Genomic DNA, 121,678 nt, shown 5'->3' on the forward strand with positions numbered 1-121,678 from the left:
AGGGCTCTGCTCCATTCCTGACCGGGGTCCCAAGCAGCCCCCCAGACCCACATGCCCAAGAGATGCCAGACACCTCAAGGCCCACGTCCTTCCTCAGAAACAGCCTATGTGCCTGCCCCCGAATCCCTTCCGCTTCAGAGGCCACCGTCTCCATGGAAACACCTTCGCTACTTTAGAAAACTCTGGCCCAGGAAGACAAAGTTGCAATTAACTGTCCATTTCGGGAGCCCAAAACATCACGGGGCTATTGATCAGCCAGCGTTCGCTCCAGAGCTCTGGTCTCAAAACCAAGCTCTTGGGGTGCCCTCCATGCTGTCGCAGCTCTTACCCAGACCCGGTCAAGCCCTCACACTACGAGACTTGTCTTCAACCAAACCCCCGAGAGGCCTTGCAGACGCATCGACGTGGCCTCACCTTCCAACACTCGGGCAGCGCTGCGGAAGGCCGTGCCCTGCCTGTGAGTAACGCCAGCCTCTCCGGGGGAGAGTCCCAGGGCGCACGCACAGGACTAACTCAGCCTTCGCCCGGCCACAGGGCCGTCGAGAAGACAGAAGCACCCCATCTTTGAGTTCACACACACGGTGGCTCCCACGGCCTCCAGGACAAGTCTAACTCACGCAGTGGGCTCGTTTCTCCCACTCGGACCATGCCGAAGAGCGTGCACGTAGGAAGTCCCCATCAGCCTCTGCTCATGCTTTTTCTCCCTTTCTCCTCTCCTCAGAGAATTCACTTTCACCCAAAATGTCCCACCCTCTGTCAAACCCTCCCTGGCCCCTCTCAGCCTCTTTCTGTATCTTACCGCTCGCTGCTCACTGCCACATTTCAAGGACCGTGTCTGTGGCAGGTGACCTCCACTTAGCAGAGACCGAGGCAGTGCATGACTATCTGATAAATGTTTCCTCACAAATTTAAGAAAAAAAAATTTCTGGAAGGAATTTGCTAACATGTATCATCTTTGGATTTGAGATTACGGTTATTTTTTTCCCTTTTTTGGTGCATTTTCCAAATTTTCTAAATGATCAGAATGCAGAATCCATGCTGAATGGTTTTATTTTCAATAAAATCACTAGGATTCTCATTGCTGTGTAAATCTCTGTGTAAATTATAAAACAGTATATGGATAATGTCAGCTCTTTCTGATTCCCCATCCTGAAGGAGTTGAAGACAGAGGGCTAGCCAAATGAATCTCCATGGCAAGCCTCCCACCACCTGAAGCGTGTGCCCACGAGGCGCCCCGAGGAGGGAGGGGTCCCGTGACTCTGCAAGAGCCCCTGGCCCAGCGGTGCTGGCAACACGCTGTGTCTGTGAGACTTCGCCACAGAGCAGACGACTCCCTCTCAAGAGAGCCTCCTGCCTTCAATGGCACGGCCAGCAAGAATTGTCGGAGAAGGTGCCTGGGGGGCTCAGTGGGTTAAAGCCTCAGCCTTCGGCTCAGGTCATGATCTCAGGGTCCTGGGATCGAGCCCCGCATCGGACTCTCTGCTCAGTGGGGAGCCTGCTTCCTCCTCTCTCTCTGCCTGCCTCTCTGCCTACATGTAATGTCTGTCTGTCAAATAAATAAACAAAATCTTTAAAACAAACAAAAAAAAAGAATTCCCGGAGATTTAAAAGAAGGCAAAAACAACATAAAATGGGCTGAAAACAGATTACTTTTTTTAATATCTAAAAATCATTTGTAACATTTTAAGGTTTCAGTGGGTAGAAAAATGTTCCTAAATATTAAAAGGCTCCTTACAATTTGTCTCTCTCTTCAAATTCTAATGAGATTTTTTTAAAGATCCAAAGGATAAGTAAGGATTTTTGTACTTACGTAACTGGACAAGTCTTGATTTTCCAGACTCCGAATGACAGGGCTGGACCAGAGGAGCAAAAGAAACTGCCAGAATCTTTTTGGTCTCCCAAGCAGAAGGGCCAGTTCGCGTTATCTTAGTCAACTGCCCCAAAGAGAAAATGAGAATATTCACAAGATGTGGCTACTGTCGGTTTATATTTAATCAATCCTCCACATAAACTAAAAAAAAAAACCCACAGAGATACTGATAATGAAATAACCTGAGCACAGAGGCCCCTAACATGATGTGACATGAAGCACCCAGGAAGTATTAATATTGTCGCAAGGGTGTTTTGCCTGGGTATGTTCAAAGCCTCCAGACCTAATTCCTGTTTACGAGAAATACGTGCGTTAGAGAAAAGAAATCAAAGAATACCAAGAAGAGTCCGTCAGACGAGACCACTTCCCTGGGCTCCCCACAAGAGCCAGGGCTGAGGGTGATGCTTAGTAAGGGGCAGGCAGGAGGCACGGACATTCTCAAGTCTGAGTCAGTAAAGACATTCACGACAACCTGCAATGATGCTTCAGTCTAGACCGGACCCCAGGCTGTTTGTTCCAGAGGACAGAAACCATGAAGAACTTGCGACCGTGACCTTCTTGTGTGACCGTGATCACACACCAGGGAGCAGCTAGTGCCGCAGGCTCACGGCCACCTCTGTCCGAGCTGCTCCCTGCTCCAGCACTGTTTCTGAGTGACGTCACCGCCACGACACACAGACCTGCAGAAGAGCCTGATTAGACAACACAGCCCTCCTGTGTGCTCTGTGTGATGGTGCCCGTTTCTGAAAGGCCTATTCAGGTCACAGTGCTATTTTCTGCTCAGCTCTGACATGCTAAGATTATATACTCTCTTCTCTAAAAATATCCAAGCCAGCAAATCCTCTTAAAACTAAGATTCTATATCATGAACCTTGGAAGTGAAAGCATTAAGTAGCCACGTACTAGGTAAACATCAATAAGTCACTCACACTCTTATGTACAAGCAAAAACTTCTTTTTAAAAACATTTTCTTAAAGGAGAAGTTCTAGTTATAATGAACATCAAATATCTAAATACAATCGATAAATAATGTGTGAACCATTTAGGAAAACTATAAATCCGTATTCCATGGTCCAGACACGGAGACGGATACTAAAAATCCGCTACAATCCTCAAATCAGTATACAGGTAACACAATTCCAATAAAAGGACTGACGTGTATTTCTGATACAACAAAGATTACTAAAGTAATTTTAAATAAAGGGGAGCCTGGGGAGCTCAGCCGGTTAAGGAGCCGACTCTTGACTTCAGCTCAGGTTGCGGGACCGAGAGCCTGGGGCGGGTGTGCTCAGCAGGCGTCTGCTCCAGCAGCCCCCCTCTCTCAGTCCCCCTCACCCCCCCGCCCCTGCACGAGCACTCTCTCTCTCTCAAATATTTTTAAGAAATAGTAGCAATTTAAATAAAGATGTATTTGGGGGCGCCTGGGTGGCTCAGTGGGTTAAAACCTCTGCCTTCGGCTCGGGTCATGATCTCAGGGTCCTGGGATCGAGCCCTGCATTGGGGGGGGGGGGCGGTCTCTGCTCAGTGGGGAGCCTGCTTTCCCTGCCCCCGCCTGCTGCTCTGCCTACTTGGGATCTCTGATAAAATAAATAAATAAAATCTTTATAAATAAAAAATAAATATTTAAAACAATACTCTGAGAAAGAAGAGCAAAAATGGGGACACATCACCCTGCTATCCACAATGATGACAGCAATAAGCAGGCGGCAGTCAGCAAGGGTATGGGAGGCTCCTCTCCTTTAAGGCAGTTGGCCGAAGTTAAAATACGGAGTCTCGGATCCAACACTTCTGCTCTTGAGACTACATCTGGAAGTACAGTGTATCATCTTCATGGACGAAGATTAAGCCAGAGAGTACCCACAGAGTCACCTGCACACCCTCTGCACAGCAGCAGTGCTTGCAAACAGCAAAAGGGTGGAAAGAACCCAAGTGCCCATCAGAAAAACACATTTTCATACACCAGGAAAGAATATTTTTGAATAAACAACACAGGGACAGAAAAGAATTTTCACTTACACCAAATCCAAATACCAAACCCATAAAATGAACAATAAGCAACGTATAAAACCTAAAATTATCCGCTCCTATATCTTATGTCTAGATGAATATACGGAATGGAAAAAAATGTGCCTTTCTTCACTGAAGTCAAGTCATGGAAAAAGTACGTTTGCTTGTATATTTTTTGAGGACACAGATAAACTAAGAACAAACAAAGTGGTTACCTACAGGTGAAGTGGAGAGACCATACATGGAAAAAAAATTCTGTGAGTATTCATTATTTAGATCTTGAAACCCCATAAATATTTTACGAGGTTATACACCTTAAATGCAATCCCTAAAAACAAACAAATGAGCTCTAAGTCGGGCTAGCAGCACAACCACACAGGGAAGCATTATCTCCAGGGACTTTCAAACATGTTTGTTTGTACATCCCCAGGAGAAGGGCAAACTCAGCCGTCAGGGAGCCTCCAGCATGGGACACAGCACCTGCGCAGAAGTCAGGAAAACCCTCTGGTCCTGACTTTGAGCAGGAAGCACCAGTATAAACAAACCCATGGTGTGTTCTGGTGTCCGAAAGCCAAACCAACAGAAACATAAGTCCGTATGGGTGGAAAGGGACTTCTTGGCTCCAGAATACCACTGAAGAAAACCAACCCGGTATCAAAGATTCCGACAAAGGGCCCACCTGTGTTCTCTAAACACCAATTCCCAATGAACTTAAAATTAACAGAGATCCTCAGAAACAGTTAAATCTAACTTTGTGGTAAAAAATACAAAAAATGAGTGTGGAGTATCTTTTCTTACCAGAAAGTAACAAAACCATCAAAGACTACTGAGGGTGTATCAGAGTCCAAGAGCCAACCTGGAGAGGTGCCTATTGGCCAGGACTGTACATTTTAAGTTTCAATAAGAATCATACGATGATTAAAATTTTAAGTACATCTATATCCATGAATTCACACCGCCGTTAGAAACCAAATAAAATCTTACGAGTCACCACTTTCAACAAATGCTAAAGAACCAGATTACTGAGGAAACTGATAGACAAAGCTTAAGAATCAGAATTTATCCAGCTTCTCCTTATAACATGTACGTAGGGTAACCAAGTAACTGGTAGGAGTGTTTCTCTTCATGTAAGTATTCCAGGTACTATAAAGTCGCAAGATACAAAATCAATGTACAGAAATCTACTGCATTTCTATAGCTAATGATGCAGCAGAATGAGAAATTAAGAAAACAATCCCATTTATAACTGCTCCAAAAATAATGAAATATCTATAAATAAACTTTAAAAAGAGGTGAAACATCTCTACTCTGAAATTCATAAAACACTGATGAAAGAAACTGAAGATGACACAAAGACACAAAACGGACCGGACTAAGGACCTGAATGTGACACCTAAACGCATAAAAACCCTGGAAGAGTGCATAGGCAGTAATGTCTCCGACATTGGTCGCAGTGACAATTTCTAGATAGGTCCCTTCAGGCAAGGGAGACAAAAGCAAAAATCAACTGCTGGGTTAGAACAGAAAGCTTCTGCACAGCCAAGGAAACAACCAGCAAACTAAGAGCCAACGTATGAATGGGAGAAGATATTTGCAGTGACTCATCCCACAGAAGGTTAGTACCTAAATTACCTAAAGAACTTACACAACGCAACACCCAAAACCCAAATAATCCAATTTAAAAGTGGGCAGAAGACACGAACAGGTACTTCTCCAAAGAAGACATACAAATGGCCCACAGACACGAGAAGACGCTCCACGTCACTCCTCATCACGGAAAAGCAGATCACAAGCACAATGAGGGGCGCCTGGGTGGCTCAGCTGGTTGGGCACCCAACTCTCGGTCTCCGCTCAGGTCACAGTCTCGGGGTCGTGAGATCGAGCCCCGCATCAGGCTCCACACCCAGCACAGAGTGTGCGTGAGATTCTCTCTTCCTCTCCTCTGTCCCTCCTACTCATGCTCTCTCTTTCTAAAATAAATCCATCTTAAAAAAAAAAAACATACCACAGTGAGACACCACCTCACCCGTCAGAAAGGGGAGAATCAACACAGGAAACAAGCAGTGGTGAGGACACGAGAAAAAAGAACCTCCTTCTCCACTGGTGGGATGCAAACGGGTGCAGCCGCTCTGGAGAAGAGTACGGCGGCTCCTCAGAAAGTTCAAAACAGAGCTGCCCTACAACCCAGCCCTGCACTACGAAGTACTTCCCCGAAGAATACGAAAACCCTAACTCAAAGGGACACCGCACCCTCCTCCTCTTTACTGAAGCATGATCCGCAACAGCCACGGTACGGAAGCAGCCCCAGTGTCCACGGACAGGCGAACAGACAAAGATACGGCACAGACACACACGACGGACTATTACTGGGCATAAAGAAGAATGACATCTGGCCATTTCCCATGACACGACTGGAGCCAGAGCACATCATGCTAAGCTGAACAAGCCAGAGAAAGACCAATACCACAGAACTTCACTCATATGTGGGATTTAGGGAACACAGTCACTGACCAAAGGGAAAAAAGAGACAGACCGAAAAACACTCCTAAGGAACCACCAGGGTCACCAGAGACGATGGGGGACACGGGAAGGAGACAGAGTGTAGGTGCGGTGCCGAGCCCGGGCGGTGCAAGCACACCTGCCGCTAGCGGGACACCACACACTAACTGCGCTGGAATCCAATTCAAGAGAAGACAAGGGTGAAAGGTGCCAGCTGAAGAGACGTGACGGGATCAGACTGTCCCGCAGCCCCTACTGAGGTAATGGGTCCAGGCCAGAGCCGCACTGCCCACGTCGGAGAACGAGACAGCAGGCGTGCCGGGCCTGCCCACGCCCGGGCTCTGTACCGCCGTGAGGGCTTCTCGCACCCTCAGCTGGAAACTAAGCAAGTCTCTGGGTCCCACTAACAACGTGTAACGAAATGAGGAGCAGAAAGAGTATGTTAAACATCACCCCAGAGATAGGTCGTCTCCAAATCTAGACTACCGTAAACTGTAAGACAAACCACTTGATTTCAAGGAAAAAGGAGGGGGGGGGGGGCAAAGAAAAAAGAGGAGCTCTGGATAAAAAACACTTAGGAGATGGGGTGCCGGGCTGGCTCGGTCGGTGAGCGGAGCAACTCTTGCTCTTGGGGCACGCGTTTAAGCCCCACGCTGGGTGCAAAGATCACTCAAAAATAAAATCTTCCAACAAATAAAAAGAGAAAGAGAAAGATCAACCAAAGAGAAGACATAAATCTTAAATGGAGGGGCGCCTGGGGGGCTCAGTTGGTGGAGCAACTGCCTTCGGCTCAGGTCATGATCCTGGAGTGCCAGGATCCTGTCCCGGAATCGAGTCCTGCATCGAGCTCCCTCCTCGGCAGGGAGTCTACTCTCCCTCGGACCTCTCCACTCTCTCTCGCTCTCTCTTTCTCTCTCAAATATAAAACTTTTAAGAAAATCTTAAATGGAGATCCATTCAAATAAACTATTCAAGCAAATTTTGAGATAATTAGAAAAATCTGAACACTAGCTGGCAATTTTAAAATACTAAGAAATTACTGGTGATTTTTTATGTTGATAACGGTTTTGTGATATCCTTAAAAACAGTCCTTATCTTTTATAAATACACTTTGAAATATTTATGGATAAAAATTTTGTTTTACTTAGCGATAGTCACTGCAGTCTGTATATAATAGTAAATAAAAGAATGTTATACAGACAGCCCCGTGGGCAATTCCAGGAGCCAGAGGACACACTATGGTCAACAATTCCACAGGTCACAATACAAGCAACATGATGACACAGAATATTAAATGGCTTAAAATTATCTCATCAATTAAGGAAAACATCGTAACTTCTCAACAGTACGTGCAATGATTCCTTAGAAAGGTACTGACTACAAGCGTCGGACACTAACAGGGCTTAAGGTAAGGTTGTGAGCGATTTTTCTTCATTTTCGTATGTTCTGGATGTTCAGCAATGAATGATTCCTTTTTAAACAAAATAAATTAAATGCTAACATTTTTAAATTGCAGAAAATCCCACAAAAATGCACAATCTCATAATTTTTATCATTTCCATTTTTCCTTAGTTCTTTGTAACTGAGACATGCTCCCTGATGACCAATTCAGTTTTGATTAATCTGCTTGTTCGTGAGAACTTGTTTTCTCAAAGAAGCGCAACAGTGACGACAGACAGACACATACACGACCGAACAGCAGACGGAGACAAGACTCCTCCGAAGGAAGAGACTCCGGTATAATACTCGCTGTCACAGAACCTAGCAGTTAGACCCGAAGGACTCGAAGGACGTCTGCACACCATTCTGACACCAGAACAAGCGTACTGGAGCGGCTGCGGGCAGGGCGGGGGGCGGGGGGTGGGAGAGCGACGGACGAGGGAGGGGAGGCTCACAGCGCAGGCTCCAGGGTGCCCACCTGCGTCAGGCCCTGGCCCAAGCTGGGCTGTCTTTAGGACCTGTCCCTGCCTGTGCCCTCATCTGTGAAACGGAGGGAGCTGTCATGAAGCAAACGGGGAAAAACACATGGAGACTTCTTGGAACAGACCTGGGCCAACAGTTAAGCGTGTCAGTTATGAGAGGGATCTGACCTTCTCTTCCAGTGGCATGACAAGGATGCCCCCTACTTTGAGAAGACTCTTCATGTACTCTTCATGCTCTTTCTGCACACCAGCCCCACAGTACACACGATCGTACTGAGAACAATCTGGAGAAATCTCCAGGCAATTGCCAGTAACAAAGGAAGGTTCACAGAAGTCAAATCTAAAAGCAAAAAATGTTTTCCGTAACTGAATATATCACATTGTAGCAAGTCTCTACAGTAAATCTGTACTACCCACAGGTTACGTTTTCCTTGCCCATAATACCACTGACAGAGTTAGAAGCTGCAAGTCAGACCCCCAAAATAACTGTATCATTAATAAACCAAACCCTAGAAATCCCAAACAAAATATTATGAAAGTGAACGCCACAAACTTAAGACAGACTTCTATCATCTAACTTCCCATCATCACTGTCTTTGCTCTGTCTTTACAAATCATCACCTTATTTAAGATCTAAGAAAAACAAGCAAAATGAGGGGCACCCGGGTGGTTCAGTCGGTTAAGTGTCCGACTCTTGGTTTCACCTCAAGGCACGATCTCAGGGTTGTGAGATGGAGCCCCATTTGCTTCGGGTTCCACACTCAGCGTGGGGTCCATGTGAGATCCCCTACCCCCCCGCACTTATGTGCATAAGTATGCGCTCGCTCGCTCTCTCTCCCTCTCTCTCAGATAAGTGAATCTTTAAAAAAATAAAACATAAAAACCAATAAAATGAAAGAAAACTACATTTGGTGTTTCTAAAAATGTTAAATCCTAAAATAAAAACTTTAATGCCTTATTTAAAAATGGCAAGAGGTAGTTATATATACTGTCCAAATACAAATGCAATAATTCTGTTTAAGAATTAGGAGATAAATTATTATCTGTGTTGGAAACGTGAAAATCAGGCAAAATGAACATTCTATTTCCCTCTCCTATTACACTAGAGAAGAATTACCTTTCCCTGGCGTCATAATTAAAAAACCTAAAGCCCTCAAAAGCACAAAATATTTAAGAAAATAATTAGAGGGGCGCCTGGGTGGCTCAGTGGGTTAAGCCTCTGCCTTCGGCTCGGGTCATGATCCCAGGGTCCTGGGATCGAGCCCTGCATCGGGCTCTCTGCTAAACGGGAAGCCTGCTTCCCCCTCTCTCCCTGCCTGCCTCTCTGCCTACTTGTGATCTCTCTCTCTGTGTCAAATAAATAAATAAATAAAATCTTTTTTTTTTTTTAATTTTTTTAAAAAGAAAATAATTAGAACAGCTTTGCATACACCCCATTCTCCTGCCAAAACTGAATCATGTTATATGAACATTAATAAACTTTTCTCTCCCATCTAATCAAGTTTAAATTATAATTCACACAGCAACCCAAGGGTAGTATTTGATCTTACTTGTCAAAGCTGTCGCTGGTTCTAATGAAGAAGTCCAGCTTCTGCTTTGCATATTCTATTACATCCGAATGGAGTTCAACCCCGTGGTTCACACCAAAAGGACCTAAAATGTTCCAGAATAAAAAAATTTTTAGAACTAGGGCAAGAACTCTTACTCTTTATTTGTTTTATCCACTGCAACGCACCAGATTCTGCATGTATAATTACATGAAGAAATTCGCAAGGTTTAGAGGTCTTACCACATTACCAGGCCTAAATCACCCAAGCTAAATCTTTAAGTACACAGGGTAGACTATGCTCACCACACTGTAAATATTAATAACTGTAAATACTTGTTTCTTTGATATTACCGACGCCACAGCTTTCCAAAGCCTGGGTTGCTCTGCTCTCAAACCTTTGAAGAATTATTTGAAGATGTAAAAAAGCCAAGATCTGCAACCAAGAATTCAAGATCTTACTAATGAATTAAAGAAGAAAGACATTATTTCCAAATGACACTGGACTCAGGACTGTGTTCCACTAGAGGTTGCCCCAACTACTCAGACATGGGCACAAATAGCTTTTGATCATCATTAAAATAAAACTATAACAGGGGCACCTGAGTGGCTCCGTCGGTTGAATGTCCAACTCTTGATTTCAGCTCAGGTGATGATCTCGGGGTCCTGCTCAGTGCGGAGTCTGCTGCAGATACGCTCTCTCCCACTCCCCTGCCCCTTCCCCCCCACTCGTGTACGTACACATTCTCACTCTCTTAAATGAATAAATAAAATCTTTTTTAAATAAACTATAACCAAACCACAATGGAACATTTTTTATGTCAAAAGAATTTTATCAGCAATTGGAAATAAAGCTGTGAGGAAGGTTATAAGCCCACTTAACAATAAATGTATTATTCCCTCTGTATAAAACTGCCTCTAGGTCAGATCTACTGATACAGACAGCTTGGGTGAGTCTCTGTTTTGGGAATTCACTTATACCAAGGTCAAAAACAGGCAACACTTATTATGATGACGGAGGACAAAAGGGTCCTCTCTCCTCTCTGTGTGGGGAAGGACAGCCAGAGAGCTTCTGGGGTGCTGGTCCTACTCCATACCTTGTTCTGGGTAGTACCTGCATGAAATTGAACACGTGCACAAAAAGTCACCAAGCTCCACACCTCACACGTGTTCATTTACTGTAGGTTAACTTACACAGCCATTTTTAAATATCTCCATGGGAAAATCAACAGGGCATGAAGAACTTTATTTACTGGGCGGACATTCCGAAGTCACAGTGCAGCACTTAACCCTACGGCCCAACAGAAATACTGAAAAATGAGCAACCATCTGCGCACCCGTATCTTGACATTTTGCCACTTGGGCTCTCCTGGTCCCCAGACAGCACAACACCCACCCCAAGCCAAGGCCGCCTTCTCCTCCACCTGGACAGCTCACCTGGGGCACTCTTCTCCCAATGTCTGTCAAATGCACAGCTGCTGCTGAATGATTCTCCCTGAAACACACCCTACCTGAGAAGCATTTTCAATAATTACATCAAATTCAAATTGTCCAATCTCAAGCCCCTCTGCCAAACCACAGACTTCCCTCCCCACGGCCCTCTGGCTAGGAGCTCGCGCCAGAAACCAAGCAAACCTTTACTTCCGCACTCTTCATAGTTTCATTAGCCCCCCTCCTTTATCAAAACCTGTTAAGCACTTAATTCTCATAACAGATATAGGACATAGTTCCTAACCCCAAGGAGCTTAACACCAAACAGAGCAGTAACACGAAGCCCCCGACTCAGCCCAATAAGAAGCTGACTGAGGGGACGGAGGGCACAGAAGGAGTAAGGACTGAGTCCTCAAGGGCATGGCACTGAAGCCAGCCCAAAAGCCCTCCCACCCCTGCAGGAGGGCTCCCCACTCCCTCATCACACAGCACCTTCAGGCCCCTGCCCACAAGTGCAGCAGCAAAGGAATGAAGTTCAGGGCCAGGCAGGAAGGCAGCCGGACCTAGAGAAGAGTCGATGAAAGACTCCAGACCTCATGGCTGCGGGCTCCGGGAGGCCACCACGGTTTTCGGCCCTGAAGTGGTGTGCAACACCGAAGGCTGAGCTGACCAGAACCCGCGGGGTCCACACAGAGGCATCGGCCGTGCCAGCGCAAGGTGTCCACCCGGGAAAGCAAACGCCCGTCGCCTCCTTCACGTGCGTCACAGCAGCACAGAGTGCCCACTGCGACCCCCAAGAAGCCTCCCTTCCTTTAGAGCTCTCCCCACCCAACATCTGATCACATTCCCAGCAAACAGGGGGCTCCCAGAAGAGAAGCTGTTGAGAAGTTCTGGGGCATGTCAAGTGCAACAGGCCGCGTCTGGCTTACTACAAGAACCGAGCATCTCAGTTCCTTTCCAGAGCATCTCTAACCTAGTCCGTTGGATGCCCCATCCCACTCTCCACCAAACACCATCTCACCCTTAGCTCCCCCAGTTTCTCAGCTGAACTGAAGGACCTTTCACTAATTCCAGAAGGATACATCACCTGGGCTCTTCACAAAGCAGTCTTGATCCAAGACAAATTAAGTTCAAAAAGCATATCGCTTCAAAAAACAAAACAAAAACAAACTTAAAAATTTGAGGATAGCAATCTGTGGCCTAAAGTCAAAGGGTCAGTCTCAAAACTTCATCAAATTCCAAACTCTAGGAACATATAAAGAACCCCAAATTTCATTCCACACCCACAAAATCAACTGTCCCTGCTGAGACATTCTGTACCGCGCTGTGGTGCAGACGCCGCGCTCCCTCGCCAGTGCGGCAGCAGCCCCAGCCCCGCCTCCTCCGCAGAGAAATCTTTCCAAGGGCAGGTCAGCCCCCATTACTCCTCTGGCAAAACCGTTCTATCTCAGAGTAAAAACAGACACCTAAACCTTCAATTATTGGACACTGCCGTTTCAAAAACAAAAACGCCCATTGCCATGTGCAGTCTCACAACTTACTTGGGGAGAGAGGCAAAACCTGTGAAGTCCTTCCCATCCCTGGAATTTACTGACAAACAACACTGTACAGGTACTAACTTTTTGAGCATTAAAACAAAACAAAACAAAACAAAACTTCTTGGAAGAACTTTAACTAACAGGGAACTTTAAACTTGGTCTCTGTTTACAGAGTGACAAAGCAGGCTGGGTGACTGTATCGTAAAACGAAAAATCACCGTAAGGTCCTGATTTACACACTTCTCACGGCCCTCTGCTGTGCAGAAGGAGGGTGCGCTGAACAGACCGTGGAGGCACAGGTGGGAGGGGGAAGGGAACAGGAGGGTCCCTCCAGGACACTCCAGCCCCCCCAAGACTGTGCATAAACCAAAGCAGAAGACTGCTCAGAAGGCGCTCCGACGAGGGCCCTACAGAGGAGACACTGCCCCGGCACCAGGAGACAGATGGTGCTCTGCTGCACTCTGTCCAGACTCACCGAGAATGAGCCCCACCATGGAGCTGAGATAGCCCGTGCCGCTGCCCAGGTTCAAGAAGGAGAGGCCCGGCTGCAGGTCCAGGGCCTCCATCACTTCCGAATAGATGCACGGAGCCGAGAGGTGGATGTTGCCGTGCTTCCACGCCAAGTCTTTGTAAGCGTTTTCTTTAAACTCTTCAAGGTAATAGTCTGCGCGATCGATAGCCCGGAAAGCCTGCTCAACCGGCGCGGTCCGGATGTACTGCGCCTCCTTCAGGTTGTCCACCAGCTCGTCGTTGTCCTCGCCGGCGCTCACCGCACCTCCCATCTTCCGGATCGCACGTGGGCAACGCTGCAAAGACAAACGTTTCTGAAGGGCTAGCTACATTAAAGGCCAGAGCACACCAGTTAGGGTTCTAATAACATGCCAGTCTCAAATTCTGAATTCTGAAAATATCACAGATGGAATATATTGGATCAGCAACTGCCTAACCCACCCCACCCCCTCCAAATTCAGAAATTTTCTTCAGAAAGAAAAAAAGCCAAAGATGAAATTCCATTATAACCGGAAGCTTGTAATTTACAATTTCAAATGCATTCAAATGAACTGGAGGTACCTAACACATATCCAACAGCTGCAAACAGCACTGAAGAAAGAACTCGATATTTTACGACAAGTCGTCAATCTACAAAGTCAGGTATTTAGGGTTAAAATATCTTGAATATGGATCTGCCTTAAAAGGGATATATCCACATATGGCAGAGTCAATGGATATAAGCATAAAAAGAATATAGATGTGTCTACAAAAGTCACACTACTACCAACTTCGCTTTGAATACTTCAAGTACTACAGATCACTTCTGATAAATAAATCTTTAAAAGCAAACAAAGGAAATAAAGGTAAACAACACATACTATAAAGTTACTCACTGTTTATTTGAAATTTGAATTTAACTGGTGTCCTAAATTTTACCTGACACCTCTACACCCCCACATACACATCAAGTCAAGGAATCCACTCAATCTGTTCATCTGGATATTCGGATGTACAAATTCCAGGCAAAAATACTACAGGATGAATGGTGATATTTTATTTTAACAAATACAAAATCTGTTTTCAAGCTACAACTGCTCCAAGGACTCCGACTCCCCCTTTGGATGTGTACGTAATGCAACCTTTCTACCCCTTTAACAAAAGGTACACTGCTTTCCTTCTTCCCAACTGCCTTCAAGAAGAAAAAGCAACAGTGTGACCCCTTCTTAGCCACCTGCCAACATACAATGTGCCTCCATCTAACTCACCGGGACTGTCACCATAAAAATATCTTCTCCAATTTTATAGGTACCCCATGTAACTCTTTCTGAAAGAATTATTTTACTTCACATAAAATGGTAACATTTTACAAAACACCTGATGTAAACTGTTGGGGAAAACAGAAAACACCAGACTTCACAAAGACTGACACATTTTCTAATTCACGTCCATAATAACATACTATAATTTATTATTACAAAGTTTATCTTTGCTTTCCCCCTCACAATCCTCTGGATTTCTAACAGCAGAACAAGAAGCATAAAAACTGGGGGAACAGCTTCCATACACATACCCCATGCACACTACTGGCAATTGTGGTGGGAGAGGTTTTCCCAGGAATAAAAATAAATGAACTCATGATAAATCTTCAGCTTCTCACAACAAATACACAAAATATGTAAACCTAGGGCTTAGTATAAACGCTCTAACACTTCACAGTTGGAACAGCTCATCTTCATCATCAAAATTTTAGACCTGAACATTAAGCTTTCTAAATCACCAGGATGGCCCAATTATTAGATTTTCACCCCATTTCAAGATGTTCTGGAGCCCTTGCTAGGTTAGGGTCCATGGCCAGTTAACTTAGCCAACTGGACAGACTGCTAATGAGGTCAAGCTTAATCTTCAATAAGCTACTTACTTCTGAGGCTACAGTCTACATCCCTAGTCTAGGACAGTCATCTTAAAATTTAGGTCACTGCTTAAAAGTGAAGTTGCGCTTGCTGCCCAAATGTCTATGTGGGAAAAGGCCTGGAAACCACGCATCTTCCATGGTGGATCGAACTCTCTACGTAATGTCCTACCATCCTATCTCAGTGCCATCATTCTACCTTCAGAAAGCAAACACTAACTCTATATTGGGTACGCTTTATTTTTTCTACCATGTAATCTATCACTTACTTCCCACTTCACCTCACTTTGAAAGTTTACTCACATGGAAAAGCTAGCATTTTAGTAAAAAGAGCTACAATCTTACAGGCACCACCCACCAGTCCCAGGGGTGTGGTTAGCTTCACAACATACTGAGGCAAATTGGGACCGAGTAGTCATTTTACTCCTGATTACAGACCAGTGCATGAAGAGACTAGAATTCAAACCCACGACCGTCTAGCCGAAGGCCTACATTCTCAAATTCTCAAAGAAAAAAACGTTCTTTAACACATAACATGTTGGTAATCTTTGCCCCAAATGACAGACTCTGTGACGATGCGGGAGCCCTCTCTTGCCGCCGGTAGGAAGCGTGTGACCATCGGCAGGGTCTCAGAGTACTAACTCTGCCTGCTCTTCTACCTCTCCTCACACTGCGTACAATCACGCTTACTCCTGACCACCCCAAAACACCAACAACAGATTCAAAGATACTCTTGCCCAACCCGATAATGGCTCTACCATCTAGTCAAATCCAATTGTTGGAAGTAATGAGAAGTAACTTCTGGATGCTGTACTTGATTCTACTTCGCAATCCTCAGTATAATTCACTCTTCCGGGGTCACAGGCCAACAGGACAACCTTATTCTCGCACTGCTCCTCCCAAAACCAACTGCCAAAGGGCAGTGAGGAAGACAGGTGAGCAGCAGCAGCAGCCATGGGAAGGTCCCAGGCCTGAGCCAAGGAGGCTAAAGCCGGGTCAACCAGCCTGAAGCCACGATCATGGGGGTGTGAGGTTCCAGTCAACACTGCGTTTGTCAGATTACACGTGGAGGGCCACGGCCCACCCCGCGTGTCACTCCTTCAGGGAAATACGGACGAGGTAATTTCATGTGGGAGGAAGGACCCTGTCCTGCAAGCCCTGAAAAGTTTGCCTTTTTTGTAATGCAAGGGCCTGACTTAAGCTGCGACTGCTGAGGAATAAACACTTTACCTCGGCCAACCATGCCTGAAATCAGCTCTTAATTGGTTTCCGTAACAGACCTTTTGGGCCACTTGTCTTTTCCCTTCTCATTTTTCTCTTCTCACGCTTCACATTCCCTCTTTGGTCTTAATATTCCGCAGTAAAAAGGAAGCCCGAGAAGCCCTAAGCTCCACCCTCAACCCCGAGGCCAGCAGAAACTAGCCCTAACTCTCTTCACGGCCCCACCTCACTGTGGGACCCCAGGTATGCTGTCAACTTTCCAGGTTCTGTAGGTAATAACCCGCACCCGCTACTCTTCCCTCCGTTTCCTGCCGGCTGTTGCTGAACGCTGTCTTGGATTACAGGAACTGAGGGGCTGGCGCTGGTCACGGAGACCCGCAGAACACAGAACCAAAGCCACACCTCCTGCTGGCAGAAGAATGAAAAGAAACAGAGACTTGCCGTGAAAACTAGAACTCCTACAGCGGGATTTTCTTCCAACACTAGAAAGGCTGCCGTGTGCACACCATTCCTGGAGCTGACAGAAGCTGGATCCGTGGAACACGTTAGATGAAGATTATTTCTACTCGACACAGAAAAGCTTTCTAACAACTAGAATTCCAAACACGGACCTGTTCTTAGAACCCACAGCCTGTCTCCCCCAGGGAGGGCCCAGGTTAGGTACAAGCTGAGGTGGGGGCCAGGAGGCCTAGGCTCGGACCCCATCCCCTCGGAGGCCCCCTCTCATGGCACCTCTAAAGCTCTACTTCCCCCGAGCACAGCCCCAAGTTCTGGGCTGACTGCACCGATTCTTGACTGTCTACTCGACACCCAAATCGCAGCCGCTGACTTCGACCACTGCCCTGCCGGAAAGAAAGAAGAAAACCACGACAGGCTAGTGATGAACCAAGGGGGCGGGCAGGGATCTGGGTCACTTTTCCGAGGGGCAACGCTGGAGCACACGTCAGCACGGAAAGTCCGAAGCGCCGGCACCAAGGCCAGCCGAGCTCGCCTTCCCCAACCACCCACCTTCTCCGGGGGCCTGGAGTCCCGGGGTTCTGAGCCACTTCTCAGTCGGAAGGGCCACAACTGCCCCCACGGTTCTGCCCTGGAGACTGGAAGTTCCGTCCTCCCTACACCCAAGACGGGCCCGAACTCGCAACCCAAGACCGCCAGGGGCAGCTTCCACCGGCTGCGCCCGCGGGGGCAGCCAGACGGTCGCCTTCGGAAAAGGCCCGAGGTCACTGGTTCCTAACGCGGACCCGCTTGCACGCGCCGCGCGACTCCCCGCAAACGTCCCCGGCTCGGCACGCCCGGCGCGGGCCGCGCGTCTCTCCGGCACGTCCAGGGGCGCCAGCGACGGGCCCGGGAGAGGCCGCGGGGACCCCGGGGAGCCGCAGGGCCAGCCAGGACGCCCCCCCACCGACACACCCCCGGAGCGCCGCAGGGGACGGGGCCGCGCTCCAGAGGACACGCGCCCCGGGAGGGTTGGGGGACGTGGGGACACGCAGGAGGGGAACCCGGGGACGGGCCGGGCAGACGCGGGGGAGGCTGGGGAACGCCGGTGGGGGGAGGGGAGCTAGACGTCCGGGAACGGGGGGAGGCGGGGAGAGGCGGGGGCGCCGGAACGGAGGGGCCGGCCCCGGAGGAGGGTCCCGGCGCTCGGGACCGGGGTGGGGGGGGGAGGTCGGGGGGGGAGCGACGCCGCCGCCCGCCACAGACCGGGCCGAGGGCGGCGGCGGGGGCGGCTCTACCTCCGGGCTCGGCCGGCCCGCGAGCTCGGGCTGCCTAGGCCGCGACCTGCAGCTCCCCCGGCGCCCCTCGCCCGTCCGGCGCCCCTCGCCCGTCCGCAGCCCGGCTGCGCCTCCCGACCGCCGCCGCCGTAAACATCCGCCGCCCCACTGCGCCTGTGCGCGCAACGGCCCGACTGCGCGTGCGCCCGGGCCCGGCTCTTAAAGGGGCGACGGCGCGGCTGGTGGGCCCCGGCGCGGACGGTCGGCGAGGCGCGTGGGAGGCCCCGCACGCTTCCGGGGTATTGGAGCGGGAGCGACCCGAGAACAGCTGCAGGCCAGGGTTAGGGCTTCCACGCGCCAGCAGAGCCGGGACCCAGGGAGGAGGGCCAACAGGTGACGGACAGTAACTCTCGGCAGTGGCTCCCTGGCTTGGGTGACACGGACGTCCGAGCCAAGGTGCTAGGACAGGAAGGATCCATCTGTGCCAAGAGAGGGCCCCATGGCTGCGGCCCCGCGAGCGGGGAAGGGAGCCGCAGCGCCCGCCGTGCACACCCCGAGAGGAGGCCACAGCAGCCCCCACCCGTCCTGCGCTTCCGCTGGCTGGACGCCGGCCTCTGCGCAGACCCTTCACCGCTTTTCTGGGCCTCAGCGGAGAAACACAGACTTGGAACAGACCCCACCCAAGATCTGCCCCACAGAGTGAGCCGCGAACCCGTACATCCCGTGTCGTGGAGCCGGTGTGCCCGGCCGTCTCCGCTATAGCCAGCCGCGGGCATCTGCAGGACACAAGACCCAGCGCCTGGGTTCTCAAGGGTTCTATTCCTAGAGGACGGTGGCGTCTGGGCGAGGGGCAGGCTGGTACAATTCTTTGGGTCCTACAAGGCAACGAGAACTGGTTTTGAATAATATGAATAGGAATAATATGGAATGGAACATTATGCAGATAAGAACTTCCCAAATCCAGGGTGGGGAGGAGGAGAAGCCTGCCTCTAGGAGGAGTGCACAGCTTGGGGGGGCGGGGCGGGGGCGGGGCGGGGGCGACGTGCTGGGCGGGGCGGGGTGACGTGTGGGCTGGGCGGGGGGGCGGGGTGACGTGATGGGCGGGGCGGGGCGGGGCGGGGCGGGGCGGGGGCGACGTGCTGGGCGGCCAGAGGAAGGTCCTACAGACCTGGAGGAGTTGGGCTCTGTGTGCCCCCGCGGATGTCCCACACAGAGAGTGCAGGGTCAGGGCGTGTCTGCTCTGGTTGCCCTAGTGAAGCAGGCCAAGCGAAGCTTCGGCGGCCTGTGGGACACCACATAGGAGGCCAAGTCCCCAAGGGCTCACGTTAGACCTGATCTGCGGCAGGGAAGTTGTGCTGACAGCATCCGGCTTGAGATGTTGACCAGGCACGTGGCGCCTGCACACGCCACCCTCCAGGGGAGGTCGGTCTGAGAAACCTTGGCTGGGCATCAGTCAAGGTCGTTCCCATCTCAAAAGTGACCTTGTGGCTCTGTGATCAGGTCCTCAAGGCTGCCTCCCCTCACCGCGCCGCGGCACCCAGGGACCCAGCTTCTGCCGCGCACATGCCGCGTATCCCTTTGTGAACCGCCTGCACAGCCCACCTGGCAGACTTGGTGAAATTCTACTTCTTTCTTTCACTCTTCCTTTCACTTCAGTCCGGCCTTACCTGTGGTTTTCCAAATGAGCTTTTAGCAGCAGAACCCTTTCTTTGAACACAGTGTCAGTAGCCCCCCTACCCCATCTCTACAACAGCTACGAGCATAGCTGCTGGGGAGGATAAGGCTTGCCACCAATCTCATGACCTTGACACTGCCTCTCAGAGTCCTTCCTACCTGCGTACCTCTGGTTATCTGTGACCGTTTCAAATTACAGAGGTCGTAGAGCCATCCTTGACCCTCTCCCCACCGTCTACACCCTCCATATACTCTACTCTGTCTTGGCCCTGTATCCCTCATTCTTGCCAGGATAATGTTCACTGACCTCCTGCATACCCTCTCGCCACCCCTCCCTCCCTGGGCTCTGCCAGGTCATCTTCCTAAAGCACAGTCTGATCACATCAGTCCTTTAGACCTTCCCTTAGGGCCCATGGGCTTGGCTCTCCACGGTTATTTCCCCGCCCCCTCTGTGTCAGCTCCACCAGCCTTAGACCATCAGGGTTATCTCTGTAGAGTGCCACAGTAAGCACTTTATGTGGGTTATTTCTGCGACGTGGATACTAATATGATCTCTGAGAATGAGAGGAGCGGTGTCTGACACCGCTAGCCTGGCCCTCACAGCAAGGCCATGGACTCTCCTGCTGGATGTGGACAGTCTTGCAGAGGCACCACATGGTGATACAGTGAGACAAGACATCATAATTGTGCCCAAGCACAGACAAAAACAAGGTCCGTGAGTCACCCACAGACTCTCAGACATGCTCTCTCCCAGCCGACAGCAGTGAGCCCTGCTCCTTCTCCTTCATCAGTTACAGAGGAGCCCCCCTGGGGCAGAGCTCGGGGGTGGGGGGGTGCGCAGAGCATCTGCCTGCAGAGGAGCTTCCCTCCACCCTGCCCGCCTAACAGAGACCACTCCCTGGGAAGTCCCTGCTTCCCAACAGCACCCAATCTGCTCAAGGCTCCCTGTCTGTCAGATGGAAGTGTCAGTGCCCAGCCAAAGGCCAGTGGACACACCCAGCACGGGATGAGCTCATTTGTCTCATCTGTGAGTAGCAAGCCCACCATGGAGGGCAGCAGCGCGTCTCTAACAGGAGTCGGGAGACTTGCTGAGGGGTATGGGCTTGGGCTGGGAGACGTGTGGGCCGCTCGTGGTTGGCATATCTGGAGGAGGAGAGCCCAGGCACGGGGGAAGTCGTGTAGACGCCTGAGGTCAGTGTGTGCCTGGGTGCTTGTGGCGGGAGCTACCTGCGGTGGATTGGGTCACTGTCTTCAGTGTGCTGCATGAAAGCTTCCTTCGGCTAAGATGGCCCTTTAAAAATGGTTTTATTGTGGAAAGAGAGAGATAACATAAAATTTACCATTTTAGCCATTTCTAAGTGTGCCACGCAGTGGCATGAAGTACGTTTCTCACTGTTGTGCAAACATCACCACTATTCATCTCCAGAAATTTTTTCATCATCACTAACTGAAATGTGCCAAGAAATTCTGAAACTCTGACCACGATGGACTGGATTTGCTCTCATGCCTGAGACAACCAAGAAGTGGGCTACTATGTGAAGCAAGCATTCTTAGAACCTGGACATTGTGCAACAAAGCTCGGGGACTCCTGAGAGACGAGAGACCAAGGGGCTGAGCCCTCCCAGGGCTCAGAGGGGGCCGAGAGGGGGATCCCACGCAGAGCCTAGAGGACTCCCTGAGGAGAGGAGGTAAAACCTGGAGGGCAGGGAGACCAAGGTGGCTGGAGGGCGCAGGGCAGGGGTCGGCTGGGGAGAAAGTGATAGAGAGGACTTGGGAACCTGCAGCAGCTCTCCCTCAAGGGTTCAGTGGAGAACTAATGAGCACATGTGTGTGCAGAAACAACCCAGAGCCAGGGAAAGAATCGTCCAAAAGGCTTAGAGGGCACGCTGCCTGTGGTTGCGCGAGGCAGAGAGGCAACAGGTACCAGCAGCCACACTGGAAAGATTCTCGGTTCGTGGAACCCCCGTGCCTGGAAGAGTACGCAGGAGGGTCTTGCCTCCGGAGTGAGTTACCAGCTCGCCACAGGCTGATCCCTGCTCAGACCCCACCTAACATATCAGAGAAAGATCTAAAAGGATCAAAATGTTTCCTGGCCACTGTGACCCAGCCAAAGCTCAAGAACATTTACAGGAATACAAAATACCCAACACTCAACAAGGTAAAATTCACAATGTCTAGCATCCAGGCTAAAAGGAGGTTCTAAAGGGTTATAAAGGAGAGAGCGTAACAAGGACGTAAGTGCAGACACAGGTTACATGGAGAGACCCCAAATCTAACTTCCAGAAATAGAAAAAAATACCGTGGATGGTATCAGCAGCAGATTGGATGTTGCTAAAGAAAGGGTTGCAGACACGGCAGCAGAAACTACCCCAAATGAAATGTGAAAACAGCATCAACGGCACCGGGGGTGGGGGGGCAACCTCATGTGGCCTGACACACAGTAGAGACTGTCCCAGAAAGAAGGGGCCCAAGCCGGGACAGAAGGAAAGAGTGGAGGAAATGCTGGAATCTCTCCCACTTTGATGAAAACTCTGACCTTCAATGAGCCCCAAGCACGGGAACATGAAAGAAAGTACCAAAGCACAATATTATCAAATTGCTCAGAACCAATGATAAAGAGAAGAAATCTGAAGCCCTCAGAGAACAAAGACTTGTCCCCAACAAAGGAATCAAGAGGGGGAGGCCGGCAGGTTACAAGACACCACGTTGACCACCAGGCGTCGCCCCTGGGCCGCGGCTCGGGCGAGCCGGTGCAGCCCGTCCCGCAGAAAGGAAGGAAGAATTCCTCCTCGGCACAAGCCCTGTGCACCCTCGTGAGGAGGAAGAACTCTTCCTTCCGCAGGCGGAGTTAGCCCTTCTCTGGACGCGTCGCACGCTCATCGCTGTCCCTAGTCTGCGGGTGAGTGCAGCGTGATGTCACCTGAAAGCACCGGTGAACTCCAGGGCATTCGTACCACAAATGACTGAGAGCAATTTCTCGTCTTAAAGCACTTTAGTAAGAAGTTAGTGATGTGTGGGCTCCGGGAAGAGGTCTGTGATGGTTCGTTTCTGTGTCCGCTTGGCTAGGCTCCGTGCCCAGCTGTTCCGTCAAACGCCGATCTAGATGCTGCCGGAGGCATTTTTTTTTTTGAAGTTATGAATAGCATATCATTTTTTTTAATTTATGTATTTTTTCAGCGTAACAGTATTCATTGTTTTTGCACCACACCCAGTGTATTTTTTCGCCGTGATTAGCATTTAAATGAGCAAGCACGGAGTAGAGCAGATTGCCCTGCATGATGTGGGTGGGTCTTAACCCAAGCACTTGAGACCCTCAGAGTGAAGCCTGACATCCCTCAGCCGCAGCCCTTCCCGGTCTCCAGCCGGCCCCCTGCCCTGCAGATTTCAGATGTAGCCTCCCCAGCTGAGTGTGTCAATTCCACAAAATACAGCCCCTCGCCACCCCACTTCCTGTGCGTATGTGTATTTTACATACATGGGACACAAAGAAGTAGCAGCAGACCAGGGTCCGGAGCCCTGCCCACACAGTATCAGGGGAGGAAGCACCCCAGGAGCTGACACCCCCCTTTCTTTAGAGATGGAGGGGCAGAGGGAGAGTCTGAAGCAGGCTTGACGTGGGGCTCAGTGTCACCACCCCAGGGTGATGACCGGAGCCAGAACCAAGTCAGACACGAACCCAGCAGAGCCACCCGAGTGCCACGTCCACATTTCTTAAGCGGCAAGTCCTAGAGTTCAAGGTTCCTGGGGTTCCCCGTGCCCTTGGCCATCCCTTCAGACTTTCCTCCCTAGCTTGTAACCTACAAGAGGAAAGGCTTGAGGGGAGAACATGAGTGCGCAGCAGCCTTGGAGGAGGGAGGCAGTCCAGGGAGACCCATCTCCGGAACTCCGGAACGCCGAACTGCAGCCGTTGGCCAGGCCAGCTGCTCACAGGGTGGGAGCTGCAGAGGTACTCACCTCCACTCCCCAGATGTGGGGCTGCAAACAGGAGGTGCCTACAAGCCCAGGCCTTACCTGGCAGCTGTGGTGGCACATCACCAGAAGCAGACCCTAGAGACAGGAGTGGTGGCTGGTATACGTGGGGAGACACAGGGAAGGGGGGGCAGTTCAAGGCTGTCCTCAGAGTGGCAGGGGAGGGTGTCTGCCCTGGGGCTTGGACCAGCGCTTTCCACTATGTGTTGAAGACCCCTTTACAGAGAGGGAAACCGAAGCGCAGAGACTAGAAATGACCTGTCTCTGACTGTGAGGTGGCCCCTGAGAGAGTGTCTGAAGCCAGGGGACCCCATGAAGGGGACTTGCCCAGCACCCCTAACTCTCATCCACGCAGACACATTTCCTGCCCCCCCCCCCCGCAGAGAGCACACATGCTGTGCTGGGCGTTCTCCCCCGTGTGCTCTCTGAGGCTCTGTATGGGGCAGCTAGGCGCTCTGAGGCAGCATCTGACTGGGGCCGCCCAGACGTGCTGGGCATCTCCCTTCGGCCACACCAGTTCTGACCCTCAGCCTTGGCCGGAAGAGCACAGCGGCTCCGTGGGACTCTCCACGTAAAGGCTGGAAGAGCTTGAACAGTGTTGGAAGGTCCCCAGTCCTGACTGAGGGCCTGAACGTGCGGGGCAGCTGCCCCCTCCCGCGGCGCTGGCTGCTCAGGCATCAGGGCGCTGCTGCAAGCTGCCCAGGGACACCTCCCCATGGCTGGGGGAAGCGAGTGGTGAGTGAGCCTTGGGGCCTGAAGCAGACCACCAAGGTGACAGGATCCTCTCACAGATGCCCCTGTGGCAGCTTCCCAGGGACCTCGAGCTAGTGGGGAGTGGGGGCATCCAAACACTTCCGCTGTTCCGGAATGACCCAGTCCCCACTGTGGAGAATGCACAGGTCTCACTTCTCCTCATGCCCCGAGGGGATGAGAACAGATAGGGAAATGGCAGCAGAGACAGTCAGCTTCTCATGGCCTAGCCCATGGCCATAATGAGTGTCCTATTCATAGGACACTTTGGAACTGTGAGTCAGGCAGTTCCCTCACTGCTCAAGAACATGGGAGGGCTTCAGATCAGGAAACAGATCCCGCTCCCGGGCACATACACACATCATTTCTCAAACAGTGTCAGAGGATTGCAAACCCCAGAAAGGCCCCCCTGGATTCAGCACTGCAAGAAGGAAATGTGCTTGGGGGTCTCTCCCAGTGATCCCAGAGCTGCTTTCAGGCCCCACCTCAGACCTGAGCTCGGCAGAAATCCTACAGAGCGCCAGCGCCTGGGAGGGGGCCAGGGAGCTAGCTGACATACCCTCTGGGACCAGCAGGAGGGTACAAGTGTGCTGCAGGCTAGAGAAGGATCAGGAATGTTCTGGAGACTGTGGCCCCATTACAAGGACCATGTCTTCGTCCTTTCTGTTACTGACAAAAATGTGTGCAGGGGAAGACACTGCCTTGCCTAGAAAAAGGATCTTGCACAAGCGTAACTACCCTGTGGAAGAGCCCTGGCCAGCTCTAGTGACAGTGAATCAGGCAGGCAGCCCAACCCAGCTGATGGGGGCAAGGAGAGCCCCCTGCAGGGACATGCTCCACCCCACTCAGCTCTGCAGGCAGGACAAGCCACAGAACCAGGGGAGAGCCTGCCTCTACCTGGAGGAGACTTCAGAGTCTAGATCTGGTCCCAGCGACCTCAGGGAATGGTCAGAGCCTCCCAGAAGGCCGTGGTGTCCACCAGGCCGACTGTTCCAAGACTAGGAGACCTGTCTGTCCACACTGCGCCTGGACAGATTCTTCCTGGGGGCTCCTGCCTTCTCCTCCGGCTCCTCCGCACCCGCTGGGTCTGCACAGCTGAGCTGACCCCGAGAATGACAGACCCCAGGGCCCAGGGGCCTGATGTCAGTCCTGACTGGGTAGCCAATCCTCTGGGTGACCCTGGGCAGCCTCCTGGGCCTCAGTCTCCCGGTCTGTATGATGGGGGCAACCCTAACCTTCTGCCACGGTATTGAGAAGGGGTTCGTCGTTACTTCCCTCCTGTACCTGCTCAGGGCTGAGCCAGGCAGGGTTTTGTGTGCGGTGACTCAGCTGAGACTGACAGACCTTTCAGGTTTGGTGCCTGATGGGGTCTTGGGTGATCAAGCCCTGCTTGGGTCCCAGCCAGTAGCCCAGGGGGCATGGTGTAGGACTTAAACGCACTTCTGCTTGGTCTTCGCGATACGGCAGGTGGGCTTCGGGTGGATTCCTTACCATCTCTCCATAAACAGCACCACATTTCTCCTTTGCTGTTTTGACAAGTTCTACGGAGAGAACTGTGACAGAATTAAATACAAGGAAAACACTTTTGACAGCGTGTGAAAGACATGGGCAGAAATGTGTCCAATTTGGCAGAGGTACCCTCTGAGCAGCGATGGGCAGGTCCGATGAGGAGTGTCCGCTGGCTGGGTGCCGGGAAGGAGCTGTACTTTCCTCCTCTACGGTCCCACGTGGGGAGCAGGGTGGGTCTATGGGCTTTCCTGCCCCTCCCCCTCCACCCCTCATCCTGGAAGTGGCTGAGACCTTAAGCTCCTGCAGTCCTGTAGGGCTCCCGGGGTGCCCCAAAGACCTATACTGGCTCAAGATGTTGCTGTGGTGGGTGGCCAGCCCTCAGGAGCCAGAACCAGCCCAAGCAGACACCTCAGTTAGTAGGAGGGGCTCCCCTGGCGCTCAGCAGTCACCGTGTCCTCACCGTCCGCTATGAGAGACAGGGCAGGGCTGGGGCCATAATCTTGCATCCCCTCTCAGCTGGACACGTAACCCAAATCCCCACCTGTTCTCCCTCAAGTCACACGCTGCCTGCATTAGGGTAGGCCCCATGGGTGGCCCAGATCGGGGTTCCACGGTAGCCCCGACAGCCATGTGACGGCCTCTCTTGGTAGCTTGCATGTGCTCATGAGTTCTCCAGCTGGAGGTGGTTCGTATCTCACCGGGCCTGGGGAGGGTCAGGGTGGGAGCCATCAGCGGGCTAATGTGGTCACCTGGGTACATGTCCTATGGCCTATGGGACATTCAGATGGAGTCCCAGAAAGTGCTACAACTGGGAAAAGCAGGCTTGGGAAACAGTGTGGGAGTTGTCGGCACGTGGCAGACACGAGCTGTGGGGATGTTGACTCAGGGAAGAAGGGAGGCCAGGATGTGGACTGGGGCAGCTTCTGAGGAGGACACCGGGGGCCAGCATCCACGGGGCAGGTGCAGGCTGGGGCAGAAACCAGGAAGGGACCACAGGCAGATGAGAAGGCGGCCCCGTGGAGGAAGGGAGGACGGAGCCATAGAAGTTTCCAGAAGAGGCCAGGCTTCAGAGGCCTGCATATTGTAGACCCAAGAGGCAAGAGAGAGAGGCAAAGACAGTAGGAGCAGGGGTGGAGAGATGGGTCTGGGGAGCAGGGAAGGCCCACGACGTCTCTCCTAAGGATTAGCTGCCCTCCAAACACACCAGATGTCCCCAGGTATCTTGGACCCTGTCTGACTCAGACCGGGTTTGGAAATCAGGCTCAGAATGTCTAAGCATTGTCCTTTGTCAGGTCAGATGGGAGCTCCAGGTGGGCCTTCAGGGCCAGATTCCCAGGGAGGCCAAAGGGGTTGACAGATCAGGTTGAACATCCAAACCTAAGTCAGGTTAGAAGCTCCGAACCTGAGGCTCGCCCTGTGAGAGCCGGAGCCCCACCCAACACTAAAGTGTGAAGACAGTGAGCGGCCACACAAGGCCAAAAAGCCAAACACAAGCGTTTAAGCAACAAGGGAAAGAAGAAGGGGGGGAGGGGAGGAAGAAGGGGGGAGGGAGGTGGGGAGGAGGGAAGGGGAAGTTCATGCTCCACATAACTGCAAAGTGCAAGGGTGGGCAACCTTCAGTTACGGCTGGATCCAGGAACTGTGAAAGGATAAGCGTTCTCTCATCCTCCTTGACCTCCCCAGGAATCTCTCCATTTCTCAGCTCTGCTTCCCTCCAGAATGTCCAGACTCTCTCCTACTGCAGATGGCTTCCTCTTTGTGGCCAGAAGAGATGGCCTGTGGCAACCCCCATCCCGCCCCAACCCCCCACCCCGTCTGACCACCTCAATGGGGAGAATTCGCTCTGAGCCCAAGAGAAAGTGGTGCACTGCATGTGCTCAGTCACGTGGGAAGGGGCAGGGCACTGTGACTTAGACCTCTCAGAACCACACCTCAAGGGAGAGATGTTGGTGCCACCTGGGGAGCAAAAAGAGAACCAGACGAGAGACAGAGGCCGGCATCATCGCACACACGCTCCTGGGTACAGTCAGAGTGGACTTTTATTAGGAAATCACCCTGCAAACACGCCGAGAAGTGCTGTGCTGTGGGTTCCACGCATTTCCTGAGGAAGGGGAGCACAGTATCGGAGCTGCCAGAGGGACAGGGAGCCCATGAGTGGGGACTGCTCGGCGCCACGTGCGGCGAGCACTCCACAGCAGCGCGACTCGGCCCTGGAGAACCAGCACACAGACGCCACACGAGGACCACGCCAGAGCACACACACCTGCGCTACACTGAAATAAATGAACAATACAGCGTGCCACTGGCTGCTGCCGTGCCTGAAACAAAAGGAACCAAAGGGACAAAGAAAACCACAAAGTCTTTCTTTCCATTGGACCCAGGGAAAAATATCCCCAAATTATCAAAATTCCTCAGTTACAAAATACTTTTTTAAAAATTCCATTATTAAAAGAATAAATAACAAAATATATAAAAAATAAGTAGGTTGCATCAAAATTATAAGAAGACTTCTATATATAGAAGTTAGAGCAAGACTTTTTTTGTGACCTTTCATATAGTCCGATCATGGATTTTGCCTTGATTTCATGGATTTCCCTCTCGTGGTGTCCTGGCATGGGGTCTAGTTGTAATAGTACAAAATTAATAAATAAAAAGGTTAAATAAATAGCAAATGTTAACATAAGAGGTTGTGAATATAAATACTTACATCTTGACAAAATTAAATAATTTACAGAATAATTAAACTAACTACTTTTTTATTTCTTCCAGGAAGTGCAATTCTCTACGTTTAAATACTAACTTGAATTGTAGTCACAACCGATCTGGACTCTATTTACATGTTAGGGACATTGCGTTTAACACTTTCTAGTACAATTTTTTTCTCATCTTGAATGAATGGATCTTAAAAGAAATGAATCTTGGTGGTCTCTAAATTAGGAATCTATCCCTGACCCTGCTGACGCTGTCCTCATCTCATTCGAGCGTGGCCGTGACCCGGGTAGTGCGGCAGTGACAGGTCACGGGCACGGTGGACACACAGAGAGCCGGAGACCCTGGCCCTGACCTAGCCCTGGATCTGAAGGCTGCCGCCCCAAGAGGGAGCGTGACCCCGAGCTGTACGTGTCTGTGCAGGTGCCAGCCCCCCGATGTGTGAGGTGCTCTCCTGTAGAACATCCAGGCGCATCCCAGGTTGGAGCCCTCACGGTGACCACGGGCTGTCGGTCTCTTTCTAACCCACTGGAACGGTGCTTTATTCCGTCCTTAAGACAAAACTAAATTAAATGAAAACAGAAAACACACTTGCCACATGGACCTCATTGAGCAGACGCGCACCCTTGGCCGCGTGCTCCAGGCTGACGTGTCACCCACACCACCCGCCCCGTGCCCACGGCTACCCTCCCAGCCTCGACAGACAAAGGAATACTGTGGTTGCAAAGTCTGAAACTTCCCTGAGAACCTTGTCCATGAGCTTCCACTGGAGACTTGGAGCTGCCCTTCAGATCTCTTTCAAAAAACAAAAATAAATCGCTTTGTAATACGCCGTGCCTTGCCCTGCACTCGTGTGGGGAGGTCGAGGCCTCCAGCCTGGCAAGCCCGGTGAGAAAGACACGGGTTTCCAGGCACCCCTTTGGATAAGCCTGCCCTGGGCTGCCAACTGGTCGCTGCCAGTTGGGCGTCTCCACCGCGGGGGCAGGGCGAGGGCGGTAACCGATGGAGCCAGGTCGGGCTGCCCCAGGAGTCCTGACTGGTGGGGTGGCTTCTGGGTGGTGAGCTCTAGACCTGGATGCCCCTCACAGCCCGTTTGATGCTCTCCAGGAGGTCCTTGTTCTCGGGGTTCTGGTAGCACTCCTGGTTGGAGTACATGTCAGTGAGGGTGCTCACGTAGGCATCGAAATTCTGCTCACATATTGGCTCCTGGGGAACAGAAGTGGGTCAGCAAGCCCCATCCGTACAATGGGTCCGTGATTTTCAGAAGCCACAGCAATCTATGGGTGAACACAGCACGCCCCCTGAGACAAGCCCAGGCCTTCCAGGGGCACCACCGGCACCCTGGGGCTGAGACAAACATGAGTGTTCGGCTGCAGATCCCACAGCCCTCGGGAGACGGAGAGCCTCCATGTCCGGCAGCCTGGGGGGCCGAGCGCCTGGACTGAGGCCCTTCAGGCAGGACCCCAGATGCAGAGAGGTGCCCTGCCCTCCTCACCTCCCCCAGAGTCCTGGGGCTCAGCCACCAGCTCGGCAGTGTGCCCGCAGGGCCACGTCCTGCTCACCATGTGCGGAAGGCGGATGTTGGCAAGACTTCGGATAAGGGCCTGGCTCAGGCCCGACAGCTCCAGAAACAGGGCTTCATTCTGCTCCTCAATGACCTTGTTCTCCTCCTCGATGTTCTTGAGGCTCTTCTCCATGGAGGAGATCTGCACCAGACCAAGACGGGAAATGCCTCCTGCCGTGGGAGTGCCACGGACCACGTCCCTCTCGTGCTCCCAGGACACACCCAGCTATCTGTGTCACATTTCATGCCTCTCTGGGAGCGGGCAAAGAGGCCGGGACCCTGGTGCCCGGATGGAGGAAGGGCTGCGGTGACGGAGCCAGGGGCCGTGTAGAGCCACAGCCTTCTGAGCCACCTCTGTCCTGCAGGGTCAGGGAGGAACACAGACTCCGAAGCACCCTGGGCTCACATCCCAGCCCACCACCCGCTGTGCTATTAAAGTTCACCATGTTTCTTCCTCCTTGTCTGTAATGGGAATACTGCATCCATTTTGTGGGGGTCTGGCCACCTTTGGGTCTTTCTCCCACCAGAAAGACCAACAAAATGCCTTCACAAAGCTGTGGAAGGCAAGCTTCTCTTTCTGCCGGTCCTAGCTGAGCAGAGCCCCTCAATGACCCCTCCAGCACACCCTCGAAGGGAAGGCAACAACAGGGCTGACAGTCATGGCCAGTCCTGCCTGCCCTGGGGCATCTCAGGGTCAGCGCAACCCTAGGTCCAGGTTCACAACTGGTGTGGGGAAGGTGGGAAGCCTGCCTGGGGCCTGGTCTGGAGAAGACTTGCTTGGGCGGGCAGCTCCCAACCAAACTGCATCCCAAGGGAGCTCGAGCAGTGGCTGAGTGTGACTCACTGCACCATGCCTTAGGTGCAGGAAGGTGAGCTGCCTTTTAGGGGACAATGCAGGGAGTGGGGTGCTTTCCTCCAACTACGCGGCTGGGAAACATCGTGCTTCAACGCCTGGTAACAAGTCCTTGGCTTAAAACAGTTTGAGTAGGAGTTAGGAGTGTGCCTTCTCCTTGCCCGAGCCTTTCTGCAGAGGGCAGGACTGAAAACTCCCTCCAGAGGAAAGAGGGCTCTGAGTCGGTCCAAAAAGTGCTAGGGAATAAAAAGGTGGAAATCAGTGAAAGAAAAGAAAAGAAAAGGAAGGGAGGGAGGAGGGAAGGAAAAAGAAAAGAGAAAAGAAGAGAAAAGGAAAGGAAAGGAAAGAAATCAGAGGAGCTGCCCCCAAGGCTTGGGGAAGAGAGAGAGCAGTGAGAGACAGAGGGTGACGGTTCCACAGTGATGTGTCTCAGCACCCAGAGATGCCCCAGGAACTCCTCTGCTTCTACGGCCTCTGAGCCTGAGGGAAAATGATGCAGAATGAAAGTCCTTCCTGATCTCCATGGCTGACGCTATTTTTATCTAGGCTTCCAAGTCCAGCATAAAAGCCTCTTGGCCAGTAGAAGGAACAGCATAACAAGACACGTGGGCCTCCAGTATGTCCCACTGCAGCCTCTGGGAAGGGGCCTCCCCACCTTCCCATCTGTCCTTTCTGCCCTCAGATCCTGCAGGGTCCGGTCACCTCCTTGTCCCTCTGTCACTGCCATAGGGGACAGAGCTACGTGGGGCCCCTCCTTCTGTGCCCCCAGCTCTGCTCTGGCCCCCTATTCAACAGCTAAGGATGGGGCTTCTTTCCAAAATAAGAGCCTCATTTCTTTTTTTTTTTTTTTTTTTCCTGATGGCCAGTGTTCATTTTGGGGAAATCACAGAAATATGCTGCACATACTCGAAGTAATTTGCAACCTTATCACACAGCAATAGTGACTCTTTCAGGGACAGACACATTCCCATAGAAACGCGTTTCTCTTCCAACAACCTCACAGAGTTGATTTCTATTATTCTACCAGTAAGGACATCAAGGTACAGACTGATAACAGGTTTGCCAGGTCACTAGGCTGCTACATGGCAGTCTTGGGGTAGAATCAGGTTCCGGCCCAGCCCTCAGAACCCACCCCGTGATATTATTCCTTCGGACAGGGCGAGCAGCCAACCCTGACCCCCCAGCCAACGGGACCCCCAGCATGGGCACCTCAGGACCCCTACTGCTGGAAGAGCTATCGAAGCTGGCAGGTGTGGCTTGTTCTGAGTGTCCCTGAGCCTAACAGTGACCTTGATGAGGAGCTCAGCTCTCCTGCCTCATGGAAGAGGAGGCTGAGAGGACAAGGGCCCCTTGGGTTGAGGGGGTGGCAGGTGGGCAACACCACCCACCTGGGACTGCACCTGGGCCTGCAGGTGCATCACCCACTGGGACTGCACCTGGGCCTGCAGGTGCATCACCCACTGGGACTGCACCTGGGATTGCAGGTGCATCACCCACTGGGACTGCACCTGGGCCTGCAGGTGCATCACCCACTGGGACTGCACCTGGGCCTGCAGCTATGCCACCCACTGGGACTGCACCTGGGCCTGCAGCTATGCCACCCACTGGGACTGCACCTGGGCCTGCAGCTATGCCACCCACTGGGACTGCACCTGGGCCTGCAGCTATGCCACCCACTGGGACTGCACCCGGGCCTGCAGGTGCATCACCCACTGGGACTGCACCTGGGCCTGCAGCTATGCCACCCACTGGGACTGCACCTGGGCCTGCAGCTATGCCACCCACTGGGACTGCACCTGGGCCTGCAGCTATGCCACCCACTGGGACTGCACCTGGGCCTGCAGCTATGCCACCCACTGGGACTGCACCTGGGCCTGCAGCTATGCCACCCACTGGGACTGCACCCGGGCCTGCAGCTATGCCACCCACCTGGGACTGCAGCTGCACCATGGCGGCCTCCATCTCAGAGTTGGACTCGTTCAGATCACGAATCTCCTGATTCAGCTGCTTGATCTCCTCATCATTCTCCAGTACTGCTCCAGAGAGAAACCTTGGTTGTGGCTCTTGGCTTTACCCCCAGGCCAGCATGTGGGGGTGCAGTGGAGGCCTGTTTTCTAGGTGGAACTGAAGACCCTCTCCAAGCAGAGGCGACCAGCCTAGCATGCTGGGCAGCTCATATCCCACATGTTATGCTGGAAAAGTTGGTCTTGGAGACTAGTGGCCATGTGACTACATTTGCGCCCTGACCCTAGGTGATGGGTAGGAGAGTATTAATCTCCCTGTCAGGTATTAATCACGAGGAGGAAGATGGAAGTTTTCCAGGTGGTGCTGAATTTCCTCAGCTTCCTTCTTCCTTGAAACTGAGTTCACAGTTCCACAAACCCCGAGAACGTGGCTGCTGCTGCTGCCATCAGGGTTCTCTGACGCCAACACTTACCAGTACCCAGGTGAGCGCAGGCATGCCACTTGAGTGTCAGGAGCCCAGACTCCAGGCAGCCAAGGGTTCAGAGCTGAGGCTGGGAGACCTATCGCTCAGGTCAGGGGTCTGTCCCCACTCATTCAGGAGGGACTCTGCCTCCCTAACCCTCCCACCAGCACTGCTCCTTGCCCGGGCCGTGGAGGTCCCTCGGAGGAGCCACAGGGACTTACCGTCACTTGTCTTGAACTTGGTGCTGAGACCCTCATCCCCTGAGACCTTTCCCTTCTTTCCAGCAAAGGTCGCTCTGGGACAGCCAGACAAGCTGGAAGCAAAGGTCACACACCAAAAACCAGTGCAAAGTCACACACCAAGGTCCCGTCCAAGATGACACGTCATAAAGAACGCCAAGTCCTTGCCGGCTGGCAGCCTGGTAGGGTCCTGGCTTGGAACTTTCTCAGTGACTTCCTTGGTTTCTCTGCCCCCCGGCTCCGGCCCCCGAGCTACACGCTCCTTATTCAGCACCCAGGCCTTTCCCAGCTCTGGCCGTAGCCCTAAAGGCTCGTCCCCAGATGCTGGGGGGCCGGCTCCTTATCGCCTTCTCAGAGAGGCCTTCCTCAGTCTTCTGGTCTCTGTCCTCCCCACAGCACCTCCCCCTTCCGCCGTCCTCAGTACCTCACTTGAGCGTTCGCTTAGAATCGTGGCCCCACCCGCCTGGCCCAAATCCACCCTTGTTCCTGGCTCTGTCTAAGGGCCTGGGCCTGGTGTGGACCCCCGTGAAGGCTTGTGGAACGAACGAGCTAATTAATCTTCTAGGTGGAGAGGAAAGGGCAGAACGAAAGAAAGACAAAGCAGGACTGTGTGGGAACCCCTTGCGTCTTGGTCAACACCTCAGCTGCCTGGCACCCAGAGGAGGAGAATGGGGGCTCTGAGGCCCCCCAGCCCTGGAGCAGGTATTGGGGGACAAGCGAGAGCCCACACAGGGAGATCTCTTGTCACCATGTCCCTTCCACAGCAGGCAGAGGCCTCAACCCAAAGTTCCAAGGAGAGGCCCCAGAGGGAGGGGACAGAGCCTCTCGTGAGAAGCCAGCGGCCTGTTTCCAGAACGCGCACCGAACTCAGGGCTCTGCTTGCTCTTGCTGAAGGGATGCTGCTGGGATGGGGCCGGGGGGACTCCTGACAGCAGCCTCATGGGGTGACACGTGTCACAAACACCATGGTCTGGTCCCCAACACATCGTCCGTGGCTTTCCCCAGTCGGCTACCAGGCTGGGCCTTGCTTTTCCCTGGAAAAACTGTAGGCCACAACTGAGCCCTAGTCTGGCCCATCCCAAGGAGCCTGCCCGACAAGACCCAGGATATGTGGGGCCATTACCTCCTGTGGGTGAGGAAGCTACCGTTGGCGTGGCCAGAGCCGTCACAGCCCGGAGTGGGGCAGGTAGGCCCCTCATTCTTCAGTGATTTCCAGGAAAAGGGGGAGCCATTAAGGGAGCCCTCTTTCTGCCTCCGAGCAGCCAATGGGCAGCCAGATGCACTTCTGTGGGATGCGTATTTGCCACTGATGTGACCAAGCCCCACACAGCCGGGAACAGGGCACCTGGCACGAAAGGGTCAGAGGTGAGCACAGGGCACTGGAAAAGGGGGGAAAAGCCCAGAGACTCTCCCAAGCCGGACACTGAGACTGCTGGGGGCTCCTGGATAAACTCCCACTGCCCGAGCGATTCCCGAAGCCGTCCCAACCAGACAGGAAAGCAGCAGGGGCCATGTTCCCTCTCCAGCTGCAACCTCACACCCCTGCACCCCTGGAAGGTGACCAGCGACCCTCTCTCCCCAGCGCCCAGGAGCCGTGATGCCCCTGGGCCCTGGGCTAGCTCTCTGGAGCCTCTGGGTCTACACCTAGACCTTGCTGCCACATCAAGTCTACATCACCCCAGCAACGTGGAGACCACTCCTGGGGGTTGCACCAGGCACAGCACCGGGGGATCCTGGGGGTCCCAGAAGGTCACCAGTGCACCTGCAGCCACGCAATGTGGGGACAGCTGGGGCCCCTCACCCCACAGCACCCCAGAATGAGACTGTTGTGGCATGATGTCCACAGATGTCCCAGCTTTGCTTTGCCACATCTGAAATGCGTGTTCTGGAAGGAAGAAGCCAGGCCACCGGGCTCATGCAAGAAAGACTCAGTTCAGACATTCAGTTGTGACTCCTGCCTGAGGCCGGCTTGTAATGGCATTTCCTGTTGTTCAGGCTGTTCCGGGACAGGGAGAGAAGGCCTTGAGGAAATAACACAGGCCCCAGGAACCGGTGAGGTAACTGGAGAAGGTTCAGAGTGAACACCACCACCCCCGCCTCGCCATGCTGCCGTCGGGATCTGTGCACCACAGAAAACGGGCTAATGTGGGGGGCTCCGGGCATCCGACCTCATGGCCTTCAGGAGAGACCTGGACCAGAAGTCCCCGCCATACCTTCCGAGCACCAGCATTTCAGGATCGTGGGCTCTGAGCTTGGGACCCCCTAGGAACCCACAACTGCCCAAAGACGAGATCCTGCCCTGCAAGTTCTCAGTTTTCTCCCTCCGGCAAACGAGGCCTTTGTAACTGGCCATTTGGTTTTACCCACTTCGTAGGGGCTGCAGGCCTGTCAAATACACAGGACCCTGAAAAGGGACATGTTCCCCCCGTTTAGATGGTGGTCCCTGGGGTGGGAAGGTCAAAGGCAGGAAGTCTTCTGCGGGGCGTGGGCCATCCCATATCTCCTGACACAGCAGGTGAGGGACAGGGCCTTGCTGCCCAGAAGTGGCCCCTGCACTGTGGCCTTGCTCCCCAGGTGGCCACTGTAGACATTTTCCCAGCCTCTTGGCCTGGATCTGTCCTTACTTGTCCCCTCTCGGTGCCCGTCCCTCTCTCTTCTTCTTCCCAACCACGTGGGCCTCAGACAGGCAGGATGGCCACAGAGCCGGTCAGGGTCATCTCAGCAATCAGTCCAGAGTAGAAACACTGCCACGGGCCCAGTAAGGTGCTTAGGGAGGCTGTGCTCCATGTGTGCCCCTCACACCTGGACACCGCCCAGCTGTGGGGGCCCAGAGGACCCTGACGCAGCTCTGAGCCCCCCAGAGCACAGCATCAAGAGACCAGATGAGAGATCGCTCTTCGAGATTACAACACACGGTTGAGTCTGAATTCTGTTTACTCATATTACCCTAACCCTCCTCATCAGGAGAGATTCGGGAACGCCTTCACAGTGACCGCTTCAGACACGTCGACAGTAACACTGCTTTGCTTTCCCTCCACATCCAGCGTCCAGACCTTCTGAGCTGCCAGGTGAGCTCATGTCAAGATGCGTGTGGGGCGCCAGGTCAGGTAGCTTCTGTGCCTCCCAGGTGAGCTGGCAGTGGGACCCCCAGGACCCCTCTTTGTTAGCTGCAGATGTGGCTGGGGACGGTGGCAGAGGCGGGGGCTCTCTTCCAGCCCCGGCGACAACCCACCCTGGCACACGCACAGACTTGCACGGCCGCTGACTTTATTCTGGCCAAAGGGATTTACTCCATGTGCTGACAGGACGTAATCTCAAACGAGGCAGACACAGGTGTCCTGAAAGGGAACTCTTCCCCAGCCAGCCCTCCACAGCGACCCCGGCAAGCCCGAGCCCAGGAAAGCCTCAGGCTGCAGGACCTGATTAAAGATGGCATTCAGTTGTAAATACAGTGAGGGTTTGTGGCTGGGGAGGGGCCCTCCCCGCCTTGCCGTGCAGCCATTCTCCACCTGCTTCTAAGTCATATTCTCCACTTGGCTGCAAAAATCTTGATATTTAAAAAGCAAAGTTGACAGCACATTAGCAGGAGGAAAACCATTTTTTCCTGTTAACTTGAAAAATGCTGATCGTGATTTTCATCATTTGCACATGCAGCACAAGTCCCTTCGCGCGACCCGCCAGCAGACCCTGTCTGCCTCCAGAGCGGCTTGCGTTGACACGGCTTCCCAGAAAGACAATGCTCTTCCTCGTGCTAGCGTTTTAGTGGCTGCATTCATGACACCAATGTCCACATACTTTGCATTTTTGTGTTAGCATCCATTGTAGTTTTACTGTAAACACTAAGGTAAAGAAACAAGCCACAGCTTTTCACTCACACTTAACAGCTGGTGGGGCCAGCCCCCTGGAAGGGTGTGGTGGTTGTCACTCGGGTCTATCCTCTGTGGCCAAGCAGATGTTTGGGTGCAGCTGGGCTGAGCTCCAAGGAGGAGCCACTGACTTGGTCCTGGTTGCTCCCCTCCACAGGGGTGGGCATCCAGCTACGCTTGGCCCAAAGGCAACACAACCAGGCAGCCGGGCTTTCTGTGCACCTGCCTGGCTATGTCCTGACCAAGCCCACCCCAAGGTCTGCACCAGCCAGAACACCTCCTTTCCACTGCTCAGCTGGCAAGGGGACCGACTGCTCTGTCCACTGTCAGCTCTGAAAGTCCTGGGAAATGTGAGTGATGGGTCACTCTGTGTGCCCCTGTGGCCCAGCCTTGCCCCTAGCGGCAAGTGGGAGGCTCAGGTGGCAAGTTCCCTTCTGCAAGCATACATTTGCAGCAATGCAAGCCCTGCCAAGTGGGGCTCTCACGGAGTCAGTGTTCACGCACCAGCCCCTGATGACAAGTTAGACGCCCCCAGGGAGATGGCCAGGAGAGGGTATCAAGGACTTTGAGCATGTAAGGCCCAGGATGTCCTTGGTCCTCCTCACAGGAGTGTCGAGGTCCCGGCTCAGGGTGACCCTCCTCGGACTGCTCTTTCCATACGAGCTCCTGCGTTGGTGTGTGAGTGTGCAGACACATCCGGTCTGGAGACGGATCATCTTTCTAACCACCCTCTCCTCCCCGACTCCTGCACCTGTCGCTTCCCTGCACAGAAGACCACAGCGGGGCAGGTTTCAGTACCCATGAGCTCTGGGGCGCTGCCCCCCATGCCCTGAGCCCACGTCCAGGTGGGCCCCCAGGTCCACGGGCAGCAGGGCCCTTTGCCTCTCCTGGCCCCACCAGACCCCCCCATCCCAGATGTGAGGCGCACAGACAGGAGCAGTGCCCGTGCGTGTCCTTGATACAACGCGCACGGCTCCAGCTTCCCAGGTGCCCACACACACCACAGGAGAGCTTCTGTAAGAATGGGCACGTCACTGGCCAGCGGTGTTCATGACACGGGAGCCTAGAAGGAGCTTTTCACAATTAAAACAGACAGGAACCTCCCAATTCCGCAGAGCCCCCACGGGAGTCAGTAAGACCCCAACTTACTTCATCAGCTCGGGGTCTTCCTTGTCGTCCTTCGTGGGCGTCACCCTGGCTCCACTTTTCTTGGCCCGAGGGCAGCCAGACAAGCTAGTTTTGAAAAAGGAAGAAAAGCCACGGTGGTCCCAGAACAGCAACCTCTCAGCCCGTCTGCCCTGCCCCTCTCACTCTGAGACTGGCAGCCCCGCGGGTCCCCAGGGAGCTTCTGTCCTGGAGCACTCTCCAGGGCAGGGGCCGAGGCAGGCAGTGTCACCATGAGCCCTCTAGGTCTGGCAGCACAGGGCAGCCTGAGCAGGCTTCAGGAGATCAGTTCAGACGACAGAGACAGACAGAGATGGAGAACCAGGCTCCAGCTCCCAGCAATGTCACTGTCCCATTGGGAGCACGGCAGCTCTGTCTGCAGAAGAGACAGCCCCACCCCGACTCCATCCGTCCTGGCGCCCCGGGGCACGGCTCACCTTCGGTGTGAGGCGTAGTTCCCTGTTATGTGGCCGGAACCGTCACAGCCGGGGGTGGGGCACCTGCGGAGGACAGAGGATTTGGAACCAGAGCCGGGGAGGATGCCTGACCAGAAAAGGGCCCCCTCTGTCCCGAGTCCCTGAGTGGGCCCACCACCTCCTCAGCACTGGTCTTGGAAATGGCATGCGTGTCCGGCCGGCCTGCTGCCATGACGCCCGGCCTTCAGAACAGTGCCACCCAGTCTCCCCAAGGGGTCCAACGAGGCCAAGACAGGAGCTCATCTCCACTGCAGGAAAGATGGGCTCCCACTTTGGCCTTCTACAGGGCTCTAGGCTGGACTAGAAGGTTCCAGAACACATATGGGCCTTTAGACAGCATTCAGAATGGCAAACCTAACAGCTAAGATGGGCTCCCCTTCCTTGATGTGACCAGGAGGAGGAGGGGTTGTTTTCATGGAGGACAGCCTCTGCCTGAGCCAATGAACTGCTATCTGCTGGGCACCCAGGACACACCACCCAAGGAGCCATCACCTAGAGAGGCGCAACTCCGTCAGTCCAGATTCGCAGGGCCAGAGGCTGATCCTCACTGCCCAGGGTAAGGAAGGGGACACCCAACACAGAAGCCCAGCCTGATGCATCCAGAGTGTTTAACAAATGTATCTCATGGAAAGTGAAAATTACACTTGAATACACAAGTATGAGTTTTCTTAAATTGCTTTTCCCTGGGGCGCCTGGGTGGCTCAGTGGGTTAAAGCCTCTGCCTTTGGCTCAGGACTTGGTCCCAGGGTGCTGGGATCGAGCCCTGCATCAGGTTCTCTCCTCGGCGGGAGGCCTGCTTCCTCCTCTTTCTTTCTCTGCCTGCCTCTCTGCCTACTCGTGATCTCTCTCTGTCAAATAAATAAAATCTTTTTCAAAAAAAATTGCTTTTCCCTGAAAGTCCACAGTGGAAGAATGAGTGAGTTTCTGCCGGTGCCAGAATGGGGAGGGCTGCCGGTTCTGCATGTGGGTCCACCAGAACCCTCTGGAGCAGGTCTGCCGCTCTGTACCTTGTTCGGTGGAAGGGTGCAGCTCCGACCCTGCGGAACCGGGCGGGACCCTGGGGCTCACAAACGGAGTCTCACTGATCAGTCCTCATCCTCACACAGAGAAGAAACCGTGGGAACTGAGGCCGTTTCCCGATATGAAAGTGGCCCCGAAAGGGCTATGGGGACTTGCGTCCACTGATACAGTGCACAGGTGTCTGCCTCTCAGTCAGCAGAGCTCTCTGGGCCTCAGGCCCCTGTGCTATGCCCACACCCTTCCTCAGGATCTTCCTGGCACAGTCAAAGGCCGCCCCCCACGGCTCTCCAGCTGCCTCCTAGAACCCAGCAGGACCACACTGCCCGTTCCCATCCGAGGACGCACAGAGCTGGTGGAGCAACACGGGGGTGGGGGGGGGCATGCCCATCCCACCAGCTCCTTCTCCAATCCCACTGTCTGTCTCGAGCCCTCCTCTTCCACCCTGTCCTGTGGGCCACACGTGGGAGGCCCCCCGGCCTGCCTGCAGACCATCCAGTCCAGGCGCCCTGCCGTTGGATTCAGGGGTGACTCAAACCCCATGAGGTTATGGTGGCTCCTGGTCTGCTCAGGTGTGCTCACATCCCAACCCTCCCACATTACATCAAGGGGGTGTTTGCTTGATAGGAGACACCAGCCAGCATCTCCGTGCAGGTGGGCCTCAGCCCTTTGACACATACGCCCAACCGGTACATGGGTCCTGCTGGGACACTCTGTGTCTCTGCATCCTCCAAGGTCCCAGGGAGCGAGCTACTGGGCTTGGCTCCTTGCTGCAGCACGGAGTCCTTCAGACACATCAGGGTACGCCTCACACAACTCTCCGCTGAGCCCAAGGCCCTGCCACTGCCCTGCTGCCCCTCCTCAGCCCAGAAGGCCCTGCCGACCACCCTCATGGCCCACGCTAGCAAGAGCCCTGTCCCTGCTCTCCAGAGCTCTGGTGGCCGCCTGGGGCTTCATTTCTTTTCGGCTTCATGAAAACATGGCAGAACTCAGGTCCATGCTGCAGATGGTGGGCAGGCCCTCAGCAGCCCCAGGCCTTGATGCCCTGTGTGCGGGTCCAGACTCTGGTGGAGCCCCCACGGCCCTGTGAGTAAGGCTGGCAGAGGAGAGTGTGCACATGGGGAGGGTCCCTGCCAGGCCCCAGCACAAGGTTGCCCACAGAGGCACACCTTCTCCAGGCAGGGGGCACCAGCACTCCTTGCCAAGGCCCGGTTCAGTCGCTCTTCCCAAAAGGCGTGACCAGTAGAGGACGAGGTGTGGGCGGAGAAGTGGGGAATGCGGGCGCTGGCCATGTCCACCGCTCTTGTGCCCCGAGGGCCCGCCGGGCCAGTTGCAGGAACCCTCCCGCCGTCTGCTTCTGAGTGCGTCGTCTGGGCAAGAGGACGGGTCCGGTGTCTAAGGGACACTCTGCATCTTGGCGTTGTGCAGCAGGCCTCGCCACCCACACCTGCCAGAGCTCCCATCACAGCCTTGCGGGGGATGCACACTGCACCTCACATCCCCACACATAGACAGGGCTGAGCGGCCCACAGCAGCAATGTCCCCAGCCCCTGACCACACTGGGCACTCGGTAGGGAAGAGCAAATGCCCTTGGGATTCGATTAAAGCACAGAAAACACACGATCTGAGACTGTCTCTGCAGCCATTGTCAAGAGGGAGGCCACCAAGGGAACCATTTGCAAGGCGGGGGCTTTTCCTCTCTGGGGACAGGTCATCTTCCCCATCATGGCCACAAGACTGGTCAGGAACAGCCTCTACGAGATGCCCACTCGACGGGAGGAGGGAGAGGGAAACGCTAGCACGCCAGGACCACGTTGGAGGCCTGCTCACATCCACCCCAAGCCCTTGCTGTGTCCTGAGAGGACAGCACTGACTCCCACAGAAAGACCTCTGGGTCCAGAAAAGAGCTTGGGTCCAGTCAGGACACCTTCCCAGACCTTGCCGAAGCCGATGAGTGACTTGTTTCCACTCGAGGAAGACCTCCTGCTGCTATTTCTAAGCAAGTGTGGGTTAAGGTTCCTCACAGGCTCTTAGTCGTAAACGAGCACTAACCCTCCTGGAAGGCCATGTTTCCAGACCCAGACCAGGCCCCGAGCACCTGCTCTGCAGGAAGAAAGTCCTAGAGCTCTCAAATCATTCAGGCCCTCAACCTGGAAAACCAGGAGAGCTAATTACTGTTCAACTGGAAAAGGAAACCGGAAAAAAGAGCGTGGGACGGGCATTAAGAGAAGAGAGGCAGGGGAGGGAGCGGAGGTTCAGGGAGAGGGTCCTGAGCCTACAGGACGATGGTTCCAACTAGATACCTGGGGCTGGACAGGCAAGGGGACGAGTGTGAAAGTGCCACGAGCTGAGCCTTGGAAAAGGTTCACGTTACAGCTGGTAACTCTTCGAAGGGCGATTCTGGTGGTGAGCCTTGCCCAGAACAGAAGGCCCCGTTGGTAACAACAGCCAATGACACGCTTCTGGCTCCTGGGACCAGAACAGCCTCCCCAGAGTGACAAAGAGGAGGCTAGCAGAGTGGGGACACTGCAGAGAGCTAAAGCTTTCTGCCCTGTTTCTAGATCAGCTCAGGCCCCCCGGAAGACTTTGGCAGCAACGGCCCCTCATCTTAGAGGCCCCAGGACCCCGGCTCCTATCTGGCCTCAGACAGAATGAGCCCAGATTCAGGAGCACTCGAAGTGGAGGCCTGAGGGAGGGTCGGACACTCCGGGGAAGGGAGTAAGCTGAGCGCACAAGAGCTGAACCTCCTTCCTGAGCCTCTGCTTGGCCTGGGAGCCGGGACTGGCACGGCCTGGCTCAGGGTCACAGTGGCTGCCAGGCCGCAGCTCACCTAAATGCACAAAAACCTACGATGACTACAGCCCCCAAACCCAGCCCCAAGAGGATGCTGAAAACCTGGGAAACCTCCGGTGCTTGCATTGCATTTGAGCGGGGTGGTCAAGCAGGCTAGTGGGTGCCCACAGGGCCTGGCCGGCCTGTGTGTTAGGGACAGGGAGGAGAAGCAGAAGGCAGGGGTGCTCAGCAAAGAGAAGGGATGAGCATGGAGAGGCATCCCTGGGAGGATCACCAGCGCCAAGACAGAAGCAGCTGCAGCGGTCATAGGAACAGGGAAGGGCCAAGAGTTTTCTCTCTCATCAGCAGAACCCAGATCCCTTCACGAGAGCTGCACAGCCTGAAGCCCGCGGAGCCACAGCAAGACCTAGGAGCCAAGGCCAGCTCTGGGCTTCTCCCACACCTCAACGGCAGGGACAGAAGCAGGCCCGGACAACCCCATCCTGGGTCCTCAGGAGAGGGAGGATGGGCTGGGCCACTAGGGGCCAGAGGCAGGTCCTGCTCATCGCAAGGCCCTCCGGCCCTCCCTCCTCGTAGCAGCTGGCAGGGCCGAGGGTGGCACAGGAGCCCGCAGCAAGGGACAGGCAGACAGCAGCACTCAGAGAGACACAGGCGGCAGCCGCAGGAGCCCCAGGCAAGCAAGTCGGCCCCTCCATGGCCTGTCTCTCTGCCCCATGCTGCTGGGAAGGGCTTCCCTAGGGCCGGAGCCCTGGAGGAGGCCGACTTGGGCCGGAGCCTCACGGAAGGAGAGAGCAGAGCGAGGGCCCAAGAGAAGGGAGGCCAGGAGGCAGACATACTTGAGGTCAGCAGAATGGGCAGCCATGAGGTTTCTGAGGCTCTTGTCAGCAAGAGGGCAACCAGAGAGGCTGAAAGAGAAGAGATGGGATATTGGGGTGAGCCAGAGGGGAGCAGAGGAGGAGAAGGGAAGACCCACCACACAGCACCCAGGCCAGCCTGGACCCGAGCAGGGACGAACCTGCGGTGAGAGGCATAGTTCCCGGTGATGTGGCCGCTGCCGTCACAGCCAGGGGTGGGGCAGCTGAACAAAGGAAAAAGAGGGTCAGAACAGAGAGCAAGGCCCACCGGCCAGGCCTGCCCCCTGGGCGCGCCTACTGGGGGAGAGGGGCCGACACTTGTCCTCGGCTCACCCACGAGCCAAGGGGAGACTCCTCCCCCCACGGGCCTCGGACAGCCAGCTGCTCCCACACAACTAAACTCAGGGAGGAAAAAGGAACCAAATTCCAGCTCAGTGTGAAGCGGGGACACCTCGGGACGCACACGGGTGCACCCGCGAACATGCGGGCCGCAGGCCCTTCCTACAGCGGCGTGACCCTCCCTGAGGACAAGGTCCCAGACCAAAGCCCGGGAAGAGCAGTTGCAGGTCTGGTTCATAGACAGCAGAAGAGGAAGCTCGGGGACAAACCAAGCACAGGGGAGGGCTGGGTCCCTGGAGGCACAGCCAGCAGCCACAGTCTCCCACAGTCCTGCAAGAGAAGCAGGGCTCGAGGAGGGTTGACCAGAGGCTGTGCGGTGGCACCCAGCTGTGGGGAGACTCCTATCTGCCAGCAGCTTCCTCTGTCTGCAGCAGCATCTGCTAGAAGCCTGTGAGGACCAGCTCCAGGCGGCTGGCTGGGCTGGCAGAGCCAAGGGCACCGAGTCCTAAAGCACAGGGCATGCCAGTGGGCTCTGTGAGCCAGGGCAGATGGCTGTGGCTTGGGAGAGGGTCTGCTTCCCTCAGCCCTCACGCTGCTCTGTGGGCCCGAACACGGGCTCTCCCTTGCTCTTACTAGAAGGATGTGTTAGATCCCAGTGCAGCACAGCGACAACGGGAAACCTGTCACCCACTGCCGTGTGCGAGAGGGCCGTCACGCAGGTCGACCCAGCCTCTCTGGCCAACAGGACGGTCGGCGCTAAGCTGGGGCAGGGACAAGGCCTGGGGCTGAGCACATCTGGTCTTAGGGACTCAGACCAGGGCACGCTTTCTTCCAGAGTACGAAGGCTCTCAAGGAGCCCTCTTGGCCCAGGTGGGGACTTACGTGAGCAGTTCCTTCTTTATGTCCTTGGAGAGAAACTTCATCTTAAAGTTGGTCAGGGTAACTTCCCCGGGGTACTTCCGCTCCTCAAAACTCTCTTCTGACACTTCCTGGTCATCTGCTTCAGAAGAAGCAAAAGAATGGGCTGCTGGCTCTGACTGCAAAAGACCAGCAGGGAGATGTTTTAACCGGCTGGCGGGGGGCCGGGTGCCCGACCCGGGGCGGAGGGAGAGGGGCCCTTCAGAATAGGGCTGGCAGAGACAGTTCCCCGAGGCTCCTGCCTTTGGATGAGGGAGGAAGACCTACCTACCTCCCCGGAAAACACAGAAGACAGCAGCCCTGAGGGGCTAGAGTGCTGCACACTTCAGCCAGAGGGGCCTGGCCACCCTGGGAACGAGGCCTGGGTACCGCCCAAGGCAGCCAGCCCACCGCCCTCCCACAGCCTCGGGCCTGTGTGCCCCTGCACCTGACCACTGCTGGGCCACCTTCCAGACACAAGAACCTACACGTGGCACAGCTCCTCGGGGCTCAACGCACACTACCACCGAACAACGCTTGTTGAGATACTAGGATGGTGACAGCACAGTGCGAGCAGTAACTTACAGGCTGTGGCCTTGAGACCCCCTGTGCCCCCCCCACTGCCAGCACCAGGCCCCGGCCACAGCAGGCCCCTCCCGAGCCCAAGGTCGAGGTCTAGAGGGGTTAGGAGCCAGCCGAGGGCAGGACACGACGGACACAGGGCTGAGCAAGGACAAAAGAAGAGAAGGCCAGCACCCTGCTGTGGGTCAGTGCTGGTTCGCGGTCCAAATCCCGGGGCGGGCACATGTGCGTCTCAGGCAAAGGTTCACCCTCTTGGGGCCCAGGTGGTACATGCTCAAGCCCGAGACAATAGCAGCCCCTTGCAGGATTTCTGGGGACTCGGAGCGCAGAGCCCAGAGCAGCAGAAGCTCTCCAGGACGGACAGTGAGACTTCTCCATGCCGGGGACGGGGGCGTGGGTGCAACTCCTGCTGCAGAGACTGTGACTGCACAAGGCACGGGGCAAGTGTTCCCTCCCCTGAGCAAGCTGGACTTAAGCCAGGTCTCCAGGATAACGACAGCTTCCCAGAAGCCCAGGGAGGAGGCCATTCCACAGCAAGGGAGGTGTCCCCGAGGCGCCCGGACACTGTTCTGGCCGCCGCCAGAGGCCAGGGTGGGAGGTGAGGCTCAGGGTGGGGGCGTGGGTGAATCGAGGAGCCTCGCGCAGAGCTGGGGAGTCTGAGTCGGGGGTCCTGGGCCGTGGCCAAAGGGCCAGGAAGGCCTGGATGAGGGAGGCATTTCTGGGGGTGACCCACCCATGCCCAGAAGGGAGCTGGAGGAAAGGGAGGGACTGGGAGCGAGCTGAGGCTCTGGGCGGAGAAGGACTGTGGGGGCTTCTGGGGGCAAGGACCTCAGGACCTCTGAGACCGATGACATGAGTCTTGGGGGGCTCAGAGGGTGTGGAAGGGAGAAGGGGAGGGACCAGGCAGCCAGGGACGTTAGCCTGAACGGGGAGTCATGGAAAGGTGCGGGGAGGAGTCAAGCGAAGGGGTACAGTCACCAGGAAGGGGGCTTAGACCTTGGAGCAGGACTGGAGCAAGGTAGACTGTACTAGGGGGTCCCCCCTGTGGGGGCCGCATCTGGCCTCAGACTGGGCTCCCACTGGCCAAGAAGAAAACCAAACACACAGTCCAGAGGCCTTGCCCAGGCCAGCCCGTCCCACTCAGGGCTCAGTCTGAGAGGCGCCCCTCTCCCGGAGCCTAACACCAAGTTCTAGCCACGGGACTGTGCCAAGTGACCTCAGCCGGGGGCCCAGTCTCCCCCTCACGTGTGACGCAGACACACGTCGAGGGTGCGGGGCTGGGAGGACAGGACTGCAGGCTGGCTGTCTCCCAGAGAGGTCTCCTCCACAGGGACCGGCCCCTGCCCTTCTGGGGTCGGTGGGAGGGGTGCTGGCAGGGACAGGGAGGGAGGATGAGGGGACCTGCCGGCCCGCCCACACTGCGGAGGCCCCTGGGAGTCTATGCCGCCCCCACAGCGGGGCTCTGCTACTCAGGACACACACGTCTGTGGAGAAGAGCTTTCAACCAGTCCCACTCTCAGGAGGGTAGAGTGACTAGAAAGGGCTGTTCCCCTGTCCCCCGACTGCAGCTCCGACAAATACACCTGTCTTGCTGCTCTTTAACAGGGGGTGCTGGTCTCGGGACTCAGGCCACTGCCCACCCTACGGCCTCCTCTGTCCAAGGAGCCAGGTGGCTGGTATGTCCTGCAGATGGTCAGGAGGGACCGCTGCAAAATTCAGGGTTGGGGGAGGCCACAAAACCCAGGAATTTGGAGCCGTCCCCGAATATGCCCCATGGGATGTGAAAGAAGCCCTCCTCCTCCCCACGCTTTCCGGGGGCCCACGATGGCACCGATCGCCAAGTCCGTGGAAGCAGGAGGCTGACCTCTCTCAGGTGGGACAATCCCGCAGCACGGGCCCAGGCTGACCTCTCTCAGGTGGGACAATCCCGCAGCACGGGCCCAGGCTGACCTCTCTCAGGTGGGGACGACCCCGCAGCACGGGCCCAGGCTGACCTCTCTCAGGTGGGACAATCCCGCAGCACGGGCCCAGGCTGACCTCTCTCAGGTGGGACGACCCCGCAGCACGGGCCCAGGCTGAAAAGCCCTCCAGGATGGCAGGCCGGGTTCTCTCTTGCCAGAGGTGGCCAGGCTCCCCCCGTGCAGGGACAGGTCCCCAGTACCTCTCCCCAGAGACGTGAGAGCCCGCAGGCCCCACACCCACCTCCTCGGGCTCCTCCTCTCGCAGGCGGCTGGGCTTGGTGTAGTCCAGTGGTCGGTCCCACTCGTCCTGGCGGGAGGCCTGGCTGCACGGGGGCGAGGCCATGGAGCTGCTGGGGGCGGCGCTGGCGCTGCTCTGGCGCTGGGAGGCGTCGGGAGCCTTCCCGCCAGGGCCACCTCCCGGGAAGGCGCCATCGCGCTTGCGGTGTCTGTGCATGCTCAGGTCCAGGGTCCCGTTTTCATCCACCTCGATGTCCACGGCCTACAACCACAAAGGCAGAATCCGTGCTAGGGACTTCACCCCACGGGTGACTTCTGGTCCACAAACCAGCATCACAGACAGCCCAGGACATTGTTTCCCTCGGAAGGAAGCAGGCCCAAACCAGAACATGAGAGCCTCTGAGAAGCAGGCTTCCTGACTCGCCAGCTCCTGAGATGGATGCGGGGGGGGGGGGGCCGCCACTCTCTCCCAGGTCCTGCTAACCCCGCCAGACCTTGAGACGCGCTGACCATGATCACACAAGGACATGTGCTCAACCTTCAGCTTCAGGAGAACATGAGGTCTCATATATGTGCGTGACCCTCAGACTCAGGGGAACACGGAGGAACATGCGTGTGCACAGCCATTCAGTCCCACTTAGGCACAGCAAACAGCTCTCACAGGGGACTCCCGTAGCCACCCCCCGTCACAGGAGCCACGAGCCGGAGGAAGAGAAGGTAAGAATGACCACTGTCCAATGGACACTGAGGGTCCTAAGCACATGTCACGTGGGGGCTTGTTGTCCCGACTGTAAACCCCCCAGCCTGTGGCTGCCTCAGAGGGGTTCCTCGGAGGGGCCGCACCCACCTTGCTGGGCAGGTCCTGTGGCTTCGTGCTGAGATTCTCCGGCATCTCCCAGCAGCGCGTGGAGAGGTTCAGGATGGCCGTGGCAGCCATGTGCGCGGCCTCGGCGTCATGCGTGTAGTCGAAGCCTGCAGAAGGGGGTGAAGTGCGGGGGCTGTGCCTGGGGGGAGAGGCCTTTGGGAAAGGTTGGGCTGCAAAAAGGGAACAACAGCAGCTGGTATGCGACTGGAATGGGAGGCGGCCGCGCGGACGCAGTGGGGAGCTCTGGCCGGCTGGGAGGGCACGGCGCGCAGCTCTAAGGAGGCTGGCCTGGGGCAGCGCCACTCATCCCGGTCACAGGGCCACAGCACACCCTGCTCATCCCCTCAGAAGGCGTCCAGGAGGCCATTTCCGGCTCGTTTAACATTTGGGCAGAGAGAACAAACGCCTCCAAAGTCATTCCAGCCTGTCCGAAGCGTCCAGCAAAGACGCTGCCAACTGGGGACGCTGACAGAGGGCACAGACCTCTGTGAGCAGGAGTGGCCGGGACATGACTCAAGGAGGAAAGTCCTTGTCCCAGCATCTCAAAAGGCTACTTTGGGTGCCCCCATAATACCACTTCAGTAAAGTCATGTTATCGTTCAAATAAACATGGCCAATGAGGGCATAAAATGTTGTCTCTGCTAGTGATTATATTGTAGCCCCAAACCAGCCGTCAGGGGTTACACTTCCAACGTCAGGGGAGCACCAGTAAGTCCCCAGGCCTCCGGAGAGATCCCTGTGCACGCTAGGTCCTCCCTGGGCGTCATGGCACCGAGCAGATGGGACAAAGGTCCACACTGATGCTAGCGGCTGTGTCAGCCCCTGGTGTTTCCATTATTAATGTGACAGAAAGTCCTCATAGCTGCGTCGAAGGGCTGGACACCCCCGGGGAGACGCCAGCTCCTGTCTCACGGGCTCAGTGGGCTGCTTTTCCATTTCATATGTGTTTCTCAGGCTAATGGGCTTGCAACCCACAGATTGGTATATTCAGTGACCAAAACAGACAGAAAAGGTTGTTCTCCAAAGTTCAGAGGAACACATTTTGTTAGTACAAGTACCCAGAAAACCTGTGGCTAGCGCCGCAACACACTGTCCAGTGAGACGGTCCTCATGCAGGAAGGCAAACAGATTCTGCCTGCCCAGGCTCAGCGTGGCGGCTCTCTGAGCCCCCGCAGGAGGGGCCACATCAGGGAACGTATTCTCAAGACTTCGGACACGCACGCCGTGAAGGACCTGGGTGTCGTTTCACCAACAGGGAAGAGATACGTCGAGTGTGATGGGGAACGTGGTGGCAGTGACATGAGGAAGACACGGACTCTGGGAAAGCCACCGTGGTAGACACGGGACACCTAGATAGCCCCGGGGCAGAGAGTGCTGGTGAGGGGTCCCTCCCCCGCTCTCAAACCCTAACCTCTCAGGAGTGGGTCTCCCCAACTTACATTTAAAGGCTTTAGGTGAGGTTTCGCTGGTCTGAATCTTTGGGGCAAGCATGCGTTTGCCAAAAACCTGAGCGTCAAAACTTGCGTAGTCAAAGGTGACCTTGGAGAACTTCTCCAGCTCCTTGGCCAGGTTAGCCCTGGGGGTGGCAGGGGCCACGTTAGGCCGGTAGCTTCCATACGGAGGGACTTCAAGCTGCTTCACGAAGCACATAGGCCTGAGGTGTAGGACAGAGGTGTAGCACCGTGAGGACAGGACCAGGGACCCCAAGCCCCACCCTACAGCCCAGGCAGGAACCCCTCAGAGCCCCATGTACACAAAGACCCTCCCCCATGTCCCCCCACAAAAGGGTGCCTGGGGCCTGTTCTGGACGAGGAGGAGAGCCAGGAGCAATCGATGAGCCTTGAGGGGATGACAGCATGTGTCCCCACAGATCAGAGGGGGAGGGCAGGCCTCAGATGTCCCCCCAGAGCTTATGAGGGCCGCTTTCAAAGAGCTTGGCTACCAGTAGTGGGAGCCTTTGGCAGGCAAGTCCACAGGAGAGTCCTTCGGATAGTGGCCAGCCACCCCTAGACGGAATTCTGCTGCAATAACAGAGCTGCCCAGTGAGAAGGGAGACGGGACATGCAGACATAATGTGGGCGCTTCTGAGAACCGGGCTCAGGGAGGGCCCGACTCAGCTCTCGACTGGCCAGGGCCTCAGCCCTGCACTATTCTCTGCCTGGCGTCCGTGGAGAAGAGCCGCAGAGGGGCTGAACAGGCTGACAGCAGGGAGCCCCTGCGGGCCTTCGCTCACGGTTACGAGACCGCACAGCGTTGCAAATACAAAACGGGGCGTGAAGAAAGGAGCGGAGACAGCACGGAGCCGGACAGGAAGGCCAGCCAGGCGGAGAGTAGCCCCCACACAGGGTGGGGACAGGCTTCTGCGCTGGTCAGCTCAGAGAGAAGGGAAGGGAGAGGAGGCGCCCGGCAGCTCTCTCTGCTCCGGACTCTGAACCAAGCAACGACTGCGGCCTGGGCTCAAGAAGGGGATATGGGACGGTGGAGCAGGAGCCCTGGGACAGACCCCGCAACGCTGAGGAGATCAGATCTGAGCCTGGACCTTGGAAAAGCAGCTGTCCCAAGCATAGGTCCATTCCCCTTCCCCAAGGAGGGCAGAGGGCCAGGCAGCCGCCAGGGGAGTCCCCGGAGAGTGCTCAGGCACCACCCAGCGGAGAGAACCCTGAGCTTAGAGCTGGCGGCACGGGTTGCTGGCTTCCTTGGCCGGGGCCCCATCCCGCAGCAGGTGGAGTGTCTGGGACGCCAGCACACGTCTGCACAGCCTCGCCCCACCCCCCCGGGACGACCCCCAGAAACATGGCCACGCCACAGGAGCAGAGCCTGAACACCGGCCTCCATAGCTACTGTCCGAAGCTTGGCACCAAGGGCCTGGGGAGGCGAAATGTCACGACCTTGTTCAGGCCTCACGGGTATTTGCAAAGTCCACAAGACAACGCTGTCATCCACTTTCACAGGCAAAGAGGGGTCCGATTCCCAGGAGCACAGCCACTGCGTGGGGGACTCTTGGCCCCGGACCCTGAGCTCCCAGGGCCTCGCCTGCCTGCTCGTATGACTTTTACCCGTGACTTAGATCAAGGCAGGAAAAAACTGCATTAGTAGCATGGCAAGCTGGAAGAAATAGTTATGGGATAGAAGCAAGAAGCCGCTTCCAAGTGTCTTCAGAGCCAGCCAGCAGGTGGGAAGGAGCCCACGGGACACGCAGGGCTGAAGGCCCCGTAGATGGGAGTGCAGAGTGCAGAGGGGTGAGGCCCCGGCTCTGGCCCCACCCGGAGACCCCTCACAGGGGACCCACAGAGCAAGCCAAGGGGGGTGGCCAGGTTCTCTGGCTGAGACCTTGGCAGGCACACACCAGGGAAGGGACAGGGGGCTGCCTGGGCCCTGGAAGGAGGCGGGCCTCTCTCTAGACCAGGGTCTGTGCTATTGCCCAGGTTCGTGCCTGTTCAACACTCTCCTCTGAGGGGCAGACACGGGACTGGGATCTGAAGAACTGGGGAAGGGAAAGGCTTCTGAAGTCCCAGTCCCTCAGAGACACCGGAAGCAGAGTATCCACAGAGTGAGGGCACTTGATGGGGAGCCACCCCGCTGGCCAAAAGCAAGAATCTGAGGCCAGGCTGGCCAGGGGCCAGTGCCAGCTCCCTCCACGCCCCCCTCGCCAATAATTGCTGCCTTGGGCAAGCTCCCGACACTGTGGCCTTCATGTGGCTCCTGCCTTCACAGAGTCACAGGGGTGGCCGTATGCCAAGCACATGCATTCTTAATGGCCTTGGGGAGCCCCTGATCGCTGACATCTGTCTATACACACGCTTGCCTACGGCTGCCTCAGAACCTCTGGGGCCACAAGCAGGCCGTGCTCTGAAGGGCACCACGTGCCTCCGTCCTCGCCCTCGGTTCAGGGTCCTTCACTGAGGTGAGGGAGGTGCAGGCAGGAAGGAGCAGCTCCTGGAGGGTTTGGACGCCAGTGGCCGCCAGCTGGGGTAGTCTGGTCTCTGGAGACAGGACCAGCATCTCCACAAACAGCCCCTGAGCGCTCCCCAGCGGGGAGAGCTGATGCCTTCGGCGAGAGCAAGGCAGGGCGGCCTGGCAGGGTTTGTGCCACAGCAGAAACACGGGTGAGTGCGCGGCTGTCAGACTCTGTCCTATGTGCCCCAGAATCTAGCCTCCAGGCCCCCCCGGGAGAACCCCAGGGCAACTCGGGCCCTCAGCACACGCGCACACATGCGCGTGGGCCACCCAGAGATGCTGGGAAGACCCCTGTGGGACCCTGAGGGGCAGGCGCGTTAGGCTCTGGGGCTCATCTCACTCACCTGAGGATCCGATCGGAGCTGGAGCTACTCTTGGAAGGGTCTCCCGTCTGCGGCTGTTGCTTCTCATGAGATTTGGCCAATTTTTCAGCAGCAGCAATGGGACAGCCAGACAAACTGGAGAAAGGTGGAGGTCAGCTAAGGGCTGTCTTCCACAGCGCCGAGAACTAACCACTATACGATCACGGCAAGGACTGTCTTCCAGACCCAGACCTGTCCAAGCCCGGAGCTCGCCAACACCACCCAGAGCCCAGGAAGTCTCCTGTCTCTCTTGCTCTGTCCTCGAGCCCTCAGAGTAGCTGTGCACGTCGCTTTCCGTTTGGGGAAACCCTCAGCAATGACAGGGAAGACAGAGCAGACCCTAAATGCCTTCACAGCTCGAGGCGGGTCTGGGCAGTGGGCCTGCCCTTCTCTCACTGCCGACCAGAGCAGAGCCCTCAGGACCTGTTTCTGGCTCGTGCTCCGTCGGCCGACCCATCACGGCCAATGGGGAGTCCCAAGGCCACGCAGCCACACATGCCAGGTGCTGACCCTGGAGGCCAGGCCCCTCCCCGGCAACTACCTGATCTAAGACACCGTGGGAGCAACCTCAGCTGTCAGCATCGGGCTGGCCGGCTGCTGCCCAAGGGATGGCCACAGCCCCACTCAGGAGCGCGGCCTCTTCTCAGAGAAGTGCATCCGCCTTTGCAAGGACACAGCCAGTCACAGCCACACTACAAGGCGCTCCAGGTGGAGAGTGCGGTCACCTCTCGCGGTGCAGGATGGCAGACCGCAGAACCCCAAGGGCACCCCGGGAGTATCGGGTCTGCCTGGGCCACGGCCCCCACACTCTAGCCTGGACCTCGGTCCTGGTGGGTGGAGGCCTCCCAAGAGAGCCTCACCTGGCTCTCCCCAAGGTCAGGAGGCCTCTCTGGGGGGCACACACCCATCCCTCCAGCACCCTCTGGTGTCTCAGGACCACTCCCATAGGGACCACACCTCGGGGTGTCATTCCGACCCCCCACCAAGAGGCCTGCCCTGAACTTGCACCCATCCCAGGCCGGGGCACACACACGAGGCCCAGCCTGCCCCCCCACCGCCCCCCCACGCCCAGCTCAACCTGAGTACCTTCTGTGAGTGTTGCGGTTGCTGTTCACGTGGCCTTGGCCGGTGCAGCCGGGGGTGGGGCACTTGAGCACATTCTCGTGCATGGCCAAGACTGCGAGAGAGCCAGAGGGAAGGACACGCTGAGCACGGCCAAGGAAGACGGAGGGGCCCCATGTGAGGTCTGCAACCTTGTGGGAGGGTGGCAGCTGAGAGCAGCAGCCGGCAGGGCCCGCCGGCCTCAGCCCCATCCAGCTGCGCTCCCTCCCACCGTGGCCCCGGCCTCCCTGGGGCGGAAGCCAACTTGCCCTCAAAGCCCCCGGTGGTTCTATGATTTGCCTTTGAGACTCCTGTTCGCAATTACTGCCTCTAGGCTGGAAGTGAGGACAGGCCCTCTCCTCTGCCCGTCGGAGCACAGGCAACTGGCTGTCTCCTCACAGGCCTCCTGGGGCCCTGGCATGGGGCTGCGGTCTCAAGGCAGGTGACAGGGCATGCCGCACATCCCCAGCCTCGTAGGGCTTGAGTTGGGGCATCTGGACAGAGCCGGTCCAAAGGGACAGGGCCCTGGGTGACCCCTCCTCCACAGGAATGCCATCCAAGCAACAGAGATGGTCTGAATTGTGCACAGCTACTCACTCTCCGGGGGGATCCTGTCCTTGTGGGGGCAGCCAGACAGGCTTCGGTGGTGAGGGTACAGCCCTGTGACGTGGCCGGTGCCATCACAGCCTGGAGTCGGACACTTGATCTCACGCTTCTCAGCTCTTGAGGGATCTAAACACACAAGATGCATCAGATCGTGCAGGGAGAAAACTGATGGTGGGCGGCGAGTGGGGAAGGGGATGGGACAGCCACGCTCCTTCCTTCACATGCAGAGCAGAGTGGCCAGACTGCCCAGCTGCCTGGGAGGGACCGGGGCTGCATCATTCTGGGGACAGTGGCCCACCCTGGCCGTCCTCATGGAAAACCCTCCCATGTAACAGGATGGGCAGCGTGATCAGGAGGACGCAGGTGGCAGCTGGCGCCCTCCCTGTCCACCCCTGCTGACACTGTGGGAGCCTGTTGCCTTCAGCGCTGGGGCATGCCTCCAGAGCCCCTGAGCCTAGAGCTCCAGCCTCTGCACAGAGAGGTGAAAAGTGGGACCAGTTCCTTGCCGGGACCTGTCCTGGCAAAGGAGGACAAAGACGTTAACTTGCCAAAAGCCGCACGACTGATAAAGGCATGGACAGAAATTTCAACTCAAATCTCAGTTGCTGAACTCAAGTCTAGGCTCTGTGGGCCAGGAGATGTCCCTATAGGATGTAGGGGCCAGAAGGAAACACTTGTCAGGACACAATGATCCCCAGAGCATAGCCGATGTCCCAGAGAAATTTCTGGGTGCAGCCCTCCCCTCCAGGAGAAGCAGAGGTCACACAACCACACCCAGAATGCCTCCCCCAGGCAAGGCAGAAACCCGGGGGGGCTCTGAAGTGCAGGGCCCCAGGCTCTGCATCTCCACGTTCAAATGAGCAAGAAACTGGACGTCCACCAACCCAGCAGGCAGGGTTGTCCCCAACCCATCCCCCATGCCTGCTTCCAGAACTCGGGCTCTATCTGGGGCTCGGGCTGCATCCGACCCTTGGCATGAGCCCTGTCTCGTCCCCGCCCGGTGCTTCCGCTCGGCCATCTTCCTCACCCTGAGGCTCCGTCCCCTGGGTCCATGCCCTCAACTCTATCCCTGAAGGCAGGTCCGCTAGTGTCCATTCCCACAGGTCTGAGTCACCCTAACACCTGGGCTGTGGCCATCACTCAGCCAGTGTCCCCCAGCCATACACGGTGTGCCCAGCCATATACATCTCTGCCCTGATCCGTGAGCCCCAAGCCCACTGCCCGCAGACTGACACTCTATGCAGCTCCGACTCCCTAAATTTGGGTCTCCTTGCACCTGCGTCCCCTGAAGCCCCTGCCAGTCTGAATCCGAGCTCTCGAGCAGCTGTCCCCACATCTGTGCCACCCTGAAAGGTGACAGGTCTCCTCTAGGTTGAAACAACGTCCTCATCTGGGTCCCCTCAGCTGTGTCCCTCAGCGTCTGCCCCCAGCTCATCTCATCGAGATTCCCTAGGAAATCTGTGCCCTGTGTCCCTACTTACCTACCAACGGGGGCTCCCCAGAGCTCACTCAATGTCTCTACGACCCAGCTGTGTCCGCCCAGGGCCTGCCTGTGTCTCTCCATGACCACGGCCAGCCCCCACGCTGCGGCTAAGCTGCTGGAGCCAGCTGATTGCCCCTCCTAGCCTCCGCTTTCCCCCCCAGGAGCTCTGCTGCTCTCTCTGATCGCCCCACAAGGGCAGTGTGAGCCCATTCCCTGCATCTGTGGCCAGACTGTAGTTATGCGTATGTGTGCCCTTTGTTTGCACCTGTCAGCCCTGCCTCCAGCCCGTAAGGCCCTCCACTCTGGACATACCCGTCCCTCAGCCTGCCTCTCCATGCCCAGTGGGGACGTCCCGGTGGGGGAACGGGCGCTACCCAGCCCCGGCAGGGGGGGAGGGAGGACACGAGGGTGTGTGGGCCCGGCCGCCAGCCCTACCTTTGCTGCAGTAGCTCTTCCGGGCATCCAGGGGCCTCACTGCCTTCCCGGGCTCCCCGGGGCCCAGCTGGCCCTGCTCGGTGGGCGGGCAGCCGGGCTCACAGACGGCTTGTACCTGCTCAGCCTTTAGGGCAATAGCCTGCTCCAGGAGACCCAAGTTCCCACGTGTCATCACGTCGTACATCTCCGACGCGTCGGTGACCGCGGACTTCTGGGAGCGCGCGTCTTCGTCCCGGCCGTCGTCGGAGTGCTCCTCCCCCAGGACGGGGTACTCGGGCTTCGGGCTGGGCGAGGCCAGCGGCCGGGCTTCAGGGACCTTCTGGCCGGGGCCAAGGGGGGCATCCTCCTGGCAGATGACCTCAGGAGCGGCCTCCTCCTCCTCCTCCTCCTCCTCCTCCTCCTCCTCCTCCTCCTCCTCTTCCTCCTCCTCCTCCTCCTCTTCCTCCTCCTCCTCCTCCTCCTCCTCCTCCTCTTCTTCCTCCTCCTCTTCCTCCTCCTCTTCCTCCTCCTCTTCGTCCTCCTCCTCTTCCTCTTCCTCGTTACCCAGAGCGACTTTCCTCTTGCTGGACTCCTCACTGGCCGCACCCTCCACGGCCTGGGGACCGAGCTCCTGGGGACGCTCCCTGGTGGCTCCCACCACCTGCTCTGCATCCTCCGGCCTGAGGAACACGTCCTTCTCCCCCTCGTCACTGGTGGCCCCTTCCTCAGCCTCCTCCTGCACCAGGTGCACAACACCAGGGCCCGGCTTGGCCACCTGGCCCAAGTCCTCCCCAACTAGGGTCTCTACAGCGATTTGGCCCAGGTTGAGGAGAGAAGTGGCAATGATCTCCTGGTAGCTGCTGTAGCCGCCCTTGGCGGGGCCCGCAGAGCTGCCGACAGGCTTGGATCCGAAGTGGGACTTGACAGGGCTCCTTCCTGCACAGAATCAGAAACATGTGGAAAGAGCCTAAGGAGCGCCCTGCCCCAACCGCCTGGGGAGCCCGATACCCCCAGAGAGGGGAAGGTGGTCGGGCATGCCTGCTCCTGTGCTGGGCCGCAGACGCGCGGTGAACTTATCTGAGGAGGAGAAGGGGTCACTGCTTCTTCTGAAGCTGGGACACTCTCCGATACTTGTTACTAACAGCCCCTCCCTTTAAGGCTACTTTCTCAAATCGGGTAAACCTGCATTTCATAAAATGGCACTTAATACAACAGATTCTAAAATTTGCTTCATAAACACAAAGGAGAAAAGGAATTTATGTTTTTAAAAGACCCACGTGTACACATCTTAAGTGCCATGACCTTGCTGTGGTGAAGGCTCCCCACACACCGGCCTGTGGGGTGGTTGCAAGGACGCCCCGGGGTGGGCGCCTATTCCGGGGGGCCCGCTGGGGCTGTTGCCCAAACCCCAAATGCCCTCCTCTGTAAGAAAGCAGGCAAGCTAGTGCTTTCTCCCTAGAGCCCATTGGGCCCCACAGCACCGCAAAGACGACCAGAGACGCCGCCCAGGAGCAAGGTGAGCGCGAGGGCGCTCGCTGAGAATCGGCTCCGCAATGAAGTAGAAATGCCGTCTCGGACCGTGCGAGGCCAGAAGACTCAAGCACCTTGCTGTTCTGGGGGTTCAGGACCTCAGGTCCCAGTCCCACTCCCAGGACTGACGTCTGCCAGGCTGGGGGGGCGCATGGACACTTCCCTCCGAGACCCAGAGAGACCCAGAGCCACTTTCACACCAGCATTTGCCGACGTCTGGGCCCCCCGCCCTGGGAAGAATGCTCGGCGAGGAATCCCTTCGGGTCCCCATCCTACCCCAGGCTTCCCTGGACACCCCCACAGTCTCACCTGACGCCCAGCAGACCCCCACCCTACCCCCAGCTGCCCTTCCCTGGAGCCAGGGGGAGGGGATCTGTCTGAGCCCCCTTCCCCCCTTCCCCCACGACCCGAGGCACAGCCCACGCCCATCTGTCCATCCATCTCTCTCTCACACACACACATCCACACACACACACGCACGCACACCCACAGCGTTCCCAGAGATGTGCCCACAGGCCCCTCCAACGCCCTGCTCCGGCCCCTCTCCAGGAAACCCTGACAAATGTCAGGACAAGACCTCGCTTGTTCTCAGGAAGGGCTTCCTCGGCGGCGCTTTCACTGCCTCGGAGTGGGGCCCCCTCCCCACTCGCAGGCTGTGATTCTCCAGGGCCACACTAAGCGCCCTTTATTTCGGGGGAGAAAGAGCCACAAAGCACCTTCAGCTGGCTCGGGACGATGAATCTCCTCCTGTCCTGGCAGTTCAGCCTCGTCCTCCTCCGGAGTTCCTTCCGATTCATCGGAGACAGAGGCGTCCTTCACCTCGGGGTCCTCGCTGCCGTCGGTGTCCGCGCCGCAGCCCTCGTCCAGCGCCAGCTTCAGCGGCCGGGACTTCCGTGTGGGCGCCAGGTGCTCGGCCGGCGCGCCCTCCAGCTTCCTTTTCTTGGCCAGCGGGCAGCTCTGCGAACTGGGGGGAAGGGGGCCAGGGCCGCCCTGTCGAGGCTCTGTGGGACCCACCGCCCGCACTCCACCCTCGGCGGCCGCGTTCCCTGGGGTGAAAGCTCGTCTTCGCCCTCAGCTAAAAGCCCCACACGCAGGACAGGCAGGTTGATGAACTTAAGTTTTCTGTGAACTAAAGACTCGCGAGCTTTAAACTGCGCTTCGTTCTTCTCTCAAGCCCTGACCTCGGTGGCCCCGTCCACGGCACGCGCCCTGCGGGGCGGAGGCGGGCACGCGCCTCTGTCGGTCCCGCCCACTTCCTCCCACCGGGCAGGCCATCGGGTGCCCTGGGCTTTCCTCTCCTCCTCCAGACCCTGCACACCTCCCTCGCTGCAGCCGAGCTGACAGCAGCCACGACCAGGCGGCAGCTCACTGAGGCCACCCTCGTGGATGGCAGGTCCGCTCTGAACTCCCTCCCAACGCCCTCCTCTGGCCCCCAGCAGAGAGGCCGCGGCACGACGCGCCACAGCCGTGTTGGCCTCAGCAGCTACAGGCACAGATGGAAGGTTCTAGATCTACAAAAGGGCCCAGAGAGGGCGAGGGGCTCCGGAACCCCGCAGTCCCACTGCTCTCCAGGAGCCCCCTTACCTGCGGTGTCTGGAGTACTTGCCCCGGATGTGTCCTGAGCCTGTGCATCCTGGGGTGGGGCAGCTGCAGGGAGAGAAGCAGAGGTGGCCACACGGGGAAGGACCTGCCCGCCCCAGACCCTTCCCCGGGAGCACGAGACTGTCTCCAAACAGTGCATCTCAGAACGGCTGCTTGCAGTTCACTAAAAATTAATGAAATAACTCACCCCATTTAAGTAAACGAATGACTCATTACAATTTTATGAGTGTGTTTAATTAAAGGTCTGCATGTATGAGATCAAGACTTCCAATGTCGGTGTCTCCTAGACGGCTTCTCTTCTCTGCGCATGAGTCTTTCCCACTGATGGCAAACCGCTGCTGGCTTCCCAGCAGCCAAGAAACAGGGTGCTCTGGGAAGCCCCCAGAACCAGCACCTGAGGCAAAGCCGGCCATCACTGTGCTCTGAGGCCCGCAGCCTGGTGCAGACAGGTGAGGCCAGGAGGGCCTATGACCCGGGGCTGACCCATAGACGTGGGGGGGAGGGGTTTGGAGGGAAGGGGGCTGCTGGGCCTCATGCACCCTGGGGCCAGCAAGTGCACGGGGAGGAAGGCAAGGCACCCAGGAGTCCCTCCCCCGCCACTGTCATCTGTCGCCCTACGGAACCAAACCACGGAAAGCTCTGGAAACGTCAGATCATGGGCATGGGGCCTACCACCCAGCCCAGTTTGCCTGGAGTCAGCGCTGTGCAAGGCCGGGATCCCATGGGCTGCTGCGCACATCCACAGACCGCAGACATGCCCTCCTGTTCCGGAGTGGCAAGCCAACGTCCCGAGAAGTGGGAGAAGGCATTGAAGGTCACCCCGGGGAGGCTGAGCCGGAGCTCCTCCAGGGAGGGGCCGTCCCAAGAGGGGAAGCCCTTGTTTTTAACAAGCGTGGCATCAGGGGGTCTGGGCAGGCCCTCCCAGAAACTGGGAGGGAAGAACAGGGTGGGCCCCGGAAGGGACACGGCCCGCGACCTCAGTCTAGACACACCTGGTGGTTTCTAATTTGACGGATCACAGCCTAACGGCAATGCGCTGTGGGACTCCCCAGGCCACACAGGTCACCCTCGTGGGAGGGTCAGGGAGAACAAGACAGTGGACGGAGGCAAGCCCCACCCCACCTAGAGCTCAACAGCTGCCCTCCAGGCCGAGGCGGCCAGGGCTGAGTCTCAGTTTAAAAGGAAGAAAGGAGCACGGGGGGGGGGGGGGGACGGACGGGGAGGGGAGGGAAGACCCCGTTTTATTGTGGATTTCCTTTCCAGACAGCCAGGACTTGCTGCCCCCGCCATCTATTCTAAAAATCTATGCCCCACGCTTGCTTTCTCTCTCTCAAGAGCTAGCTTTGAGACTTTTCACAAAAGGTCCTTGTTACTAGGGATTTGAAGCTGAGGTCCCAATTAGCCGATTAATCACTGAGTTAATCAGGCAATTATGTGGCAGCTGCTGTGGAGTCCTGAAGGCCGCTGGCCCTGCCCCCGGATGCATCACCATCTCTGAGCCACACCTCCAGCCACCAGCTCGCCAGCGTCCTGGCCTCTAGCCCAGGGGGCAGCAGGGCGGGCGGGGAGCCCACATGTCTGGGGCAGGTGAGAACGGCTGTGGGATTAGAAGCCGCAGCCCCTGCACTCTGGCTCCCCATGCAGTGGCCACGGGAGACCGAGTCAAAGCCCAGCGGCTGCCTGCCCACCGCCTGGGCTGCACCACTCACACCATTTCCCTTACAAGCGCCCCCAGGGTGTGTGAGGCCCGGGTGAAGAAGCAGCACCAGCGTCCCCCATCTTGAGGGGAGGAGGCCGACGAAGCCAGGGTTTCTTCCTGAAGCTCCCTACTGTGGCTCCCGGAGGGCAGCAGGGACAGGAAGATAGGCAGAAGGCTTGCAGACAGCCTGCTCATGGTCCCCACTGAACAGGGTCCCGGTGAAAGCTTTGCACATCCAACCATAAGCTACAGGTGTCAAGGGAAGTCAAGGCTGAGGCCAGGAAGACCCCCAGCCAGAGCCCTGCACTCAGCTACCAGCCCTGGACAGGACTGACTCCCCTCCGGCCCCCTGCAGGCAGGTGGGGCACCTCTCCATTCTCATCTGTCCCCCGGGCAGAAGCTGGCCACGGGCTCCGAGGAGGCCCTCCGGTGACGTCACAGGGCTGGGAGGGAACCCAGATGCAGGTGTGACAGATGGGCGGCTCTCCTCCAACGTGCTCCGGAGGGGGCCCAGCAGGCATCTGCAGGGGGAAGCAGGTGCCCCACCTTCCCACCAGCCAACCCCTCCGACAGCCCCTCCCAGGCCGTGTGGCTGCAGGCGGGCCCAGACCAGGACACAGACCAAAGTGTCCCACAGTTCTTCCCACTCTTCACAGACGCAAAGGAAAAGCCACCAGGTCCATTTGCTTTCTCTTGGGCGCTCAGCGTTAAACCCAGGGCACAGAGAAGCAACGTGGGCTCCAGAGGCAGGAGAAGGCACTCAGAGCCCTGGCGGCTCCCGGTCAGCCTCCTGTTCAGCTCAGCTCCTAACAACGGCCATGCCACTCCCCTGAGAGCAAGCAGCCTCCTGGGAGCCTGCTCGAGTTGGGAAAAAACGAACTGGGACAGGGGATGTGGGCCGAATTCTGGGACAGGGAGGCCTCTATCCCTCATCCATGGAGCGGGTCCCACCGTAGAGCTTCCCCTAACTCGGCTCTCCCTTCCAGTGACTTGGGCATGAGTTTATCTAATACGGTGATGTCCTGTTCCAGGTCACAGGCTCCCTGCGCTGGCACCCAAAGCATAAGCCTCACCAGGACGGGGCAGAGTCACTGGTGAGCTGGGCAGATGTGCCGGCTTGCAGCGTCTGCCCATTCTCACAGCATAAAGGTGCCCGTGTGGTTGGTGTGCCCAGCTAAGGAGCGAGAGCCAGGATCCCACCACACATCACAGCCCCAGGTATAGCTCAGGCCAGCGAGCGCCCAGGAGCACAGGAGTGACCCGCACCTCCCAGGCAGGACACGGGCGTCTCTTTGGCACAGAGGACTCCACTCAGCTCCAAGCAGCCCCAAACCTTGAGGATTGTTGCTAAAACATTAGACATCAACACGTTTGTCCCTAGTTTCTCCACTAACACGGGCAACAGTCTCCCTACTGCCGAGAAAGGAGGCTGAGACCTCACGGTGAATGAAGGTGCTCACAGGACCCTCTCATGGCTGGGTCCTCTCTGAGAGCACTTCAAAACAATACTATCTTCAGAGTCATTTCTGTTCTATTTCAAAATTAGGAGAGAAAGGTCTTTGGATCTGCCTTCGCAAGTCACTCCATAACTTTATCTGTTGCCCAAATTAGCTGCTGTGACCAAAACCCAGAGCTTCCTTGATTCCTGTGACCAGCCTCCTCCTCCCCTTCACGGTCTGAAGAGGTTGTCGCTGAGCATCACATGCCAGAGGAAGTGACACCTCCTCCTGGAGGCCTTCTCTCCCCTGGAGCCTCGGGCCACCCATCCAGGGAGCACATTCTGTGGACCTTCCCCCAGCCTGGTTTGGTAGCCTTCCCACTCTCTCCCCGTGAGCTGGGCTGGGGCCTGGGGTGGTACGCGTATGACCCAGCTCTTCTGGTCAAATTTCAGTCCTCCAAGCCTCAGTTTCCCCACTTCCCACACAGGGTGAAAATAGCAGCAGCCGTGTCTCCTGAGAGCGAGACTAGGCAGGGCAGCCAACGCAGAGTCTGTCGCAAGCCTGGGCCTCCAGTCCCTTCCCTTCTGTCCCCAGCTCACAGCCTCAAAGGTTAGAGGGACGCTGCCCACTCCGGGGTCTTCTCAGCGTCCTGATTGGCAAACCAGCCATCAGCCACTCTGGTGAGAAATGAGACAGCCCTGGCCCCAGACTTGTTCCGTTCGGTAAGATTCTTTCCCCCTAAGCTCCGGACGTGTGCAGTGACGTGGAAAGTCTGCTCCAGGCTGGGGGTTGGGCAGGGCAGGGACAGCACAGACCCTCAGAAACTGGAATGTTCTGTGTGTCCCCCGCTGGGAGTCCAGAAGGTCACAGAAACCTCACTGAGGTGTGGTTGTCGCCCTTGGCCCTTCTGCATGGGCACGGCGCCCCACCAACATGGCCAGGAGCTGGGGGCTGGGGGCTCTGTGGGAATGAGGGTGGGCCTGGAGCCCTTCTGTCCCCCAAGGACAAGCCTCTGGCAGGTTAGCGCAGCTGCAGTCCAAACCCAGCTCCGTCTCATGGGGAATTTGTGGCCATTAAAGGGGGCCCCTGACACCCCTTGACATTCTGGGACCATCCATGAGCACCACTTTCCTTTCCCCTTTCCTGTCAGAGCCAGGACACCTGGCACTGCCCCTCCTCAGGAAACAGGGGGGTCTGAGGGCTGGTTTTCCTTGTTGGAAACTGAACATCACCAGCCCTGTCTAAGCAAAACAGCACTGAGGGCCCAGGCCCACTGAGTTTGAAGTTCCAAGGTCGTGTGGGTGGTTCTGGGACAACCCTGACGCACGGGACTGGGGGGGGCTTCCTCTCTGGCCATCCCAGAGGCCAATCCCAGGACAGAAGCCGGCAGGTGGGGGCAAGTCGACCTGGCCCCTCCTGCTTGGACCTGGCAAATCCCTGCTGTGGGCTGTCGTCTCTTCCTCCTCAGGATGCCCCTCCCGGTGAGCCCTGACCTAGAATCTGGAAATTCACAGAGCTCAGCCAGCGCAAGATCACCAGCGCACCAACCACGCTCGGCGCCTGGAGTCTGTGGATGGCTGGGGACCTCACAGGCCTTTCCTCATCTCTGCCCAATGGGGCCTCTGGCCAGCAGATGCACAACCCTTCCTGAGAGCCCCCTAGTGACACCTTGCTGCTGGCTGGGGGCCACGGGGACAGGCGGGCCTGGTGGTGACCACAGGTCAGCACAGCTCTGCCCCTGTGCCAAGGCTGACTGCGTGGTGGGGTCAGGACAGAGGTGGGAGAGAGCAGAGGCAAGCAGAAGACAGCGGGACTCGTGGCAAGGAGGAGCGGGGTCCCGGGGGGCGGTTGAGCCATCCAAAGTGCCCCGTGTGGGACAGTGGGGTGTTCGGGGTCACAGGCATGGGCGATGCTGGGTGCTAGCAGAAAGCCTTTCTTACCTGAGGTCGGCACTTGTGGGCTCTGGGGGCACTGGGTGAGAGAAAGAGAGAAACAGGAAACACATATGGCAGTCCGGACTAAAAAGGCACAAACGGAAAAGAAGCGGAGACAATCCCAGCGAGAAGGGAACCCCATCCCTCCCTGACCTCCTAGAATGTGTGGCGGGACCAGGGGGGCGAGCTGCCGCCCCCCCATGCTTTCCCCAGATCTCCCCGGGAGACATCAGTCAGGCATCCCAACCAGTCCCCGCTCTCCAAGCCTTCAGCACCAGGACAGTGTCTCTTTCTCAAATTGCCATGGGAAGTCAGCTTCCAACAGGAAACTTGACCCAGCAGAGAAGCCTGGGCGGAGAGAACCAAGCAGCTGGTCCCTGGTGATGGGGCCACGCTGGGCAACAGTGCATCGGGGTCTAGCTGAGCAGCTCACATGGGAAGCTCCGCGCTCTGGCCCCTCCCCACACCAGACGTGCAGCCCTGGCCCAGTGTGTACTTAGGGAGTCAGGGAGGTGAGCCAGCCAAAGGCCCCCCCCCACCCCCTGCCAGCTCAATCTGACAAGCCCCCCCACCCCCCGCCATGTCCTCCTGCACTAGGACTGACCTCCCAGGAGGGCAGGAGGCTGTCACAGAAGCCTGGCAGCATTCTAGCTCCAAACGGAAAGGTCTCCTGAAGGACCTTGGCCTTCCGCACTCTGTGGGGCTATCTACCTGCTCACCCACACCCCAGGCCGTTTGGTCTGGACCCCACCGCAGGCCTCACAGGCTCCAGACACCATGGACAGACCCCAAGTGCTCAGCATCAGGGGAGGAGCCTCCCAGGGCCTGGCCACCAATGTGGGCTTCTGCTTTCCTGAGCAACGTAGTGTCTTTACTTTAGGACCTGGAATTCACAGCCACACTGGGCTGGGAGGGGGTGCACTCACCTCGGAGGGCCTTGGAGCGCGTGCGAGCCCGTTTATCCTCATTTTCTAAGCTCATCTGCAAGCAAAAACAACTGGGATGTTAATGGAGGCCAAGCCCAGGACCTCCCCTCTGGAGGGCCGCACAGGGCCCCAGCTCTTCTGGTTGCGGAGAGCCTGTGACACAGACAGACAAGGGGTAGGCTCGCAGGAAGAGAAGACCTGAGACCCAGGCCAGCAAGCGTGGGGCAGGGGTTTCAATGGGGAAACGCCAGCTCCCGGCCCGGCAGTCAGCCCTCCCACTGCCCCCACCTTCCCCCTCCCACAGGAACCCCCAGCAGGAGCCCTTGCCCCATCTGCCGGATGCTTGTGGACAGTAGGGCTCCCAGCACACGGGCTCCTGACCAGCCTGGGGAGCTCCACCCCTGCTCACTTGGGCATCACAACCGGTCCCCCACTGGACCCCAGAGCCCAGCTTCCCACAGGCGTGAGGGCCCCAACACACTGGGGTCACCCTCTTAGAAACAGATGGCGGGGACTGGAACGGGTCTCCACAAAGCTTCCAGAAAATGAATTACTTCGATTTCTACCGTGTGCCATCCTGGAGGGAGCCCAGGGACCAGTGGCCTGACCCAGGGACAGGACGTGCTCACTGAGGGTGTGTCCCCAGAAGTTGGGCACCAGCACCCAGTGGGGACAGAGAGCATGTCAGGCACAGTGACGTGATAGCAACCATACTACAAATGTAAAAGGACGCATGACACAGATTTTAATATACAAAACCTGACCTGACCTGACCATTGTCACTTCAACAGTAATCCGTAGAAAAGCCTCTGAGTGGGAGGCTGTTTTGTGCTAACTCGCAGAGACCCTGCATATCTGCTGGACTCACAGCATCTCTGAGTCGGGCCCGTGGCCCCCATGCTGGAGACTGTGGCTCTAGAGGTGGGAGCCAGCTTCAGGCAAGAACACAGGCCGAGGGGCCACGTGGTCAGGACCCACAGGCCACCCTCCCAGGGATGTCCCTTTTCCCAGGAGTGGGTGAGTGGGTCCTCCTGAGGGGGCAGGGCACCCTGCACAGTGCAGACCCCTCACCACTCTGACTGCCCCATCTGAGCCCATCAGTGCACCCCCACTTTCCCCGACCCTGCCTAATCCCCATGGGGAACATGGTCCTCATGGTCCTGTGGGGGAGTCGAGGAAGAGCCCTCAGGAGGGTGAAGCCAGGGTACAAGCATCATGGAGAAGCCCAAGGAGGGGACCCTCCCAGGGCCATAGGTCCTCACGTAGAATCTTGGACGGATGTCACCCATGACACATCTGGCCAGACAGGTAGTGACGAGGTAGGAGGTGGGTGGGACAGTGGAAATGCCCCTTGTCTCTGAGGTGGGGGGCCAGGGGCCTCTATCTGGCAGGAGGTGTCCCATGAGCCCCACCGGCCTCACTACCTGTCCCTGTGGTCGGGAAGGGGACAGAGTGATGCCACCTGTCCCCAGGCCACAACCAAGGCTTGTCAAAGGCAAGGCCAAACAGCAGAAGGGAGAAAGGAAGGGTGACAGACTCAGGCTTCCAAGCCTGGAGGCCCTTGAGAGGAAAGCCTGAGCTCTGAGCTACGGAGGCCCCTGGCAGGAGGGAAGGAATCCCCCCAGTTAGGAAGATGAAATCTGTAAAGTGAGCCTCCCCACAGGCAGCGGTCACACACAACATTTTATGTGATTTGTTAAGGACCAGAACTCAAACCCGGGCGTGATCCACGCAGCTGCGGGCCCAGGCGGCAGAACCGGCGTCCGGAGCCCCCGGGCCAGTGACAGCTCTCCGGCAGCACGGAACGGAATCACTATAATCTCTATTTTTAAAGCAGAGGCTCCCCACGGGCCGATGACTCACATTTAAAGTGAAGAGAGAAGCAGGTGTCAAAGGGACTTCATTACGTCACGAGCCTTCAACTGTCATCTGCGCGGAGCCCGAGCGCACCCCTCCAATGCCGGCCGCACAATGGAGCTCACGCGTCTGATGGCTGGCGCCGGCTTTCAGCTGAAATGCAATCGGCAGCCTTCTTTCTATTGTTTTTTTATTTTTCTTTTTTTTTTTTTTTTTGTCAGTTTTCCCAGGGAAATTGGCAATCATTCTGCTAGGTTAAAGCATGCCTTGGCAATTCGGATTTCCTGCAGATAAATTATTCAAGAGCAGAGAACAGAAAGGGCTGCAGGGACGCGACTGGGTGCTCCCACTGATGCAGCGCGGAGCTGGGACACTCACTCTGCCGAGCACCTTTCCGTCTGCGATTTATCTGCGTCAGATGGCCAGTGAGTGAGACGTTCTCTTCAGTGCGTGTAGCTTTGATTCTAAAAGGAAAGAAGGAGCCCAGCCACAGGAGGAAACACGGGCTAGCTCTTTAACACGAGATGAGTCTGTGAGCGGGTGACAAGGGACAGCGGCGACGGAGCAGGGAGACTCTGACTTCTGGGCTGTTGGGAAGGAGTGGCGGTGGCTGCCTCAGAGCGTCTGGGCCAACACACGGTGAAACCAGCTCCGCTCCGCATCCCTGTTCTCCTTCCCAGAGAGCGGAGCACTCTGCCAAGTGGGCTCTCCGCTCGCCCCCACCCCGTGCTGTAGATAGAGACCAAGGCCCCGGCGTGAGCGCCACAGGGGTTCAGGCCACCGCCCCGCACCGCAGGTACCGCACTGCCTGGCTTCCTGGCAGCCCCCCAGGGCCTTCTGTCCCTAACCACACCAAGACGGGTCCCTCATCGGCACAAAGACAGACACGTTCCGACGTTTTACGGATTTACTTAAAGAACCCCTCGCTTTTTCCAAACACAACCCAATCACTTCTCTGCTTTTGCACGACCCAGAGAGGACTGAATGACCTTACACCTGGAGGGTGAAAAGGCCCCTTGTCACAGCCAGGCTGGCCTCAATGCCCATGTTCTCTGTGGGGCAGGGATCTCTCTCGGGAGCGCCCTCTGTGCTGTGTCTGTGAGCCACCTCCGTCCTGCCGCCAGAAGCCCGTCTTACAGCTTCCCTGTGCCCCTCACAGCACCACTGCACTCTAATTAATATTTCACGAGTTCTGTCTTCAGCAGGAAAAGCATGGGGAGGGGAGTCATTTACGGATGCAAACACTTCCTTTTGCCACAGCCACGAACCAGAGAGTTGTCTCTTCAGCCCTCCTTTTAACTGGCTCTGTTAGTGCCATGTGACGGGTCTCACTCAGGAGCTGTTACTATTTTGTTCTGTTTTGCGTTTTTTCAAAAGGTCAAGATTCATCACAGAAGCTCTTTTTAAATACGAACGGTTCCCACAACACCCAAGACCAGCTCCTTTTCAAACCCATCTGCGGAGCACCCTTGCCAAAACTGGGTTCCCTAAGTGGGACATTTACAAACTCGGGGACCAAAAAAGAAAATGCCCTAATTATGCAGCCTTGAAACCCATAGATTTGTCTGAATTCTCAGAAACACACTCAGAAGCCAGGAAGACGGCAGAGACGACAGACTCTCGGCGTCCGACAACCTGCAGTCTGAGATTTCTCACGAGGTGCTCCATGAGGCCCAACAGACTCTATGCCAACCTTTGCCTTTACCCTCCAAGGCCAGGTCTGCCCCCGACCCCCCACCCTCCCCAAGTCAGGGACGTCCGTGGTGGCGTCTGGAGGCCCTTCCCCCTCGGTCGCGCACTCTCCTCCCTCTCTCAATCTCGGGGCTCTTCCCAGGCCCTCACAGCTCCTCTCCTGTGCCATGTCCTTGCTCTTCTGCACGGACAACTAAGGGTGGGACAAAGAACAGAATTCATGCTGAGGTTGTCCTGGCCTCAGCAGCCAGACCGCGGGGTCACCCCAGGGGAGAGCTTAGGAGGGAGGGAACAGTTCAGACTCGGGAGCCTGGGTGGGAGTGAGGAGGCTCAGGGAGTCAGTGAGGGCCTGAGGGTCTTAGGGCTGATGGCCTCCAAGTGGGAGGTGCTCCAGCCCTGGGAAGCAGGAAGCATCCCTGGGTGGCCTGGGCCTCCCGTTTCCCACCCTCTCCCGCTCAGGCTCCACTCTGTGCCCGTGGGTCTCCCGCGTGGTCCTCGTCTCAGTGTGAAACAAGCCCATCCAGTCACGTTTTCAAGATCACCACCCTCCTACAGAGTTTCATTCACTGCTCAGTACGCGTCATGTAAGGATGGACAGACAGATGGTGATCCTGGGCAATGTCTCTGAGGTCCTGGAACTGGGGAACACGGCCAGGAGCAGTCAGAAGGGGCTGAACAAGTACCAGAGCCTGAAGCTGGGTGGGGGTTCCAGTCCCCTGACCATGGGGGACATTCACCCCAGCCCTGGGCCGGAGGAAGAAAGAGGTTAGGGCTCCATTTTACTTAGAATGTGTCCCAGGGGACGCCTGGGGGGCTCAGTGGTTCAGCGTCTGGCTTCCGCTCAGGTCATGATCCCAGGGTCTTGGGATCGAGCCCCGCATCGGACTCCCTGCTCAGCGTGGAGCCTGCTTCTCCCTCTCCCATCCCCCTGCCTGTGTTCCCTCTCTCGCTGTGTGTGTGTCTCGTTCTGTGTCAAATAAATAAAGAAAGGGAAAAAAGATAAATCTTAAAAAAGAAAAAAAGAGAGTGTTCCAACAGCCAGCATAGCTGGAAAATTAGAATGAACCTAGGACATTTTTTTAAATCCATAGGGTTCTAAGGATTGTAGAGTTCCTGTGGGCAAGTTTCAGTGTTTTCCCTCCTGGAAGACCTAGACAAAGAGAGGGGGCATCCACTGACTCCCAGGAGACCACATGCAAACCTGCCTAGGAGGAAGGGTGACATGGGATGAGGAGGCAGAGGAACATAGCAGGAGTGGCAGGGAACTGGCTGTGACCCGCCATGCTGGCTGCAGCGGCGTCGGCCAGTGTCCATTTTCTCCGAGAGAGGGAAGGGGTGAGGGAGAAGCAGCCATCTGGGTTTGTTTGATTCTCTGAAGTGTGCGCAGGGGCAATGCCCACTTGCACAGCACCGCTAGGAAGCCCTTCCATAGACCCATGTTCCCACCACTGAAGGATTTAGGCCCAGCCTTCAAGGGTGCCCCTTGCTGCCTCTTCCCACCAAGCATTCCAGTGGAACCCTTCAGAGCCCCCATCCCCAGTCCCATATACTGTCTACTTACACAACCTCGCTGGTTCCCAGTTTTTGAACATGCACCTGCAAACCTGGTCAAGGTCAGCCTGAAGGGCAGCCTTCTTCTTCAAAGACATACAAGTTCTACCACCTCAGGAACCCTCCGCACTCATTCCGCTTTCCATTCCCTGCTCCGTGAGGCTAAACCACATGCCCACACACCTGGCCCCTGACCGCGGCTGCCACGGCACCCCTGGCTCCTTGAAATGATAGTCCTGCCCCCCTCTGGGGGGAGTCCCACTGTGTCTCTGAAGTTCTGCTGACATTCCACCCACTGCTCGGCCCACTGGCAACGGAATAGAGCTTCTCCCTGATTTGTAGAAAGGACACCCAGAGAGTATTATTTAACACATGTCTTGGGAGAGGTTTTCCTAACATCTCTGAGCAGGGGATTAGGGCTCACTCCAACCCCAAATTGAAAATGATAGTTCTATCGAGACAAACAAAGAAATAACAAAAACCCAGACTCTAAACCGTAGAGAACAAACTGGTGGTTGCCAGAGGAAACGCGGTTGGGGGCACGGGCGAGACCGGTCATGGGGTGAAGAGCACATTTATCGTGATGAGCACTGAGTAATGCATAGAATTGTTGAATCACTCTACTGTACACCTGAAATTAATATAACACTGTGTTCATTGTATTGGAAATTAAAATCTAATTAATAAGTGTTTATTTTTTTTTAAGATTTTATTTACTTATTTGACAGAGAGAGAGGTCACAAGTAGGCAGAGAGGCAGGCACGGGGGAGGGGGGGGCGTGGAGCAGGCTCCCGCTGAGCAGAGAGCCCGATGCGGGGCTCGATTCCAGGACCCTGACATCACGACCCAAGCCTAAGGCAGAGGCTCAACCCACTGAGCCACCCAGGCGCCCCTAATTAATGAATTTTTTAAAATTATAGCTGTAGGGACACCTGGGTGGCTCAGTTGGTTGAGCATCCGACCCTTGGCTTTGGCTCAAGTCATGGTCTCAGGGTCCCGAGTTGGAGCCCTGAGTCAAGCCCCATGCTCGGCAGGGGGTCTGCTTGAGGTGCTCTCTCGCTCTCTCTCCCTGCCTCTGCCCCTCCCCCGCTCACATGCACTCTCTCCTTTGCTCTCACTCCCTCAAACAAATAAATAAATCTTTCTTTTGAAATTGCAGCTATGTGGTAGACACCCTGATACAACATCTCTATGTCAGGTCCCTCTGTTTGAAACTCCAACATAAATGGGATTTCTACCCGAGGAGAGGAGTGTAGTCACACCCAGTGAAGCGGGCCAGAAAGGTCATGCACAGTGGCCCCCCTCCCTTGTCGGGAAGAAGGACTGCTAGACCTCCATGCAGTCAGCCTTCTCCTGGATTCGTATCTGGACTCCTCCTTTGAATATTACATGTTTGGAGCCCCAGTGCTTCATTCTTAAGGTCAAGAAGTGATTTAAGGACCTACCATCAATGCCTACTTCTTTTCTTCTTAAGTTAAAAAGTAAAAATAAACAGCTCAATGCCCCGCACTTTCCCCAAGCCCACGACGGCCTCGGCTCAGCCCTTCTCCGCCCACCTCTGAGCTGTCCGCATGCCTGGTGCTGAACCCGAGGCAGACCGCCGGCCGTGACTACTACACTCCCACCACCCTCCAGACACGGAGGTCCACATCAACAAGCCCCCATAGAAAGTCAGCCCACCCTGGCTATGTGATGTTCTGCTCTCCCGTGGCCACCACTACCTCCTGCTTTGGACTCCCCTAGCCTGCTCAGTGAGCTCACACCACCGGGGCCAGCCCTGCAGTCCTTCTGGAAACCCACCCTGTCAGAAGCACATCCTCCCTCCTTCTCCGGCCTCTTAGTGTCTCTGCTCAGAACAGTAACTCAGGCCCTATCTGCCGAAACTAGAAGGAAGACTGTAACAGAGCAGTTGTTGCCAGGAAAGCCTGATCATGGACCACCAGGCTGCTCACAGCCGGCGCTCTACATCACACACCTCCAACAATGGTCAAGACATGTCATCCAGAGCTCCTAACCTCTGTCTGAATGCTCCACACTGGGAAGAGATGAGTGAGGCATTTGCACCAAGGTGTAAATTTAAGATGGGAAACAAAAACTCAGTCATCAAGATAAACAGTTTAGTGACGGTTTCAAAATATCAAAATTAATGCCAAAAATCTATTATGAACAAAATACCCAAAGTTTAAATAAAGATAGGATCGGTACTACTGACTTTTCCTTTTGCCTCAGGCTCCAACATGGTAGAACGCCGACAAGCCTACAAGAATAAAAGTGGGAGTGGAGGGACGCCTGGGTGGCTCAGTGGATTAAGCCTCTGCCTTCAGCTCAGGTCATGATCTCGGGGTCCTGGGATCAAGCCCCGCATCAGGCTCTCTGCTTAGCGGGAAGCCTGCTTCCTCCTCTCTCTGCCTGCCTCTCTGCCTACCTGTGATTCCTTTCTGTCAAATAAATAAATAAAATCTTTTTTTAAAAAAAAAGTGGGAGTGAAGGTGCTTAACAAGGTGCCAGGAGAAGCCCATTAGAAAGTATATTCTAGTCACCAGGTTCAAAGGGAACTACAAACATCCTCAAATAATCTTGCTGCCTCAACCTTTCTAGCCCTTCCTGTCCACACCCAGGGCCATCACATCTGGATGGCCAAGCCCTGCATCAGGGCTAGGATCCTTGATGAGGCCCATCTCCATGTGAAGAAAATGGAGACAGGACTCTGAGGTCTGGAAAGGAATGCCCAGAAGCCGGTTGTCACCTCTCCCTCCACCTCTAAGGGTCACCAGACCCTGGGAAGCCAGCCTCACCCAGAGTGCACCCTGGGAGGTTTAGAATTGGAGGCTTGGTGTGGCTGTAAGCACATGGCATACCCTGGGTTTGGAGCGTTTCTGGCAAGGCACGGAGCCTGAGACACCTCCAGCAGTGAGACCCAAGCAGGTATGAGCAGGCGTGTGTCATTTGCCTCCACTTGGGAAGATGGAAATAAACAAGGCCGACAGACCTCAGGAGCTCCTGCAACAAAGTCTCCTAGCGATCCTCGGTCTGTCCAGCGGGGAACAGCTCCGGAGGCAGCCCAGGTGTCACCAGACCCAGAGCAGGGACTTGGCCTGAGGTCTTCTTTGAAGTTTGCCATGACCAGATCGCTGATGGTCTACCCCCCAATTAACCTTCTATCTGCTCAAGAGTAATGGTGGCCAGACAGAAAGTCACCTCCATGCCTCATGCCTGGAAGAGAGAAGGACCCCTGCCCAGACCCTGGTGGGGGAGCCCGTGGCAGGAAAGCGGCTGCCTTCCAAGCGCCTCACCTTGCCGTGTCTGCCCAGGAGGAGCCTCGAGGTCCTGCAGTTGCTGGCTTTGTCTCCTTGTGTCCACCTCTGACTCAGCAGCTCACCCCGGAACTCATTTTCTGAGGGGTCAGAAAAAGAAAACTTAATGAAGGCAGCTCAGGGTGGTGGAAGGGACATGGAAACTTGGACTGCTCTTTTCCACAGCATTTATGCAATCCCCCCTTTCTGGAATCACCAGAAGGATGTGCAAGGTCGTGGTCCTGTGTCGGTTCCAGAGACAAGGGCCAGGAGCTCTCTGAGGAAAACTGGTCTCTGATTGGGATGCTCCTCAGAGGCCCCCAGCACCCCATGCCCCTGCTCTGTCTTCCCAGAACCTGCCTCAGAGTGGGTGTGGTTTCCACTAACAGCTGCCGCAGCAGGGGGCTGGCGCAAGTGGGGGGGGCACTTGGCCTCCACCTCTGCCCTGGTCCCCGCCATCTTTCCTTCCCCTGTTTCCGTCCCTCTCCAGGGCAATGTCTCCAGTTAATATTTAATTCCACACATAAATTCACATGTCTGAGCAGAGGCTGAAGGCATCAGCTGGACATGACAAAGAAATGCCTATTCCCTGCACGGCACTCCCTGTTTCCATGACAACTAGCTTTCTACCATGGCAGCGTTTCAAGGAAGGTCATTAAGTACCAACAATAAAAACAGGAAATGAGTGTTCCTGCGCCGCGCTCTCTGCTCCTCTTGAGACGGGAGTTTGAGCCCTGTTGCAGGTAGGTCAGCACTGGCCGTCATACCCAGTATCTTTCTTTCCCTCGTGCTTCTGACACGCGCTCCAAAGGCAGTTTCCCTAAAATTCCACCACTCCTGCCCCAGGCAGCCCTGTGGCTCCGGCCAGAGCATCCTCTCGTCTGAAAATGTCTCTATCCCATTAAAGGGCCTCCTGTGACCTCGAGGAGCACAAACACAGAGGGAAATAGATTGGTTGTCAAGGAGATGGCCTAATGCAAGGTCTTCAAATGAATGAGTAAAAACACCGGGATTTGACACCTACTGTGTGCACCTACTGTGTGCCTCCCTCTCACTGAGCTTTGAGTCCCCTGCAGGGGACCCTGTGAGGACTGGCCTCCTCCAGGGAAGTGTGAGCAGCGTGGGTCTTCCTGGTGGGTGCCCAGCAGTCAACGGCTCCAAATGGGACCAGGCCACCCACTGGGTGTTCACATTCCCAAGCCTCTGCTGGAAACGTGGGGCGTTGCCCTGAACTCCCCAGGAAGATGCCACAGGCGTGGGGAAGAGGGGGTGCCCCCCCAGTGGGGGAGGGAGGAAATTCCATAGGCGAGACACAGGCGTCACCCGTCACACTTACAAGGGGATGAGAGTTTCCCCTGTCAGCTCTGGAGAAGGCAGAAGCTGGGAGACCCCAGGCTGCAGAGTGCATGGGGCTGACCTTCCACACGGGCCTCCCAGGAAGAACCTATCCCCGGGGCTGAGCTGCAAGGCGCGGGAGGAATGTTCGGTCACCATCACGCAGGTAAATGCACGAGGTAACCGCAGCTCGTCTCCCCAGCAGCTCCAGGAGAGGAAGTGTGCCCTAAGATCTTAGCAGGAGCGGGACGGTTCCCTCCTCCTCACACCCCAGCAGGGCACCCTAGAAGCCGAGGGGGGGAAAGCTCTTTCTGCCCTCAGTCTCACCTGCTTCCCCAGAGAGCCCAGCCAAGGTGAGCTGCAAGTGCCTGTGAGGGGACGTCTGGTTGTCTGTGTGCCCTCTCGCCTGTCCCGGGGGGTCAGCAGGTAGAGCCAGTGCTCTGGAGCCTCACGGCAGCTCGGGCAACCTGCTCACATCTGCTCCAGCATGACCACCTCCAAACAGAGCTCCTGCCTCCTAACAGAGGGTCTAATGGCCTCAGACGCCCTCATGATGCACTTAGTGCCCTGCCCCGGGTTGGAGACGGAAAACAAGACACATATCCCCAAGGCCAGAACCTCACTTATGAGCTCCCAGATATACCTTGATGCAATTTCCTTCTTTTCCTGGGAAATGGCAACAAACTCTAGTCATTATGAGAAGCCCAGTAAAGAGCAGCTGTGCTTCTTGCTGCTGGGACCCACCCCCACGGCCCTCTTTGTCCCCACTGGGAAGTGCATGTGGCCAGGCTCCACCACAGGCAAGACCCCTCCTGCCGGCATGTCCTGAGCAACTAGTACTCCAGCTTGCACAGAGGAAACCCCCACACTCCCGAGACAACTACAGAGCCCCCAGGCCAGAGACACGGGGGTCCCATCAAGATGCCACTTCTAGAAGTCCTACAGCCAGCTGACATGACGGAGAGGTGTGGTAATAGTGTGGTGTGGCGGCGGAGAGGCAGGGGTAATGCAGACCCGGCTCCCGGCCCCACGTCTGACCGGCAAGCCACCTTCTCCGTCCGCACACAACGGGGGAGGAAAGAACCATCTGGGGATTTAGAGCATGTGTGCAAAGTGACCTTTCCCGTGCAGGTGCACAGGGAATGCATGAGAATATCACTTTCTTTATCATCAGGAGTTGCAAGCGAAAAGCACGTTTTCCTCAAGACAGGTTCCCTTTTTAGGTCTCCAGTGGGTTCTTCTGAAACCCTGCCTGTAGACACAAACAGCAAACAAGCCGCTTGGAGCAGGTGGCAAGGACAGGGACACTGGCCATGACCTGTCCCTGCGCACCCTGCCTGCTCCATGCTGCCCAGCCTCTGTCCCCACAGAGGCCCCAAACTCACTTTGACAGGACTCTAGTGGACAGATAAGCTCTGGAAAGCAACCAGGACCTGTTAGCAGATACACATGGGTCCTCGGCGAGGAGACTCTCCTGAGAGTTCACTTGGCATCTCCCTCCACTGGGTCAGAGCCGTGACCCAGGCTAGACCCAGGTCTGTCTGCTAATGACACCCACCCACCCCAACTCAGAACACTGCAGGCCTGCAAGGAGCCCAGCCAGGCCCCTGAAAATGTAGCATGAAGCCCTTCTTCCCGTATCTGGGGAGACCCCCAGGAAGCCCATCTGGGAAACTTTGGGCACCCATTTCTCCTTCCAGACACGGTGTTTTGTGCCCACTCCCAACCCCACGGACTCTTGGAGGGCCCCACACAGAATGATAAGTCCTCCTAGTGGGCTCCTAGACCACTCTCCCTCTAGCCCTGCCTCAGCACTGACAGCCTAGTACCTTCCTCAGTTCAAAACCTCCCTGACCCTCCCCAAGATAAGAACAGAAGACAAGAAACCTGAGCAAGGGTTCAGGGGGCTGTTGCAAAAAGTCAAAATGTTTTTAGAGTCTTTACTAGGTTTTGTGTCTCTGGTGACCGTGGGCTGCCTTTGGGACCAGAGGGTGTCAGCGCTCACCTCTCAGCAAGCATGCAAAGGGGGAATGGTCTTCACGCAGAGAGCCCACATCTGGGCTCTCCTACGCTCCCCCAGCACCAACACACACTGACCAGAAGTTCTCACCACTTAGTAGGAAATGCCAGCTCCTCAGCCCCAGCCCTTCTCTGTCCCTGCTCTGTCCCCAGCACAGGGAGGGAGGTCTTGCATGCTAGTTGAGCTAACCTCTGCATCTGGGCTTGATACCCCCTCCTTCCCACGACTGATTAAAGGGTGCCTAGAGTATCAGCCATATTCTTCTCGAATATTTGATCACTGCTTCTAAACCGAACCCTTCCTGGGGCTTTTCCACTCTTCAACAGGCTTGAGGCATCCACGTTTCAAGAACACTCTCCGTCTGGACTCCACACGCCAACCCTGCTACCATGCCACCTCCACCCCTGCACAGCCATGTTTCTTAAGGGACTGAAGTCCCCTAACTTCACTCCTCACTCCCCACTCCAACTGGCCTCCGCCTACTGCCCTCCTGGGCGGACGATCACCACCAATGTCTACGCCACAGCCCCACTGTGCGCCACCACACTGACTCCCTCCTTGTCTGGTGGGGGCTCCCGCACTTTGCCTGCGCCCCGAGCCTCCCCTCCATCACCGTGCAGGCTCCCTCTGCCCCACCCACTCTCCCTCTGCTGTCCCACAGACGCCTCTTCCAACTCCATCCCTGCTCACAGCATCGGCTTCTCACAGGACTCAAGCTTTTCCTTCCCCACGCGCAGCCATCAGCTTCTCCAGCATGAACACGGGGATAGCTCCAGGTCCCAAATCCTGCCTTTGCCCTTGCGTCTCTGCAGAGTCTGACCACTTCTGACCTCTCCAGCTGTTGTCTTGTTTTCAGAGACTGACACACTGATTCTACAATTCATATGGCAATTCAAGGAACATAGGATAACCAAGACGATGAAGTCAGACCCCTCTCACACCATTCAAAAATTAACACACAATGAATCACAGAGGTAAATGTAGAAGTTAGAACTCTTATGTAACATTGGAGTAACTCTTTCTGACTCTGGGTCAGGCAGTGGTTTCGTAAATGCAACACCAAAAGCATAAGCAATAAAAGAAAAACATAGATAAATTGGAATCCGTCAAAGTTTAAAACTTTTGCATGCATGACAAAAAAACACCATCAATAGGGCGAAAATACAACCCATAGTCTGGGAGAAAATATTTACAAATCATGAATCTAATCATATATCTAATTCGTTTACAAATGAATAGTTAATTCATTCGGAATACATTAAAAATGTTGAAACTTCATAATCAAACAAATAACCCACTTTAAAAATGGGCAAAATATTTGAATAGACATTTCTTCAAAGACAACACGTAAACAGCCAACACGAAAAGATGCTCGGGACGCCTGGATGGCTCAGTTGGCTGAGCTTCTGTCTTCTGGCTCAGGTCATGATCCCAGCATCCTGGGATCGACCCTGTGTCAGGCTCCCTGGTGGGTGGGGAACCTGCTTCTCCATCTCCCACTCCCCCTGCTTGTGCTGCTGCTATCTCTCTCTCTCGCTCTCTCTCTGGCAAACAAATAAAAGAAAGCAGGAAAGAGAGGACGGAGGGAGAGAAGGAAGGAAGAAAAGATGCTCAACATCTAGTCATTAGGGAAATGTGAAGCAAAACCACAATGAGACACCACTTCACACCCACTGAAATGGCTATAATTTTAGAAAACAGACAACAACAAGTGCTGGAGAGAATACGGAGAAACGAAACCCTCATACATTCCCAATGGGAACACAAAATGGCACAACTACTTTGGGAAACAGCCCGGCAATTCTTCAAAATATTAAACAGAAAAACATATGACCCAGCAGCTCCTCTCCTAGATACAGACCCGAGAGAAAAGGAAACAATCGTCCACTCCAAGTCTTGTGCATAACAACTTATTTCACTTTATTCCAACTAGTCGGAAAATGGAGAAAGCCCAAGGGTGCACTTAGCTGCTGAATGGGAGATATAAAACGGCTGCTGTCAGGCAGCGAGAGTGTGCACGTGCTCACACACGGTACGAGGTGGCGAACCTCAAAGTCAGACACGAGGACCACAGATTGTACAACTCCATATTTGTGGAACGAAATGTACAGAATTCCCATTACAGAAATGGGAAATCCACAGACACCGAGAGTAGGTTAGGAGACCGGCTGCCGGACGGGCCGGGCGGGGGCAAGTGGGGGGCCGTGGTTCGTGGACCCAGGGTTTCGTTCAGAAGTGAGACGTGGTGACAGATGCACAGCCCTCGATATGCTGAGACCCCTGAGCTGTGTGCTTCTGATGGGTGAATTATATGATTATACGATATGATATGTAGATTATATTCCCATAATGCTGTCCTCTAGCAGCCTGTGGCACACACAGAAGGGCCCCGGAATAAGTCCCCAGACCCACTGGAGCGCTCACTCACCAGGGCTCCCCACCGGGGCTACAATGGCCAGCTCAATGGAGGAGAGAGGCCTGCACAGGTCAGATGCCCTCTGCAGCGTCCAGCTCAGCCCAGGGCCGTGAATCTTGAGGGTGGCCAGGGGAGCAGGTGCCCCCACCGAGCACCAGCCCCCAGAGGAAAGCTGAGCTAGGGGTGGGTAAGGACAACTTCGCGTGTCAGGCGCCCTGCGCGGAGGATTTCATGCGTCCTGGGTAACTTTAGGGGGACGATCGTGCCCAGGTCGAAAGCACTTTTCTGACCACAAGGGCTGCCCTGCCTCCCACCGTGATGTGTGAGCCCCTGGCCAGGAGGCACTTGGCTCTCAGCAAAACCAGCTCAGTGAAACCACATGGCTCTCAGCTCCAGAGGTTGGAGTGGGCTGCCTTTGGTTCTCCCAGCCTGGGCCTGGGCTTTGAGGCCATGTCTTGGTAGGGCCCGGGCTACCCAGCCCCTCTCTGCTGGAGGCCATGAAGGGCAGGGCAAGGACGGGAGACGCAGCCCCCAGCCACCTGGCGAGAAGGACCGGAGCTTCTGTGCAGCACACTGGGGCGGATGCGGCACAGATACCCTCTGCCCTCAGGGTGCTCCACTGCTGGCTCGGGCCATCTCTCCCCCACCTGGGCCCCGTCCCGCCTCTGCCTGTGTGTCACGGGGGCCTCCATGCCCCAGGCCAGCGAGCTCCAGCCACGCCAGCCCAGGGCCTTGCTGCCCCTTCGGCTTCCCGGCCCTCAGGCAGATCGAAACCCTGGCAGGGCCCTAACCCTCCCCATGTCTCCCACATCCCCTCAAAGCCATGAACAGAGTCTACCCACCGAAAAGCTGGGCCATGGAATCGTAAGAACACGTTTTGCCATTTAAAAGGATAAACATGGGGCGCCTGGGGCCTCAGTGGGTTGAGTCTCTGCCTTCAGCTCAGGTCACGATCCCAGGGTCCTAGGATCGAGCCCCGCATCAGGCTCTCTGCTCAGCACAGAGCCTGTTTCCCCCTCTCTCTGCCTGCCTCTCTGCCTACTTCTGATCTCTGTCAAATAAATAAATAAATAACATCTTTTAAAAACAGAAAAAATTAAAAATAAATAAATAAATGGAATGAAAATAAATAAATAATATAAATAATAAATAAACAAATAAAATGAATTGTTCCTGTTTTTTCAATAGATTATTTATTTATTTATTTATTTATTTATTTTAGATTTTATTTATTTATCAGAGAGAGAGAGGGGAGAGAGCAAGCACAGGCAGACAGAATGGCAGGCAGAGGCAGAGGGAGAAGCAGGCTCCCCGCCGAGCAAGGAGCCCGATGTGGGACTCGATCCCAGGACGCTGGGATCATGACCTGAGCCGAAGGCAGCTGCTTAACCAACTGAGCCACCCAGGAGTCCCGAATTGTTCCTGTTTTTCATCTTGATTTTCCTCCATCCCCTCAGCTCCTAGGTCTTCCCGCCTGCCGCTTAGACTCAAGGCAAAGCCCAGGAAGTCAAGAAGAAAAGGGTTAGAATAAAAATGTAGACATCGGTTAAGGCCCACAGAAAACCAACCACATGTCACAGGAGACACCTGGGGGGACCGCAGCCCAGAATCCCACCCTCTAGACCCAGAGACTCTCCAAACCCAAAACCGTGAGGTCCAGACGGTCCCTCCAGAGGCAGGAAGACAAAGCCCTACAGAGGCCCATGTCCCATGGCTCCTGGAGATGCAGGAGGCAGTCGAGCCCCTCTTCCAGCTCAGAGAAAGATCCCCGTCCCAGATCCCTGCTCCCAAGACCTTCCCCACGCCTGTGCACGAATCCTGGGCTGGGGGGCGAGGGGAGTGCATCTAGGAGACACGTCCACGTCTTAGGAAGCTCCGTCCTCCACAGGGTGGACGGTGGAGCAGGAGCTAAGCCAGAGCCCAGGACGGCCAGAGCCCAGGACGGCCAGAGCCCAGGATGGCCAGACAAGCAGACAGGGCCTGGCCCAGCCAGGGGTGGGAGCTGGAGACTGATATGAGTTACCTGGGAAGGCTTCACACCACTGTGTCTCTCTTTCCCAATTTGGAAATAAAATGTAAAACGCACATAAAGAATCCAGTACAAGACCTGGCAGGCAGAGATGAAGACGGGCACTAATAAGGAGAGAAACAAGGTGAGACCTAACACCTGACTCCAGAGTTCCAAAAAAGAAGAATCAAAAAAAGGGAGGGAAAGTATGAATTAACTAATAAAAAATAATTTGCCAGAACTAAAGGAAATTATAGTTTTAGATTAAAAGACCCGTTAAGTACCCAGCAGTTAATGAAACAAAGATCCGCTCCAACCAAGCTGAGCACAATAAAATTCTGAAATACCAGGAATACCAAGAGGATCCTAGAAGATCCATGGGGGAAAGGTCACAAACGAAAGATATCATCGGAACGGCATCAGGTTTCTCAACAGGGAAGCGAGACGTTCAAAAGTATAAGGTTGAAAATCAACCTTGGGGGCGCCTGGGTGTTTCAGTGGGTTAAAGTCTCTGCCTTCGGCTCAGGGCAAGACCCAGGGTCCTGGGATCGACCCCCCCGCATTGGGCTCTCTGCTCAGCAGGGGGCCTGCTTCCTCCTCTCTCTCTGCCTGCCTCTCTGCCTACTTGTGATCTCTATCTGTCAAATAAATAAATAAAATGTTTTTTAAAAAAAGAAGAAGAAGAAGAAGAAAATCAACCAGGGTGCTGTCTCTGCTCAGACAAAACACCAGGCAAGGCAGACAGAATAAAAATACTTCAGGAGACACATAGGTACAAAACCGTGCCAGCCACTGGACACTGAGTAAGCCAGGGGGCAGGGTTGTGTGTGATTATGTACAAGAAAAACAAAACTTGGATAGGAATTAATCCTGGCACATAGGACTTGGCCCAGCAGTGAAAATAAAAGAACAAAGATGTTGTTCGACGTAAGAACTCGAGGAATCCAGTCGTCAGGCAATCCATTGCATGGGGTCTGTCCTGGAGCACAGCCTGCAGATCTGCAGGCCTGGGCAAACTAGGCCTGAGTCCCCCTAACGTCAGATCCCAAGCGGGAGAAGACAGCCCTGGGGAAGGCCTGGCCTGAAGTGGAGGGCGGATGAGGAGGGAACCAGGATTGATGAAATCAGTGCTTATTTTAAGGATGATGGAAACCAGGTTTCTCACTGTTGGGGGAAGAAGTTACACACAGAGAAAGGCAGAAACCTCAAATGTACCCTGTGGGGGAACAGTGTTGGAGTATCTGTGCGGACTTGCGGTCTTTGATATTGAGAGAAAATGGAGACTTCAGTTCAGACGCAGGTGCACCGATGCGCGTAACTGTGAGCGTGTGCACGTGTGTGTCTGCACACGGGTCCACTCAGAGGCTGGGGGCCCGCCAGCACCAGGTCTCCCACGGAAACGTGCCATTCGGGGAGGACTCGAGGCTCCGGCCAGGAAGACAGCCCAGGAGCCTGGGCTGAGCGAGAATCCAAGCAAAGCCTTAGGGAGGCAGGGGGGCGCGCGGCCAGTTGGGGTGACCTCACTGGCCCACAGTGACAAGCATCGAAATAACAGTTACAAATCTTTGGATGAATAAAATCATGAGGCAATACAGGTTTCAATAAAAACAAGTAAATTGGTAGTTGATGAGAAATGAGGTATTTCCATGGCTTTGAATTCCCTTCCCAAATACTTACTAATTGCAAAAAAACAGCAGTGCCCTTGCAGCAAGAGTGGACAGCCCCGTCCAACCCAGCGAGCAAAGTCACCGCGCAGCACAGGGGGTACAGCCTGACTCCTACTGGCCCCACATAAGCCAAGTCCAGTCCCGGGGCGCAGCCAACAAACCCAAACCGAGGGGCGCCCTACAAAGCAGACAAGCACCTTCCAGAAGGCGAAGGTCGTGATCACGACCAAACAGCAGGGTTCTGAGCCCGTCCTTCGAGACGGCTGGAGGCGTCTGAACACAGTCCAGGGACTAGGCGTCCACACCGTGACGGTGACTCTGGAGGAGAAGCCCTTCGTCGTCGGAAACACCCAAACGAGCGCTCTGGGCGACAGACATAGACCTGGCAAACGCACTCTCAAGCGGCTGGGAAAATGGGTTTTGTCCTGTATCTGAAACGTACCCATGAGCTGGAGCTACTTTCAAAGTACATTTTCAAAAAACAGGGTGTGGGGTGTGGTCTCAGTAACAGGTGGTCAGTGGAGGCTCCTGGGAGGGGGCGTCCGAGTCAGAACCCAGGAGGGGGACCCCAGCCCCCGCCCCAGCTGCACGTTTCCACCTTCCACAGTCTCCAGTGCTGCTGCGGGAAGCCCACAAGGGCAAAAGCGTTTCTGGGCCAAAGCCAACTCCAACTCGGCCCTGCCCCAGCCGGGCCTGGCGTCCCCTAGGAGAGCCCAGGGACAGTGGGGCAGGGTGGGCCCTTGGGGAGTCTAACAACCCTGAAAATCCAAAAGGAAGAGGCACCAGTGCCCTGAACATTTCAGGGAGGGGCTGCAGGGAAGGCGGGGCGCCCGGGAGACCCCTCATTTGCCCTCCAGCAGCTCCCAGGTCGAGCGACCTCTCCTCAGCACCCACCCCTCAGGGGCGACACCTGCGGGCCCGTCTCCGCTCGGGGCTGGGGAAGACAGCACGACTGTAGTGGGGCCTCTGCCCTGGGTCTGGGGAGTCTGGAAGCCGCGTCAGCTCCCCACCCACTGAACCACCTTCTGGCAGGAAACACAGTCGGGGCCCAGGGGAACCGAGGGCAAGTTTTCCTCTCTCTCTTTCCTATTTTTTTTTAGCTGGAATTCAGAGGGAAGTAAAATGGAGACTTGCTGAGTGGAGCAAAGCAGACCTGCTTTTGCTGAGTTTAGGTGAAAATGAGAGGGGGGGGTGGGGCGGGGAAGTCGGCAACCCCGAGCCTTGCACGCTTCTCTCGTCATTCTGCTTCTGAGTCAGCCTCGCCGGCACTTCATTCTACAAAAGCCACATCCAAGCCCCGTCCCCTACTCTCTCCGACAGCAGCTCACTGCTGAGAAAATAATACAGATGTAACTTTCAGCTTCATACACTTTCTCTTCCATTTATATGCAAATGGTGACCTTTCACCCAGGCTGTCTCAAAGAAGTGTTTCCTTAAAAATGCAAATAGCACGTTGCAGCAGTGCGAGCTCTGAGTCTTTCTTATATTATTATTATTATTATTTCTTTTAACCTTACCAACACTGTAAAAACAACAGCCACACTGCCTGGCGGTAATAATGACTTTCCGAACCAAATCACAGGACAGCTCTCCGGGAGCCTGTCAGGGAGCCGCAGGGGGAGGGGAGGGAGGAGCTCCCGGTGGAGTGGGGGGGAGCCCTGCCCCAGGGCGCCCAGTGTCCCCGGAGAGGCACAGTGGGTGGTGGCCGCCCCCGCACACCCAGGCCCCAGCCAGGAATGAAGGCAGCAGGAGGAAACCGCTCAGCTCAACGCCCGGCTCCACGCAGGATTTCCACGAGAACCGCCCCACCCACGTCGGGTTCAAGAGTGACCCAGTCCCCATCTCCACCCAGGCTGGCAGGACGGGCACCAAATTGGGAGCCAGAGCCTCAGCGCACGTGCTCCGTCCCCACGCGAGGAGCCAGGCGCTTCCAGGAGACCCACGTTTCCCTCTCCCGCACCAGGAGGCCAGGCCAACAGAAAAACAGAGAACAGGAGACTGCCCGAGGGGGATGTGCGCAGCTACTGTGTCCACAAACGCATTGAGGTGAGGGGCTCCATCCTACTCACCTTGACCCACCCCACTGACCCAGCCAGGCCGGAGGCCAGAGGAGGTGCTGGGGAAAGGGTCCCCCTACCTACCTGCACCCACTCACAGCTCCCAGGCCCCCCAAATCCCCCTACAGGACCCACCCACTCATCAGGTGTCCATGGGACTGCTCTCCAAGGCCCAGAGCCTGGGCCACACCAAGGGCTCAGGAAAGGAGAGTTTGGATGGGGAGGCTGACCCATGGGCCTGGCTCCCTGAGCGGATATCACAGACACCCTTCAGACCACATACAGCTAGAGTGTCCTATCTCAGTCCTGGGGTGCACAAGGGGGTCCCGGTACAGCTACAGTGTCCTGTCTCGGTCTTGGGGCACACAAAGGGGTCCTCAGTACAGCTAGGGTGTCCTGTCTCAATCCCGGGGCGCCTAAGGGGATGCCGGTACAGCTAGCGTGGCCTGTCTCAGCCCTAGGGAGCATAAAGAGGTCCACAGAGGGAACCAGAGGCAGTGGGAAGGACAGAGACAGCTCTGGCCTTATCCAACACGCTGGGAACCAGGAGAGCTAGTTTCTGGGCATCTTCCTTGGAGGTCTCCTGGGTCTTCAGGGTACACACTGGCCTCCCAGGATCAGGAGGGCCCTTCTCTGGAATTCTGCTCCTGTGCCTCTCATCCTGAGTCCCAGAAACCCCTTCCTTAGAACTGTCTAGCCCTGGGACAGGAGAAAGGGCCACTTCCATCTTCCTGGAAACCACGCTTTATTTAGGCCCTCGAAAGTGACCCAACTAGTAGGGGCTCTCCCTCACACAAACAGAATGAATCTGCTCAGCCCTCCCTTTAGGGTCTATCCGTACCCTTGCCCATGTCCCACTCAGTGAGAAGGCTCTCAGGCAGCCAACCTGGGGATCCGGGCACCATCCAGCCAGGCACCGGCAGCCCTGCAGTGGGAGAGACGGCTTGCCAGCGGTGTTCCTTCCCCTCTCCCACCCCAGTCCCTCTGCAAGAAACTGAAACATTCCTGTTCAGGGGGAGAAGGGCCAGCCGTAGGCGGCTGGCAGGAGGCAGCTGCTCCCCAGCGAGTTTAATTGCAGCCCCTGCTCCAGGGCTCAGAGCCCCCCCAGTTTTCGGGGGGTGGAGGGGGAGCCCACCCGTCATCCTCCTAGCACTGCCCAGCAACAGCCCGCCCTCCTGCCTTTAAGGCTTGGAGATACTGGGGTGATGCCCATGCTAATTTCCCAGTCTGGATGGACGGTGCCCTGCTCGCCGAGAACCAGCATGCAACAGAATGTGGAGAAACACGAACACTTCACACAGACCACAGGTGACTGGCGTCCGAGGGGCTTGGGGCAGGAAGGGGGCCCTCGCCGGGAGTGCGCAGAGCCAAACAGGCCTGGGAAGAATCGGACCGCCGTGCACACGTGCTCGGGGGTGCGCCTTCCAGGAGGGCAGCCTGATCACAGGAACGACTCCGGAGTCCACGAGTCCACGCGGGTCACCGGAGGCCGGCGGGTCAGCCCACACGCTGAGAGCGAGAGGGGACTCCGCACCTAGCAGCAGGCTCTCAGCTTTGGGGCTGACCGCGGGCTTTGCAGCCAGGAGAGCTAAGCCGCCCTCGTGACCTGCTCCAGCGGCCTTCCAGGGTGACAGAGCTGCGCCAGATGCGGTTCCCGTAACAGATCCCCCTCTCCTCCCTCGGGGGCGGGGGGTGTGCCCAGCACTTGGACCCCCGACGCCTTCAGCACTTGGGGGCCTCTGTGAGCTTTTCCGATGGCCCCAGTGGCCTTCCCTAAGGAACATCAGAACAGTGGGATGAAGGCCACAGGCCCACGGCCCTTCCGGGTCGATAGAAACTGCTGGTTTCTGTGTGTCATGGGGAGAACAGCGTTAACCTGCATCAACACCTCCCCTCCCCCGCCCCGTTAACCTGCTTCGGGGCCAAGGGGGCATCAAGAAGCCCCTGAGGCTGCGGTTTGAGCCTGGGCCACATGGACACAAAACAGATCACACGAAAACCTGAACCGTCAACGTCAGACCATCGGAAAGTACTAACAAGGGCCACTGGCGGCGGGGGGGTGGGGGGGGGGTGTCCATCAGTGACACGTCTGCATTCAGCTCAGGTCGTGGTTCTGGGATCCTGGGATCAAGTCCCAAGTCGGGCTCCCTGCTCAGCGGGGCGTCTGCTTCTCCCGCCCCCCACCCCGCTCGTGCTCTCTGACTCTCAAATACATAAATAAAATCTTTGGGGGGAAAAAATATTAACAAGAGGCACTGTTTACTTTGGAAAACCGGAGTTTTCCATGCACAAAACAATGATTAACGAACCAATTAATTGTTCACTTAGCAGTCCATGACTGAGCGGGTCGCTTTGAACCACCAAGTGTGGGGAGCCCTAGGACAGTCACTGCCCCAGGAAACCCAGGGCCGAGGGGACCTTCGTGCCCACGCTCCTTATTTATGTGGCAGGTGATGCTCTGGGTCTACGAAATCCCTCTGGGAGAACAGGCTTCCCTTCCCATCGGGAACCCCTCGGCACACAGAGCTTGCCTGCAGAAGCCGTCTGAAGTCAGGACCCCACAGGCCTACGGATGGAGAGACTGAAGTGCTTTGGACTCAGGGTGTCCCTCGGGCCCTCAGAGCTGTGGGTCTGCTGTCCTGTGACCCGGGGCCTCAAACCCGACATCTGAGCTCTCCTAAAGCAGGCACCAGAGGCCTAAGGAGGCTCTAAGCTCCGGCCCAGCAGAGAGAACCTCAGATCCTCCCTCCCAGACAGAGGCCGAGCAGCCCTGGAGCTCCGGGACCCTCTTCCTTCTGCTACACCTCTAATGTGTAGTTTTTAGGCAACAAAATGGGAAACAACAAGAGGACCCAGATGGCTTCTGCCGGCAGCCTCGGACTGATGTCGAACACGATCAAGGTGTGAAGCCAGGCGTGAGGGTGAGGTGGGAGCCCGGCAGGCTAATCTGTCAGCAGCTCAGACCATATGGTGCGTCCGCTCGCCCTCCAACGTCTGCACCACATGCACGCACACAGGCGTCACGCACCCACGCGCATGCACACACACGTGCACTGCACGAGCACACAGGCACACGTACACATGCACACAGGCGTGCACACACATGCATGTGTGGGCACATGCACATGAGCACACGCACGCACACATGAGCACACACGCACACATACATATGCACACAGGCGTGCGCATGCACACACATGCACACAGGCGTGCGTGTGCACACATGCACACAGGCTTGCACATGTGAGCACACAGGCACACACACGTACACGTGGACATGTGCGTGCACGCACACGTGCACTGCACGAGCGCACACGCACACACGTGAGCACACAGGCACACGTACACATGCACACAGGCGTGCACACACATGCATGTGCGGGCACATGCGCATGAGCACACACGTGCACACATGAGCACACACGCACGCGTACATATGCACACAGGCGTGCGCAGGCACACACATGCACACAGGCATGCACACGTGAGCACACACGCGCACACACGTACACGTGCACTGCACGAGCACACACGCACACGCGTGAGCACACAGGCACACATACACATGCACACAGGCATGCACACACACACTTGAGGGCACATGCGCACAAGCGCACACGTGAGCACACAGGCTCACGTGCACATGCACACAGGCATGCACGTGCACACTCATACACATAGGCGTTCACATGTGAGCACACAGGCACACACACGTACACGTGCACACACACGTGCACTACACGAGCACACACGCACACACATGAGCACACATGCACACATGCACATGTACGCATGCACACAGGCGTGTGCGCACACACACATACATACACATTTGCAAGGACACGCATACACATGCATGCGCGTTGGCACACGCACATACGCGCGTGCATGAGAGTGCATGTACACGCGCATGAGCATACGTGGGCACACATACATAGGCACGCGCGAGCTCGCACACGCACACACATGCACACACACACACACACACGTTCACATTTTGCCCACCACCATGAGTGACGCAGGGAAACTCAGCTAGCCGGTCCTTCAAGAGCCTGTCCAACGTGCAGCCCCCCAGCAACCCCCGGCTCCCAGTCACAGCCCCCTGGCACACAGCCCCTTCCAGCTTCCAGGGCTCATCTGAAGGCAACCACAGGTCTGGGACACTCGTTCCTGCTCGCCGACCCCCAAACCGCTGGACTAACCCCACAGACGCAGGGGTACTCAGTCCGGCTTGGCAGATTGGAACAGTCCGCTGAGTTATTTTCATTCTGCTTGATTGAAATAACACTGCATTAATTTAAGTGCAAATTTTAAAATGAAAGGGGGTTGAAACAGGGGCAAAGCCCCATTCTCCCAAGTAAAGTGCCTTTGCTCCTGACTGCCTGGGCCCACAAGGGGAAAGGTGTGCGAGAGGCACACGGCCAGCCTCGGCAATGCGGACAATGAAAAGGACACTGGCTGCAAGTGTTACTCGCTCCTCTGTGAAGCTTGATACAAGCCTGAGAGCAAAAACATTCTAAGTCGGGGGGAAAATTCTCCCTCGTTTCATTTTGAGGGTTTTCTTAAGTGACACTCGGGGAAGACAGAAAGTACCCGAGAACCTGAGACCAAAGCCTCCAACAAGAGCTGTGGGCTGGACAGTGGGTGGCCCCTGGTCAGGGGCTCCCAGGGAGGACAGGTCCTGGGGTCTTCAGGGAGCACAGAGCCCACCTGGGGGGACAGAACCTGCGGCAGCCGTGCTCCGTCCTTCTGGGAAACACAACATCTTTCCGGCTGACTAATCTCCAAATGTTGCTGGCTCCAAAGACCATTTTCCTGTAAACTCACACCACAAAATTCCTGTTAAAATTACATCAATAGACAACCCAATTCTGGTTTATTCGTGAGTGAGCCCACAAGGCCAAAGCAGACAGTTGGCTCTAGAAGTCAGGGGGGTGGGGGGTTGGAGGAAGGGGCCCTACCCTCTGAAGCCAACAAAAAACAAGGTCTGGGATGGGTCTTCCAGGGCCAGGACAGGAGCTGGGTTTACCTTTCCCGTATGCCTGAGTAACACGCAAGTCTGCCTGGCTGCCTGGTGCCCTGCCTGCCCCAGGATCAGGTGACCACTGACAATCCCCACTGGCCTGGCAGATGCGGCTCAGCCCAGCGGGCCAGGCCAGCTTCCTGCCTCCCGGTCCTCTCCAGGCCCAGGCTGACGGCGGTGTTCTGGTCACTCCGGGTCCCACCGTCCCCAGGCAGGCGGGGGTTGGGCAGCCCTAGCCCTTGCTCACTCTTCACTCAGCAGACTCGCCTCTTCGTGGAGTCCATCCAGGAGCCGCTCAGCCCCACCAGCCTGCCCACTGCTATCTGGGCTGTGGAGGGCGGCCTAGGGGGCACTTCCCCGCTCCAGCGCTGGTCCAAGCAGCATCAGGAGCGGGGGTGGCCCAGCTCTGTGTTACACACTCTCGCCTCCCCAACCAGACTTAGCACAGATCCTCCCCGCCCCACCCCACACACTTACGCAGAGGCCCCCCGGGGGTCCTCATGGACCCACTCAGCGACCCCAGCCCAGAGGAGGATAATGGGGCCCAGAGGGGAGGGGTCTGGGCCCTGGGCAGCACCAGGGAGAGTGCCGTCCGCAGCCAGGGCCAGGCAAACCTGCACCGCCACAGGCCCGGGGAGGGTCCGAGTGCCCAGAGAGGGCCCCCACGGCAGCACACACTCGGCCAGCCTCTCCCTGATGCCTCCAGGCACTGACTGGTCTTCCCCAGAAACGCTGCTGTGACCCGCTGCCCCACCTCGGGAACCCAGCAGCTTGTAGTCCTGAAGTCTCTGCCCACATGCTCCCCGCCCTGGGCTCCAGCAGCACTCAGGGCGATGGGCGACAGCTGCCTCGCCCAGAATCTTCCAAGAGCACCCAGAGCATTGGCTCTGAATATTTGGGGCTGCCTTCAGACCTGCGGCCAATGCCTGAGGGTCCCCCAGGCCCCCTGGGTTATAGCCAGAAGCAGCTCCCCTGCCCTGGTGAGCTCCCAGGCCCACATCAGGACCTATGGTCAAGGAAGTCAGAGCTCAGGTGCTTCCAGGATGGACAGGCCCCCCATGTCACTCACAGCCCCCACTGAGCCCCCTCCATCCTTCGACATCCTGTGAGATCAGGGGTCACCCAGCTGTGGGGCCTCCGTCTCCAGCTCCAGGGCACAGACGGGGTCACAGAGCTGCCACCTCCTCTTTGCAGACAAAGTACCCTCTAACCCTGACCAACCCCGTCTGCACAGTGAGCAGCTCTGGGGAGACAGGCAGAGTCCTGCCCTATGGGTGACCCCTCCCCACCAGCACCACGAAACTCCAATCTCGGCTCCCCCACTCTTTTGTTTACCATTAATTAACGGGGCCATACGGAAGGACGAGATAATCACGGCCAAGGACCAATGGGAAGGGAGCCCTGGTGGCCAGGAACCTGGGCCTCTCCCCAGCGCCTGCCCAGCCCCAGGCAAGGACACCCCCCCCCACACACACACACCAGGCTGGAGGGAGGGCTGGGCAAGCTCCCTCAGCATCACAAGGCGCAGGGTCCAAGCCTCTCACCCGGACTGAGGCTCACCTCCTCCAGGTTGGTCCCAACACTCCTCCTGTCTTTTGTTCACTCCACCACTAGCCTCAGAGTCGTCCTCGGCTGAGTCTGATCTCCGGCTGTTGTAGTTGTTGCAGTTTACACGCCTGGGGCAAAATCTCTCACTTCCCTCTCCCAAAAGGATAATAGTGATAATCACCGTCACTAGCACCATCGAGGGACTGCAGTGTGACGGCCACAACCAGACACACCTCTCGGAGGTTTGTTTCAGAAATTACATACCCCAGTGGGCCAGGATGAGGTCCCACGGATGCAAAGGTAGTAGTGGGACCAGAATAGCCCTCTGTGACTCGACACAGTGAACAGGATCCTCGTGGTGGGGACCCCCACACACCAGAGCGACCGGAGGCATATTTACTTCCTGATTCACAAAGAAGGAAGTGAATCCAGAGGACAGAACAAAGTCCCCAGCCCCAGAACACATCATCCCACAGGCAACGACATTATGTAGTCCGAAGCTTCTGCCATCGTCCTGGCCAAGCCTGATCTCTAGCTTTAAATACACAAATCCAGTCACACTAAGATTGTAAACAGCCACACCAGTGACCCCCGTCACTGCAGGAAAATCAGCGGAGATGAGCAGCCAGCATTTAGCTCTGTGCGCCTCTCCCACAGACACATGCACCCTAAACGCTGTTCCTTAAGTTTAGAAATACGTGACACGCAAAGACAAAATGCTCACATGACCATCTCTCCTCCGCGTCTTGGATGGGGGCTCGCGCGAGGTAGCAGCTCGGAGTCCCGCTCCAGAGAGGTCTTCTGCTTAAGGAGGCAGCGTTTTCCCCCACCACAGAGCGTCTGGGTCCCACGGCTGCCGATCTCTCTGTGTTCCTCGTCCAGAAATGCACATAAAGTTTCCTGTCTCGGCACACGGTCCCCCCAGTGTCTTTTCTGTCAGACGCACTACATGTCCACGAGACTCTCAGAGAGGCCGAGCCCGTGAACCAGCCAGGGAGGGACAGAAAAAGAGAAGGAAAACAGCCACGGGCAGACCCAGTAGAAGAAGAAAGCCTCAGTCCAACAGAGCAGCTTTAAAAAGCCATCCCCAGACCTGCTTTTCCTGCACAGAACGCCTTCATCTTAGAAATTAACTCTGCTCGCGCGCCCTCTCCCTGTCTCGGTCCAAGGGGAAAAGCCAAGCACTTGGATGTCTGCCTTTGTCAGCGAGAGAGCATAACACGGACTTACCTTTCCCCACAGCTATTGTCTGTCCTCCTTCCAAATGACATCACGGAAAGCAATCATGAAATTTACATGGGGGGTGCAGGGTGGACGGGGGAGCAGAGGGGAGGCAGCTGCCTCCCTTACAGCGGTCACATGTGGGGAAGCCTGTGTGCGGGTTTCAATTAAATATCTTCTCCCCTTAGTGTGCGACTCCTAAGCCAGCTAAAGGCGACGTCTCATTTACTTAATGACCGCTCTCATTAGCAGCGGTGGCACGGGCTGGCGGAGAGGCTCCTTTGTAAATACGCTACCCATGAACCCTTGGGGCTCCAATATATCTGTTTACTCTCCGAGGTGAAATAAATTTACAGTATAGCATCAGAAAGATGGGTCTGCTGACTCGGAAAGTGAGAGGTGCCCTGCCCGGCAGAGCCCCTGTCTCCTGCTCCGAGCTTCAGCCCACAGAAGGTGGCTGTGTTTGCCCACACCGAATCAAAATTAATATGCAGCATGATTGGGGTTTTTTTATGCCAGACACACAGAAGGGCAGAGAGCGTCACCACCGCCATACTCACCCCCCCGTGCTGTCTCCACCAGTGGTTCAGTCCAATAATTCCTAATAGCAGCAACCGGAATGACAGATGCCCTGGGTTAGCACGGCTGCAGCGAAAGTACTTTACAATATTTATTGGTGGTTAGGAATATGACCCACCATCATAAAGAACGGACTGCAGAATTTATTACTCAGACGAACGGGAGGGGTGCTCCGTGGCTCATCTGCGTGTTCAAGAATCACTGACTTCAAAGGACAAGCATATATTTTTTACAATTCGTAAAAGATGCTCATAGCCACAGACCCAAAGCTGAAGTCACACACACGGAGGAGAGATCAGGAAAAAGATCTTTCATCACACACTCTTTCTTTGGCTTAAGATTTAAAATAATAAAACCCTCTCAGTGAGGCCCTGGACACAAGTCCTCTCTGCCCCAAAACCTCTAAGTTAGTGTATCCCAGCCAGAGGGAAACACAGGGCTCAAAATCTCGGCTCTGGCTTTTCAGCCTTTCTAAACTGCCTGCGAGGGGCCACCCAATGAAAATCGAGAGGAGGAGAAGGCATCACGCACACAATGGAACTGCCCAGCTACACTTCAAGCAGCCGGATTGTTTTCCACTTTCAGGGACAAATGTAGGACCGTCCGGCAAGAGTACCTAGGAGCCAGGAAATTCTTACTCGCTCTCCAAACTTCCTTTTCTTCCTGATAGGTCAGACAAACGAGTGTCTATGCTCGTCTTCGGGTTGTCAGAAACTGTACCGTGAGACAGGACACAGGCTGGGTTTTGGACGCCCGTGGCGAGCGGCTGTCTGGGACCAGTGCAGAAGAAGGCCAGCACCGCAAAGTTCAGGGCAGAGATTTCAACGCAGTAAATATAGCTTCCTGCCATGTTATCCAGGCACACGAGCCCCCCAACTGAATCAGCCAAACGGCTCAGGCCACCAGAAGCATGAATTGGGCTTAAAATATATAGCTTCCTCTAAGAAAGTATGTTTTGAAAAATCAGCTGAAACTCTTCCACAAGCAACGATTTCCAACATGCAGTGCTGCAGCCCACATTTGATGTAACCCACGAGCTTCGTTCCGGGGGCAAGTATGCTCAGTTCTTTACATACACACACATTCTTCTCAACACACGAAATGCACAATGTGCTCAGGGCAATATTGTAGATTGAGTAAAAGGAAATAAACACAGGCGTTCACTGGTCAAACTGAGGATGAAATATTAATTAGCCAAATGAGAACTGTTTGAGGCTCCTACAATGACTGCCTACCGTTGTTTTTATTCTTTTGTGAGCTCATACCCATTAGCATAGAAGGACATATTCAGTTGAGAGCTCTCCTGAAAAGCTCTTTTCTGTCTCCTCTGGACACACTGTGAGTGCTGGGATATTTTACATCCCAAACCTTTGGCATTCAGAAATTCTATTAAACTCTTATCGGCAGGCTGCAGGCTGAGGCAGCCTTGCACGCCATTGTTCCGCGAGGAAGATAGAATCAAAGGGAGGGCCCTGCTGAATCAGCCGTATTCCCCAACAATGCCCAGTGTTTCATGAAAGTATTTAATTCAGCTACGTGACCGTCAAACTTAGGGGACAACAACTAGCAGGAGCGACAGCAGGGGGAGATCAGTATGTGGACAACACACAGCCCTGCTCTACATAATTCGTTTTCCAGGTAACATAAATCCTATTTGTGCAAACCTCTGCCTCTCAGCCTTGCACACCTCCCCCACGGAGCAAGCAGAGCGTTCTGGGGAGCGTTGCTCCAGTGGTCGGGGTCGGGCACCTGAGGCTCCTCGGGTGGGCATTTCTGAATGTGCTTGGAAATTTCAAATCGGTCCCTGTTCTAAGAACCTGGAAAGAAGCCCCGGGAACTCCCACTGGGAGGTTGCAGTTGAATGAGCCGTTTCAGAAGATGGGTTTTGATGGGTAAAGGTTCAAGATCTTTAGCCGACTCCATCTAGAGAACAAAGAGGGGTCCTAGGTGCGGAGCAGGGAAGGGACTGTGCCGGCAGCTCCCTGGGGTCTGGCTGCTGGCTCCAGCCGGAGCGGTGGGTGCGGACGCGCCTCGGTCTGATCAGCACTTTGGACAGCGCTCCCTCCCCCGGAGCCCGGCCCTTTGTTCTCCGCACACTGACGTCTTGGGAGGACTCCGGGCTGGGGGACGCGGTTTCCGACCCAGGCTCCCACCCACGCCGGCGAGGAACAACTGCAAGGTGTGACCGAAAACTTTCTGATACAGGGTGAAAAGCTGTCAGGATTTTTTCAGACATAAAATGTTTTCTTTTCCGTGACTGAGGAGTACACTGTTCCTTTAAGCTTTATTTCATAAAAATCTGGGCAAGTTGCATGTGACTTTTGTGTTTGGGAGACACACAGGGAAACAACCTCAGTCTGACCGGAGGGTCCCCCGAGCCCTGTACAGGGAGAGAAGGGGGAGATTTGCAAAGCCAGACTTGTGGCTGCCGCACTTGCTGAGGAAGTGCTTTGTGGGACTTGGGCGAGGCGGGCTCAATGATTGCTTTGCTGGTAAGGTCCTTCCAAGCAAAATGTAATTACTTGTGCAAATCTGCACACAGACATTCCAAGTGTCAGTTCATTTGCTTCATAAAAACTCTTTCAAGTAATTTTGGTCTAAACTTTCTGCATCTGTAATTGGCGCCTTCTCCGGTGACCAGCTGGGGGTGAGAGTTTTCTTGTTTCCTTCTGAAAGCTTCCCTGCAGATGGGCGCCCGCCTTAAAGCTGCAGACGACAATTAGGGCCGTTGTGTGTGGAGCCGAGATGGTCAGCATTAATATTGTATAGGAACAGCTGAGGGCGGGGGCCGCTGCCCCAGGCAGGCTCTGGCAGATGGAGCAAACAAAACCGAGAGCCCCTCTTACCAACACCCTGGGCTGACTCTGTGTGCCTGTCTCACACTTGCAGGGTTGTGAGCCTTTCTCACACACACACACACACATGCACACGCACACGCACACTCTCTGGGCCATATTGAGGGGTGGTTTTATGCTGGGACATCAAACATCCCGACCCTCTGACACTGTGTGAACGCGCAGACTCAGACGTGCGTGTTTGGGAGTGTGCTGTGGGGCTCGCACACTGACTGCTGCCCTTAGCGTTGCAAACACAGACACACACGCACGGCAGCTCTGCGTGTGCGGGGAACACAAACAGCAGTAGTCCCTGTGACAGCAAGTCTCCGGTGGACCTTGTCCCACACAGGCCTCCTTCTCGCCCCTCCTTCCCCGGGACCTCAAGGCCTCAGGGCACAGACAGCCCCACCCACTGTCCTCACCTTCAACCTTTGAAGGCAAGCCCACAAACAGGGCAGCCCTGACGGTTCTGCCCACACTCCTCCGTCAGCTGGAAGGAGAGGCGTCGGGCCAGAGACCCTGGCCCCGCTCGGGAGGGAGCACTGTCTATCACCTCCGCGGCTGCCAGAAAAGAACACTGAGCGCTGACGGCCACCCAGCTAATTAGTCCCCTCCGTGTCCTGGCAGATATGTGTGAGCAGGCCCAGGGAGGGGTGTGCAGGGCTGGGGAAAAGTACGCACCCAGGAAGGTCCCGCAGAGCGTCATCCTGGCTGGGCGGGCACACCTTCGCTCCGAAGCCTGGACACACAGTCACACCATGCTGGGAAAAGTTGCTCCACAAACTTCTGTGTCCCGGGGCCCTGGGGAGGCTCCTTCGCATCCAGCCAATGAGGGCCGGGGAGCAGTTAATCACAAACGCTAGCCCTGCCAATGAGGCTCCCTCCCGCACACAATGGCCTGGAGACCCCCGGACAATGAGCCCCTCCTGCAGGTGGGGGAAGGCGTAGCCTCCTCTCGCTGGTGCCCAAACCAAGGAGGGGGAGGGGCTCTCCCCAAAGATGCTCCCTCCTCCTAACCCTAACCCTTCCCACTCCCCTCCCCCTCCCCTCCCCCTCCCACTCCCCTCCCCCTCCCACTCCCCTCCCCCGGACTCTTCCTCCCCCTCCCACTCCCACTCCCCTCCCCCGACTCTTCCTCCCCGCCTCCGACCTCCCCTCCCTCCTCCCACTTTCCCTTCTCTCTGCGGCTCCCCAAAGTCAGGCCAGTCTGACCGGTGGGCGACGGGTCTAGATGGGCCGGGGTGGGGTGGATCGGCTCTGGGGAGTCCTTACCTCTCCCTGAGCAAAGGCTGCCGAGGGGACGGACCTCGTGTTCCTGAGCTACGGACCACCCACCACCCAGGCTGGGAGGCTTGGAGTAGGGGTGGGGGAAGGTGAAGGGAGGTGCCTCGAATCTGGAAGGTGAAGAGGTGTGGGACTTGCAGGGACTGGGGAAGAATTTGGCTTCAGACCTCCAGCTGCCCCCCAGGAGGACGGGTGGGGGGGCGGGGGTGGGTAGAGGAGGTCTCCCTTGCCTCATTCCATGTCCGTGACTCTTCACTGCCCAGCAGTGCCCTTCGGAAAGATGAGCAGACCCGGCTGGGCACTCCCGGCTTCGAGCCTGGCCATCCCCTGCACCAGGCTCCCCCGATGCTGGGAGGAAGCTCCTCTCACCCCCAGAAGAGGCCCCCCTCCCACCATCGGCTCTGGGTGCTGGCCTGCTCCTGGCCCGTGTCCAGCCCCCCACAGGGAGAGGCCTGGTGCTGTGTGGGGCAGTGAAGGCCCATCCCAGGAGTCCCACATGCACTGACTCTGGGGCAGGCCTGGAAGCTAGGGCCAAGTGGGGCTCTCCATGCCATGAAGGGCCCCAAGCATGGACCACTGCAAGGAGAGAGGGTCAGATGGAGTCCCAGCCCTGCCAGAGCATTCCTCTAGAGCAGAAAGCCTCAAAGCTGGCCTCTCAGGTGATGGGGTTGAGTCTCTATCCTCACAGACTCCCACTTAAGCAAAGGCTGTTGGTGGTGAAGACCATCTATGTGCTCAGGCCAGCACGGGACCTGAGCACTCAGGGGCTGCCTTCCGGCTGGAGGAAGAGATGGTCCAGTAAGGGTTCGCTGTCCTGGAGCCAGCTAGACCCCCTAGCCCCTCACAGCCCCGTGACTGGTTGAATGTCGGCACACCTCCAGGGAAGCCCCCAGTCAGCACAACCAGTGAGCAAGGGACAGCCAGACGGTCCAAGGGGAAGTGTGCGCAGGTCGGGCTGCTGAGGGTCGGGACGTGGGCAGGACTCCGGGGTGCAGCCTGAGCCACCGGGCGGGGGGTAATGCTTCTTTAGCAAGGGGGGCAGTCGCTGGGAGGCGGGTTAGGTTGCTTGGCCATCCCAGGAGCTGGGCTCCAATCTGAGGCTCAGGGCCGAGATCAAGGTCTCGGTGGGGGCGAGGGTTGCAGGCGGGGAGAGCAGGCAGGGAGAGCCGAGCCGAGCCGGGAGCTGGGCGGGCTGGAGGCAGAGCAGAGACACATAGGGGTGCGGCTCAGGTGCTGCTGGGGCAGGGTGGGAGGTCCCCGGAGGCCCTCACTGTCCTGGTGTGCTTGCAGAGAAGTGACCTCAGGTCACTTCTGACACCTCTGGGACTCGGTGTTCTCACCTGCAAAGGGAGAGCAACAGGGACACCTTCCCTGGGGTCCTCGGATGGGGCCCACGAACACTCGGGCTGGGGCCATTGTTAATGACTCCCAGCCCCCACGCCCTCCGGCCTCTAAACCTCAGAGACCCCCCCCCCAAGCCTGAAAGGCCTCTTCCCAGCCCCGCAGGTGGCACCTGATGAGGAACCCCTAACTTTGGGGAAGTACCTTCACTGGATATAGTTCACTGAGACTGGTTATTACAGTGACACAAAGTGACAACAAGAGGAGTGTGGCAACAGTGGTGCTCTTCCCTTTACTGAAACCAGGGGCGTGGGGGGCGGGACTCAGTGGTGGAGCGGCCGCCTCCAGCTGGGGGGGGGAGGGGGTTGTGGGGGGGGTGTGTGTCTTGACCCCAGAGGCCTGGGACCAAGCCCATGTGGCTGCCTGCTCAGCGGGAAGTCTGCTTCTCCCTCTGCCTCTGCTGCTCCCTCTGCCTGTGCTTGCTCTCTCTCTGTCAAATAAAGAAATAAAATTTTATTAATTAATTAATTAAATAAATAAAACAAAACAGCCTGGTAATCCATCATATGAAAAAATACTTGGACAAGTTCCACACCAGCTGAGACAAAGAATGTCTTCTCTGAAGGCCTGAGGGGCCGCAGGGGGTGGTCCTCAAGGTTCCCCCATCACCCACCGCAGCACCCAGCACCCCCCACCCCCCAGCCCACCCTGCTCACAGTGCACTCAGGACCTCAGAGAGAAAGTGCCAGCCGTGACCTCCAGGCCCCCAGGGAGAGCGCCGCCACTACAGGATGCAGCTCTGGCGCCCCTCGCCCCTCGTCCCACACCCCAGCTCCACCAGCCCTCACCCCTCCCCTCACCCCAGCTCTGTGTGGGGCCCTGGCAGCTCCCTCCCTCTGGCCAGAGTGCAGCCCTGCGCCCTGCCACAGGGAGCTTCCGAGTGTGCAGCAGTGTAGGCCTGAAGAACCATGACAGTGGGGTCTGCCCAGTGGGGCCTGCTGGGGGCTCCAGGGGCCACAGAGTGCCCAGGCAAGGGAGGCATTTCAGATCACGGTCCCCAGAAGTCCAGGCCTGCACCCATTTCCAGGATCGCTTTAGGAGAGCCCCGGCCCATGTGTGTGCCCCAGCAGCCCCCCAGGTCAGCCCCTCAGGGTCCCCTGCCAGCCCAGACAGCTGTGGGCAGGCTTCCCCAGGGCCCTCCAAACCCTGGGAGAGCCAGGAAGCTGGGAGCAGTGCGGAGCATGGAGAGCAAATGTGTCCAGCAGAGCTGGGAGCCAGCCGCGGGCCCTGCTGAACTGTTCTGGGACAAACCAGGACCAAGGTCAGGACCGGAAGCCTCCCGGGGACGGAGAAGGCAAAAAGAAGTAAGCAGCGGCGCTGCTGGGAGAGACACAGCATGGCCGTGGGGGCGGGAGTGGGGAAGGGCCGGAAACCGGGGCCAAGCGGATGGGACACAGAGACACAGACAAGCAGGAAAGGAGACCAGCGTGGGGACGGAGAGACCAAGGCAGGAGTCGGGGGGCCGGGACAGACAGAGAAGGGAGAGGAGAGAAAAGGGGACGGGGCGCTGGAAGGAGACCGGGAACGTGAGCACCGGGGCGGGGGCTCCCTGATCGCGTCCTCCCGCTGGCCTCGGACCTGCAGGGACCAGGCCTCCTCTGCCTGTGCGCGCGCCGCCGTGTGGTGTGAGTGTGTGTGCTGTGCTCTCGCATGTGCGTGGGTTCCTGGGTGTGAACACACACGCAGGAGGGCAGAGGGCTCAGCGTCTTGCCCTGACCCAGCTCTGTTAAGATGGCTCTGGAATTCTGCTTTCAGAACACATGGCCAGAGAAAGCCGCCCAGAGCCAGGACAGAGAGGGAGGCTGCGGGCAGGGTCCATGACAGCCCGGGCTGGTAGTGTCCCCTTCGCAGCGGCCACAGGAGCACCGCGCACGGTGTCAAGGTGGGTTCCTGGGGAGGGGAGGCCCTCCCGCAGAGTCCCAGGACAAAAACACCTGTGCCTGAATGTCCCACCCCCACTGCGAAAACGGATTTTGGAGCCAGAGGGTGCTGGCTGGCCACGGGCTGAGGTCTGAGAACGACGCTTGGGCCCCTTCAGGAGAAGCCCTGCCCCCGAGACTCTGTCCTGAGATGCCCAAGCTGGAGCCCAGCACAGGCGGACCCTGGGGTGGTTCCAGCCGCACCCACAATGCAGACCAAGAGCCAGCAGGGGCCAGCACCACACTCCGGCTGTAACAGCAACAGCTCCCCAGGGCAGTGAAGGAGTGACGGAACACGGTCCAGACAGGCCCCGGAGCCCAGAAGAGGGAAAGCGCAGCTAGGCCCTCTGCAGAGCTCACGGTGGGGGCCGGATCGCAGTGCGTGTGTCCTCTCATCCCAACAAACACACTAACCCCCAAGGGAGCCACGCAGCGTGTCCCCACGGGGGACTCGAGTCACAGGTCTACCTCTGAGGAGGAAGAACAGGAGACATTCCAGCCAGGCCAGGTCCCGCGACCCCTGCACGCACAGAGCCCCTCAAGGCCAGTGCTGCGCTCCTGACTTGTGCGTGTGGCTGAGAAGGGCTGAGGCCCAGGCTGGGGCCTTCTGCACCACAGACAGAGGCTTCAGCTGGGCCTGCCTCAAGGCAGAGCCCGCTGGGAAAGGCTCCATAGTGAAAGCTGTGGTCAGGAAGGCTGGAAGGTGGGATGGGGCGGGGGCCATGACGAGGCTCAGCTGCTAGTCCCAGCCCTAGAGTGAGCAGGAAGCAGCTGATGGGAACATGAGCAAAGCCAGACGGGCAGGAGGGCAGCAAGCTTGGCTGGAGAGTCCCTGGGCGGACGCCTGGAGAACACACCCACAGGGACAATCGCGAGGAACACAGGCTTCAGGGCTTGGGCCTGGTCAGCCAGGGACTGTCGCCTGAACCAGTCCAGACGGAGCAGCTCAGCCCAGGGCTCCAAGCCCCCACCTTTCCCTGGAACCCAACCCGATGAAATCTCTGGGTATCCCAGCCTTCACAGATAAGAGCGGCTTGGAACCTTCCAAACGCGGTGTAGCCCACCCACCCATCACACACACCAGAGTCCTGAACCTCCAGGATGGGACCACAATGAGCCCCTCCATAGTCCTGAGCCCTCAGAGTCCTGACTCTGCCATCCATGAGTTCATGGTTGGGTTGGGGAGGTGGATGGATGGATGGATGGACGGATGGACGGGTGGATGGATGGACGGGTGGACAGGTGGACGGGTGGACGGATAGACAGATGGACAGATGGACGGGTGGACGGATGGACAGATGGATGGATGGATGGATGGACGGATGGATGGGTGGATGGATGGATGGGTAGGTGGGTGAATGGTTGGATAGGTAGATGGGGGGGTTGTTGATAGCAGATGGGAGATGGGTACATCAGGTTTCCTTGGGCAGATCCGTACGAATGGGAGAGGCTACACCCAGAGATGGACACAGGGGACATGGCTTACTGAGGCCACCAGGAAAATAATCCACAATGCCCCTGAAGCCCAGAACCCTGCATCCCCCTACATACTTGACTGCCAACACACACACACGTACACACACCTGTTGCCCTGAACACATCCAGGCAAGGCAACCTCACACGCCGCCGGAGGCCTGCATATCAACATTGACCCTAAGCCGAAAGCGGGGCATCCCGGAGTCTGGAAGGAAAGGCAGGCCAGCAGGACATGGCCACCCTCTGCCCCAGGAGCACAGGCTGGAGGAAGGGGATATGGAAGAGGCTGCCCGGAGAGGGCCCAGAGCTCGCCTGGAAGGGGGTGCTGTGAGACAGGAAACTCCCCAGCCTTCCCCGAGGAGGTACCAGAACCTCTTGAGACCAGGAGCGTGAGACCCTCAACCTATGAGGCTCCCAGGGAACCAGAAAGCCAAGATCGCCAAAGCAGCACCACCGAACTTGGGATGGGGTCCAACGTTTACATTTTAGAATTCAACCCTTTTCACAGTTGGACGATTCACTAGATAATTGTTGGATTAATAGTAAAAACATTTCAGACATCCAGTGACATCGAGGTCTGTTGCTGGACGTGCTGAGCCCCACCGCCTGTGGAGGGAGCCCCAAAGTCTTTGTACGAGTTCATAGCTGGGCCACACCCCATGCCCCCCAGTCAACTCAATTATAAACAAGGGACTGAGCTCAGAGGGTGACTAAGCAGAACAAGTCTTCAGGGGGAGCTAATGGCAGAACAAGGGCTCCCCAGAGGCTCCCAGCACTAGAGTCCGCCTCCCCCAACCGGCCCGGGAGCTGGGAGCTAGGCCACAGCTCTGAGGAGGAGGCTGGGGAATAAAACCCACTTTGCCGGTGCTCCCACCACCTGTGCTCTCTCGCTGTGGCCTCCCAGCCTGGGCTACTGAGCCCCTCCCCCACCCCTTCAGCTGCACAGACAGGGGCACCTGTATGCAAATCTCACGGGGGTCACTGGGGGAGGGAGGGCAGAGCGGACCAGACACTAGCAGGGTGCCGGGGAGGGGGGCAGCTCCCCGTGACCTTGTGGAGACATCCCTGTACCCGGAAGGGACAAGGGACGAGTAGCATCGGGGAGGCGGGGGCTGGGAGCCCTGGGTCTGAGGGCTGGGACACTTGGACCAGGGCCTTGCAGGAGACCCTGCGTGAACCTGAAGCTACAGCCTGTCCGTTCCGGCTTCACGCAGTTATGGGGCCTCCGTGGAAACACTGCAGTCTTGGGTTTGCGGAGAACAAGACTGAAGGTCAGGACAGCGGAGGAAGGAAGAGCCCCTCGCAGGCACCTCCCTGCGCTTCAGGTGAAGGTGGTTCTACCTGTTTCATGGGCTCAGAAAAGTGAAAGGACTTCTTTGGGGTCCACAGAATCAGGCTGCTCCTCCCTCAGCCGAGATGGGCGGGGAAGCCCAGAAGCAGCACTGGACAGGACGGCAGCAAGAACACAAGCTCAGGGGACAGGCGTCCGCGGGCACACTCTGCACACTTGGACTCTGGGGTCCAAGTCAAAGCCACCGAGGCAACGGGACATCCTCACACCCTGACACACCCCGTCCCGCACCCTCGCTGCTTGTCCCGGCCACGCGTCCCGCATATTCTGACACTTGCTTCTAAATCAAAGGAGACTCCAGACCCCACATTAGGCTCCAGATGAACAAGGCAGCCGGCTAACTCCCTAACTCCCCCACTCCCGCCATTTCCCTTTGTGCCACTAAACACTAAACATGCAGAAGTGCTGGTTTCTCCCAGCGCCAGGCCGAAGGCCCCAGTGGAAAGGCAGCAGGAGGAGACTTATCTGGGACGGGTTCCTTCCGGTCATAACTGCTTCCTCTGTGGCCAGCTTCATCCTGGGCAGATGTGGGGTTGGAAGCCACTGGCGGCCCACCAGCCTCCTGTGGACCACAGGGCCGGGACCGGGAGGCCAAGCCGCCATGCTCAGAGCCACACCTCCCGCAGAGCTTCCTCTCAGCTCAACACCGGAGCCCGCTCTGGACCTGTCCTTGGCCCAGCGAGTCACCTGGGGGCCGTGCCAGCAGCCACACCAGCCTCCTCCCTGGGCATTCCTCCACCTCCCCAGCAAGGCCCATCCTGACCAACCCAAGCTGCCCAGAGGCCCCACTCCTGAGTGCAGAACAGACCTAAGCCGTGTGTGTCCAGCTGTCCCGCGCCCTCAGAGACTTGAGCCCCATGGGAGGACAGTTGCTGTTCCTGGAGCCTCAGGCACGCTCGGACAAACACTGGAGGGCCCCAGGGGTCTCTCCGCAAGGCAGGTCCCATGATGTCCCACTCAGGACCTGCAACGGCTGCCTACGGCGACCCTCACCCCCACTCCGGCCTTGGCACTGTGCCCCCCACAGCCAGCTCCTGGGACCCCTCCCCTCCTCAGAGAGGGCCCCCTGACCCCCCCATAGCCACCCAGGCATGTCATACTTTCCCCAGTTTGGGTGACCTCGTGTGTGTGTGTGTGTGTGCCTGACCACTCCCTCCTCCCACAACAAAGTGGGGCCCGCCCGTCCCACAGCACCCCTAGGGCAGGGCCTGCCTACTCTCCCCACAGCACCTAACACCCAGCAGGGTACCCACCCGTTCTCCATGGTGGGAGCGTGTTGGGTCTCCTGAATGAGTGACACAAATTCAGGAGTAAGGAGCACACACAGCTCACCTGCTCCGGAAACAGCCGGCTTCCCGCTCGCTGCGGGCCGTCTGGGCTCCGAGCCGAGAGAAGCAACAACGAAGCCGCGACCCACAGGAGGAAACTCTGCATCTCCACACCAAGTGGCTCCCTGAGCCTGCTCCCGGCTCCCCCGGAGCTCTGGAGACCCACCCTCGGGGTTACCCACATATCGGCGGGAAAAGCCAAAACCATGGTCCTGTGGCGAGACAGAAGCACCCCACGCGCTCCGATCCCCTGGGTCACAGAGTCGCCAGGCCAGGCCAGGCTGGGACGCGGACAGCCACCTTGCTGCAGCGGGCTGGCTGGGGCCACACCAGCTGCCAGGCCAGCTGTGGGTGGGAGCAGGACCTTCAGCACTGCCGGCTGCCCTGACCACGCAGAGGCCTCAGACCTGATTCCCCCCCGCCCCGTAGAGGGGCAGGATGATAGAGCCACCTGGAGGGAATCGGTTGTCTCCGGGGCATGGTGGGTAGTCTCCCAGAGCCTGTCTGAGAGGAGTGGGGCCCCCAACCCCAGCCAGAGCTCCCTGGGTCCGCAGATTCTGTCCATGAACCAGGCTTCAGAGGTCAGAGTTCTCAGCTCACTGGGGCCTCTTGACCCCTCTCTGCCCAGTCACTTGGCCTTTTGACCAGAAGTTCTCCAAAAGTCCCTCAGAACATACAGGGTCTCTAGCAGGTTGGCCCAGCAGAAGCCTGGCTTCAAGGAGGAGAGCATGGGCGGAGGCCATGGTGTCAGGCTTCAGGACAGGCTGAACCCAGCACTGCCAACCCACTGCAGGGAAGTGGCGCCCACCCGCTGTGAACCCAACCACACGCACGGACAGAGCCCCTCCCCTTCTTCAGGGCCCCCCCACCCCACTCCTGGGTCCCAGAGCACAGACAGCAAGGTACTACTGCTCCTACAGGAAGAAGAGACACCCCTGACGGCCCAGTACCGGCCCCTGGCCCACACTAGCACCAAGTCCCTCCAGCAGCCTGGGAAGGAGCTGCCAGCATTCCCAGTCCACAGACAGGACAACCAAGGCCCAGAAATGAGAGTCATCACTCAAAAATAGGCCTCCAGAGAGTGCGCTCCCGTCACTGAGCTCTGCTGTCTCAGAGCAAGACACGAAGGGTAGACACTGCAGCAGAAGTAGAGCTGCACAGAGGGGCTGCTGCGTGTGTTCTGTGCGCGTGTGTGTGCGCACATGTGTGTGTTCTGTGTGTGCGCGTGTGCACGCGTCGTGCACTGTGAACACACCCGCAGTGGCATGTCTGCGTGTGCACACCTTGGACAGGTTTGCTGCAGTCATGTGTGCCTGTGTGCGTGTGGGTGTGCACATGTGTGTGCACGGTGCACTGTAAGCACACCTGTGGCTGCTTGTCTGCGTGTGAAAGTCGGACAGGTTTACTGCTCCGTTGTGTGTGTGTGTGTGTGTGTGCGCGCGCACATGTCTATTGCGTGGGTCTATGAGTCCGTATCTGTGCATGCGTGTCTCTGTATCTGTACATGCGTGCATGTGCACATTTGTGCGTTTGCACGTCTGTGTGTCTGTGTGTGCACATCTGTGCACGCGCATGCATGACTGAGTCCACACTCACATCTGTGTGACAGCACCCCGGGGGGTGCTGGAGGGGCCTGGAGCTGGAGAAAGCATAAGAGCCCCTGGCCCAGCCCCTCATCGCCAGGCAGCCCCGTGTGGACCGGCTCCCAGCAGCTGCCGTCTAACTGGGTTTGCTGCAGACACAGCCAAGGTGGAGCCCTCCCTGCCTATCCTCGCCATGGTCTACCTCCCTGCCAACCCAAGGCCCATCCTGTGGCCCTACACACCTCTCCTTCGGCTCGGAGGGCCCCCTCAAAGGGGCAGGGTGCCTCCTCCAGAATGAAGCCCTTTGGGGCCCCCAGGCCCACAGGGCACTGTGCGTGCGGGCCACAACCAAGACACTCTCCCGTCGTGCGTCGCCAAGGAAGGCTCACTCGCCACCACACCCACCCAGGGGCTCCTCCCCTCCACCCGCAAGCCCAGCACCAAGTCCCAACAGTGCGTGCGCCAGGGTGCCTCTCGTCGGGCCTCTCCCACTGGGCTGGGAGCCTCTGGAGAGGGGCAGCTGGGGCGGGGGTGGAGTGTACCCTCCTTCGGGCCTGGGCCTGAGGCGTGTCCGCAGACCCCAACCACAAGCAGCCCCTTGGCCGTCTGCAGGTCAGAAGCCTCTCAGGCAGTTCTTCCGTCCGCCCTGCAGAGCAGCCGCTGTAAACTGCTTCAGGAAGTGAAACGTGTAATGGGAACAGTGAGCCTCGGGGGCAGAGAGTCGTGGCCATTAAGCATCACTCGAGACCCCTCCACCTTCCTCTGGTCTCATCCTGTGTCTCTGCAGAAGCCCTCCAGGGAGAGGGGGGCAGGGCATGCAGGAAGCAGCCACTGTCTGCTGGCCCCAAACCCAGGAACTGGCACAGAAGTTCAGGAAAGAGGTTTAGAGGAAACCAGCTGTCTCTAACGTGAAGAGTCCCCCTGGATTTGAGACGATGGCCTTTCAGGCAGGGGACGTCTGAAACATCTTCTGTTTTGTCCTGATGGTGACATGAGTTCATGGTTCACAGTCCCACCATGTCTCACGGAATTTTACTAGATTGTGAGATCTGCGGGTCTGGAGCCCCCTGCCTTGTATGCCTCAGCATCCCTTCCTGGGGGGCTCCCCAGTCATATTCACCTGCTCAGTGGCAGCCGTGGGCACGGGGAGCATGGATACCCACATGTGCTGGAGCCAAGGGAGACCGGAACCAGTGAAGGCCACTAGCAGGCATGGTCAGGGACAGCCAGAGCAAGACAGGGTGACCGGGCCCAAGTGTCAGTGTGACAGGTAGAGGCAGGCTCCCGTCACCTCCCGCCGTCAGGGAAACTAGCCCAAACCCTCCCCAGACGGTGTCAGCTGTCCCAGGGAACTGTGTGGGCCGGCCAGCTTGGCCTTATGACACGTGAGGGCGTGGGGGGTTATCCCCGCTGAGCTAGGCAGGGCCCTTCCCAGGCTGGAGAGCAGATGGGGCCCCCCACACACACCCAGCACCTCCCTGGACTTAACTGAGAGCAGCTACCACGCAGTGCGTCGCCCCACCCCTTCAGACATCCCTCTGCCCACCAGACCACCTGCAAGCCTCAGGCCTCCCTCCCCAGAGCTCAGCCACTTTCAGCTTCGCTCCCTCCCACCACCCAGGATGTGCCACACCCAGCTCCTCCCTTGGGATCTGCCGGCTGAGCCTTCCCTGGGAAGCTTCCAGATTGGGTCCAGTGTCCTCGGGGTGCTGCCGTTCCCCAGTCCCTCCTCCTGGCAGCCTTATCAGATGGACTGGCACAGTAATTGTGCCATCATTTGCCCAGCGTCCAACTGCTCAGGGAGAACATGGAGGACGATGTGGTCTGCCTGACCCAGCACCCAGCTCAGGGCCTGCTCTGGGTCTCTGAGCGGGATGGGTGAGTGCAAGAAGGAAGGGTCCTGCTGAGGCCCAAACACATATCAGGGAGGCTGCGCGGGGGGGAGGGGGGTGGTCTCCCCGAGGAGGCTCAGAGAACAGGCCTTCTTTGAAAGGCTGGGGGAGTAGGGAGGGGCAGGGCCGGAAGGCTTGGGGAGGGGTGGGTGGGTCCCCACACAAAGGGTTCTGTCTTCAAAGTCAGGCCTGCACCTGGCCTGCTCCAGCCCCGTCCATCCTCCTGGAAGAGGGGCCCAGGCCCCTGTCCAGGGGTTCCGCAGCACAGAGCAGTGACCTCCCCCATGCCGTCCCAGAGCTCGCTCAGAAGGCCCTTGCCACGTGCAGGGGAACAGGGCTGGGCACCCACTCGCCCCGGTACGCAGCATGCAGAGGCCAGAGCCCCAGAGAGAGGGTTCCTTCTGAGGCACAACTCCCTACCTGGCCAAGGGGTACACAGGGTCCCAGGCTGGGGTCCCCCAGAGGTCACAGAGCAGACACAAAGGCTGGCACATCTCCCCTCCCCAGAAAACTACTGCACACCCCTCTCCTCCTCTGAGACCACAAAAGTGGGAGCAGCTCTCTGAGCAGGAAAGTTACAAACACCCAGGGCCCTCAGCACCAGGAGGGGAAGGGTTTAACCCTCTCCCCGCAAGACAGGCCGAGGAGGTCAGTGAGTGGCGGAAGGGTTAGAGCGGAGGAAGGAGCAAAGCGGAGGAGGGGAGGGCAGGTGCGCAGAGGAGGGGCTGGCTGTGGGCAGGGCTTGGAATCTGCACCCAGCACCCAGCTCTGGGGCTGAGCTTCCAACACTTCGCTCTTCGTCTTTTCTGAAAGCAGCCCCAGGGATCTCCATTTCCTCGGCCCCTTCCGCGTCCCACTTCCAGTCTCAGTGCCCCTGTCTCTGGGGGTCTCCCCAGGGGCTGCCCGCCCTCCCTTCTGCAGACCCTGTGGAGAAGGTGAGGCCCAAGCTGGCTTTCTTGGAGAACCGGGGACAGCTGCCAGGCTGGGACAATGGGGGAGGGGGCAGGTGGGGGCCAGGAGTGCAGGCCTGCAGCAGCCCGGCTGCTAATTCTCTCTAATTGCTTTAAAGTTGTACTAATTGAACTGATTGAAAACAGAGTCAGGGGGTGCGGGGCACGAAGAAGGAGAGGATGTGGTCCAAGAAGCCAGGAGCCCATCCCCCAGCCCAAGCCGACGTCTCTCAGCTGCCCAGGGCCGCAGCCCAGGCAGCTCTTTGTCTCCTGACCACAGGCCTAGCCTGAGCCCCCTGCCAGATTTGGAGCTGGGGCCGGTGGGCCAGACTCAGAGCCAGAGAGGGTCCAGCCCAGGACCGGACGGGGCCCACAGCCTCCCGCGCACCTGCAGATCCCACGAGCTGGTCCAAGGCATCCTGCCAGGCGCCTGGGCCGCACGCAGCGCAGCCCCCGGTCCGCGGACGGACTTGACCCGGGCCAGGGCTCGTGGGCCTGGCGCAGGCCTGCAGGCGAAGGGTCCTGGGCCCACCTGTCTCCCCTTGAGGATATTCACGCCCTCTATGAGCGCAGGTCCACGATCCGCCTCCTAAGCTTCCTCCTGCAACAAGCGGACTCGGTGGTCCAAATCCGCGGCGGGGGTACTGGGTCCGACCAGGGCCCCCCAGCCCCGACGCTGGGACAGACCCCGAGGCCCGCCGCGGCGCGGGCAGGGCCGCCCCAGTCGCGGCCACGAGGTGCCGCTGTGGAACACGAGTCCCGCGCAGCCCCGAGCGTGCCGGGGAGGGCGCTTGGAGCTTGTGCGCAGGCGCGGGTCGGGCACGGGGCGGGGCCTTCCCGCCGGCTGGCACCACCGTCCTGCCGAGCAGAGCGCGGGCTGAGGGTCAAACGGACCCGAGACGGGACCGTCGCCCGACTTTTCCCCTCATTTTAATGCCAAGCGAATGCAACCCACCACCTATGAAGAAGAGCACTGGGCCGCCGGGGCCGCCCACCCCCCCCCGGGGACCCCCACCCTATACATCACTCCTTTCCCGCCTCAGCCCTTTATAACTGTCCCTGGCTCCTGTGCAGCGACCCTGTCCGGCACCTTTGTCTTGACCGTGTCTCCCGTCAGCGGCAGCTGTGGCCCCAGGAAAACTTTGTGTCTTTACAGTTTGGGGTCTGTTTTGTGGACCCCTAGTCTGGTCTTGTTTCTACCTGTTCCCTGCCTAGACCCTGGTCGGGTGACTCTGAGGCCTCTGCCCTGCTCCTTGCCGGCTGGGCTGCAGGGAAGCCCGGACACCCATTTCTGATGAGCCCGAGACTCCACACCATATCCCCCATGCACCGTCCACTAGTGCCCAGGCCCTCGTGTGGAACGTGGACTTGCCCCTTGGAGTGAGCCGCAGTGGCGGGGAGCCCTGATGGCCTTTCCTACCAGTGAGCTTTATCTAGACATGCAAGCCCATCAGAGGGGCTCTAATAGTCCAAGAAAAGAAGGGGTTGGTGGGATGCAGTGGTCTCCCTTTCCTCCCAAGAGACTCCCGTGCAAACATGTCCTCCTCCCAAGCTTGGCCACGTAATGTGGCTGGACCCCCAGCGTGGAGGGGAGGCCCTCAGAATGATATCTCGGGAGACTGACCACAGGAAGTGCTCAGCCCGTTTCTCTGGACAGAGGGGGACTGAAGAGGACTCCAGAACGCCACCCAGAAGATTCAACCGTCACTCTCAGAAAGCTCAGAAGCCAACGCCCTAGGCCTGCTGTGCCGTGAGCCCTGTGTCAGGGTGTGTGCGTGCTGGGAGGAAAGTCTGTCCCACGCAGGGTATCCACTAGCCCAGGCTCCACTGGGCTCCAGTGTGGGCTCCGTCTGGGGCCAGCCTGCCGAGGGAACATGGGGAGGAGGGGAGGAAGGCTTCTGCAACGCTGGGGGAGAAGAGTTCGCACGCATCCCATACACAGGAAACGGTCAAGCTTGAGTGAGCCAACACACAAAGGCATGAACAGGTGTGGGACCAGCGTCCCAGGAGATGATATCCTGGAAACCAACAGGCACACAGCGAGAGTTGGGTATTAGGGACACGGCTGGCATGAGGACAGGAATGAACCACATCGATCCCGAGTTTCAGTTTTCTGTGACCCCAGTGTTGTGGAGAGCTGGCTGGAGGCCCCGAAGCTGGCTGAGGGGCTCTGACAACAACGAGGAGAGAGACGGGGTAAGGCGGGCCGTGGGGTCGCAAGGTTCAGGAGCCAGAGGAAGAGCCAGCACAGGTCAGCAGGGCTGTCCGCTGACGGGGCGAGGCTTCTGGAGCAGGACAGCAGGCGAGAGCAGTGCCTGGCAGGCTGGAGAGGAGCGGTGACCTGCCGGGAAGTGGGTGGGCACCGCCGTGGAGCCGGGGCTGGAGGACAGCTGCTGGGCAGTCCCGACGAACAGCAGGGTTTAGGAAGTGGAAATGCCGGCAGCGCAGAGAAAGGTAGTTGGATAATGAGCTGATTGGCAAACGAGCAAACAGCAATTGCTTGATGAAAAATGTTTATGGTGCAATTAGCAGCTGTGCCATAAATAAAAGTTTAACTGTGTTTATTATAAACTTGTTGAGCCACAGGAAACAGCTCCATGATTGAGCCAGCCTAATGCTGTGTGCGGCGTGAGACGTTCTCTGTATGAAACATAATTAAGTGTGCTCTCTCTCAGCCTCAGTGCAACAGGCCCATTCTTCAGCCCTCTCCGCTCCGTGCCCGCACCCCGGCCCTATCCCGGCTCTCTACCTGACCCTGGAAGCCTGGGTGGAGAGAACGTGACCCCTCCTTGGGCCCCACACTGCCTCTGCCGTCCCGATTCTGTGGTATGATGCCTGTCCCCACCTGATCCCCAGGGTCCCACAAGTGTGGGAACATTGGGAATACATTTTTTCAAGATGTATTTACGGGCGCCTGGGTGACTCAGTCATTAGGCATCTGCCTTCGGCTCAGGCCATGATCCCAGGGTCCTGAGATCGGACGCAGCATTGGGCTCCCTGTTCAGTGGGGAGCCTGCTTCTCCCCAGAGAGACAGAAAGAGAACACAGAGAGAGAGGGAGAAGCAGGCTTCCCGCTGAGCAGAGAGCCCGATGCAGGACGTGATCCCAGGACCCCGAGATAAAGATCTGAGCCGAAGGCAGACGCTTTGCCAACGGAGCCCCCAGGTGCCCCCACGAGTGTCATCCTAGACCACGTGATTTGCTTGGCATCAGGCCACCTCGAGCCCAGAAACAGCGCGTGCGCCACCCCGGGCTTCCCAGTCCTTTGCAAATGCCTTTACCCTGGCTTTTCCTTCCCTTCAGCCCCTCCTGCTACAACATTCGGCCTGGGACCCTCACAGTCCCCCTGCCCAGCCCCACCCCCACCTGCCCGCTCCTCCACCCACCCACACCCCGGGGTAAACGCCCTTCGGCGTGCCGCCTTGTCAGCATCTCCCATAATACGTTTTGGGGGTTTTCTTTTTTTTTTTTTTTTTTAAAGATTTTATTTATTTATCTGACAGACAGAGATCACAAGTAGGCAGAGAGGCAGGCAGAGAGAGAGGAGGAGGCAGGCTCCCTGCTGAGCAGAGAGCCCCATGCGGGACTCGACCCCAGGACCCTGAGATCATGACCTGAGCCGAAGGCAGTGGCTTAACGCACTGAGCCACCCAGGCGCCCTGGGGGTTTTCTTAAGCATGAAAATGTTCAAAAACAAAGATGAAGAGAAACCCTCCGGCCTCCAGCATCCTTCCTGGAGGGAGCGTCTCAGATGCTGGTCTGTGTCATCTCTGTGCGCTTTCAGCTGCACCATTTACGCACACGTCCAAGAACAATGCACAGCATCTCCACGGACCCCGTCAAGTGATCATGAGCAACAAAGCCTCCTGCGTCTTGCTTTCCCCGCTCGCTGTCATCCTGGAAGTGTTTCAGAGCCCACCCGGCGGGTTCAACCCCTGTGGGTTAGGGTACACGAGTATGCCGCATGTGTGTGTGTGCCCCACGAGCGGCACGCAGGCCCACTGGTTTGTTGTGACCAGTACATTCTCGTGACCCCTGTCCTTGCTGCTGGGCGCCTCGCTGACCCCAGCAGCTGTGGGAGACGCGGTTGCCTCAGGCCCGTGTCTCCAGGGCTCAGGCCAGTAGGTGTCTTGCCGCATGGGGTCCACAGCTTAGCCTCAGCTCACTTGTCTCAGGCATCTGAGAGTCGGCCGGGTGACCAGTGTGGCTCAGTGCCTTTCCTGCAGCTTGAGTCTGTAGAGACAGCCCCACGGACACGCAGGAGGCACCACACCCTCGAGTTCCCAGTTTGGGGGCCAGGGACCCAGGACTTCAGGATGGTCTTCAAGGGCAGGAGGGCCTTCCCCTGGGTCTTGCTGCCAAGGACCCCTGGGCCCAGAGCGGTCTCCGTGCGGGGCAGCTATGCGTCACGCCCTTCGCTCTCAGGAAGCCCGCCGGTGGGTTGAGATCATGACCTGAGCCGAAGGCAGAGGCTTTAACCCACTGAGCCACCCAGGCGCCCCGTGTGTTGAGTGTTTCTTAAGAATCCATCTTCGTCCTGGGTGGCTCAGTGGGTTGGACCGCTGCCTTCGGCTCGGGTAGTGATCCCAGCGTCCTGGGATCGAGTCCCACGTCGGGCTCCTTGCTCAGCGGGAGCCTGCTTCTCCGTCTGCCTCTGCCTGCCTCTCTGTCTGCCTGTGCTCACTCTGACAAATAAATAAATAAAGTCTTAAAAAAAAAAAAAAAAAGAACCCATCTTCGTCCTAGAAGGAATGAGATGGTGCTTCCAACTTGGAAAATAAGGAAGAAAAGCCTCTCTCAGAGTCCTGAATGCACTTTCCCAAGCTGGCCGGTGCACACACCACCTGAGGTGGCGGGATGAGCTCCCCGTGTCTGTCTGTCTGTCCTACTGGGCAGCCACGCCGGGGGGCAGGGGTAACTGGCAGAAGACCTCTGGGCCGCCGCCCCTGCAGGGCCGTGAAGGAAGACGGGGGAGAGACGCCTGGTGGTTGTTTCTCAGTGACAGACTGCTGAGCGTGTTTGAGGTCCACAGGGCAGGACTTAGCTGCCCCGGGGGGGGGGGGGAGATCCCGCAGGCAGGGTGCCTCCTCCGCAGCCCGGACCGGCCCCACACCCCCTCGCTGGCTCCCCGCAGACCTCCCTGAGCAGCGTCCCCTGCGGCTGTCTGTCCTGCCCCAGCCCTTCCGCGCCCCGTCCCTGGTCTCCTTTCCGGGCCACAGACACATCTTCCAGGCCTGTCTGTCCCCCCCAGAGTGTGGCTCCGAGCACAAACACTGCCCCTGCTTGTAGGTGAATACGTGTATCTCCAGTCTGAATGGCTTCCGGGCCCCCAGGGGCACCTTGCCTTCCCTCCACGGGGCATCTCCGGTGGGGCCTGAGGTGGGGACAGCCAAGGCCCTGCCCTCCCATGCCTCGCCCAGCCAAGGGTCAGAGGAAGGCCCCCAGCACCCCGTCAGAGGCCCACCAAGCACAATTACCCAATGAGCCTGAGCGTGATGGTAGAAAGGTGAACGGTCCCTTTAATTCCTTCCCCAGCAAAGCCTGCAGACTACAAAAACAACATTTTAATTTAAATTCCGATTCCACGTTCATTCACAGAGCCGCTCTGAGCAGGGATTTCATTAAAGGCTTTAATAGATTTTATAGGACTTGTCACATCCGGAAAGGTGATGGAGCAAATGCATTTTCTCTGCCTCCAGAATTTCAACAATGGCTCAGAAAACAAATTTGCCATGAAAATGCAGAGCAGTCCAGCCTTGCACAGACAAGGAGAAATGACCGCCCTCCAGGTGAGCAGAGCCCTGGCGACCCTCGCTGTCTCCCCCACATGCTGGGTCCAGAGGGTTTTGCCAGGAGCAGGGAAACGCAGGGTCTCAGATGGCCCAAGTCCCATCAGGGCCCAGCAGGACCAGGCTGGACACATCATGCATGAGCTGGCAGGTGTGGTGGACAGAGCTGTCCTCTCCATCCGTGGCCCCCTTGGTCTGGGGCAGGGGAAGCAGCCTGAAACTTTGGCCCGGCTTCTCTCCCTCTCTCCTGCAGAGCTCCTGGCCCTGAGATGCAGGGACAGCTCGCTGCCCATTAGCTCAGCCACACCAAGAACAAAGATGTACAGGCAGGGCGGCTGCCTCGCCAAGGCTTTCCAGACGGCCCTGATTTTTAAAACTGAGAGTCCCCGAAACCCCCTCATTCAAGCAAACCAGGGTGGCGGACCAGAGGGTCAGGCAGGAAGCAGGTCAGCCCCACAGCCCCTTCCACACGGTACCTGCCTGGGCGCCTGTGGGGTCCCCAGACCCAGCCGCCACTAGCAAAGCCTCTCTGCCCTCGCAACGACAGCCTGGTGGGGCGGGGGCGTCCTGTGGATCCCGGACCCCTTTTACCAGGTGCCCCAAGAGGAGTATCCTGCCATCTCTCCACATCTCCCCAACGTCCCCCTCTGACCTAGCCACGGACCGTGGGGGCCACCCCTAGCACACCTTGGGCCTGCTGCCCGAGCCCCGCTCGTTGCCGGCCTCAGGGACCCTCTGGCTCCTGCTCCTCCCGCACCAAGCCCTTCCTCGGGCAGCCGGAGCTGCACCAGAACTCCCACTCACCTCTCCCAGGTCTGCACGGTCCAGGCTCCACCCACAGGGACCCCACCTACCGAAGCCCTGAACTTTTTTTTTTTTTTTTAAGATTTTATTTATTTATTTGACAGAGAGAGAGAGATCACAAGTAGGCAGAGAGGCAGGCAGCGAGAAAGGCGGAAGCAGGCTCCCCACCAAGCAGAGAGCCCGATGCGGGGCTCGATCATGACCTGAGATCATGACCTGAGCTGAAGGCAGAGGCTTAACCCACTGAGCCACCCAGCGCCCCTAGTTTCTCCTTCTTCTATAAATTATTTAATTCTTGACCCATTTTTGGAGGGGTTGTTGAATTTTGTCTTACTGATTTGTATGGCCTTTTTGCACAGTAAGGCTTTATCCCTAAATACTTGCAAATATTTTTCATTTGACTTTTGTCTTTGTTTAAAGTAGTTTTGCCTTGTAGAAATATTTTTACTGCGTGAAATGATTAATTTTTTATAATTTGGGCTTTGCGAGCTCATAATATTCTTCATATGCTTTTTTCTAATACTTTTATGGTTCTATTTAAACGTCTGCATCTTTGGTCCATTTAGGATTTATTTTGGTATGAAATGCAAATTAGAGGTCTGTGTCGATCAGGGCCCAGGTAGGAGACATGTGTCACGCTCCAGCTGGAAACCGAGGAGAGCTGAACAAGGGGATGAAGGTGTGGGCGGGGGGACCATCTGGGGTAAAATGGGGTCTGCCCTTAGACCTGAAAGGGGCCAGAGAAGGCCGCCCTACAGGAGCTGAGACTGGTGGGTGAGAACACACAGCCCAGTTCCAATATCCTGCGAGGTCCCTCAGCCAGCGGCCAGGAGGCAGGTGGCTCGCACGTGCACCGCAGCTCTGGGCGGAGGGAGACAGGAAGAGCGGGACAGGCTGGACGCTAGGCGTGTGTAGCCCAGATGGCAAACCAGCTATTGAACCAACACACAGACTCGGGAAGGGGCTCTTTGAGGAGCTCCCAGGGGACTTGGACCAAGCCTCCAGGATACGAGATGGGATCGGGGTTAGGAGACCCTGGAGGCCAAGGAGAAGATGGATCTGTGTGGGACGAGCTGACCATGGGCCGGGGGGTGGGGGCGGGGGAGCCTCTGGACAAAGCCATGATTGGCCTCTCCAGCCCCGGGCTGTCTCCGAGGAGCTCTCAGGGCCTCCCCGGGGTGGTGGGAGGGTGATGCTGGGCTGTGCATGGAGCAGGGTCATGGGAATGGGCAGTGCAGGGGAGGCCACCAGTGTGAACCGGGGACCCCAGCCTCCTCCCAGAGGAGGACCCACAGGCCTGTGAGTGCGCCGTGCTGCTCCCACGTTCCCTCATCCACTCAGCAAGGGGTCAAGCCCTTGCCCAAAAGTTGCGTTTCTTGACATAAAATTCAACAATATTAAACTATAAATTGGTAGCAAAGTCCAAAACATTGGTGATTTTCCTCAGGATGACTACTTGCACACTTTGGGGGAAAAAAGCCAAGAGGCGCCTGGGGGGCTCAGTCAGTTAAGCGTCTGACTCTTGGTTTCGGCTCAGGTCCTGATCTCAAGGTCGTGGGATCGAGCCCCGCGTCAGGCTAAGTGCTCAGCAGGGAGTCGCTTGAGATTCTCTCCCTCTCCCTCTGCCTCTCAAATAAATAAACAAACAAATTTTAAAAAATATTTTTTAAAAAGCCAAATTCTTAAAACAGTTATTTTGGGTGCTTTGCTTTGATAGTTCCTTGAATGCTTGCTTTGACTGTTAGAAATTCAGGGCTCAGGGCGCCTGGGTGGCTCCGTGGGTTAAGCCTCTGCCTTCGGCTCAGGTCATGGTCTCAGGGTCCTGGGATCGAGCCCCGCATCAAGCTCTCTGCTCAGCGGGGAGCCTGCTTCCTCTCTCTCTCTGCCTCCTTGCGATATCTCTCTGTCAAATAAATAAATAAATCTTTAAAAAAAGAAGAAGAAGAAGGAGAAACTATAATTTTTAGACATATGAAAATTTGTTCAACTTGAATCCTAGAGGAGAGACGCACTCTCAAACCACGGGGCTTCTCTCTCAAGCCCCTCAGACTGGCCAGGATCCAAAGGCTTCTTGGCACAGACCCGCAGGGAGAGAGCGAACGGGGCACCTCGCACTGCTGCAGGAGGGGCCGGGGCCAGCTCCGAGGAGGGCAGCCCGACAACAGATCCTTCGAAGTTCCAGCTGTGCACTCCTGCCCAGCGCCACCAGGAGCCCAGCCTGAAACTAGGCATCACTGGCACCGCTGTCCACAAAGAAAAGGTCAGAAACACCCAAACGTCCATCCACAACAGCCAGGCAGCACCGTAGACGCTGTGGGGCCTCTCATGGACACCAGGCCATGTGGACAGGCTCCACGGAATCGTGTACGTGTGTGTGCGCGCGCATGTGTGTGTTGTGGAGCAGAACTGATCGCTCTCTGTGGCTGAGAAGCGGGTGGGGGGGCGGTTTCCTCCTTACCATGTCCCTCCCTGGTGCCTTTTTCTGTTTGAACCATCTGTGTGTATAACCTATTCCCCCTCCTCCAAAAAGAAAAAAAAATGTATTAAAATATTTATATATACATTTTTAAATTCCCAGTCCTGTAGCCAATCCCAGGGGTTCTGATCCTGGGGTCTGGGGTTGGGGGGCCCCAAGTGATTCTGAATGTTGGGAGATCAGGGTCTGGTGCAAGAGTCGTCCGGCCCTCCCTTTGGATGCCCGCCCCTCTGAGAGTCTCCTGGGAGCTTCTGCCAACTCCCAGCTCCCCACAGATGGGGTTCCTCCCCCAAGGGTTCTAGGCAGCTGTCCGGGCAAACGCGAGCAGACTCTGCCACCGTCTGGCAGATGAGGAGGAGACTCAGGCTGGGGGCCCTGCTAAAACCTGGGGAGCTCGTACTCCGGGGCCACATCCTGGGTGATCCGGGGCTCTCTGCAGGGGCTCACGGGGCCACCTGAACACATCTGTGTGCTACTCAGGCTTCAGTTAAAAATGAAGAAAGAGGGGCCCCTGAGTGGTTCAGTGAGTGATACATGAACCCAGGGTCTCCCTCTCCCTCTGCCCCCGCACCCCACGCGGGCTCACTCTCTCTCTCTCTCTCTCTTTCAAATAAATAAATAAATAAAGTCTTTTTAAAAAATAACAAGTAAAGAAAGCCCAGGCTGCAGGCCCCCGCCCTGCCTGCACACTGGGGTCCTGAGGTTGCTACCAGCCCCAGAGGCTAGTGCAGAAAGTGCTGGGCCCTTTCCAGCATGGCTGTGGACCAAGACCAGTGACCCAGGGACCCCAGAGAGAAACGTGGCCTGACAACCTCCCCCCCAGGGCCCCAGGGCTCGACCGGGACAGAGCCTGGGCTGGGGGCCAGGAGGACAAACCGGGATGTCAGAGAGGGCGCGACCCCCACCACAGCATGCTGACCGGGGCTCCGGCTGGAGGCTCAGCCTCATCTGGTGGGTCGTCCGGCCACGGCCCTCGTGGCCCCTCACCCCACCTCCAGGTGCAGCCAGATGCCTCAGAACAGCGGTGTGCTGAGGCCAGCACCGTCCGAGCCGAGGCCAGCCTCTGTCCCAGGGTCTCCACTGCAGGCATCTACGTGGCAGACGGTCCTCCCTGCACCACCCCCGATGCCTCCGTCTTGCAGCGCACAGAGCAGAGCGTGCTCACTCCCATGTGTCTACACTGTGATGCACCTGCATTTCACCCCCCCAGGGCTTGGGTCCCAGGGTGCCTGCACCTTGTGTCTACAAGCACGTACACACACACACACACACGCATACGTCTGGAGCCACGACAGCCAGAGCCACTTCCACTGTCACTGGTGGATGGATGGGTGAGGGTCAGCAATCCAGGACAGACTGCTAAGGCTCCACCTTCAAGACCCGACCCCTGCCCTCCCCTGGGTGGGCACCGGGCCTCCAGAAGCAAGTCGCCCACTGAGCTATGCACCCTGTTCTGGGCCCCAGGACTTACAACTCCTGACATTCAGACTAAGGGGGCTCCTGGGGGGCTCAGCAGTGAAGCGTCTGTCTTCGGCTCAGGTCATGATTCCGGGGTCCTGGGATGGAGTCCTGAGTAGGGCTCCGTGCTCAGCGGGGAGCCTGCTTCTCCCTCTGTCCCTCCCCCTGCTTGTGTGTTCTCACTCTTTCTCTCTAACAAATACATAAAATCTTCAAAAAAAAATGAAAGAAAGTAAAACAAAATCTTGGACATAAGGATCATGAGTTACCTTCAAAACTTTATTCTTGAACATTTTTAGAATAATTTGGTTTTTGTCTTTTGCATTTTTTTTTCCCAAATGCCTCCCACTGCCTTTAGGAAGAAGTACGAGCTGATCTCCATGACCTCCTCCACCTGCCTCGTCGCCTATAGGCCTGACCCCTCCGTCTGGGGCTCCCGGAGAGGGAAAGAGCCCAGCAGTGAGAACAGCACACAGCACGGGAGATCCAGAGCCGCATTTCTGGCCGCAGACAGGGAGAGATAGGGGTCCTCAGGGGACTGCAATCAACAGAACCTTATTCTTTCACAGTTCTGGGAGCCAGAACTGCAGAACCGAGCTGTCAGCCACACACTCTGTCCAAGGCCTCTGGGTGAGCACCTGCCTCGCGGCCTCCAGGGCATCAGCCCCATCTCCCGGTGCGTACCCCGGCACTCTCGGCACTCTCGCTGTGCATTCCGTGTCTGCGGGCAAATTTCCCTCTTCCATCGAGGATTTGACTCCCGCATGAGCTCATCTCAGCTAATCACATCTGTAAAGACCTAACTTCCGAATAAGGTCACATTCACAGGGGCTGGGCTTAGGACTTCAGCATGATCTTTTTAAGGACGCAACTCAACCCACAACACTCACTGATGAAGAAACCAAAAAAACGTTACA

At 56.8% G+C, this 121,678-nt stretch overlaps 2 protein-coding genes across 8 annotated transcripts; both read right to left on the bottom strand.

Moving 5' to 3' along the window:
* Nucleotides 1-1,613: 1,613 nt before the first annotated feature.
* PCMTD2 (protein-L-isoaspartate (D-aspartate) O-methyltransferase domain containing 2) lies at nucleotides 1,614-18,317 on the bottom strand. 4 transcript variants are annotated; one of them, XM_032350065.1, is made up of 5 exons: nucleotides 18,169-18,317; nucleotides 13,289-13,619; nucleotides 9,849-9,951; nucleotides 8,467-8,638; nucleotides 1,614-1,934 (listed from the first exon to the last, which is right to left on the bottom strand). In XM_032350065.1, exons 2-5 carry the CDS (start codon nucleotides 13,593-13,595, stop codon nucleotides 1,758-1,760), a joined length of 759 nt encoding a protein of 252 aa, XP_032205956.1. In that variant the 5' UTR covers nucleotides 13,596-13,619; nucleotides 18,169-18,317; the 3' UTR covers nucleotides 1,614-1,757. The 4 variants fall into 4 exon arrangements, with proteins under 4 accessions (XP_032205956.1, XP_032205959.1, XP_032205955.1 ...); XM_032350068.1 differs by lacking the exon at nucleotides 18,169-18,317 and adding an exon at nucleotides 17,444-17,973; XM_032350064.1 differs by lacking the exon at nucleotides 18,169-18,317 and adding an exon at nucleotides 16,877-17,973.
* A 9,754-nt stretch (nucleotides 18,318-28,071) lies between these two features.
* Nucleotides 28,072-97,863, bottom strand: MYT1 (myelin transcription factor 1). Of its 4 annotated transcripts, none has more exons than XM_032350070.1 (23): nucleotides 97,732-97,863; nucleotides 74,340-74,440; nucleotides 65,947-66,001; nucleotides 65,027-65,057; nucleotides 59,931-59,993; nucleotides 59,063-59,310; nucleotides 56,838-57,752; nucleotides 54,911-55,045; nucleotides 54,299-54,389; nucleotides 53,195-53,308; nucleotides 50,333-50,547; nucleotides 48,876-49,000; nucleotides 48,033-48,290; nucleotides 45,234-45,388; nucleotides 44,174-44,236; nucleotides 43,995-44,063; nucleotides 39,310-39,372; nucleotides 38,858-38,941; nucleotides 34,966-35,187; nucleotides 33,825-33,916; nucleotides 33,105-33,208; nucleotides 30,321-30,464; nucleotides 28,072-29,964 (listed from the first exon to the last, which is right to left on the bottom strand). In XM_032350070.1, the coding sequence occupies exons 1-23, from the start codon at nucleotides 97,754-97,756 to the stop codon at nucleotides 29,824-29,826; spliced, it is 3,513 nt and encodes a 1,170-aa protein (XP_032205961.1). In that variant the 5' UTR covers nucleotides 97,757-97,863; the 3' UTR covers nucleotides 28,072-29,823. The 4 variants fall into 4 exon arrangements, with proteins under 4 accessions (XP_032205961.1, XP_032205960.1, XP_032205962.1 ...); XM_032350069.1 differs by having other exon boundaries at nucleotides 48,876-49,063; XM_032350071.1 differs by lacking the exon at nucleotides 97,732-97,863 and adding an exon at nucleotides 93,644-94,096 and having other exon boundaries at nucleotides 48,876-49,063.
* Between the last annotated feature and the right edge of the window lie 23,815 nt (nucleotides 97,864-121,678).

This window comes from Mustela erminea, chromosome 7 (assembly GCF_009829155.1).
Source record: "Mustela erminea isolate mMusErm1 chromosome 7, mMusErm1.Pri, whole genome shotgun sequence".
NCBI lineage: Eukaryota > Metazoa > Chordata > Mammalia > Carnivora > Mustelidae > Mustela > Mustela erminea.

Bases quoted from the DNA above. Each gene is read 5' to 3' on its own strand.
- PCMTD2 (XM_032350065.1), bottom strand. From the start codon at position 13,595: ATGGGAGGTGCGGTGAGCGCCGGCGAGGACAACGACGAGCTGGTGGAC. The intron at 8,639-9,848 runs GTAAGATCAAAT...TTTTGCTTTTAG, and splicing joins ACCAGCGACAGCTTTGACAA to ATTTGACTTCTGTGAACCTT. The intron at 1,935-8,466 runs GTCAGATCCCTC...TCTTTGGGGCAG, and splicing joins TCATGCCACTGGAAGAGAAG to TTGACTAAGATAACGCGAAC.
- MYT1 (XM_032350069.1), bottom strand. From the start codon at position 97,756: ATGACGCTCTGCGGGACCTTCCTGG. The intron at 49,064-50,332 runs GTAAGTTGGGGA...CCCTTTTTGCAG, and splicing joins CTCACCTAAAGCCTTTAAAT to CCCAACCTTTCCCAAAGGCC. The intron at 44,237-45,233 runs GTAAGTCCCCAC...TCCTTTGTTCAG, and splicing joins ATAAAGAAGGAACTGCTCAC to CTGCCCCACCCCTGGCTGTG.